At 35.8% G+C, this 144,179-nt stretch overlaps 1 long non-coding RNA gene across 1 annotated transcript; it reads right to left on the reverse strand.

Annotated features, from left to right (window-relative positions):
- Positions 1-26,460: 26,460 nt before the first annotated feature.
- LOC117094931 lies at positions 26,461-120,924 on the reverse strand. Its single transcript, XR_004441731.1, has 4 exons — positions 120,803-120,924; positions 37,421-37,460; positions 37,248-37,283; positions 26,461-27,262 (listed from the first exon to the last, which is right to left on the reverse strand). It is a non-coding gene; the product is annotated as an uncharacterized LOC117094931 (long non-coding RNA).
- Between the last annotated feature and the right edge of the window lie 23,255 nt (positions 120,925-144,179).

A 144,179-nucleotide genomic window follows, 5' to 3' on the forward strand; every position in this document is an offset into this window, starting at 1 on the left:
TACTGTTAAGGAGGCATGACAAAAGCGTGTGTAATAGTGATGAGTTGTACTTTCACATTGACAGAATATTTATACATAATAACAGGAACAAAATATATTCTAGGAAATCCTAGTGCATTAGACTCTTGGATTAAAAATTTAACATATTAGAAGCAGGTGTATTTTGTCATGACTGCAAAAGCAAAGATGTGATATAAGACAGTAAAATCAATGGACAGAAAATCAGTGAGAGTCTTCCTGCTTCATTAATGGAAAATAAAACTAAATTGCAGCTTTGAATAGGTCATCTTTGACAAGCACTAGGAAATCATGAACAGCCTGGGGGAGAAAAGAGCTTGCCAAGACTGTGCTGCTGGCCACCGCTTGAGATTTGGGGACAACTCATGACTGCTTTGAAACCTATCAAGATCTAGGAATGAAGAGGACCTGGAACAATATCAGCTTTACCATGGAATCCCAGTGAAAAATTTGTCCAAGCAAGATAAAATAGTTCTCACTCTTTCACCATTAAGTACATGTATGTGTATTTACATATATGCTATATATATAACTAAAATATTTTTAATCACAATTTAAACACAAAAAAGGGAAGGCTGTACAGAATCAACAAATTTAAAAGTGAATAGAACAGGGCGAGGAGCAGTGGCTCATGCCTGTAAACCCAGCACTTTCCGAGGCTGAGGCGGGCAGATCACTTGAGGTCAGCAATTCAAGACCAGCCTGGCCAACATGGTGAAACCCCATCTCTACTAAAAATACAAAAATTAGTCCGGTGTCATGGTGTGCACCTGTACTCCCAGCTATTTGGGAGTTCTGCTGAGGCAGGAGAACCCCTCAAACCAGGTGGAGGTTGCAGTGAGCTGTGATCATGACACTGCACTCGAGTTTGGGTGCAAGAGCGAGACTCCCTCTCCAAAAAAAAAAAAAAAAAAAAAAAAAAAAAAAAAAAAAAAAAAAAAAAGTAAATAGGACATAGGAATTGCTCAGAAATATGGGTTGGTTAACTATGAAAAGAAAACTGACTTTACTGTTACTAGTGCTTTCTACATCTACTAAAAGAAGGAGAACATGGCATTACACAATATATAATCTCATGGGATGGAAGCCTTGCACCTGACCTAATGTTTTTGTCTAACTCGTATCTCATTAAGAGAGAAAATAATAAGAACGAGAGAAGAAATTAAATATTATTCACATCTACTCAATCAGACCTCATGTCAACTTTTGAATATATTCCAGAGTTGCATATACTTAAGATTATGATTATAAAATAGATTGTAATAGTCATTCCACCACAAAGCAATCATGTGAACACTTCTGGCGATATTTTAAACCCCTACCTTTATAAAAAATAATGAAGTAGGTCTACATAACTAACATGAAAAGTAAACCTTACTATTGATTTTTCTTGTTTGTGTTTTGTTCTGAGGTACAAGAAGGCAAGTTTTAAAAAGGCAGTGATTACTTGTGCTGCCATTAAACTAGGGAAGCAATGAAAACTGGAAATTCTCTGAAACTGGTTGAGTACAACAATAACTATATTTTTAAAGCCCTACCTGAAGGCATACACTCTGAAAACAGATCTCAGCAGTGTTTCCAGACAACACTTTTAGGATCTAAGATCTTGCCTTCATATTTTGGATTTATTAAAAGGTAAAAAAAAAAAATCAAAATGACTTTTTGTTGAATTCTGCCAAAGTTGTTTCAACTGTCAAGAGACAAAAATAGAACAAATTTAGATCTAATTGACTTTTATTCATAATTCATGAACCATGCAGCCTCTATTCTACAAAATATTATGACTATAAGGAGTATAATACCAAGAGTTTGAAGTGTGTCTCTCAGCCAGAGTCCTCAGGAACCAAATCAACTAAAATTAAATAGGCTAAAAGCCAGATTAGGATTCTACCTGCTTTCACCAAGTAGCTTGTTAATTTTTGCAGCTGAGTCACTACAATACTTGATGTATTCATCCACGTACAACAAGAAATATTAGCAGCTGCAAGACTCCTGTTCAGCTAGCAGGTAACAAATCTTATCAAGCATCCCAAGGCTGAGTTAAATTGAAACGGGCAGTGAGAACATGTGGGTCTAGAAGTCTAACGCTATAAAAGATCATTCATATAATGTGAAGCAGTTACTTTAAAGATGTTGCTAACATTAGCCACTAGGTTAACTGGAGGATCCCTTAGGTCATAAAAGATTTGGGTTTGATATGAATGGTCTAACACTCTGTCAAGTTTCCCACAGAAGCTATTGATTGTGAAATTCTAATTATAGCATCATCTTGCCAAGCGAGAGGTAGGCATAAGCAAGAAAAAATTAAGGGACTGAGTCTCATTATGATGTGGAGTCTTGTTCTGATATCTTGGGTACAGCTGTCCACAGAGTGAAGTCATCAACTTCTTATCCTGGTTTGCAGTTTCAGTGTCTCTACTCATGGCACTGGGCATGTTGGTGAAGTCTCTGAGTGGCCCACACAGCTGGCATGAGAATATTCTCTTGAAATTTACATTGAATTTTCAAGCTCTAGCTTATGGAGCTTCTGGAACAGAGAAGTTCTAGCTAGCAATTCCATGGCACAATATTAGTTTGGAGGAAACTAAAAGACTTCAGGATTCAGTCCAGTCTGTAGGTTGATTTCAGAAACCCAAAAACAATGAACAGGATTATAATCTAATAATGGAGTTACTGTTTTTCTTCTGAAATACAATTGTTTTCTCTACAATTAGCCCCATTTCTACTAAAGATAATCAAAGTAAGACTAATTTGTTTGCAAAGTTAGTTTAGCCTCATCAGCCTTGGCCTGGTTATTTACATAAATGCAGTAATAATAGCAATTCACCACATAGGCTCTTTTAAAGTACATTTGGCTGGAACTTTTGATAAGGAATATCAGATTAGACTTTTTTTAAAAAAAAAAACCCTTAAAGCAAAGATGTCAACGCAAGGCAGACTTCAGGCTTTACCTGCTGTAGCTATAGATTCGTTGTAAGGACATACACAAATATGGCATTCCAGTCAATGTCTTGAGAGGATAACCAGTATTTCTGATTCTATCCTATTATAAAGATAGTAGATTCTTATCAAGCAAGGCAAATAACTATGTTACCATAAAAACATAATACTCATGAGTGGTTTCTGAATTTTAGAGGGGATCAGGTAGGAAGAAATAAATTCTTGCATTTTTGTTCACAAAAGTGTACTTTACCCAATTGCTGAAAGCTATGGATAGCTTACAAGAGAAAAAAAAAAAAAGCTTTCTTTAAATTTGCAAAACAGTTGAACCAAAAAAATTGACATAAAAAGTCATAAAATCATGACCCTTTTCAGATCATCTGGTTCCATGCAATAAATTTTTGTTTTGCTTCATGTAGGTTAGCAGTTTCATGAAACTATGTCTCCTCACTGGAATTCTAGAAATTCTTACTCAATCCAATGGAATGATATTAAAGCTGTAAGAAATCTGTATTCCAAAGTACTTGTCAAAGTTTTTACCATAAATCTCCTTGAAAAAGATAATTTTGAACTCTAGCTTATTGCAAATGTTTTTAGAGAAGACTCAGAATAATTGTGGAAGACAAAGACAATGTTCATGGTTAAAAATATAATGAGATTTAATTGTAACCAGCAATTTAGAAGGAAATTTTTGTGGTATATGGCATTGTAACAACAAAAAAAAAATTATGACCTAACAGCTTTCTGGAAATCTCAATTTTGAAAACCCCATACCTATAACATACTCATAACTTGAAGGTTTAGCATTGATTATTTGACAATGGTTCCCATATAATTTAACATATTAAGAAAGTGGAATTATTTTAACATTTCTCTTGTGCGAGAAACACATTATCCAAAACTTTCCAGGGGCCCAACCTAAAAATTCCAAAGTTAATTCAAAAATCAAAAAGACAATTTGGAATTCGATTTTTGGAAGTTCATAATATCAAACATTTAAAACCCTTGATTAAATAGGATCACAGGTCACTGTGAAATAGTGATTAACCAAACTAACAATTACAAGGTCAGGCATGGTGGCTCATATCTGTAATACTGCACTTTGGGAAGCCAAGGCAGGAGGATCACTTGAGCCCAGTAGTTTGAGACCAGCCTGGGTCACGTGGTGAGACCTTGACTATGAAATTTTTTTTTTTTTTAATTAGCCATTAGTGATAGTGCATCCCTGTTTTCCCAGCTATTCGGGAGGCTGAAGCAGGAGGATTTTTTTGAGCACAGGAGGTGAAGTCTACAGTGAATTTAATTCACATCACTGTACTCCAAACCCGGGTGACAGAGACCTTGTCTCTAAAACAATAACAATAAAACAACTAACAAGACTTTAAAATGCAGATACAAACAGTTACATAGTTGTACATAAAACTACCTCTTTAATAGAGAGGACCCTATTTTCTTAAGTAACCAAAGACCTACTGAAAAACAATCTGAAGCACAGAGAATCATCTTGATAAAACATAGAATCCGTTTTCTAGGAGAATTGCCTGTTTTCTCTTAAGAGCAGATCAAGAATCCAACAAAACCTTCTTGTTTTAACAGAGAGGACCAAATTCTAGTTTTGTGTCAGTCTCATTTTGGAATTAATGCTTAATTTTTAGAACTTTAATTCTCTTCCAATTTTAGCCAACTTGATCACACAAACTTTATTCCATAAGATGCACCTTCCACAAGTCTTCTATAACCTTCTTATATCCCTTCAGTGTCCTTTAATTTTCCTTTTTTTCGTAATGAAATAACCAGTCATTGTACTTTAGGACAAAAATTAATTATTTTCTCTTAACAAAACAGAATAACAAAACCCACATAATTTCTTCATGTAAGGTTTACTTACCAAAAATACATCTTTCTTTGCATAAGTTGTTTCCTTTATCATTTCTAGTTTTAATTATCATATGTAAACAAGAATTTTTCTGTGTTAGTAAAGTTAAATTCTACTGAGGACCTAGAAGTAGGCAATTTTGAAATGTTTTATGTTAGCATTTTGTAGATTAGAACTATTTCATGATTTTTAGAAACATGTTTTCTCATAACAGTTTTTTTCATGTTTGTGAACAGACCTGAATATATTTAGCTTCTTTATGCCATAGAAAAACAAAATCCCAAAATGCCTATGCTTTAAGCCTCTCTTCAGTATGTTTCAGTATTTTAACTTAGAAATGATTCAGACATTTCACAAATACCTATTACTTAATTTAACATAATATAACTTTAAAAGTCAGGTACAGTAGCCAATACCTATAATTCCAGCACTTTCATAGACTGAGGTGTGATGACTGCTTAAGGCCAGGAGTTCAAGAGCAGCCTGGCAACATAACAAGACCCTGTCTCCGCACTTACATACACAAATTAGCAAGGTATGTTGGCTACTGCCTGTAGTCCTAGCTAGTTGGAAGCTGAGGTGTGAGGATTGCTTGATCCCAAGAATTCGAGGCGGTGGTGAGCTGTGATTGCATCACTGCACTGTAGCTTGGGCAAGAGTGTAAAACCATGTCTCATTAAATAAGTAAATAAATAATCCACCATAATATAGCTTTTAAGATTTATAGTTACTGAAAAAGACTTTTAAAATGATACAAAAAGTTTATTTAGAAACTTTTGTTCTATTTACAATCACCTAATTTACTTGATCTTAATTGTGTTGGTATTACTCATGGAAAACATAGTTGGCCATTATCTTAAATTATTTTTTGACATTCAGGTAAGTATCAAAAATATCACAGTGGCAATGAAGTTTTTTCCTTTTTTTTTTACTTCCATGACTGACATGAACCAATTTATTTTCATCATGCATTCTGCTCTTAAGTTGGATTTATAGTTTTATAAATAAGCTTAAACATCTAGGAGATAACAAACTTGTTTGACTAATAAGTCTAGTTTAGAAAAAAAAAAAAAGCATGTTTGCCTTTGAATTAATGCTGACAATTTTGAAGACATTTCTGTTTGTATTTTATCAATAATCTTATAACTAGCTTTATTTACCAAAGACTACCAGAGATCACATGAACTAAGTCACTTGCGTTAGTTTCTATTTGAGAGAATACTTGATTTATTTAAGCACTCTTTTTCTAAGCCAGTTAAATAGTCCTTTACAAATTTTGGCAACATCAGCTGAGTTCGAAAAATATCTTATGTACCTAACATACTTACATATGCAGACAAACATACAGACAAAAAAACAGGTTTTACGGCTTTCATGGATATTTATCAGTTTCCAAAGAGTTTCCTTCCCCCTTTTGATTATCAGTCTTTTCAATTACCTCTACCATTGTCCTAAGCAATTCTTAGCCAGGGAACCTTAAATTTATACTTCCAAAGGGATAACTCTTAACTGAAAATTTTATACCTAACAGGAATGCAGAAAGAATGCATGTATTTTTCAAGACAGTTTAGGACATGTTACATATTATTAGGAGTCAATTTTATAGAGGCTGTAGAATATTGAATCTGAATGTCTTAAGTTCATCTGTGGACAGAATTTCTAATTTTTACTAAAATTCGATATGATGCATTTTCCTTTAGTTTGGTCTTGAGGTTTCTGTCTGGAAAGTGGCTATAAACTCTAGCCCTGCCCTGATGGGCCTTATCAGGATAGTCCTTCTCTAGGACAGCCCGCACAGGAAGGAGACTTAGGTTCAGATATGTCAGTTTGATGAGACAAAGGATCGAAATGAAAGTTAAGGCCGGGTGCAGTGGCTCACGCCTGTAATCCCAGCACTTTGGGAGGTTGAGGTGAGGGGATCACGAGGTCAGGAGTTCAATGCCAGCCTGACCAATATAGTGAAACTCCATCTCTACTAAAAAATACAAAAATTAGCTGGGTGTGGTGGCATGTACCTGTAGTCCCAGCTACTCGGGAGGCTGAGACAGAAGACTTGCTTGAAACTGGGAGGCAGAGGTTGCAGCAGTGAGCCGAGATTGTGTCATTACGTGCCAGCCTGGGTGACAGAGTAAGACACTGTCTCAAAAAAAAAAAAAAAAAGCCAGACATAGTAAGACATAGTATTATGTTCTTGTAATCCAAGCTACTCCAGAGGCTGAAGTTGGAAGGTTGCTTGAGCTCAGGAGTTTGAGGCCAGTCAGAATAACAGCAAGATTTTTGTCTCACCAAAAAAAAAAAAAAAAAATTCTAAAACAGTCACAGATTTTAGGATGATGTACTCAATTAGATAGGTAGGTCTTCAATTTAGCTTTTGTTAACTGGATTAGCGATTTCTGGGTGGAGCCCATTAACAAATAGAGCTGACAAAGCATTTTCTATGCCTGAACTCAGCATGGATAGTACCAAAAAAAAAACAAACCTACTTGATGAACACTTTACGTTCTATGGGCATAGCAACTAAGTGCAAAGGTTGGTAGATTCAATTTTTGTCTTACCAATTAGTTGCTTAAGCTTTTCAAGTTTTCTTTTGCAAAGCATTTAAAAGAGGCAATACAAATTTTTGAAATCTTAGTAGAAAGTTTCTGCATGTCAACAGACATCCTTGGATGGGCCCAGTTTTTAACCCCTCATTTTTAAATGCACTTTTTGAAGTACAGTGTTGTTCATTTGGTATGTTCCACGTGGTGATCACAATTCTAAGTTACCTTTAGTAAGACTTTACCATTTTGGTAAGTATTTGCAGCTTCCAGGGCCTAATACATATACACATTTTGAAATGCAGGCATACTCAGAAGGTCGAGTACTCAGTTATAGAAATTAAAAATCCCATTTTTATGTTGAATCTTGGCTCTGTCAGAGCCCAGAAAAAAAAGCCCAAAGAGAGAAATGCTACAAAGTTGGGTTGTATAAATGCTTTCACAGTGCACCTTCTTGCATGAACATTTTCTTGATGCTGGCAGTTGCTATCCTGTTCAGTGTTCATTTATCTTTTCACAGTAATCTCACTTTTTGGTGGTGGGTTGCTCTAATAGCTTTTAAGGGCCTGAACTGTGTCCGCTAGTCAAGTTGTGACTTTGGCTCCGAGTTCTCTTTAACCAATTTAGCCAATGATTCCCCCTACCCTAAGTAAGAAAAAGAAGCGAAGAGGATGGAACCCAAATTCCTGCGAATTGTAAAAGCCAGAGTTCACACTCCCACCGTGATATCCTCTACTGCAACTGCTGTCAGTTACCTTGAAAACTGCAGCTCTTGCCAGTGACTTGTTAGCCACCACAAAAACTCAAAGCTTTGTACTCCCTCACAGAACAAACTAACCCTTGGTACTCACCCTAAGGTAATGATCTGTCTCATAGCAAAAACTAACCCTGGATTTGAAAGCCAAAAAGATCTGGGGACTCACTGCAAAAAGGGCAGATTCTGTCCTGAGAGGGACTTACAGCCTTCAGGGCTCTATGAGGAAGACAGGAGCCCTCTTCTGCATTTCTCATGGGGTCTTGAGTCACCAGTTTTCCTTGGGTCTTTGTCACCAGAACTATCAAATGACAAAATTACAAGGAATTTAGTTACATATTTAGTTGGCTTTTATTCACGATTCATGAATCATGAAGCCTCCATTCTACAAAACAGGCTGTGAGCTTCCTCTGGGCAATAACAGAACTGTGGGTTTTGTAAGGTGGGAACAAGAAAACAGAACAATTGAAAACATCAGGTTAACATCAGGCTACTTCAGGTTACCTTTTTGAAAGGTTAAAGCAGAGGAGACTTCCTTATTACACTGACTCAGGTAAACTGGAATCTCCTGTTTTCAGAAAACAGGATATTGATCTGTTTGGGGATCTATCTGCTTCCTTAAAGCTTCAGTTTTGTGGCATTCAGAATATGTGGCATTCAGATTATGTGGCATTTAGCATAAATATCTTCATTTTGATTTGGTCTGGTCTGCCGGGCCTAGTGCAAGAGTTTAGCCCCAACCAGTGACCTCCCATACAATTCGTGTAACACAACTTTAACACTTTTTGAGTTATATAACTATACATATTAACTTAAATGAGTATTGAGTAAAGAGGCAGAAGATTATATTTTATCTATCACCCTTGATAGAAAATGGGTTCAAGATCCTTCTCAGTTATTTCTTATATCTGCTTATTTGAAGGAACATAACTTTAAAGCATTTATACACTAACTGGAGAAAGGAGATTTACACTTTTGTAAATGAAATATTTTTGCCCATTGCCCAGATAGAGCTGATTTATCAAGACAGAGAAATTTCAGAAGAGAAATAGTTTAATACATGGAGAGCTAGCTAAACTAATGACCAGAATTTTGTTATTACTCAAATCAGCCTCCCTGGAACTTTGGAGGCTACCATTTTTTCAAGGATAAGTTTGGCGGGCAGGGGACTAGGAAATGTGCTGGGACGATCAGACCCAACACCAGGTCGTGGGGGTAACAAGGTCTAGTGGAGTCAAAGGATTGAGAAAAAGACAGTTTGAAAGAGAAAGACAGTTTGAAAGAGAAAGACAGTTTGAAAGAGAAAGCTGGGATGAGGGGGCCATCGCAATTGTGGAGGCTGCGAAGGCCTGGAGCGCTGGGAGCCCATGCTATTTATTGGTAATCTAATAAAGAAACAGGTGGTGAAAATGTGGGGGTCAAAAGGGCAGGTGCGTGGTTTGCAGCTGTAATGGTTTAGCATTTGTAAGGAACATGATCTGCTACTTGGGATAATGGAGAGCAGGTTCTTTTAACTCAAGATACAATCAATCCTGGGAGAGCAAGGACCAAGGAACAAGGAGCCAGTAAGTCTAGACACATTCCAGAACCACAAGCCCTGGATTCTATACAAACCACGAGGGATTTTATGTTCTGGGCTTAGATTATGGGACGTCAGGGTAGCCTTCCACCCTTTATCACAGAGCTTGGTGTTCCAAAGGCCACAAAGGGTTTTAGACCCTGGACCATGGATATGTTCCAAGGCTCTTTTACATTATGTCAGACATGCAAGCCCTGCCTCAGCTTCTCCTAACACTCAGCTTTTCCCAACAGAAATGGGTGCTGCTAACTGGTTAAGAATGTTGTCCTAGGGATGTGGAAATTGGTCTTTGTGCACCGTGTCTACTTATAAATGGGGGCCATCAGAGGAGTTGCTGGTCTAGGTGGGGTCATCTGGTCATCAGAAATACAAAAGTCTGAAAAGATATCTCCAAAGGCCAATCTTAGGTTCCACAAAAGTGATGTTATTTGCAGGAATTATAAAGGATGTTGCAAACCTTGTGGCCTCTGAAATAATGGCTGGTGGTCATTTAACTACTATTCTTAGCAGAATTCAGGCCCTTCTCTTTCTAGTCTAGTAGCCTTAGTTTTACAAAGGTAGTTTAGTCTTTGGAAGGGCTATTATCATTTAAACTATAAATTTCTCTCATAGTTAGATTGGTTCATGTCCTGGAATAACCAAGGGCAGTTTGGAGGTCAAAGGCAAGATCGAGTTTGTTAGATCAGGTCTCTCACTGTCATAGTTTTCTCACTATTACAACTTTTGCAAAGACGGTTTTAATTCCGTGTTCATCACACATTATTTTTAAGGTATGAGCTATGGAGATGGGAAAAGGCCAATCACTGCTCTAACTTCTTCCTGCTGACAGGGAAATATTTGGGATAGGGGTTGTCTCCAGGGTAAGAGGAGTGAAACTGCTCCATAACTGTCTGTGTGTATTTATGGGTGCCTGGTTGAGGATTAATACAGACTACAAGACAATGAGTGCTAATATAATGAGTGAAAGACCTAGTTTTAGACATCCTTGTAGAATTGATCTGAAGCCCTGAGGGATCCTGATGAATAGCCCCAAGAATTGATCTGACTTGGGGTCACTAGTAGATTGAGATTTGGGCTAGAGGTTGTTTAAAAGAAAAATTGAGATAAACAGGAAATAGTAAGTTTAAATGTTACATCCCATATTTTTTATTCTGTTTTTAGTTCTGAGACTAGATCAGTTCAATTAAACAGTTTTGTCCCATTCTGGGAGATAGCATTGCAGATGGGCTCTCTATGCAGTGAAGGCAAATAGATTTTTAATAAGACGCATTTCTATGGAAATAGAAGAAAAACAATAGTTAATATTGGGCATACTTTTTTCCAGATGATAGACTCAAAGCATCTTTATAGAGGAGGAAGGCAGTGGCAATCTGACACATTTTTTTCACCTGTATTACAAGGAATGAGCTTCATTTTACAGGGCCTCAGGAAAAAGGTAACAGTAATTTCATTAGTCCAAGTCAGCAAAATGAAAGAAAAATTTGAAAACATTAGTTTGGGAACTTCTAGCCCAGAAAGTATTGAGGATTCAGTCCAAATTCCAGAAAATAATAAATACTCAAAAACAACAGATAAAACTAGAATCTAACAAGTATACTTCCAAACATAATTTTTCTCTCTCCAATCCATGCTTTTACTAAAGACAAACCATAATAGAAAATAATTTTGCATAGTAAGTTATAATCTTGTTATACTTGGCCTGATTATTTGCATGAAATGAAGCAAGAATAATTATTTGTCACATAGGCTTTTTTTTTAAATTGGCTTTGCTGGAACTTTTTTTTCACAAGAAATTTTATATTAGACTCTTAAAAGCCTCAAACCCAGCCATGGGTATATTTATGCCAACAATACTTACATGAATTAGATAAATTCCTCTGCTCTGGAGGTCCCAAGATAACTTGGGGTTCCTGGGCCTATCAGAAGGTGATGTTCTTTACTTAGCACGGGTCAGGATCTCTGTACAGGATCTGCATAGACAAGGTGTAAGATCAAGTTCCTAAGGGGCTATTGTCAGCTCTGTAAGTCAACTTTGATTCCTTAAAGCAATCTGCTTATATTTGAAAGCATGTCATTCCAGTCAAAGTCTTGGTAAAATAACCAAGGCCTCTAATTCTGTCCTGTTACAAAAAAAAAAAAAAAACAGATTCTTACTTTACTTTTGCAAATAAATATCTTGCCATAAGTTAGGAATACTCACAAATGATTTTCAAATTCTGTAGAAATCAGATAGAGATAAATAAATATGCACCAAACTTTCCTCAAATACTTTACTCAATTATTAAAAGTTATAAATAGCTAAAAAGAAAAAAGATTTCTTGACTTTGAAAACCAAAACCAAAATAATCAGTAATGTGTAAGCAACAACTCATAAAGAGTTCAGTCAATGCAATTAACCATTATTTTGCCTGATATTAGGCCAGCAGTCCTTATGAATACATTGGCTTTCTAGAAGAGTCCTGGTGTTGTGTTTTTTTCTCTCTCTCTATTTCAATAGCACAATCTCCAAAGTTATTAGATACCTGCATTCAAGAGTTCCTGCCAGAATCCTATAATTGATAATAAACCTCCTTTTGAAACAGATCAAAATAAGACATAATTGACTGTGGATGACCAAAGTCTTGAGACATCCACAGGTAAAGATGCTAATGAAAAAAGAAATCTTGTAATCTCTGTGGCACATAATCATTTAAGATAGCAATCAAAATTATTACTGATAACATATACTGAGATAGAATTATAGAAATCTTATGTAATTTTGGAACACATACTAATAACATATTTATATGAATATAACTCAGAGAAAGTTAAACATCATTTTTATATTTGACAATGCTTCCTGCATAATTTTAATATGCTAAATAAGATGAATATGTCTCCTTTTGACCTCAAGGAACATAATACTTAAAAAATTAGTGAGGTCAAAAAAAGAATTAAGAATTTGATTTTAGAAAGTTTGTCAAATATCAAAGGTTTAAACACTTACTATCACAAAACAGAATCCAGGTCACTCTAAGTCCAAAATGATAATTTAAAATTTTTAAAAGGCAAAAAAGCATTACTTGTGGACACAGGGAAGACTCAGCTTTCCAAAAAACAAGACCCAATAAAGACAGCATGAAGCCACTAAATCTGTCTCTTCTTTCTTCTGTAGTGTATTTGAAAAGCAAATTAATAAAAACCTTTTACTATCTTTTAATATTACATGAACATCTTGCTTAAAAGAGAAAGCTTAATTTTACCTTCACATTAGTGTACCATTAGTTGAACTCAATTCTTAATAACATCTTATAAACAAGTCGATTCAATCTCAGTCAGTTTGAACGTAAGGTAAGATTTTCGTAAACCTTTTATAAGCCTTCACAATTTCTTGTTAAAGAGCAGATTAATGCTCTTAAAAATCCTGTTATTCAGAAACATAGGTATAGATTCTTGCCTTGCATCAGTGTGTTCTTATTTTAATGTTCAATTTGTGGAAAAACTAAATAATACACATTTAATTTTAGCCAACTTGCTCAGACATATAATTTTTTAAGCCAATTAATTAGAGCTCTTTCATATATTTTGGTAGTGAAATATCACACATACAACACATATAAATATAGACAGAAGCAGATCTGGTAGGGTGATAAGATTCTTCATTTGCCAGTTTTTAAGTTCCTCTTTCTCATTTTAGACTTTCAATTTCTTTATTACCTTTTCCCTGCCCTAAACAATAGCCAGGCAATTCCAAATTTGCATGTTTAAAGGGATAATTATTAAGTGAAACAAAATAGAGCGTTCACTTTTTATTTTAAAATGACATGAGTAAAATTCCCTTCAGATGGCCAGGAAAAGCAGACATATGGATATATTGTTACACGTGGATATATTGTTAAAGATCTGTTTCTTGATTGGATTATTGGTTTTAGGGTGGAACCTTTTAAGGACCAGAGCCAGGAAAGCATGCAATTACCAGGGCTTAATAAGCAGGCACAGCTGGAAGGCAAAACAGATCTCCAAAATCAAGGATCCCATTTATATATCTAATCTTGTGTCCTCAAAAGAGGCAGATTCCATGGAACAAGAGAGTGCAATGCTTCCATGGTGTATTTGATTGTAAGGACATTTCCCTAAGGCTGCTGGGCAAACAAACACCAATTAGCCCACTCTGTAGTCAGCCCATTCCCCGCACCATACATTCTAGGTGTCTAATGGCATGCTTTTTTTCATTTAAATGCACAAAAAAAAGGAGTATCACCCTGTAGTAATAATCACTCACTGTAAGTAATTGCTATTAACAATTTTAAAAAGTGTATCTCTTATATAACTATTATACATGAAAATTAAATTTTCTCATAATGTAAAATAATTGTTGGTCCCCCCAAATTTCAAAAACATTAGATAACAAGAGAAAGGAGAGACAGACAAGGAAACTGAAAAACAGAATTCAGTTGACTGAGAAGTTTTTACAGTAAGAGAATGGGGGCTTTATGCCAATATCTTTACACATATGGCTCAAATATCAGCCTTAATTAATTTTATTTTTAAGTAAAGAGCTCGCAAAAAAAATCCTTTAAGCTACTTTATTATCAGAGTTTAGCTAGGACAAACAGCTGATATTTCTGGTTTTTAACTTTACCAAAGATAAGCTCCTAGGTGAAAACAATTTTAAGCTTTCATTAAGGTTATGACTTAACCAGAGGTATAGGAGATACTTTCAAAGAGATGGCAAGTGGTTTTAACAAGATTTAGAATTGCCCCAAAGGTAGCTCAGGGAAAGGAAAATTTGGGACAGGAAATCAAAAGCTGTTCATGGGGGAAAATACAATGAATAAATGGCAAAAGTCTCAGAAGTATTAAATCTGAAAGGACTCTGATATGGTTTGACTGTGTCTCCACCAAAATCTCATCTTGAATTCTCACATATTGTGAGAGAAGCCCTGTGGGAGGTAACTGGATCATGGGGCCAGGTCTTCCCCTCCTGGTGGTGGGTGGGTCTCATAAGATCTGATGGTATTATAAGGGGGAGTTTCCCTGCACAAGCTTTTTCTTTGTCTTCTGACATCCATGTAAGAGGTGACTTGCTCTTTCTTGCCTTTCACAATGATTGTGAGGCCTCCACAGCCATGTGGAAATGTAAGTCAATTAAACCTCTTTCTTTTGTAAATTGCCCAGTCTTGGGAATGTCTTTATCAGCAACGTGTATAACAGACTAATACAGACTCATTTTCTAAACTGTGAATAGAATGCCGGCTGCCATCATAACAGGGCAAAGGTATAGCTGCTGAGCTATACCATTGGCATTTACCATTACTCTTCCCAGAAGGAGTGTAGAGCAGCCATTTTTGAGTATACAAGGGATTTTTAACTGCCAAGAGAATTCTCAATACTAGCCACGACATGAACCTCAAAATTCCTGCTCTCTGGATGGCAGAGACCAACAGAGAGTACCCCTACATGATTACAAACTCAAGTTTTCAAGGATATAAAACAAGATAAAAGGGAAATCTCATTTGGTTTTGTTTTTTGTTTCAGGGACCCACAGCGAAATTTGTCATTGACTCACTTGAGCAGTGGTCTTATAGGAGTCCTAGGGCTGCATTCTATCCTGTGGTATCCCTCTTCATGACAGAACAACACAGAAAGACAAATTTACAGCACAAAATACACCAGATTCACTATAGCCTAAGACTGTTAATCAAAACCTTATAGGGAAGACAAACAATGACTTTTAGCATTCATTCATCCAGTTTGCACAGATAATGAGAGACTAGAACCCTGACTTGTAAGAAATTCTTACCCTTTAGCTAGCATGCCAGGTTTCTGGGTTTCCTTCACCAATGCTTTGGTGACTGTACTCACTGTACCGTAGATGTGGGGGCCCAGCTACATTACAAAAAAAAAAAAAAAAATCCTTTCCTGTTTCATGGAATCATAAGCAAAAGCCTCTCAATTTTGCAAGATGCAGCCCAACAGGCTGTATGTGGGAACTGATTAATATTTCTTATTTCAGCTAGAACAAAACACATATGACAAAACACAGTCATCAGGTACCCCACTCAGTGTCCAAGTAGTTACCTGGTAAGGCTCAAATTTTGATCCATTGGCCCTTGTTGTCTTTGATTCACTCAAAGTGGAGTGGCATGGCCTCCGACCAGAAGTTTCAACAGGTGTTCTCTGGGTAAAATGGAAGAGTATATGGTCACCCTAAGTTAGACCTGTTGAACTTCCTTCAGGGCTTACCAAATGGGATCAACCAAATCAGGATGCAAACCAAGATTCCAGACCAGATTCCAAAATAGAAGAGCCTCTCAACAGGTTCCCTATTCTCCATTCAATTGGGGAGAAATCTCCTCAAACTGAGACTCTTTCAACAGTCCAGGGAGAGCAGAACAGTCCCCATGACAGAGATACAGAACCAGCCAGTCCCTATGACAGGGTTACAGTACCTCTAGATAGGCCAACGGAACAGGAGAAGAAAGGGTATCTTGGCAGTACTGGGAATACTGGTCAAACCAAGTTACAAGATGCTTCCTGGACTATTTCTTCATAGTAGTTGGGTCTATGGACTATGGTTCAACAGTGCCCCACCTACAGAGATAGTGCCAAAGACAGCCCTTAGTCCAAGAGAACTAGGGGGCTGCTTGGGTTGGTATTGGGGGAAATTCAGCCCCCGATATTTCTCGTGGGTTTTCTATTTCCCTAAGTGTCGGCTGGTCTGAGAAATAAAGGAAAAGAGTACAAAAGAGAAATTTTAAAGCTGGGTGTCCGGGGGAGACATCACATGTTAGCAGGTTCCATGTTGCTCCTGAGCCATAAAACCAACAAGTTTTTATTAGCAATTTTCAAAGGGGAGGGAGTACACAAAAGGGTATGGGTCACAGAGATCATATGCTTTAAGGGCAACAAAAGATCACAAGGCAGGAGGTCACAAGGTCAGAGCGAAACTAGAATCACTAATGAACTTCCATGTCCAGCTGAGGAGTGGAAAAATACTGAATATCAGGGGTCAGAAAAGTCAGGAAACTCCCCTTAATGCTAAAACAACAAGGTTATCTGGAAAGTCCCTAGCAGGACAAGCAGCCGTTTGTGGTTTGGTCAAAGGGTGGGAACCAATGAACAACTGACTAATGTTTAACTTTAAATGTCAGCCAATTGTAAACCTACAACTGTAAAAATCCCCAGTGACTCTGTAACTTGCTGTAACTTGTTTGTGTCTGACTATAAAAGACGGCTGAACACCGAGCTCGGGTCTCTCCCTAGAATCTGATACCTAGCTGGAGGGAACCGAGTTTGAACTCGAAATAAAGCGATCCCTGCCACTTGGCTTTGTCTCTGGACTCCGGTGGTTGCTTTCGGTTCATCGCAGGTCTGGGCATTACAGAGCTGTGCATGCATTGTCATTGATAAACAAGGTTCAAGAGCAGAGAACCAGTCTGACTAGAATTTGCCAGGCTGGAATGTTCTAATCCTAGCAAGCCTGGGGGCACTGCAGGAGACTAGGGCATGTTTCATCCCTATTTACATCTGCATGAGGCAGACATCCCCAGAGCGGCCATTCAGAGACCTCTTTTGGGAATGTATTCTTTTCCCAGGGCTGTTAATTATTAATATTCCTTACTGGGGAAAGAATTCAGTGATATTTTTCTTACCCGTTTTCGGTAATAAGAGAAATATGGCTCTGTTCCACCTAGCCCACAGACAGTCAGACTTTAAAGTTATCTCTCTTGTTCCCTGAAAATCGCTGTTATCCTGTTCTTAAGGTGCCCAGATTTCATATTGTTCAAATATACATACTCTACGAACAATTTGTGCAGTTAATGCAATCATCACAGGGTCCTGAGGCTATATTCATCCTCAGCTTACAAAGATGACAAGATTAAGAGAGTAAAGTAAAGACAGGCATAGGAAATCACAAGAGTATTGATTGGGGAAGGGATAAATGTCCCTGAATTCTTCACACTTCATGTTCTTCTGCTATGGCTTCAGCCGGTCCCTGTGTTCGGGGTCCCTGACTTCCCTGAACAGGCTGGCCTCTGGATCTGTCACCAGTGAAGGGCTGCCAAACTGCAGGCAGGTAGCCACAAGGGCTATCCCAGACAAACCTTTAAATTTGTAATCTCCAGTGGGTTCTTCCTGCCCACTGTACAGACAAAACCAATTCACGGAAACCATGGCACTGCAATAAAGAGAGTTTAATTGATGCAAGGCTGGCCACGCCACATGGGAGATGAAGTTATTACTCAAATCAATCTCCCACAAAATTCAGACGTTAGGGTTTTTCAAGGATAGTTTGGAGGGCAGGTGCCTAGGAGAATGAGTGTCACTGATTGGTTGGGGATGCAATCATAGATGTGTAGAAAATGGTCCTGATGTGCTGAGTCGGATTCTGAGTGGGGACCACAGGAACAGTTGAGACAAGAGTCATTGGTCTTGGTGGAGCCATCAGGTTGTCAGAAATGCAAAAGCCTGAAAGGACATCTTAAAAGGTCAGTCTTGGGTCCTACAATAGTGAACTGGGTAAGCTGAAAATATTGTGACCTCTGGAATAATGGCTGGTAATAATTTAATTATGTCCACATTTTCGAGAGAGAGTGAGAACTCAAGTTCCTATCACCCTCCTTACCTGCTGACCTGGTTAGCTTTTTCAAGGCAGTTTAGCTTTTATAAAGGGCTATTGTCACTTAAAATATAAAGAAAATTTATCCCAGAGTTAGCTTGGCCAATGCCCAGGAATGACCAAGGGCAGTTTGGAGGTTAAAGGCAGAATTAAGTTAGTTAGATCAGAGTCAGATCAGCTCTTTCACTTTTATAATTTTTTCATTGTTATAATTTTTGCAAAGGCAATTTCAGCAGTGAGACAAGCCAATATCATTAAGACATGTATGCAATCAGTCCTAGTTCATGCAGTATACACACAAGATAGAGGAAAAGGAAAATGATTTTTATATTTTGGAAAAGTGAGATGTGAACTCCATGAGGATGGCATAGATAAATGGGAAATTTGTCCTTGTTAATTCAAGGACAAATGGGAAAAGGACTTGATAGGGACATGGAAAAAAGCAAACATAATTTAGACTAAGAAGATCCGCCTCATTTGGCGACTATTCGTATTCTAAGTAAAAGTTGAGAAAATAGATGCACAAAGAATTTAGGAACTTTGCCTAAGATCACATGCTTTGCCAGGAACCAAAGGTTTGCTCAGGGAAGAATATGAATAAATATGGACAGGAGGGGTAGAGCCTTTTCTCAAAATTCATTCCTGCGACTGATTCCTATTTCTCAGTAGACTTTCTTTCTGGCGTCCTTTATTTCCACTTTTGAATATTTTTTTTCTTTTTATTTTATTTATCATTCTTGAATTTTCTCAAAATAAGATTTTCATCCTTAACTTGATTTCAGAGTTCTTTAGCTACTGCCTGGGAAACAACAACAACAAAACCTTTTTCCCTACTGTGCTTTTGGTATCTGCCTCATTCAAAGATTTTTCTATGAAAATTAAGAACAAAGGGCAAGTGAAGCTCTGCAGAGGAATCTTAACTGGCTAATTACCATTTCAAAGAAATCTGATGGGAGGTTTTTTTCCTCAACTGTTTAATAGCCTGTAACCATGGCAGTTTACATACATTTTAGAACCATAGAAATTGCTCACTGCCTCTAGAACCCTTCCTCTTTTTGTCTCACTCTATCATTTCCAAGCATCTCTCCTTTACTTTACTAGTCTTTCAAATGTCTACCTGTATCTTTTAACCTCTCTTGATATAGTTCCCTTTTCTTACATTTTGTCCTACTCCTTTCCCCACTCAAGAAAATATAATGTATATTATTTGTAGTTAAAAATACTTATTAAAAAAATTAAGTGGTCATTTTAAAATTTTTAAACTGGTTTTCTTTACCTTCTTACCTCTCAGAAGGGATAATTTATCTACATGAATTTTCCTTGAAACTCCATTTGTTCAATCCTCTCTCTCTCTCTTATTTTCAGTATTTCAATTCCCTACAAAGAAAAAACGATCTTACTTCCTTCTCTCCCTGCCTTATGAACTATATTTGGGATTTTTTCATACAAACAAATGCCTGAGTGCTAAAAAAAGTAGCACCCTTTCCCACACACAGACACAGACACTTTAAATGTTGATTCTGAACTACTCATATTTCAAAAGTTTTAGAAAACACTATTTTATCTGCATCTTTTCCATCAAGTAAATAATTATTTGGCCTTCAGTTTTTCCTCAGTTATAAATCATTGATTCCGTGTCATATTGTATATATACTCAAAAAGCAGTCACATAATTTGTCATTTAATCAGAAGTAATTGGTAAAGAAAGCACAAGATTGATTCATTGCAAAACTTCTCAGAGCCTTTAATGTAGTATTATGCATTATGAATGCTCTTTCATTAATTTTATTCCCTTCCTAACATCTTATAACAGAACTAGTGTTCTATAAACAGACTTTGGAAAACATCGTTGTATTTTCATATATTTGTTTATAGGTTATGTAATATAAACAAATATAATGGCATTTTTCTTTGACTGTATATTTTTTTAAAAAGATTATATTAAGGCTGTATAAGAAAAATAAGATACTGAATTCAAACCAAGAAGTACAGTATTGATATTCTGGTGTGACCTAGAAGTACCTCGGAGAATTTATTCTAGGTTTCATGCTCCCTTGGTTCTTATGTTAAGAGATAAAATATAGATTTGAGTTATTAATACAAACAGAGCTGACACACTAACAAAAATAGAACTTAAAATGGCCCATACCTATTTTTCCAAGACACCTTGAAAGGAAATTTTACCTGATAAAAACATTGAGTTTTCAATCTAGAAATTAAAAATAGTGGCAGTGGTTTATTAATAATTTATATATTTGATTTTCAAAGTTTGATAGTTATCTTAAAGACAACAGTGTATTTTTCCCAAAATGGAATTAAAAATCTGACAACTATGTGTTCTCAATTTAAACACAGGTATACAAAGGCATATACAAAGGCATACACAAGAATTATGGCAAGATTGCTTTACTGCCTTCTGCTCACTCTGCATCAGCAGGAAACTGAAGTTTTTGCACCTGGTAAGGTAATTTGAAAAGCCAGAAAAATTATGTTGAAACAGTATTTTTCTAATCCATGAGTTGCTGATGATAAATTACAATTTACTTTCAGGCACTCTGTTTGGGTGGTCATTTAGTTTTACTAATTGTTTAAAGGAAATTGTGGTTTTACAACTAGAGACTCTAGTTGTGTGTTGAGGGGTAAACAGATTTTGAATAAACAGGTTTGCCATCTTTCAAATCAGTTTTTTAGCTTCCTCCTGAAAGTGGGACTATGCTCATAGTTTTCAAGCTCAGAATTGTTTAACGTGTCTCTTGCCAAAACTAATTCATGTATCCTAACCTTCAGAAAAAAAAAGAAATTAAGCATTGTAGAACTTGGGATGCTGGCTTAGTGTCTTGAAACTTCAACACTAGTAAGATCTTTGTAACAAAAACAGAATCAAGCCTTCTTCAAAGGGCTTCAAAGGGCATTATGGTAAAATCTGCACAGACCTTCCAAGGTGGAAATTAGAAAATTAATAGAGGTGACCTTGAGTTCAAGGTACTATATTTCTGTTTTCTTTTTTGCTCCTCTTCCAGCTCCTACTGGGAAATTCCACACAGAGATGTTAATCAAAATTCCACTAGAACTTGTTTCAATCTTTTCATGAAGACCCATGAGTGAAAAAATGAGTGTGTGACCTATAGTTTGAAAACTAAGTCAATGACAGAGTTACTATCTTAGAGCCAAAACCAAGGGTGGAAAAGTTTGTTAACATTGTTTGATCACTTGATACCAACACTGAAATTACATCATAGTTTTATATCTATGGAGCCCAGGATTGCATATGGTTTATTTTCTTTTCCACACCTCCTCACAAGTCATTTCAACAGAGGCATACAGTGTTAGTCCTATTGCAAGAGAGGTCACCTTGTGGCAGAGAGTTCAGAGAGAAGCCGGTCCTGCGCCATTCCAGATTTAGCAAGAAGATCCCACTGAGCACAGACATTTGGTCTACACAATTGCCAGAGAGTCCCCAGCTTTGTTATAGAAACTTGTCAAAACAAGTGTCACTGTCCACAACCGCAATGGCCAAGTACTCTTGAGCATCTCTAGGTCCTGTATTTAACTGAAGTTCTTTCCAGCAAAGCACCTACGCCTTTGACATGCAAAATTCTAGTGATATCCATACACTGTAATCTGGCTGCAGTGGAGACACAGTCTCTAATGCAGCACAAGTTCAGCACAGAATATAAAAACTGGTACTTCTACCAGAAATAAGGGATTCATTTGACAGTAGTAACTGGGAATAGCTGCTTAACTAAGCCTTCTTAAAAATGTGCTTCAAGTTTGCTTTCAATGAGAAGAAATACATGATAATAAGTATCAAATGGTAATGAGACTACTTTGCAGAGAATGATATAAGGAATGTATTATAAAAGTCTGATTTAGAGATAATGAATCAGTAGACTACAAAATGAATCCCACAAATAGAATTACTTTGTTCAGCTAGCTTGTCTTGCTTTGAGTTAGTTTCTACCATTTAAAACAAAATTGGGCGTGGTTTATTCAAAGATCCAATTCCCGCTGTTTCTTAAAATCAGAAAACCTGGCAAGAGTAGGTCCACATTCTTTAATGTCAAACATGAGCTGAAGCTTATATCTCTGCAATCTCTGTAGCTGGTCTGTTTTGCATGTCACTTGGGCACATCGCTTGGCATGTCACTTGGGTATTGAGTTTTCAAATCTTGCTCTAAGGGATACTTGAGATATAAAAACTGCATCTGGATGTTACTTGGGGCCTTTATAGGATATATAGATACTTCTAAGAGATGACATCAGTTTTTAGATCGTTATAATTTGTCACTACACGTATATATAGTGAGGCCACAAATAGATGCTATCAGAAAACTGACCTAACCCATACCCAGGAATGACTAAGCCCTTGTAAATCCACACTCCTCGCCATTATACTTATTGGCATATACATTAATCTGCTCTGACTTTTGGAAAAGCCTCCAGATTTCAAGGAAGACTTCTGCAATTAGTGTTCAGTATAATGATCTGTCTCTATTTGTTCCATGAAAGGGCTGTATATGTAAAGTAACCCCCAAGTGCAGAAGGAGCTGGAAAACAAAGAAGGAGGCAGACAAATCCAGTGTGTTGGTTTGAGTGATTTACCAGAGGAATCTTACAGACAGACTCGTGGTCTTGGAGGGCTTCAAGACTGGTAGATCTCTGCACTGCAACCCCCCAGACCAGGGCTTAAATCTAGGAGGGAAAAGCACACGTGCTCTGAAAGGAATGTGTAGGTGGTTATGGGCATCACAACCTATGATTTCTGGAACAACAAGGTTGCTTTGGAGGAAACTTACAATGAATAAGTATTCCTACATAAAGAGTAACATGTTAACTAGAGATTTTGGAGGCATTCCCCAACTTGTGGTTAGTCAGAAGTTGCATGGCAGATTAGTATTTAAAATAGTCACTCTTGTCCCCACATTATTATAGTTTGTCTCCTCAAACAGGCAGGGATTTTTCATTATTGCTATTAAGGTCTTAAGTCATAAAAACTTTTAAACCAATAACTATTTTCAGTACCATAGGAGCACTTAATATATGGCAATTACATACAATTTTTATAACACTTTACACATTTAAAATGTTCTCACATGTCTTAACTCTTTCATTTCTTACAAAATCACTGAAAAGTAGATCTTATTGTTCCTTTTAGTAGTCTCAACAAATAAAAATGGTTTTTTTCCAAGAATAAGTAAGTAATTTGAAAAGCCATGAGAAGAACTTTGGTTTATTTCCTACAAATAATAAAATTTTGGAATGTGTTCTTGAAATACCTAAGTTATCAGCAACAGTGTAAGTTCTAAAATTAACAGATTTTACTTACTACTCTGGGTGTGTTGCTTAACAGCTCTGAGGCCTTGGGCAATCTAATTTTTTTCATTGTTCTTTCATTTCTCTCATTTTAAAAATAATTATAGTTATATTATAGTATTGTTGTGAAAATGTATGAGATAATGCCTGTTAAGTACTTACAATAGTGGCTGGCTCACAATAGGAATTCAATAAATAATACTTAAAATTATATTAAGATTCATAGGGAGAGAGGTGAAGTATCTGAATTTACCTACCTGGCTAAAAGAGTTATTTGGTCATTTTAATGTAATTTTCTCTGTCTACTGGAATTTAATAGCTTGTAAGGGAAAAAATGGCCAATGTAGAATTTAAATTGGCAACGTAAAAAGTTAAATGTGCTTGTGCGAAGGGCTCCTAAAAGATGTCAGAATGATACTTGAAAAAAATTGCTTTGGATTCTTTTATTTTTGTGCTTAACACTTAAACATTTGTGCTTATTTATTGACAGAATATTTTTAATACTTGAAGTGCTCTCAAGCACAGCAGTTCATTTCACAATTCACATTGAGTATGGAATCATTCTGTACTGATGCTGTCTCCTTTATAATTGTGAGATATTTTGTGAATCTGTTGAACAGTTGCCACCCTCCTTTTAGATTTTGACTGGCTTTTGTTCACCCCCTATCCTTCAGAGTTTCCAGAATTATCTTACTGGTTAATGAGAAACAGGTGTACATGAGTCAAAACTCATTAAGATGAAAACCAATGGAGGCTCCTTTCTCTGTGTACCATGTAACAAACATAGTGCTCTTACATTCAAATAAGTATAAATGTTAATTTGTTGCTTATTGTTAATTCAAAATGGAACCTGATAACAAAATTGCAATATTATTAAGTTTTACTCTATAAACTACACCCTTACAAACACAACTAAACTATATATGCTACACACCACATCATTCACACATTTCTCAAGTTACAATTGTACAGGTGACTGTAAGTCACTTTTCATTGTACTCATTGAATATTCAATTTTTTCTACTATCTTTAATATTATAGGGTTTCATACAAATGTTACTGTTTCATATTCAGTTATTCAAAACATCTCAGTCAAATTGATAATACTTTGAGTCTTGGCTTAACTTAAGCTCTTAGGAGTTAGGAAAACTCATCTGGTTTGGAAGGTATTGTTTGTTTGCTTATACTTTATTTGTGAGGATTTCTTTGCAAAAAATTTTAAAAATACCTCAAAACTTTGTAAGTATTAAGAGCTATTTATAAAGGTGAGGCCAAAATATTCTTTTTCTTTAAAATGTTCATCTTAGGAAGGAAATAAAATTTTATTTAAACCTGTAGGCTCTTTCAAATTCAGAGATTATGATTATACAGCAAAAGGAAAGGCAAACTATAATATCCTCTTCCAATAAGAGTGCTAATGTATTTTCATTGCTCTTTTAACTTAATATTTTATCCTTTACTGTACCTCCCTTTTCATATGACAAAATTTTATTGAAGATTCTGGTTGCTATTTTTATAGATTTTATCTCTATCAAATTGAGATACAGCTACTGATGATGTGCAAATTAGTTTCATAAATACATACTTTGGTCTCATAAGTGTATACACTTTGGTCTCATAAGTGTATACATGTGTCGTGATCTTGCCAATATTTTATAGAAAATGTAAGTCCATAGTCAATATATTTTTCATAAAAAGACTAGCATAGTAAACAAATTCTTAAAATCTTTAATCTTAAGTAAGTTACCCAATGACACATGATTAAATTATTACATATTGTGATTTTTGTTTATAAACATTTTTTACTGCAAAGTTAGTATAATGAAAAGTAGATAAATGAAGGGTGTTACAGAAAAATATTAACCAGAAATAGAAGTTAGACAGAAATCAAAGAAATAAGCAACAGATCCTTATTAACTGACTCCTCATATGAAAGTATAATATAAGTTGCTGGAGAAAAATTAAAGAACCTTTATAAATACTAAGTTTTCAAACAATCTTTTCTCAGATACAACTTCATTAACTATATTACTTACAATAGTATCTCACTATTTGTGAAAGTACAAATAAGAAAACAATTAAAATTCAAATAACTGAACTATTAAAAGCTGACACTGTCAGTTATATTTATATACATAGTCATTTGTTTTCTAGAAGTTATATATATTATTTCTAATCTTCATTTACTTCACTTAAAGCCTATTTTTAAAAGAAAGAGTGCCCAGTTCTTTGTTCAAATGTTAAGAAATTTGCCTATGCCCACAATTAATCATGAAAACCCACAAAATTTTCATTATTGGAAAAATGGAGATTCATGCAGAGTTCAAGTATAAAAAAAGTAAAGACAGCATTGTTTCTCCACAAGAAAATTTTATGACCCATTTCATAGATTCACACATTCTATCTATATTCATTTTTATCTCTGTATATAAACTTGTATTTAGAACATTCATCTATCTAATCACTTCTCAGCCTTTTGGTTAAAATCAAGTATAGAACATTCATTTATATATATGTCTATAACAACATGTAAATGCAAACACAATGTATATATACACATACACATAAATAGAAAAATACCAGAAAGAGCATATAATAAATTAACTCTGAAGAGAGATGAGAAATCATTGGGGTAGGCAGTGTGCAGAGGACTTACAACTTTTTGCTATATTTATTTTTATCATTGAGGGATTTCATAATGAGAATGAATATTCATGTTTGACTTTAAAAAGAAATTAATTAAAAATGCTCAATATTTTGAATTTATAATGTATAATGTATAACATATATTATTCATGAGCTTAAGAGTAAGAAGAGTTTATGATTAAAAATGTGTACAGACAAGACATTTTTAATTGAATACATATTAGACACTTAAAAAAGTTGTAGGTTTTCCACATTCACTTTACAATAATCACAGATTTCTCTCACTGTGATAGGTATAATATCTTTGAGAAAGACCTCTATTTGTGTTAACAGAGTTCTGTTTCAGGTATTCAATTCAAGAAAAAATGAAAGCAATGTTTCTCAAGCTTTATTCTTTTTTAAATGATGACCTGTAAAAAAAATCCATCTACTGATTCAGTAGATTGGGGATGAAACCTGCATTTTTGAAAGCTGGCAGATGATGTTTTTTTCTGCTGAGGATGCCTAAAATTATCTACAAAATACTCAAAATCTAAAAATTGAAATTTTAATTAACCAATTAATTAACTAAAAGTTAAAGCAAACTGATAGATTCATGTTTACAAGTTTCCAGGTTAATTAGATTTGCTGTTTTCATCTCAATGTTTGCTCTAATGCTATAATGTCTAAATGGCCATGGAATCATGTTATATCAAAGATCATTTGGCTGTCATGGTAGGTTTCATTCAGGGTTCATTAGCTGCAAGTAAGTGAAGCAGGCAATTGTTTCGAAGGGAAAAAGTAGTTCACAAAATATTAGAAAAAAAAAATCATTGAATCGTTGAGCTTAGAAATGACAGGTTGAAGGCAGCTGTTAATATGTGGGACGAAGAAACTGTCAGTCTCTTCTGGATGTTATGATGGTAGGTCTTTTTGGCGTTGGTTATTCATCCTTTCAATTCCAAGTTGAGTGCATCTAATTACCCCAACTTGGATCTTCCAAAGCAAAATGAGGGTTCTGTTAATAGAAGAAAAATGAGTAGAAAATGGGTGGCAAAATGACAGAGGCCTACAGTGTCATGATATACAGAATAATCTATTTACCAGGTAACTGGAAAGGTAACTAGACCAAAGTACTACATATCATCTCATAAATTCCCAAAGTGTGTGTGTGTGTGTGTGTGTGTGTGCACATTCAATAGTTTTTTCCCCCAGGACAATTACAATTTATGAAGCAATTATGAAAGCATCTTTGGATTTATGGAGTAGTTGTATCAGATTGATTTTACATACTCTTTTTTGCATTTCAATATCTCTAAAATTTGGATGTATTTTACCATTTTATAACTTATGACATTTTAGCATTGGACATTTTAGCAGTGATTGGAAGCATTTCCTTTAGTGACACAAAAAGTGATGATGCACCTCACAATTGATGGCATTGTATATTTTATGAAATATGATAGTGATGTGAGGATTAAATAAGACAATGTTTATAAAGCACAATAGTTGTGCTTTATAAATAGCAACCATTGTGCTTTATAAATATTGACGGTCATGATGTTAGAAATGGTAATGATTATATACTCGCCTGAAGGAGTTAGCTTGTTGCAGCATAAAAATGCAAATAATTAAATTAATCTTACCAGTGTAATTTGAAACATCACACTTGTGAAATTTTGTTATCCAAATTATTTCATGAAATTCAAGGAAGATATACAACTATCTGACTTATATGACAAAATGCATGTTCTTCTTTTAAACAAAAATTGTAAAGGGGAATAGGCAATACACTCCCCAGTGAGAAATAAGCATCTGTGCAGCCCTAGAGATAGCCTAGGAATTCAAATGAATTGCTACTTTTTCCTCATAAAATCTGTTTATAAAAGTTTACAGATGTAAATTTTGGGACTAGGAAAGAAGTGCATTATTAAGAAAAACAAATAGTTTAGACTACTCAAATTCATGGTAAACTCAGTTGATATAGACATTTATCACTTGATCCAGAGACATCTTTAAGTTCCAGTGGCTTACATAGAGTCGTGACATCAGCAGGAGGATACTTGTTTTTGGTTATTACCTCTCCATACTCTCCATACAATATCTGCTGAGATGACCCGCTGGCTTTCAGTGGTATTTGCAATCAATCCAGTCTCAGCCACATGGGAACATGTTTGTTCCTATTTCTCCACTGGGTTCCATGGGAATTTCTGAAATTGTAATAGTTCCATTTGCCGCGGCACCCCCAGATAGCCATTTTTACTCTACTCTCCTGTGTCCTGGTAACATGTGAACGCTTACCTCCTATCAGATCCCTAGGCATGAGATGGGACACAGGCCTTTTCTACTATCATGTCTCTAAGTTTACCTGGAGTAGTTCTATTGATCACTTCTCCTTCATCACAAGGGGCAGGCATAGGGTCCTTTCTCAGCAGCACTTACCAGTTTCTTTCTTTTTTTTTTTTTTTTTTTTTTTTGAGGCAGAGTCTCGCTCTGCCGCCCAGGCTGGAGTGCAGTGGCCGGATCTCAGCTCACTGCAAGCTCCGCCTCCTGGGTTTAGGCCATTCTCCTGCCTCAGCCTCCCGAGTAGCTGGGACTACAGGCGCCCGCCACGTCGCCCGGCTAGTTTTTTGTATTTTTTAGTAGAGACGGGGTTTCACCGTGTTAGCCAGGATGGTCTCGATCTCCTGACCTCGTGATCCGCCCGTCTGGGCCTCCCAAAGTGCTGGGATTACAGGCTTGAGCCACCGCGCCCGGCTAGCACTTACCAGTTTCTAACATTCTTACTGCTTTCTTTGTTGCAGCAAATTTTCTCTTTTTTAGGGTAGAAAAACTACCTATAGTTCTGTCACCCCAGTTCAAATAATAATGCCCCTTTTTGTTTTCTTATGGAATTCGTTATGATCTCTCATATATATTGAGTATAATAGGGATACTATACAATTTTGCTTTCACCACTAAACTTTACATTTACTGTATGGGGTTCTCTAATTTTCTATTAGATAGCACATTATCAAGTTGAGGTTTCTTTTTTTCCATTTCTGACTTTATATTTTTAAGAATATCTAAAATTCTTATTTTATTTTTTATTTTTATTTTTTTTTCTGAGACGGAGTCTCGCTCTGTCGCCCAGGCTGGAGTGCAGTGGCCGGATCTTAGCTCACTGCAAGCTCTGCCTCCCGGGTTTACGCCATTCTCCTGCCTCAGCCTCCCGAGTAGCTGGGACTACAGGCGCCCGCCACCTCGCCCGGCTAATTTTTTGTATTTTTTTAGTAGAGACGGGGTTTCACCATGTTAGCCAGGATGGTCTCGATCTCCTGACCTCGTGATCCGCCCGTCTCGGCCTCCCAAAGTGCTGGGATTACAGGCTTGAGCCACCGCGCCCGGCCAAGAATATCTAAAATTCTTTATGCTGGTGTTCTTTTTAGATAAATTTAATTACTTCCAGTTTTCTTAATGTTGAATTATTTTTGCATTCTTAGAACAAATCCTACTTGGTTACAATGCAATCTATTAGTGTTCTGTTGGAGACAATTTATAATATTTTATCTAGAACCTTTATATCCATATTTATAAGTAATATTGGTCTACTTTTCTTTTTCATTAAGTTTACAGTTTTTGTTTTAGCTTAGTATTATCAATATTCTTCATATAAGAAATATGTGTCACTACTAAATAACAAATAAATAGTTGCTTTATGGGGGATATTTTAATCAAATAATTTGTCATGTATACATATATATACACACATACATGCATATGTATATAAATAAAATATACATGAGAAAGGTATTAATCTTCTTTCTGGGGGGTCCTCTACATACCAAATTCTTTTGCTTTGTATACAACTTCAATCAACCAATTCTACTATATTTTTACCTCGCACTTGAACTCTACATTATTTAATAACAGGTATGCCACCAGTGTTGCCACTAAGATATTTTACATATTATTGTTCAAGTAATCTTCCCAAATCTCATCATTGCCACATTTGGTTTCCTTTTCAAAATTTCCATTCTAATACTCATTTGTAAATATTGTGTTTTAATCAGGTAAGAGGTTAGGTAAATTTATTTTTGATGTTTATAATTACAATAAAATATGCTAAAACTAAGCATGGTTTAGACATATCCTAATTCTGAATGTACTTTAGAATCTATTAGAACAAAGAAGAATTTTCACTAAATAATTTGTCTTTGTATGATTACTGTGTAAAAATAGGGTAGGAGAAATTTTATGGTTCTGGATTCGAGATAAAACAATTTTATCTCAGTGTTCAAGAAAAGTTGACTGTCATATATAAAGCAACAATATATTTTTTGATCTATATGAACATATGCAGTATTTGCATTAAAGAGTTTTAAGAAGCAAATATTGTCAGTTATAATTTATACAAAACATGTGTATGTTTGTCATTCATCAAAAATCTGGAGTGCTTTAGTTTGTATGTAATCTTGAGAAAATTAAATGAATCTTGGCTAAATATAGAGCTGAAGCTCCTTTGATGCTACTGAATCTCTTCTGTCTTTGCAGAATGCACAGTTTTCATTCATCTTAGGAAAAGATCACACATACACATACATACATGCATGTGCATAAAGTAATATATAATCACATAAATTATATTTAAATATGTGCATTCATATGTATAAATTAATATATATGTAAATAAACATGACCTATGATTATTAATAAATGCATTACATTAAAGTCAAGGAACAGAAATTGTGCAAATGCAAGATGTGATGGAACCACAGTGGCACATCAAATTTCCAAAATACATATTCTACAATGTACTTGAAATATGAAACAGCACTCATTTCCAGCATCAGAAAAATATACCAAAAACTCCCTGGTTGAATCTATTTTGGTCTGTAGACTGAATTCTTATTTATATACCAAAGTAGCTAAGTTTAGTAGTTCTTTCTACTCTGTTAAGAGCTGTAAATCAACACTCTTAGAATAAAATTAAGCTTCTCACTGTAACATGTTTAATATTCATTTTTAAGTTTTATCATTTTTGGATATAACCTGATTTCTTTTAGGCAATAGCTAGATTCTCAATCTCTCAACCACTGCCTTATGCCTTTCATCTGTGTTAACTCCAAGAATTGGCACACAACTCCAGATTATGGATGTGGGCCTCAAAAGAACTTCTGGAATTAAATTTTCATACAGATTGTTGGAATATGTGCTTGAAATCAAAATGAAGAGAAAGTAGACAAAGAAAACATAGTTTTTAGAAACAAGAATCTGTATACTGAAATTCATATCTTATATAATCATACAATTTGTTGTTATATTTAAAAGGGGAATATAAAAGAAAGGGCATTTCAGGCAAGAAGAGCCTAAGGAAGGCAAAAAAGTTGAATTTAATGTGTTTATCTTGTGCCCAGAGACTGGCATGTTCCCTGATACAGAGCCGCTGCAAAATAAATATTTATTAAATGTGTCAAATTAGGGTTGCACTGGTAAATAATTTTGCTTTTCTGTATAAAGAGCCTGTATTCCCAACTCTAGTGTATGCAAAAACACTCAAGAGACTTAACTATTGAGTTTCCAAATTTGTTTTAGAAACTCTCATTTGTGTTTCCTGCCCCAATCTTAAAATCTGTAAGTTCCCCAAACAATTATTTTCTTTTACTTTGCCTGTTCCAAATTGATTGTTATTTTTGAATGCTTCTGCATCTGTTTAATTATAGCATATCATACATCTAATACCCTTGTTGAGGTATACCTGCAACCTCTTGAGTCTCACAATCCAAGCGTGCCTCTATTTCCATAGGCATAGATGAAAAGACCATTTATGAGCTTGTAGTCAAAAAGCTGTGGTTCCACTCAGCTGACTTTTTCTCTCAGGCTTTTACCCCTCTGATATATCTATAATATTTCTGCTGTACAGTGGATATATTTCTCAGGAATCTTGTTAGTAACTTAAATTCATCCAAGATTTAATAGATAGATTTAATATTGTATACTCTCCTATCTCTTATACTTCCCACAATATAATTTTAGGTTAAAAAGTCTAGCCAAAAGCGTAATACTTATATAAATCTAGCACAATATGTACAGGATCTATATGAGCAAAACTAAAAAGCTTTAATGAAAGAAATAAAAAAAGAGCCAAATACATGGAGAAATATCTCATGTTCATGGATAGGAAGATTCAATATTGTCAGTTATTCCCAACTTAATCTATAGACTCAAAACAATCACAACAAAATTCCAGCAAATTATTTTGTAAATATAGAAAAACTGATTTAAAAGTTTATATGGAGAAGCAAAATACCCAGGAGAGCTAGCACAATATTGAAGGGCAGGAACAAAGTTGGACAACTGATGCTACCTGACTTTAAGACTTACTATAAAGCAATAGTCATAAAGATAGTGTAGTATTATCAACAGACAAATAGATCAATGGAACAGAAACAGAATAGGGAGCCCAGAAATGAACCCACATAAATATAGCCAACTGATCTCTTACAATGAAGCAAAGGCAATACAATAGAGAAACACTACTTTTTTCAACAAATGGTGCCCAAACAACTGGACATAATATGCAAAAATAAAATAAAAACAGACCTTATATCTTTCACAGAAAAGAGTCTCAAAATGGATTCCAGACCTAAATGTAAAAAACAAAACTATAAAACTCCTAAACATAGGAGAGAATCGAGATGACCTTGGGTTTGGCAATGACTTTTCAGACAAAAACATGATCCACGAAGAAACAATTAATAAGCTAGACTTCATTCACATTAAAAATTTTGGACCTGCAAAAATAACTGTGAAGAGAATAAAAAGACAAGCCAAAGAGTGAAGAGAACATTTGCAAAAGACATATTTGATAAAGGGCTGTTATTAAGAACTCTTTTTTTTTTTTTTTTTTTTTTTTTTTAGACGGAGTCTCACTCTGTCACCAGGCTGGAGTGTGGTGGTGCAATCTCGGCTCACTGCAACCTCTGACTTCCTGGTTCAAGCGATTCTCCTGCCTCAGCCTCCTGAATAGCTGGGATTACAGGCATGCGCCACCCCACCCAGTTAATTTTTGTATTTTGAGTAGAGACAGGGTTTCACCATGTTGGCCAGGATGGTATCGATCTCCCGAACTCTTAAAACTCAATACGAGGAAAAAAAACAACACAATATACATATAAGCTGAAGATCTTCACAGTCATCTCACTAAAAAAGACATACAGATAGCAAACAAGGCTATGAAAATATGTTCCACATTATATGTCATCACGCACATGCAAATCAAAACACAGTGAGATACCACTACACACCTTTAAAATGGCTGAATTCAGCACCAAGTACACTAAAGATATGGAACAATAAGGACTCTTACTCATTACTGGCGGGAATTCAAAATGGTACAGCCACTTTGGAAAGCAGCTGGTCAGTTTCTTATAAAAGTAAACAGACTCTTATATGATCTAATAATCATGCTCCTTGTTGTCGACTCAAAGCAGTTGAAAACTTATATCCACACAAAAAGCTGCATATGGATGTTTATATCAGCTTTATTTATAAATGTCAAAACTTAGAAGTAACCAGAATGTCTTTCATTCCTTTTTTTTTTTTTAAATTAAACTTTAAGTTCTGGGATACATGTGCAGAACGTGCAGGTTTGTTACATAGGCATACAAGTACCATGGCGGTTTGCTGCACCTATTAACACATCATCTAGGTTTTAAGCCCTGCATCCGTTAGGTATTTGTCCTAATGCTATCCCTCCCCTTGCCCCCAGCCCCCAACAGGCCCCAGTGTGTGATGTTCCCCTCTCTGTGTCCATGTGTTCTCATTATTCAACCCCCACTTATAAGTGAGAACATGCGGTGTTTGGTTTACTGTTTCTGTGTTAGTTTGATGAGAATGATGGCTTCCACAGGATGTCTTTCAATAGTGAGTGGATAAAAAAAACTAGGGTACATCTGGATAATGGGATATTATTCAGCATTGAAAAGAAATGAGCTATTGAGTCATAAAAAAAAGACATGAAGGAAACTTAAATGCATATTACTAACTGAAAAAAGCCAATGTGAAAAGGCATACTATATGATTCTAAGTGTATGACATTCTAGAAAAGGCAAACTACAGAGACAGTAAAATGATCAGTGTTTGCCAGATGATGAATAGGTGGAGCACAGAAGATTTTGGGGGCAGTGGAACTACTCTTTATGACACTACAATTCTGGATATGTGTCGTTATAAATTTGTTCAAACCTAAGGAATGACCACTAAGAGTAAACTCTAATGTAAACTATGGACTCTGCGAGATAATGATGTGTCAGTATAGATTCATCAATTGCAACAAATGTACCACTCTGGAGGGGGATGTTAATAATGAGGAAGGCTATGCATGTATAATAAGGGGATATACGGGAAATCTCTGTGCCTTTCACTCAATTTTGCTGTGAACTTACTACTGCTCTAAAAATAAAATCTAATTAAAAATGAATGAGAACTAATTTGATATTTGCTATTATGGAAATAAAATATGAAAAATATAATCAGAAATTGTTGTCTAGCTAAAGTCTGTCCTTTTCTTATTTTCTGCATACTGAGCACATACTGAACACTACCTCTTTGCCTTTATAAAAAGAGGGATGTTGGGATTTCTCCTTCTACATTTGAGCTTCACTGACCTTTTATTAAATTATTGGTTTGTATTAGTGACTAAAGCCTAGTTAGCTCTATGGCCTCATAATAATCCTAATAAAAGCAAATGGCTTTTTGCAGCACATGATTATGTGTTCTAATTAATTCAGTGATTATTTTTATGTTAGTCAGGATAACTTTAACCTTTGCATTTCATTTTTTATTACTATGACTTTAAACAAAATCTTTCCACAAAACTTGAAGAGTATAGTAGATACATTTTAAACTCTTATGACATTATGTTGAGGAAATACAGCAAGAACCATCTTCATCTTAAATGAAGAAAAGTTAGAATTAACAAAGCAGGGCATTTTATCAAAAGCCATTAGAGACCAAGGTGGGAGGGCTGCTTGAGCTCAAATGTTCAGTATCAGCCTGGGCAACATAGTGAGACATCATCTCTACAAAAAATTTAAAAAGTAGCCAAGGTGATGCAGCGTGCCTGTAGTCCTAGCTACTTGGGAGGCTGAGGCAGGAGGATCGCTTGAGCCCAGGAGGTCAAGGTTGCAGTGAGCTGTGATCTTGCCACTGCACTCCAGCCTGACAGAGCAGGACCCTGTCTCAAAAAAAAACACAAAAACAAACACACGAAAAAAGCCGTTTTAATTGATGCCACATTAAAAAAAGAATATATAATTTACTCTGAACATTTGTGGCCAAACTTCTGTTTCTCAAATACAACAATATCACACCACATGAATAGAAAATTAATCATAAATTCAGATTATAGAGGATTTAAATCTTGAAATAACGCAAGTGGAATTCTAAGTAGCATCTGTTCCCACCCACATCCTCTTCTGGTTTTCTTTCCCCAAAGTGTAAGGAAGTGGTGATTGAGGACATTCAGCAATGTTCTTAAGTGCTCTACCTCCAAACTCAAGGTTTAAATTGACTTTGTGATGTGAACTACATTGCCTATAAGGAACTGGCCATATTCTATAGTTCAAAACTCCCTAAATAAAAATAGTTCTCATGCAAAGTTTCAAAAAATTGAATATAAAAGGCAACAATAATTTCTTATAGTAACCTTTGTAACAAAGTTTTACCAAGTATGCCTTTGTATATTTTTATTATTTGTTTGCCTTTAAATTATAGTCTATTCATTTTTGTTTCCTATTGCTAGGTTTTTACAATTTGCATATTATACAGGATGATGATCTGAGCTCATTCATATTTAGCACTCCATGACCTACAAAACAGTAACAACAAAGCATTTAGCTGATACTATTGCATACAATTTTCACTTCTTTTTAATATTTATTATCTTTCTGCACTAGTCATTGTGGTGCATAGTGCTCTCATAGATGTTAGAAAGCATTACATGTGTGAACCATTGCCAGTGCTGCAACTAATAAAAATTAGTATCCACATGCAGTTGGCTGTCCTTGTCTCTGCCTAATACAGTTCCCTACTTTCCCTGGCCAGGAAGAAAAACTGGTTTGGATATTAATGGATAAACTTCTTGGGGTTCTGTGGAGGTAGCAAGTGAGAGGTAATGTTCTTTTTATTACTTCACTGGTAAGTAAGTACAAGCTTACCCAAAACTAGAAGGTCTGCATTTCAGCACCGAAGATAACATTCTTAGTTCTTGGTGCTTCCTCTGGGGTTTTACAACACACTCACATAAGCTAAAGAGTGGGATGTTGCCTTCTGTGGCCAGCAACTTATTCTTGTACATAGGAATATAGACTGGGGTCCAAATCCAGACTGTCACACATAGCACTATCTTCCTTCTTTATCTTTCTCTTACTTATTTCTTGTTTCTACCACTATTTCCATTATCTTCTCTCAGAACTTGTAAAAGGTAACAAAATCTTTTCCAGTAGGAGGTAATATGATAGACATTTCTCTAATTGGAGGATACTGAAGTTAACCTTGGCCCAAAGGACTTTCATGTTAGACAGCTTCTGTGGTGTCTCAGAGCTGAGAGTGTCCAATTGTATCCACTTATTTTATCTCCTTTGATTGTATTAGTGTCTATTCTACTCAATACTTTTTAAATAACATTTAAGGTCATTTATCTTTTGGTTAAGTAAGCAGGAAGTAAGAGAGAGAAGAAAGAGAATCTAATGTTCAAGTTCCATTCCTACTTTATCAGATTCTTCTGATAGGATCAGAATCACCGTTGTCAGTCATAATGAACACCTGATAGCCCAAGATTTAGATTATTTATTGCACCCCTCCCTGGGAAAAGTGTGTGTGCATGTGTGTGGGTGTGTATTGTGTATTCCCAAAAAGGAGGTTTTAACCAATAATTAAAACCCAACAGGGTATGATGGCAAAGATCCAAATGGAGACACTTAAGTAATTATGAAAGTGTAACTATGAATTTCAATATCCACCTGAGAAGGCGCTTTTGTCTTCATGGTTACATTACACTAGAACAAAGAAGGTATCAATAATTAATGCACTGGGTTAAAAAAAGTACCACTATGAAATAGGAGTAAAACATTGTTATCAAAAGACCTCAGATTTCGAAGCATTTGCCAGTTTGTGTTTTATATTAAATACTTACATTCTTCTTTTGTCATGATCCATATTTTTAACAATGATTCCTGTTTTTGTAAAAAAAAAAAAAAAAGCATTAATGTTTCAGGAAATTTCTATGTTTTGGACTTTAGATACTAAAAATGGAGAGGTTTCTTGAGATGTTTTTGGTGTTATTGACCACAGTGAGATGGAAATGACCTACAAAGTACTGTTTTTTCCCCCACTTCTGCTCTTAGGTGTATCTAAAAGAAGAGCTATGCAAACAAAATAAAAGTTAGTGCAGCTTATATGTCCAGAGTTAATATTTGTTGAGTAGTTACAGTGTGTTAGACACTATTCCAGGCATTTTATGCCTATTAATTTTATAATTCTCATAATGAACCTAGTAAGTTATTTTAATTCTCTAAATGATTCATATTGGTGGCAATTCTTATTATTATTTTTTAAATTTTTGAGATGGAGTTTTGCTCTTTTGCCCAGGCTGGAGTACAGTGGTGTGATCTTGGCTCACTGCCACCTTCACCTTTTGGTTTCAAGCGATTCTCCTGCCTCAGCCTCCTGAGTAGTTGGGATTAGAGGTGCCTGCCACCACGCCCAGATAATTTTTGCATATTTAGTAGAGACGAGCTTTCACCATGTTGGCCAGGCTGGTCTCGAACTCCTGACCTCATGATCTGCCTGCCTCAACATCCCAAAGTGCTGGGATTACAGGCATGACCCACTGTGCCTGGCCTATATTGGTGGCAATGTATATAAATACTTATTCAACCCAAACTAGTTCACTTTTTCAGTAGCAAAACTCCACCATGTATTGTCTTTAAATGCTATAATAATTAAATTATAAACAGCAATTAAAATAATTCTATTAATTAAGTTAATTAAATATAAATTCAAAACATCCATGCCAAAATGAGAATATCAAGTTAAAATTTGGCATAGTGAATGAAGACATGATAATATTATGATTACAAATCGTTTTCAGTAGTTCTTCCTTTAGAATTTTCTTGAAGGTCAGTGACAAATACAATCTGTATTGTTCACTGACAGGAGACTATCTTAATTCAAGAACTGATTATTTTGGTCTTGATAAATAAAAATGTAGTCCCTAAGTAAGAGTTCATTTAAACAGAGACTGAACATACTTAAGAAATTGACAATTAGTCTTTATTACTTTGGGTGTGTTTAGAATCTACCCTTACTTTATAAGTTCTACTGCTACATGTTTTTTTTTTGTTGTTGTTTTGTTTTATTTTTTGGTTTTTGTTTGAGACGGAGTTTCACTCCTGTTGCACAGGCTGGAATGTAATGGCACGATCTCGGTTCTCTGCAACCTGCGCCTCCCAGGTTCAAGCGAATCTCCTGCATCAGCCTCCCGAGTAGCTGGGACTACAGGGATGCGCCACCACGCCCAGCTAATTTTTGTAGTTTTTTAATGGAGGTGGGGTTTCACCATATTGATCAGGCTGGTCTTGAACTCCTGAACTCAAATAATCTGCCTGCTTCGGCCTCCCAAAGTGCTGGGATTATAGGTGTGAGCCACCATGTACTGCTACTTTTTTTATTGTGAGTTGTTTCACCAACCTGAACAATTACTGCTTCATCTCTTAATTCCACTCTTTTAGTCCTGTAATAGAGACTCTATTCGGGTTCTAAAACTGTCATTTTCTTGCTTAAAACTTCCCCTGAGCAATTTTCCATGTATGGAGGATAGTGGCAGCCACCTGAATCTGAATCTGTTCATATAACCTTCTAAACAACTGCAATATCAACCATGAACACACACAAAGTTACTATTGGCCATGCTTTAGGCATTACTAGGTGACAGAGAATGCCAGGAGCTTCTAATTATTTGTAAGCAAAAAAATAAAAACTAAATTCCATCAAAGGTTTCATGGCTGGTAAAAGTCTGTACATGTTGAGAGTAAGGAAGAGGAAACATAAAAGCTGCTGTAAAAATGAAGGCTTGAAGAGAATATTTAGATGAAAGTCAGACAAAAATCACATTCAGAAAGAGAAATTATGATAGAGAGTGCCAAAATGCCAAGCACAAGTCAAGGAATTGGTCATTCTAAGCGCTAACTGCTGCACTGGGCGGTCAAAATCAGATCTGAGGTGTTAGCCTTTGGAATGCATTTCTTCTGGAGGGAGACTGTGAAAAATAGAGAAGGGCCAGAAGTGAAAAGAAAGAAGTAAAAGGAGAATTGCAAGTTAAGGCTCCTGCAGAAACAAAAGACAACATGACACACCATCTCTCCCCTTTTTCTGCCACCATCACTGCCATCAGCAACATAATTAACTTTTTAAATGCATTTATTATACTGGTAGAAGTGGGCAGTATTCCTGAGCTAGGAAACATTGTCTACAGAAGGCTAAGGATTGCAAAAAATCAAACCAATTCAATACAAAAGTACTGCAAAAAGTATACAGAAAATTCAACTAAAATATATTCTGAGATGAGTATTCTCTCCAAAAAATCAATAAGGAAGCAGAACACTGTAGCAAACACTCCCAACTGAATTAAGTAGTTGTCAACAAATATTTATTTATATTTTTAAAAAATGCATTGAATCAGAAACTAAAAAAAAAAAAAAAAATAGCACAAAGAACAAAACACAGGAAACAATGCAAAGAGAGTCAATCAAATTCAGAAAAGAAGTTAAAGACAAAATGAACCAGAAAATAGAAAATGAAGAAGAAATTAGAAGGTGCCCAAGGGAGCACATATTAAGATAAAAATTTAATAACGGACATTGAGGAAAGGCAGGAAATTAACCAAGAGGGTACATTTGAGATTTTTAAGAAAGAGGAAAATGTCAGGGAGAAAGTAGATGAAATGGAAGACTGCAACAAAATAAAAATAAAAATAAAATAAAATCCAGACCATGGTATTATATAATTAAAGTTCATAGAAAAGAAAAACAGAACAGAAGTAATATTTAAATGCGAAAGCCAAGAAAACTATCTGGAACTAAAAGGTAACCTAAATCTGTATTCTGAGAGGGCCTAAATTATATCTGGGAAAATGATCCAAAACAAATGACTGAGAAATATTCTAGAAAAACATTACATTTTCAGGAAAATAATCACCAGTTTCTCTAAGCAAAAATAATCAAGTTACTCATAATGGGAAGAACATTAGTGTTATGTCAATCAGTCTTAAGAAGGAACAACACAAAGGAACTGGGGAAGCAGCATTTAGCAAGCACTTATTTAACAAGCGAAAAAGTTAACCAAGGTTTTTATATGCAGACAAGCTGTCAAAGTATCAAGACTAGAGAAAAACAGTCTTAGCTTTGCAAGAACCCAAGGCATATTGTATACATGGGTCATTCGAGAAGAATCTAGTAGAGGATGAGTTCAAGCAAACAAGGCATTCTGAAGAAACCATTGTGAATTGATTGCTTGTGATTATTTAATATATTCAACTATAAACCAAAGATTAAAACAAGGATAGGGAGATGGGTGAGAGAATAGTTTATAAGCGTTACCTGTTCTGGGAATGTGGAAAGAAGTCAATAAAAATGGGAGGAAAAGAGAGGAAGAAGGGGAAATTTGAAAAATGTAATTGTTGTATATGAGTGTCCATGTATACCATTTAAAACTGACAGACTAGATTGTAACGGGTTATTAAGAAAAAGGAAAATGAAGGGCACTCAAACAGGTAGAAATTACTAGAACAAAGTAGAATCTTTCTGAAAATCCCAATGACGTAACAAAAACAATTTTATTATGCATATTATGTCAAAAATAGTGTGTGATACACATGTCAATTATAGCATAAAATCTCAGAATTGAAACTAAATGCCACTCATAGCATTAAAGACAAATGAGCCAGGATGTCTTCTCCCACCCCTCCTATTCTACACTATACTAGAATTTCTAGCTAGTGCAACAAGACAAGAAAAGGAAACAAAATGTATACAGCATGGATAAGAGGAAATAAAACTGTTTTTATTTGTAGACACAATGATTAGCTATGTAGAAACTACTACTATTGAAGAATATATGTATTTAAAACCTACTGGAACTAATAAGTGACTATGGTGTGTAGCAGGATAAAAGGTCATGTATAAAATCAACTGCTTTCCTATAAAAATTTATTGAAAACCTGGAACTTAAAATTTAACAAATATCCATTTACAACGGCACCAGAAAATCAAACACTTAGACAAAATCTGACAAAGTATATGCAGAATGTAGATAAGAAAATTACGCGGTGGCTCAAGCCTGTAATCCCAGCACTTTGGGAGGCCGAGACGGGCGGATCACAAGGTCAGGAGATCGAGACCATCCTGGCTAACACGGTGAAACCCCGTCTCTACTAAAAATACAAAAACTAGCCCGGCGAGGTGGCGGGCGCCTGTAGTCCCAGCTACTCTGGAGGCTGAGGCAGGAGAATGGCATAAACCCGGGAGGCGGAGCTTGCAGTGAGCTGAGATCTGGCCACTGCACTCCAGTCCGGGCGACAGAGCGAGACTCCGTCTCAAAAAAAAAAAAAAAAAAAAAAAGAAAATTACAAAACATGGCTGAAAGAAATTAAAGATGACATAAATGAAAAAGATGACATAAATGAAGAGAGGTATTGTGTGCTGACAAATTGGAAGGCTCAATATAGTAAAGATGTCAATTCTTTCCAACTTAATCTAAAGATTCAATGTATTCCCAATCAAAATTCTAACAAGCTGTTTTGTCAATATTGACAAACTTGATACTAAAGTTTATATGGAAAGGCAAAAAGCATGCAATTCTATTCAACATAATATTCTTTGTTCATTAGTTACCATGCTTTTGTTCTTAAAAGATTATTTTTATTCTCAATTCCAGACTTCTAAATTGTTAAAAGCATGTCATTAATATCTCTGCAAACATGGAATGGTTAATGAAAAATTACCTTGGAAACCAAACTCAAGTATACCACCATGGGATCAACTTTTGCCACTCTTAAGGAGGTTGGCAGTAAGTTGTTTATGTGGATTGCTTTGGGATTCAATTTTAAATTTTCACCATGGTATACTCTGAAGGATTACACATGCCTGGTGGCAAGCATGCGGAGTGTGTACAATTCTATTCACTCCATTGCTCAGATGTTCAGTACACATCATGGGAATATATAAATTGAAAACCACAATTCTCCTCTTGCTGAACACAAGAGACTTATCATTACTGATGATTCTTTTCACTCAGGATTCTGTCCCCGCTGAAATCTTTGAGACAGCTGATCAATGACTGAGTGCCATTTGAAAATCCAATACCATCCCCAAGGAAGGTATAGCACTGTGTTTTCTCTTTATAGCAAAGGAAACCTGTAAAAAACTTGGCACCTACTTCATTTGACTTCTTATAGGAGGAAAGGCCCATGTAGAAAATATGGATTACAAATCTAGAGAGAAATAAATAAATAAAAGAAGTAGGCCTCTTATATTACAAAATTTTCCAAAGTCATAGTAGATCTCTGCGGAACAAAATTAGAAAGTTAAATATCATGATGGGACTAAAGAATTAGGTGACAATTTGTTAAAACAACAAAACCCAAGCTATTCATTAGTTTAGACTGGTAATATAGTCTGCAAAATGAAAGGATTAGAATTCTATTCTTACCTAATCCTGCACATGTGTTGATAAGCCAAAACTGAGGGACTCTGCTGTTACTGATCATTATACTTGCCTAACAGAAAAGCTCTTAGGTTTTAATTTACTGTACATCATAATCACCTGCAGAATTTGTTAAAATCACAGATACTCAAATGTAACCCCAAACTTACTGTATTGGGATCTCTGGGGGATTGGTCATTTATATTTTGAACTAGCTTCCCAGGTTATTTTGATGCTCACCTTGTCTTATGTGGAAAACTCTCTAATAAGGAGCATGGAAGGAACTTATTATTGATTATTCATTGTCAGTGTCCAATACGTAAAAACCTATCGGCTTTACTGCAACTGTACATCTCTGCCATCATTTTCCTGGCACTTTACTTTGGATTATAGTAGCAAAGGAGAGAATGAGAGATAAAATAAAAATTTATTTATTGTGAAAGGTTTTGGCAAAGGGTTTTGTAAAAAATATAGATGGGCATAAATGTTAAGATTACTTGAGGATTTTACTATCTATATACATGGTATCTGCAATAGAATCGGTTCTATTGTCTTGGATCCTAAGTAGACCCTTAGATAGATTCAAAAATCATAGAACTTGAAAGTTAGCAACAGTCTCAGAAGTTATCTCAGTCACCTCAGTTTCCCGATATAGAATCAGAACATATATAAATTTTTTACTTTCAAACAGGCTTCCACTTTACTTAATAAATACTTCAAATAAATACAAGTCAGCAATATAATGTAGGGCTGTTGATGTATAATTAATGAGCATAATGCATACATGAAGTCTTTTTTACATTCTGCCAACCTTATAAAATAGGTTATAAAATGTATTTGGTCTTAAGCCAACCAGTTTGAGAGAAAAGGAGCTGCGGAACAATATGCAAAGAGGGATGTTGAAAAGAAGTGAGAAAGGCTGGGCATGGCGGCTCACACCTGTAATCCCAGCACTTTGGGAAGCCGAGGTGAATGAATCACATGTGAGGTCAGGAGTTTGAGACCAGCCTGGCCAACATGGTGAAACCCCAGCTCTACTAAAAATACAAAAAAATTAGCCAGGCATGGTGGCGGACACCTGTAATCCCAGCTACTTTGGAGGCTGAGGCAGGAAAATCACTGGAACCCGGGAAGTGGAGGTTGCAGTGAGCCGAGATCATGCCACTGCACTCCAGCCTGGGTGACAACAGCAAGATTCCATCTCAAAAAAAAAAAAAAGAAAAAGAAAAGAAAGGAGAAAAAAAGGAATGTAAAGGGCTTATAAGGATCACTATACAGGGGGAGGAAATTGTATTTACTTTCAATCATAAATAATATGAAGAATGTGTTTTAAATTGCTTCAGGAAAGGTTGACACTTTGCAGTTTCCCTCAGCTATATCTATATCTATATCTATATAAACTATATATGTTAGTTTCCCTAAACTAACACTATATCATGCTTCCGTCTCTTTGCAAATGCTGTTTCTTCTTCTTGGCATGCTTTTTTTTTTTTTTCCTTTTGCAAGCCTTTCTTGACTTCACCTACCAAGCAAAGTTTTCCTTCTCTTGGCTTGTAATAGATTGCAACATCATTGTTCCTGTGTTTTGCTTCTATATCTCCTCCCAGGCAGAAATCATATTTTTATTCACCTTTAATTCCCTGTTTTAGCTCAGTGTCTTGAAAATACTGGTTTGTTGAAAGAGTGAAAAGTTAAATAAAAAAAAAATCTCTTGACTAAAGAGTTATAGGTTAACAAAAGTAAGTCATTAGCGGGGAAAAAAGTGAAACTTCTGACCAAAATTGGTCAGAAGGTTAGTACATAAAGCCTCAAACTTACAGAGGAGGCAATGGGCATGGGGTGGCCACCGGAAGATTCTGTTTTTATTAGACCTATCACTTTATGTGTGAGCACAGAATCTGGGACCAGACTCCTCCTAATGATACTTTCTATCGCAGTTCCTGCAAGACTGAATGACAAGAGGTATAAGGTGCAGTCTCTTATATCAGAGCAGCAGCTTCATAGCCTGTAACCAGAAACCTGAAATCATAAATATTGGCCTTACAACTAGGAGAGATCAACTTCCTCACGGAATCTATCATAATATATCGAGACAAAAACATTCTACATTTTATTTTAATCACAGTGTCACAAAATTTACAGGGCATAAACTTTATCTGAGGAACCCGTAAACCCAGATTCCCAAGGCAATTGATTCCGAAGGTATTGAGAGCCTGCAATTTAACTAGGTTCCTGTGATTCTAATGTGTTTAGCCCTTCGAAATCACTGTACTATGTTAGCTACGGTGAACACTTTTTTGCTAATTACCTGAAAAAAGCCTGGACACTTACCCAAATAAATAAAAATGATTTAAAATATGTTTAGCTTCTATAGAATTCATCAAGTAATTCAGAAACTATATTAATTCCTATTTTGTACAAGGTAGAGGGACATGACGTAGTGGTTCAGCGACTGTCCTCTGGATTCTTACTATGCGGTTGGATAACAGCATTTTGGAGAAAGATACTTAAATGTTTCACATCTCAATTCCCCCCACCTTTTTTTTTTTAAAGAATGGGAACTATAAAAGTACTTACAGAGCAGCCACAAGGATAAAATGAGATAATGCATATTGAGTGTTTAATATTGTGTCATGCTCCCAGGGTAAGTTTAATAAAGATTAGCAGTTGTGATGATAATCTAACTTATAATTTCGAAGAATAGATCATTGAAAAATACAAAGGGGATAGAAAAAACGAAGAAAAACTATATATAGATATCTGTGTTATGACAAGAGCAATGGTTTGAGCAAGGCATATGATGTCAATGTTATAAAACAAGTAGAGAGAAAATTCTGTGGCACTCCAGAAATGAAAATACCATATGCAGTTGTGGGGTACAAGGGAAGGCACTGTGGTTGAAATGCCACTCAATTTGGGTCCTGAAGGATCAGTAAACCATGAGTGTATACGCAAGGGAGAAAACCATAAACTAGGGTTTGAAAGCATTAAAGCATGCAGAGTGCACGGTTGTAAGAGTGGTTCTATTTTACTTCATCAGGGGAGTAAGAAATAAAATTAAAATGTGACATGAGTCTGAATAAACTCGCAAGTGAAGGCCTTTGCTTATTTGATGACTCTTTCTACCCAGGTGTGTCTAATAAACTGAGCAGCAGACACTTTTATTTCCAGCTTGAGAAGCAGTCTCAGGGGTGGTAACTGGAATGTCAATATCACTGCCTTTTCAAAACGCAATGAGTCAATTGGAGTTGAGAATAGAGGTCTCTATTAGTCACAGATAAATATTCAACCAAGCCTGTCACATGAACCTAACAAGAGGGGAGGTGCCACCAGTAGTGAACAGATGCAGCCTTTTAATTCTGTGATCCTCAGCCTTTTCCAAAAGGGAACATTGAAAAAATTATAGTAGTTAGAACTGAAGAGAAATGACAGTCTTTGGTAACATGCATCACAGTGTCAGTACAGGCACCTGGGACCCATCTTGGCTTTAGCATTAACCCCTTCTGTGTTTTGGGGGAGACTCTAAAGCCTTAAAGCAACTTTCCTTCCAGGGCTGTGACTCCTGACTAAATTGAAAGGAAAGTTATTGCTATAAAAATGCCTCAAATCCTTGCATTAGGACAGTGGTTAAGAGGTGCTTCCATTGGCAAAGATATATTAAATTGGTACTATATTTTTAGACATAATGTAAAAATGTTACATACTCTCTTAATTCCAGCAATGTTGAAGAAATTGAAACTGAGTTTTTTTTTTTGAAATTTACAAAGAAGTAGTATTACACAAAATCCATGGAGTATCAAGTTACTAAGTACTTACAATAAAGATTTTCTAATTATATAATGTGCTTGCTTTTTTTTCCCTTCAGGGAAATTATATAATAAAAAAACTGTGGAGCAGAGTTTAGATGTCATAAAACTATCCCAGAGACTGTTGGCTTTTTTTCTATATTAACAACTCATATATTTAAATTATGTACATGTATGTATATATGTGTGTGTGTGTGTTTAAAATATTTATTTAAAATGTATAAATGCATATGTACATGTTTTAAACATATATGTGTGTGTTTAATTCAGCAAGGCAAGTGTTCACAGGAGTTCTCTGAAGGTACTTTCATTACAGTGTGTTAGTGTGTTATCAGAAGAATATCTAACCTCATTAAGAATCCAGAATTATGCATGCTATGCATTTATCAAAAAAGGAATGTTTTCCAGAATGCCATATTTAATAAACAACCTCAAGTGATTTCTACTTATGAAAGGAATGAGCTGGCCTCATGTGAAGTATAGGCCACATTATTATTTCTGAAGGTGGTATTAACATACTGAATGCAAGGAACGTGGTATGTTGAATGACCTTTAGATTTCAATACGACAACCTTAAGCTCTGACAAATTTGCTGACTACTTAAATGGATAGCTTAATTGATTTTTGTAATGACCCATCCTTTATACTTTCAAAATGTATACATCAATTATTGACAGCATTATCAAATTGACAATACAGTTTCATCACATAGATGCCACATTAAAAAAGATACACCATCTACTTAATTCAAAAATTACCACTAGAAGCAGGCATTAGTTTGAGTCTGAATAATGGTATCATGATCCTAGGGACAAATAGAGGGGGTAATTTCAGTAAATATCTAACTCAGTCCTTAGTATAAAAGAGTGAAAGGGAAGCTGAGTATCTCAGAAAGGAGGAATCTCAAATGAGCTTATGAGTGTGGATTTGAATTATTTAATGAATACTGTGATTTTGTTATTACCAATGTTTATATAGAGAACAGGCATTTAGTATGAAAGCAGTTGGGCAGTCAACATATTATTAATACTTTAAACATTACCATTTATGTTCTAGAACATTAATTAATGAAGACTTCTTTATTTAAGAACATTTTATATACAGAAATAGTTTCTTTTTCTTTTTCTTTTTCCTTTGAGACAGGGTCTCACTCTGTCACCCAGGCTGGAGTTCAGTGGCACAATCACAGCTCACTGAACTCTTGAACTCCCAGGCTGAAGTGATCCTTCTATCTCAGCTTTCCGAGTAGCTGGGACCTCAGGCACACACCACCATATTCAGCTTATTTTTATTTCTTATTTTTTATAGAGACAAGCTCTCACCATGTTGCCCAGGCTGTTCTGGAACTCCTGGGCTCAAGCAATCATCTCACTTCTGTCTCCCAAAGTGCTAGGATTACAGCCATGAGCCACTGTGCCTGGCTGAAATTTTAATTGATAAAATGTACAGCTTGTAGAAGAAATGTATGCCTCTTTAAAAGAAGCTTTGGAAAATTTCAACATTTTTTTTAGGCACAGTCTACTGTGCCTGATAGCAAAACATCATAAATGTGACTTGCTTGCAAATTTACACACTTTGGGGACTCCAGTTGAAAAAATTGATGTTATTGTTACTCTTTATTTCCACCAAGACTCAATCCTCAGAGCCTGATGACAGAACTTGTGGTTTATTTGTAATAGTAATTATGTGCCACTATTTGGCATATTGTTTCACTGAGTGTCTGGACATGCTCTATTTGTCAAAAACACATTTGGACTACAGAGTGTATTAGTCAGGGTTTCCTAGAGGGATGGAACTTATTAAGTATTAACTTACATGATCGCAAGGTCCCACAATAGGCTGTGTGCCAGCTTGAGGAGCAAGGAGAGCCAGTCCGAGTCTCAAAACTGAAGAACTTGGAGTCCGATGTTCGAGGGCAGGAAGTGTTCAGCTTGGAAGAAAGATGTAGGCTGGGAGGCTAGGCCCATCTCAGGCCCATCTCTCCTTTTCACGTTTTTCTGCCTGCTTTATATTTGCTGGCAGCTGATTAGATTATGTCCACCAGATTAAGGGTGAGTCTGCCTTCCCCAGCCCACTGACTCAAATGTTAATCTCCTTTGGCGACACTCTCACAGACACACCCAAGATCAATACTTTGCGTCCTTCAATGTGATCAAGTTGACACACAATATTAACCATCACACCAGGCAAAATAATTTATAAGGCATAGAACAGTTCAGTTTCACAAAGATTTGGTACATAATTACTGTGTGTCAAAAGCTGTTTACTTGAATTTTTGTTGACAGGTACTGTTCAAGAATTTTCAGCAGAGAAATTATTGTGGATGTTGTATGGGAGATGAATTGAGGCAATGGGCCCCCTTAAGAAGGTGATGCCATGGTTCAGGAGGAAAATGTCCAATCTTTACTTTGGCTATGAGAGGGATGATGACAAAGGGGTAGTATTAAAGAATTATGTAATAAGTATTTAAAATTATACCTTTTACTTCCAATGATTGCTTACATGTATGTGATGAGATAACCAAGGGAAAGAAAAGGGTTAAGGGTGATTCTCATATTTTTAGAATAGACTGGGGTAGTTGTTGTCTTCACCAATAAGATAAAGAATACGGGAAAAGTTATTGATTAGAGACATAGGGATATGATGAGTTAAGTTTTGGGCATGTTACTTTAGAGGTTCTTCAAGAAATGCAGTTAGAGCCAGCTATCCTGCAAACATATGAATGTCTGAAGCACAAGGACATTTCAAGGCTGGATATAGAAATTCAGTCGGGATTGATAGATGGTAGTGGAGTGAACGAAGTTACTTTAGGAGGGCAAGAGGAGAAAAAATAAAGATAATTTGAGGGCAAAAACTTAAAAAGAATATCAATGGTTAGAAGAATAAAAAGGTATTATAAAGCACAACTTCTCGGAGAGGTAGAAGAAGAACAACAACAAAACGTGGTCTCACTGAAGCTAAGGAGTTTTATGGATAACCAACCTCAGTGTTCACCTAAAATACCAGCTTTATGAGAGCAAGCTGCTTGCCTTACTTGTTCCTTGTTAATCCCCAGCACCGGAAGCCATGTTGGGACCTTAACAGACCCTCAATAAATCTTAAATACATGGGACAAACAGTGATATAAAATACACCACAGAGTTTTATTCAAATAAACACTAAAAAATAGCATTCATGAAATGAGGACATTGGCAAAAGCAATTTTAAAGAAATGGTGGAAACAAAAATCAAACAATAAGAGAAGGTTAAACATTACAAATACTGATAGATGACATTCTTAAAAATTTTATATATAAAGGAAAGTAAGGGGATGGCAGTTTTTAAATAAAAAGATAAAAATAAATAAATAGATAAAATTTTTTAAATAAAAAGATTAAAAAGTTTTAGGAGACAGATTATCAAAAACGAAGAATCTTCTAAATCTCAGCACACAAAGGATTGGAATCAAGTCATACTAAGGTGGACCACAGCAAGGAGAATTCCATCACTAGACTGTAATTGTTTAATGTCAGGGACAGTGTCTCATCCTGATATCTTCTTCCTAGAGGTTCTGACCTGAAGCAGGTACTCAAAGTGAATGTGCTTGCTGAATCAACTACATCTAACTACTCCAAAGTAAAACCTGTTGTGTCTTTCCCCTCCCACTTCTCACCTCAGAGTTGGTCCTGGTCCCACACTCAAAGGACAAATGACTGGAAATAAAGAGTATGTTAATACCATCAGCAGATGGGGGCTTAATTATGCTCTAGTCCTGGGATCTCTGAGGAAATATTATGAAACCATTGTTCCTTATTATAGAGAGTAATTCTTACTCATCTAGAGATCAGATTTGTTATATAGCACTTGAAAATTTTTTTAAATAAGATTTAAAGTATTTGATGCAAATACTAAAACCTTGATATTGACAAAATACGTATTTTTAGAGCTAAAGTATTTCTTAGTCCAAATAAAAGTTAGTTCCTATAGATACAATAAAATTACTTTCATACACTTGCCTATATACTGAAATATAATAATATTAATAATATTTTACACCTGAAATTCTTTTCTGTTTCTTTGCTCTTTCCTTCTTGTGCTCCATCCTTTCTCTTAGAATAGATATACAGGGAAACTGAGTGTTTTGGATTTAGGTGATTATATTCTGGTTTTGTTTTATGTTTCTCTCTTACCTCCACACGGCTAGTTTACAGTGTTTGGGTACATTCTTCAGTATCTGTGGTGCTTTGACAAAAACCTAGTTGTGGGTAGACCGTTATATAAGTTACTGCTGCTTTGCAGACTGTGAGCATTTGGAGCTCTGTCACTGACAGTTGCAGATATTGGGAGCTATTTCATCTAGATTTACAGGATGTCTCAGCGGATCTTTAATCTGATGTAATTGTGCCAAAATAACCTGGTGCCATGCATGTACAATATGCCCGTGCTAAAAATTCCCACAAAAATTTTGGATGCATAACCTCACAGGCTAAGTAACTGGGATCTGCTATTTTAAAAACAGAACTAATGTGATAGTGTTTGTTGTTTTCAAATAGCAAAGAGTATATTATCACTAAATATGCTCAATTGCTCAACATCCCTTGCATAATAATGTGTTATGCTAAGACTCCCAGTAAAAAATATCAATGTAACATATAGCTTAAAGTATTTTTCCTCATGGACATGACGATAGAGCCCTTATTGCCTATTTGAAAGTTCATTTGTAATGGGTAACTACTTACACTCTCTCAAGACCTATTTTTGACCAAAAGAAAAAAAAAGAGTGTATGGTATCCATGCTCTAATCAGCTTAAAACCTGCTACACAGACCAAATAATTAGCTAGAAAAGGGTGAAAAGCATAAGACCTGGTTTGTGTCAATGTTTCTCAAACTTTCATGTGCCTAAAACTCACATGAGGCTTATCAAAATTTCAACTTTATGGCTTCTGTCTCAGATGTACTGAAAGGGAATCTCTGGGTGTGGAGGCTTACCTAGGAAATTTTAGTAATCACCTTTGGTGAGTTTTGTGTCAGTGGCCCTAGGCCACACTTCTATATACACTGTATGTAGGCAAAATTTTAGAAATTTCGGCGATTCAATGCCAGATTTTTTAAAAATTATTTTTAAATTTTGGTTGGTTTTCACATTTTTTCAGCTTCTATTCATGTAAGAAGGTAGCATGGGATTATAAACAGAACATGATGCATCTGGAAACGTAGAGAGAGTAAGAGTGAGGAGAAGAGAAAAGATTGTGTTTTTCCACTTCCTCTTCGGACAGGGCATGGTGATCAGCAGGATTCCTGCTCATCAAACAAAGCACCCATTGGAGGCAACTGACCAGTGAACTGAGGGGAATTAGGTCATTCCCTGAGCAGCTGAATTTGCTATCTCAATTATCTGGGGAACCGACCTGATTTTCTTCTTTGTCTTGTCCATGGAGACTTGGCCTAAATTTACCCTCACTGCATGTAAAAGAAGTAGGATTAGTGGCCAGACACATCCAAATGGTCTAGGGTGTTCTTAGTATAGTTGCATTACTCTTTCATTAGTCTCAGCACTGTATTAAATTGAATTTTGGTAACTCTTTAGTTATTATGAAGTCTATATATCCATTTAAACCTCAACAACGGATTTTAGTGCAACATTACAGCTAAAAAAAACCCCAAAATCCCAGAAAAATCTAACCATTAGTTTTTTGGAAAACTCCAGTATTCTGACATATTATGGAGAGTTTTATCCTTGATTGTGTTTTGCTTTCTTTTTTTCTTAAAAAAGATTACTTTTTAAGTACCAATATTAATATGAATTCTAAATCTTAGGATATTTTTAGTCGCAAGTCACAGAAAATCACCTCAATCTGGCCTCAACAATGAAGGCAATTTATTAGCTCCTGGTCATATAGCTAATGTTGCTAGTAAAACCAGCAATGCTGGTACAACTAGTATTGTAAACAAATGCTGCTGTAACTAATATTGCTTAACATGAGACTTGATCTTGGTGCTCAAGTAAGGACCTGGTATTTTTCTCATATTTCCTCACCCAACTTACCATGGTTGACTCCATTCTTCATTTCCTTCTAATCCAGCAGGAAAGATAAAACTTTTTGCACTTCTTCCTGCCAACAGCTGGATTAAAATCTCATTAGCCTGATTTAGCTCATAAGCCGAGTTCTGGGGGCAGAATTAATGCTGTGAGGATTGGTTTAAGTGAAACTAGGTTTACACTTGAAGGTGAAGTACTAAAAAACACAGTGTTGAGTGAGAAGAAGCTTCATGGGGGTCAGAAAAATTTGACTTGTTAAAATTCTGATTTCAACATCCCAATATTCTTTACTCTTGGTTTTAAAAACATTTGCAAATTGTTTCATTCGTCTCATCTTTTTCAGGGACCCTAATCAGTCATAGATTCACTCTCTTTACATAATCTCATATTTCTGTGAGGTTTTTTTCCTTCCTTTACATTCTTTTTTCTCTATTCTTGTCTGCTTGTCTTATTTCAGCTGGACAGACTTCAAGCTCTGAGATTTTTTCCCCACTTGGTCTATTGTGCTCTTAATACTTGTGATTGAATTGTAAAGTTCTTGAGGTGTGTTTTTCACCTCTATCAGGTCCAGTCACATTTCTATCTATACTGACTATTTTGGCTGGTCAGCTCCTGCATTTTTTAATGATTTTTAGCTTCATTGCATTGGGTTACAACGTGTTCCTTTAGCTTGGTGAAGTTCATTTTTAATCCACATTCTGAAGCCTACTTCTGTCATTTCAGCCATCTTAGCCTCATCCCCGTTCCAAACCCTTGCTAGAGAAGTGTTGCAGTCATTTGGAGGAACGTGGGCACTCTGGCTTTTTGAGTTTTCAGCATTTCTGTGCTGGTTCCTTCTCATCTTTGTGGGCTTATCTACCTTCGATCTTTGAGGTTGCTGCCATTTGGATGGGGTTTTTGTGTGTTTTTTTAATTATAAAAAATGAACTCAAGATGGAGTAAAGAATTAAATATAAAACCTAAAACTATAAAAACCTTAGAAGAAAACCTAGGAAATACCATTCAGGACGTAGACTTGGGCAAGGATTTCATGACAAAGATGCTAAAAGCAATTGCAACAAAATGAAAACTGACAAATGAGATTTAATTAAACTGAAGAGCTTCTGCACAGCAAAAGAAACTGTGAACAGATAACCTACAAAAAGGGAGAAAACTTTTGCAATCTATGCACCTGACAAAGGTCTAATAGTCAGCATTTATAAGGAACTTAAACTTACAAGAAAAAACCATTAAAAAGTGGGGAAAGGACATGAAAAGACACTTCTCAAAAGAAGACAGACATGTGGCAACAATTATATGAAAAAAAAGCTCAACATCACTGATTGTCAGAGAAATGCAAATCAAAACCAAAGTGAGATACCATCTCACACCAGTCAGAATGGCTATTACTAAAAGGTCAAAAAAGAGCAGATGCTGGTGAGCTTGTGGAGAAAAAGGAACGATTTTACACTGTTGGTGGGAGTGTAAATTTGTTCAACCATTGTGGAAGAAAGTGTGGTGATTCCTCAAAGACCTAGAAAACAGAACTACCATTAAACCCAGCAATTCCATTCTGGGTATATACCCAAAGGAAGATAAATCATTCTATTATGAAGACATGTGCTTGTGTATGTTTATTACAGCACTATTCACAAGAGCAAAGACATGGAATCAACTTAAATGCCCATCAGTGATAGGCTGGATAAAGAAAATATGGCACATATATACAATGGAATACTATGCTATCATAAAAAGAAGATCATGTCCTTTGCAGGGACATGGGTGGCATTAGAGGTCATTATCTCTAGCAAACTAATGCAGGAACAGAAAACTAAATACCACATGTTCTCACATACAAGTGGAAGCTGAATGAGAATACCTGGACACATATAGGGCAACAATGCACACTGGGGCCTACTGGAGGGCAGAGGGTGGGGGAAGGGAGAGAATCAGGAAAAATAACTAATGGATGCTAGGCCTAATACCTGGGTGATAAAATAATCTGTACAACAAACCCCCAAGACACACATTTACGTGTGTAACAAACCTACAAATCCTGCACATGTACCCCTGAACTTAAAGTTAAAATATATACATATATATTAACTTTTAACTTATGGGTTCCATTGTATTCCTCTTAAAGTTAAAATATATACATATATATTAACTTTTAACTTATAGGTTCCATTGTATTCCTCATTCTGGCCAGCATTCCAGCAAAGCTTTATTTTTGATAATGAAGGATACTTGGATAGACAATGTACATGATTCAGTATAACCTGTTTTTCAATCTCGGTATGAAATCAGATAATCTAGAGTTCATGCTGTACCAGTAAATCTTAGATCGGTGATCTCTTGAGGACATGGGGACTCCTTCTATGGCTTTATTCAAGCCCTGCCCTCCAAATCTTTACTGGGAGTAAGACAGCCTCTTTGAAAGAGCATTGGCAATAATTACTAGATACACAATAAAAATGTATCAGTAGAAGAAAAATATGGAAGGAGAAGACAAATTAGGAGGAAATTTTAATGGTATCCCCTTAGAAATTTGTATCAAAAGAGCTCTGTAAAGTTTAGGAAGATTCGGTTATCTCAAGAGAAACCTTTTTAGTTGTAAAAACAACGTAACTTTATAAAGAAAAAAGTAAGCATTAAAGCACTGTTATTCAATGAACAAATGTTTCTTAAACAACTCTGTACAAAGGATTTATTTAAGCATCCTGTTCGATTACTTCAGAGGATAGATTTTATTTATAAGGTTTCAGTTTTTTTGTTATATATGTGGATTGAACAGCTTCTAATCCCCAAGGTTTCTTAGAAGGATATTGATTTACCTTTTTTTTTTTTTTTTTTTTTTTGAGGCGGAGTCTCGCTCTGTCGCCCGGACTGGAGTGCAGTGGCCGGATCTCAGCTCACTGCAAGCTCCGCCTCCCGGGTTCACGCCATTCTCCTGCCTCAGCCTCCAGAGTAGCTGGGACTACAGGCGCCCGCCACCTCGCCCGGCTAGTTTTTTTTTGTATTTTTAGTAGAGACGGGGTTTCACCGTGTTAGCCAGGATGGTCTCGATCTCCTGACCTCGTGATCCGCCCGTCTCGGCCTCCCAAAGTGCTGGGATTACAGGCTCGAGCCACCGCGCCCGGCCTGATTTACCTTTTTAAAAATCACAGCTATATAACTCTCAGTTTATGTTACTGGGGCATATTGACTTTACTGCCATTCTAAGGATAAGCACATGACCACCCTCTTGGCCAAGAATATAATTATATATCCCCTGTCCAGAGAAATTGGTTCATAGATTTACCCGAGTTAAATCTATGGCAGTCTTTTCAGGCACCTTTGCTGAAACTATTAAGAAAGTGACATTGTTATTACTTGTTACATGAACTATTAAGACACAGTCATCAAGCTTCTGGGGGTCACCATTGGGTAGAGTACCAGCTTGGTAATAAAACCAACATGGAAGAGAGCAGAGCTGAGAGATGCAAAGGGAGATCTAGCCTTGGTAGTAATATCTAAGCAGCTGTTTTTCTCAGGGTCCAAAACTATACTGTATACTTTTCAGTCAGGTGAGCCAGTACATTCTCTTTTTTGCCTAAACCAGTTTGCTTTGTGTTAACTTAGACAACTAAAAGTATGAATTAACATAGTTGCCAATGCTACATTTATAAAGGTAAGCCCTTCCATTTAAGCTATCAAATAACTAGTAAGTATAGAATATAAATAGAATGCAGCAAGTTATATTAGATACTATGTTAAAAAGAAAGTTTTTATAAATAGTTGAATTTTTTAAGGGATAGACCCAGTTTGCATGCAGTTTGACCAGTAGATACCATAGCCCTCTCTTATGACAAATGGTCTGAGAATTGAGCCCCCTAATAGGAAGACTAATACAGAAAGAGCATCTCTGCAAATTCATGTTGTTTTTGAATGAAATGTGCCTAGTTCTCAAAAGAAGTCACTCTTGGGTCAAGAAATTTTAGAAAGAGATGACCTCAGGCACACTTACAATTTAATTTTACCTTAAGGGATTAAGTATGGAATTTGAAAGTCATAGATTTTTGGTCTAGCATGTTTGTTAGGTGACTTTGTTTGTGATATTTGGAAAGTGCAAACCACAGAACAACTTAGTGTTTTAATAATTCCTGAAATAAATGGCATGGTATAAAACCATAAAACAGTGACAAATTGTGCACTTAGTTTGGGTCCAAATATGAAAAATCATTCTTTTTTCTTATTGAGGTAAGATTTATATATAGTAAATTAAAAAAAAAAACTTAAAAATTCTAAGTGTACATTTTGATGAGTTGTGATAAATGTATACATCATAGTACAACCACACTGGTAAACATACTGACAATTTCCATTACCCAGAAAGTATTCCGGTGTAAGACTGCAGTCAATCATCATTTCCACAGACAACACCTTTCTGAGTTTTTTTTTTTTTTTTCGATGACCGTAGATGATTTGTCTTGTTTAACATCATATAAATGAAATCATAGAGTGTTTACTTTTGTGTCTTGTTCCATTTGTTCCATGTAACACTTAAAAGATTAATCTGTGTTTTGAGTGTATTAGTAATTTTTTTAAAAATCAACTTTTTGGGGTATAGTTTACATAAAATCATATTTAACAATTTCAGGTGCATAATTCAACAACTTTTAACAAATATATATATATGTAGTTATGTAATCACCACCCAAACTATGATCCATTATGCATGACATTTCCCACATCTCCTCACCCTCCCCCCAACCACCTGTCCCTATTAAACCATCATCTGCTTTCTGTCACTATAGCTTTGTATATTTTATGCTTTTAAATAAATGGAGTCATAGATTATGTGCTATTTATGTCTAGTTTCTTGTATTTGGAATCATGCTTTTAAAATTCATTCACTTTGAAATTTAGTAGTTTGCTCCTTTCATTGCTGAGAATTTTTCATTGTATTTCATTACATGGATACAATATGATTTGTTTATCCATGGGCCAGTTGATGATTATTTTAGTCTTCTCCCAGTTTGGGACTATTGAGAATAAAGTTGCTATGAACACTAAAGTACAAGCCTTTTATGGGCATTTATGTTCATTTAGTTACTTACACAGTTAGCTAGGAATTGTATTGCTAAGTTCTATGATAAATGTATATTTGTCTTTACAAGGAAATACTAATACACGTTCCACTGTTGTCTGTACTATTTTGCATTGCTGCTAGTGATGTCTGAGTTTCAGGTGCTCTACACTGTCACCAGTATTTGGAATTTTCAGCTGTTTGTGTGTATGTGTATAGTTTTTTGTTTGTTTTTGTTCATTTGTTTGTTTTGTTTTGGACATTCTAAAAACTGTGATGTGTTATTCCATGTTTTTAATTTGCATTTCTCTAGTTATATGATGTTGAACATTTTTTCATGTTATTATTTGCTCTTCATAAAATCTGTTTGGTAAAGTAACTGTTAAAATATCTTGCCTATTCATGTATTTTTAAGTTAGTTTTTGTCTTTTTTGTATATTGTAAATATAAGTCATTTACGAGATACATGTTTGCAAATATGTTTTTCATACCTGTAGATTGCTGTTTCATTTTCTTAACAGTATATTTTGAAGAGCAAAATATATTAATTTTGACTAAGCTCAATTTTTTTATATTTTATGGTTCATACTTTAGTATCCCATCTAGGAAATATTTGTCTAATTTTCTTCCTTTTTTTTCTAGAAGCATTATTCATTAGCTCTTACATTTAAGTTTGTTAATTATTTTTGTTCAAAATTTGTAATGGTGTAGGGTAAGATGTGAGGGATTTTTTGTATATGGTTATTCAATTGTTCTAACACAATTTGTTGCAAAGACAATTGCATTAGTCTCCTATTGCTGCTGGACAAATGATCAGAAACTTGGTGACTTAAGATAATGGAAATGTATTATAGTTCTGGAGGTCAGAATGCCAAAATTAATATCACTGAGCTAATGTCAAGGCGTCAGGAAGGCTGGTTTCTTCTGAAGTTTCTAGGGGAGAATCCTTCCCTTGCCTTTTCCAGCTCTAGAGGTTTTCTGCATTCCTTGGCTTTTGTCCTATTCCTCCATCTTCAGTGTCAGCAGAATAACATTGTCACTAATCCTTTACTGACTCTGATTTCATCATCGCATTGCCTTCTTATTCTGAACCTCCTGCTTCCCTCTTCTAAAGAGCTATGTAATTATATTGTCTACCTAGATAATTATACAGGAGGCCTACACTGAGATAAAAGATCTTTAATAACATCAGCAAAGTTCTTTGCCACATAAGGTAACATCTTTACAGGTTTAGAGGATTAGGACATACACATCTTTGGTGGGATGGGGGAGGATTATCCACTCAATCACAGCAACAATTTTACTTATTCAGTTACTGTTTCCTGAAAATCAGTTGGCCATATATGTATGAGTTTGTTTCTGTATGTTCTATTCTGATCCATTGCCCTATGTGTCTAGCCTTAAGCCAGTATCACACGGTCTTCATTATTTTAGCCTTATAGTAATACTTACATCCATGTAGTGTAAGTCTTTCAATTCTGTTCTACTTTTTCCAACATCTTTTGGCTGACTTAGGTCCCTTGCATTTACATAAATATTTAAAATTAGTTTTTCAACATCTACACCAAAACGTATATATCAGTTTGAGGTGCTGACAGCTTAGCAATGGTAGATTTTCTAATTAACAAAGATGGTGTGTGTGTGTGTGTATACATGTGTGTATGTATATAATATATACATCATATATATCATGTATACACACACACCATCTAATATATCTATATCTATCTATTCATTTTGGTCTTCTGTAAGTTCTTCATCAATTCCTTGTAGACTTCAGTGCTTGTTCTTGCATATATATTGTTTACGTTTATCCCTCTGTATTTAATATATTTTATTATATTAAAGTGGCACACAAATACATGGAAATTAAACAACTTATTTATGAATAACTCCTGAAGGGTGAACATTGAAATTAAGGAATTAATAAAAGATTCTCTGGAAGTAATGAAAATAGGGACACAACTTACCAAAATCTCTGTGGTGTGGTCAAAGCAGTGTTAAGAGGAAAATGTATAGCCCTAATGCCTTCATCAAGCAGTTAAAAGAATATCAAATTAACAATCTAATTTTGCACCTAAAGGAACTAAGAAAAAAAGGGCAAACCAACTCCAAAGCTAGCAGAAGAAAATAAATAACTAAAATTTGAGAAGCACTTAATAAAATTGAGATGTAAAAATCCATACAAAAGATCAATAAAACCAGGAGTTTTTTCTTTAACAAAATTAGATTCATAGATCCCTAGCTAGATTAACAGGAAAGAGAAGATCCAAATAAGCACAATCTAAATGACAAAGGTGATATTACAACTGATCCCGCAGAAATACAAAAGATTCTTAGAGACTACTGTGAACAATTCTATGCATACAAATTAGAAAATATAGAAGAAATGGATAAATCCCTGGAAGCACACAATCTCCCAAGATTGAATCAAGATAATGATGACCTTATAAAATGAGTTGAAAAATGTTCTATTTTCTGAAATGGGCTAGTGTAAAATTAGTATTTATTAAACATTAAGCATAACTTTTATATGTACTAGTAAACAAAAAAATGTGTGTGACTTGCTTTACTGTGATACTTGCTTTATTGCTGTGGTCTGAAACCCAACCTTCAGGATCTCCATGATATGCTGTAGTTGAAATGTACTGTGAGTAGATCTCAAGCGTTCTCACAACAGTAAGAAAGGTAAATATGTGAGAGGATGATATGTTAATTAGTTTAATGGTGGTAATTATTTTACCATGTACAAATCTATCAAAACATCAAATCGTGTTTCCTATATATATACAATTTGTGTTTATCATACCTCAATAAAGATGGAAAAAACAGACAAAAGTTCCTCTTTTCATAGATTACGCATTTTACTATGAGAGTCAGATAATCAATAGGATTAGTTAAATAAAATAGTTAATATGGTAGATAATGGCATGTAACAAAGAGAAAAAATTAAAAAGGGGGAATATTCGTGTCCCCCAGATGAGGATGTCTGTGATATTTTAAAAGGGAGATTAGGCAAAGCTTTGCTGATGTGATTTTGAGGTGAGGACCCAAGGAAGGTGAAATCGCTATGGGGATATTACAGAGAATTACAGGAACAAATAACATCAGGCTAAAGTTCTAAACTAAAAATGTCAGGTGTATTCAAAGAATAGCAAGGAGGTGAGTGTAAGTAGAGCAGTGAGATTGATCAGTAAATCTCCCCAGAAATTTACTGAAGGACCAGGGCCTTGCTACTTCAGGGTAAGAATTCAGGTTGCTAAAAATAAAAATAAACAAATAAATAAGCCAATAACAACAAATGATAGTCATCACACAAGAAATATGCTTTAAAAAAATAAAGCAAAGGCAAAGCTGAAACTCTTTTAATAGAAGAGAAAACTACAGGATCTGAACAATCAAATCAGTCAAAGCAGATCATTTCACATCAGTACCACCGTAAGCTGTAATAAAGAGATGCACATCTAAATGTTGAAATACAATGTGGCACTGACAGAAATACAATTGCAATGAGAGATTTTAAAATTGTATTGATCAAAGGCTGAATAGGTGGATAAATTGGAACAGTTTGAGCAATATATTTAATAAAGATTAATTAGTAGATATGATCTCATTCCATTATGATTCTAAGAGACAGGAAACCTAACTCAAAATAACTGCTTCATCAAGATAGATCTGGCTTCAGAGTATGCTGACCTAAGCACTTAGAGAGGATGTCTACAGAATCCATTCTTACCAACTCTTGGCTCTGCTGTCTGCTTCGTGATAAGGTATCCACATGGTGATAAAACACCTGATTCTTATGCTGCAGAAGACAGCATGTTTTGCCCTCAGGACTCTCCTCTGATTGGGTCACAACTGTGTAGCAGAGTGTGTGATGAACTGTGTAGTCAGGCCTGAGTCAAGTATTCCTCTGTGAAAGGGAAAATGATCCATACTGAGATTCTGCACTAGACAGAGATTGTAAGAGCAACTGGTTCCCCCAGAAGACAACTGGGTTCTCTTACCAATAAAAATAGAAATGAACCCTAAATGTTAAAATGCAGCAAACTCTACTCACTGGCTCCATGACTTGTCTCTGGACAACTTCAACCACTCTCCACCTTGCTCTGGTAACCTGGTCTCCTTTCCATTGCTGAACAGGTCATACTTATTCTTACCTTACTGATTGCACTTACTGTGACTTCTGCCCAGGATGTGCCCTTACAATTCCAACTGGCTATCTCCTTCCCAGTCTTTGGCTCTTGGTTTGGACCTTCTCTCATCTGTTCTCCATGCTTCACTGTTCTTTTTTGCAATATACAACTCTATATATTTACTTAATAGGATGCAAAGCATCTGAAAATTTATTTGTTCATGATCTGTACCTCTATTACTTATGTTTTGTAAATCACAGAACTGCACTTTCTTGTTCACTGAAATAGCCCTAGCACTTATAGCAGTTCTTTGTTCATTAACTTGATAAATCCTTGTTCAATTAACACTTTATATTCTGAAAGAATAAAATTTAAGTGACTTTGGAATATTTCTAGTAATAATGATATTGAGTTTTAATCTAAAAAGAAAACTGAAATATCCTGTAATCTGATTTTTACAATTGAGAAATCCTTTTATATTCCTTGGTCAAATAAAAAACTGTATTTGTTTCCTAGAACCGTAGTATAACTGGGCAGCTTAAACAGCAGAAATGAATTGTCTCTCAGTTCTGGAGTCTAAGGGACTGAGATCAAAGTGTCAGTAGTGTTGGTTCCTTCTGAGAACTATGAGGGAGAATCAGATCCATGTTTCTCTCCTACATTGTGGTGGTTCACTAGCAATTTTCGGCATTCCTTGGTTGTAGACACACAACCCTGATCGCTGCCTTCATGCTCACGTGGCCTTCTTCCTATGTGCATGTCTGTGTCTTCACATGACACTTTTTTATAAGAATACCCATCATATTGAATTAGGGGTCTACCCTACTCCAACATGACCTCACCCAAGCTAATTACATCTGCAATGACTCTATTCCCCAATAAGGTTATATTCTCAGATCATGAAAATTAGGATATCAGTGTATACATTTGAGGGGAACACATTCAACTCATGACATAAACCAACATTACAATTTCGGATAATTCAGAAGGAAACCTTACTTTATCAGAAAAATGTGAAAATTGACCAAAGTAGTACCTGTCAATTCTTAACCTTTAATTACATGATCATGAAATGGATAATTAAAATAAACGAGGTAAGTATTCAGTTTGATAAATTAACCAAAGGTGATGAAAACTATTAGAGAAAAGAGTAGAAAAATTATAGAAATATGAAATATGAAAAAATAAATTTAAAAAGAGTAAAATTAATATATAAATTAAAACTTTTAGTTAAAAATATGTAACAATCTGAAAAGTCTAATCAAGGTGAATTATAGATGATACAACTAAATAAGCAAGAGATGTAACAAGAAATGTAAGGAGGAGATTGCAAAAGTATAATTGTATATTTTACGTAATCATTCATAAAAACTTTTTAATGGGATAAAAGAAAAAAATTGTAATTATATATGTATACATCAAATATATGTTTATACCATATTATACATATTTATATAGAATATATTTGTATTGTGTGTATATATATCTCTGTCATATATATATATATATATATGGAGAGAGAGAAAACCTAAGCAGATAATAAAACAGTAGAATTTGAGAAATCAGATATCAATTCAAAATTAGTGCCTAAGGCTTGACATTTTTATACATATTTAAACTTTACAGTAGCAACTAATTCCAATGTTATTTAATTTGTTTATATACAAATAAGTGTGAAAAGTTGTTTATTTAATAACTTGATTGCCTATATTAAATTGAATATCGCATAAAAGAACATTTCAAAAATAAACTAGTATTAACAAGTGACATGATCGCCTGTTTAGAAACCTAAGCAATTTGGATTAATAAAGAGTTCTATAACTTCCTCTGGACACATCAGTATAAAAAAATTATTAACTTTTGTCATACTAACAATGGCCTACTAGAATATACAAGAAACATACAATAGTAACAAATTCAAAAGATAAATCATGGGAAACATGTTAAAATATATTTATTTTTTAACTTTTAAGTTCAGAGGCACATATGCATGTTTGTTACACAGGTAAACGTGTGTCATGTGGGTTTGTCGTACAGATTGTTTCATCACCCAGGTACTAAGCCTAGTATCCATTCGTTATTTTTCCTGATCTTCTTCCTCCTACCCTCTGCCCTCCAGTAGGCCCAAGTGTGCGTTTTTCCCCTCTATGCGTCCATATTTTCTCATCATTTAGCTCCCGCTTATAAATGAGAACATGCAGTATTTGTTTTTCTGTTCCTGCATTAGTTTGCTAAGGATAATGGCCTGCAGCTCCATCCATGTCCCTGCAAAGGACATAATCTCATTATTTTTAATAGCTGCATACACAGTGTATTTGTACTACATTTTCTTTATCCAGTCTATCCTTCATGGGCATTTAGGTTGATTCTATGTCTTTGCTATTGAGAATAGCCCTGCAGTGAACATACACATACATGTGTCTTTGTAATAGAATGATTTCTATTCCTTTGGGTATACACCCAAAATGGGATTGCTGGGTCAAATAGTATTTCTGTCTTTAGGTCCTTGAGGAATTGCCACACTGTTTTCCATAATGGTTGAACTAATTTACACTTCCACCAACAGTGTGTAAGCGTTAATTTTTCTCTAAAACCTCACCAGCATCTGTTATTTTTTGACTTTTTAGTAATAGCCGTTCTGACTGGTATGAGATGTGATTTTGATTTGTATTTATCTCAAATCAAAACCACAATGAGATACCATCTCACACCAGACAGAATGGCTACTATTAAAAAGTCAAAAAATAACATATGTTGGCAAGACTGGAGAAAAGGGAATGGCTATATACTACTGGTGTGAATGTAAATTAGTTCAGCCATGTGGAAAGCAGTGTGACAATTTCTCAAATAACTTAAAACAGAAGTACCATTCAACCCAGCAATTCCATTTTTGGCTATATATCTAAAGAAATAGAAATCTTTCTACCACAGAGACACATGCACACATATGTTTACCCCAGTACTATTCACAGCAGCAGAGTGACGGGAATCAACCTAAATGCCCATCAATAGTAGACTGAATAAAGAAAATGTGGTCCATATACACCATGGAACATTATGCAGCCTTTAAAAAATGAAGAAGGCCGGGCGCAGTGGCTCAAGCCTGTAATCCCAGCACTTTGGGAGGCCGAGACGGGCGGATCACGAAGTCAGGAGATCGAGACCATCCTGGCTAACACGGTGAAACCCCGTCTCTACTAAAAAAAACACACACAAAAAACTAGCCGGGCGTGGTGGCGGGCGCCTGTAGTCCCAGCTACTCGGGAGGCTGAGGCAGGAGAATGGTGTAAACCCAGGAGGCAGAGCTTGCAGTGAGAGGAGATCCAGCCACTGCACTCCAGCCTGGGCGACAGAGTGAGACTCCGTCTCAAAAAAAAAAAAAAAAAATGAAGGAGACTCTGTCTTTTGCAGTGACATGGATTGAGCTGGAAGCCCTAATGAGAAGCAAACTAATGAAAGAACAGAAAATGAAATACTGCATGTTCTCACTTATAAGTGAGAGTTAAACATTAAGTATACATGCACACAAAGAAAGGAACAGCAGACACAGGGACCTACTTGAGGGTGGAGGATGGGAGGAGAGAGAGGATCAAATAACTCCGTATTTGTTACTATGCTTATTACCTAGGTGAAAAAACAATCTGTACACCCAACCCGTGTGATGCACAGTTTACCAGTGTAACCAACCTGCACATGTATCCTTGAATGTAAACTAAAAGTTTAAAAAACTAACAAATACTATAAATAAAAAAGTAATAATTTTAAAAAAGAAATATACAAATGACGCTTTCCAGAACTCAAAGACAGAAGAGTTTAAAGTGACAGGTATACGGAGTGCCTCGCACAATGAAATAAATTACACACACAAAGATTTGATGTTAAACATTCAAGGAATCTGGGAAATATAAGATCCTAAAAAGCTTCTGAATGAGAAGGTGAAGTTCTATATGAAATATCAAATATTAGAATGACACCAGACTTCTCAACAGTAAAATACCAGAAGATGATAGATAAACATCTTCAAAATTTATGTTAAAAATTCTGTTCCAGAATTTTCAATGAATTCAAACATATGAATTAAGTATGGGGAAATAATTAGCATGTTTTTGAACATGGAACATGCACAAAATTTACTTTTCATACAATTTTTCTGATTGTAAGAGATGTTTTGTCTTTTTGAAGCATTTAGAAAGACGAAGCAATCAATACTGAGAAACAGAAAATCACACACGGGAAAGTGATGAAGGGCAGTATGGAATGATGGGGAAGGCAAGTCACAAGTAAATAGTCCCAAAATAGACTTACAGAGCAGCCAGTGCATATTGGAGCAGGGCAGAGATATATCTCCAAGAGTATGAAATTGAAAGAAAATCTGATGTATTTGAAAATACTGAAATGATTTTTAACCAAGTTAACTAAGTTAAAAATAAGTTTAAATATGTGAAAAAGTACAAAAAAGAAATAGGAAAGCTCAATCATGAAGTGTTCACACAGTCATAGTAGAGCCCCTGAATATTGTCCTAGCCAATAATTTCAAATTTTCTGCACTAAGAAAATGTGGGAATAAGAGGGGAAGATGATGTGTTTATTAGGGAGGAGAGAAAGAATGGGAATGGAGCTGGTGGTAAAAAACCTTTTTTTCCTCTTCTATGTCTTGTAAAACTATTTTAAATTTTTTATGTGCAAAGCAAAAATTAAACTAAAACATTGAAGAAAAATAGACTGTTGTGAATAGCTGAGAAACGTTTCTCAAAAGTAACGTGATGAAGGAGAACTCACCCAGCTGAGTTAAAGCACATTTAAAAGCTATAATAATGAGTGTGGTATCAGTTAAGAATCATAAAACATATAGCAAAGGCAATATATGTGCTCAAAACCACACACACACACACACACACACACACACACGAGAGAGAGAGAGAGGAGAGAGAGAGAGAGCAATATCAAATAGTAAAAAAATGATATGATATGAGGGAAGTTGGGTATTTAGAAAAAAACTTCAATCAAGGAAATAAACTTTACTGGGCCAGAGCAAACTTGCAATTGAGGATACTTCACGAAGGAGGTAAAGCAGGCACATTTTAAAGGAAAATTTTGCATTTAGAAGCCAAAGACACATCCCAAATTACACCAGGTATTGTTGAAGCAAATCGGGAAATGAAAACTTGATCTGAAGCCAACAAGATGTTACTGGTGTTAACAAGTCATAAGAGGAATAAAATAAGCTATGTCACATTATAAAGGGCTCACAGCCTCACCTGTGAAGAAAATGTTAAGGATTCCAAACAGATCTGAACACATACAGTATAGCAAAATAAAAACTGCATGTAGTAAAACAAATGTAAAATAAATAAATAGATAGTGATGTAAAATAAAATTTTGTCAAGTGTTTAGTTAAACACTCATGGTGGAAAGAACTTCTAAACCACTAACCGATAGAAGAAATCAATGACTAATAAATTAGCTCTTTCAGTAAAATTCACATCTATTCCTCTTTAATTCACATTATAGATAAAAGCAAAACCCAAATGAAAATTTGCAATCAATATGTCAATGGTTCATATGCATGTAATATTTAAAGAGGTGATAGAGATCGATGACAACAAATACAGTTATAAATAATGACAGAATAAAGACAATATTGATAACCAAAAAATTAACAGAAAACAAAATGTGAATAACCAGTAGATGCTGAAGAAAGTGTTCAACTTCAATACTAATAAAAATATACTTTTTATCATTTCAATAAAACTTCCTACTCAGCGCTGAGAAATTTGGAAGACATTCATTCTTACATACTTCTGGAAAGAAGACGTTTATACAAATCTCAGAACTGTTTTGGAACACTTATAAAGAATCTATACAATGTTTATGCCCTTCTGATCAGTTTAATTCTTAAGAACATATCCCTATGATAGTTAAAAATGCAGACACCATTTTGTGTAAAACATGCTTCTAGTGGTATTACCTTGAATAGTCCAAATTAACACAAATCTAAATGTTAAACAGTAAAGCAACAGTTTAAAACATTGTATAAGAGAATATTAAAATTTAAATAATTATAAAGTAATCTGTTTGCAAAGATTTTAATGCCATAATTTAATAAGTATAGAAGTAAGATATAAAAATATATTTCATCAAATATAGAGATAATAAAAAGTGTTCACAAAGATGTGGAGAAATTGGAAGGCTTATCCATTGCTGATGAATATGAAATGGTACAGCTGATTTAGAATAGTTTGGCAGTGCTTCAGAGATTTACCATATGACACAGCAATTCCACTTTTAGTTATATAAAAAAGAATTGAAAACATGCATTCACACAAAAATTTGTACATGAATGTTATTAATAATAGAATTAGGACTAATTCTATTATTAATAGAAACAACCCAAATGTCGTGAAGACAAGATTAGAGAAAAAAGAATGAAAAGGAATGAACAAAGCCTCCAAGAAATAATGGGACTATGTTGAAAGACCAAGCCTGCAATTGAATGGTGTACCTGAAAGTGACAGGGAGAATGGAACCAAGATGGCAAACACCCTTCAGGATATTATCCAGGACAACTTTCCCAAATTAGCAAGACAGACCAACATTAAAATTCAGGAAATACAGAGAATACCACTGTGATACTCCTCAAGAAGAGCAACCCCAAGACACATAATCGTCAGATTCTCCAAGATTGAAACAAAGGAAAAAACGTTAAGGGCAGCCACAGAGAAAGATCAGGTTACCCACAAAGGGAAGTCCATCAGACTAAGAGCATATCTCTCTGCAGAAACCCTACAAGCCAGAAAAGACTGGGGGGCTAATATTCAACATTCTTAAATAAAAGAATTTTCAACCCGTAATTTCATATCCACCAAACTAAGCTTCATAAGTGAAGGAGAAATAAAATCCTTTATAGATGAGCAAATGCTGGAGGATTTTGTCACCACCAGGCCTGCCTTACAAGAGCTCCTGAAGGAAGCACTAAATATGGAAAGGAAAAACTTGTACCAGCCACTGCAAAACATACCAAATTGTAAAGACCATCAACGCTATGAAGAAACTGCATCAACTGATGTGCAAAATAAACAGCTAGCATCATAATGACAGGATAAAATTCACACATAGCAATATTAACCTTAAATGTAAATGGACTAAATGCCCCAATTAAAAGACAAAGACTGGCAAATTGGATAAATAATCAAGACCCATCCATATGCTGTATTCATGAGACCCATCTCACATGCAAAGGCACACATAGGCTCAATATAAAGGGATGGAGAAATATTTACCAAGCAAACAGAAAGCAAATAAAGCAGGGGTTGCAATCCTAGTCTCTGCTAAAACAGACTTTAAACCAACAAGTTCAAAAACCACAAAGAAAGGCATTACATAATGGTAAAGGGATCAATGCAACAAGAAGAGCTAACTATCCTAAATATATATTCACCCAATACAGGAGCACCCAGATTCATAAAGCAAGTTCTTAGAGACCTACAAGGAGACTTAGACTCTCACACAGTATTAGTGGGAGACTTTAAGACTCCCCTGTCAATATTAGACAGATCAATGAGACCGAAAATTAACAAGGATATTCAGGACTTGCACTCAGCTCTGGACCAAGCAGTCCTAATTGACATCTACAGAACTCTCAACCCCAAATCAACAGCATATACATTATTCTCAGCATCATATAGCACTTATTCTAAAATTGACCACATAATTGGAAGCAAAACACTCCTCAGCAAATGCAAAAGAATGGAAATCATAACAAACAGTCTCTCAGACCACAGTGCAATCAAATTAGAACTCAGGATTAAGAAACTCACTCAAAACCACAGAACTACATGGAAACTGAACAACCTGCTCCTGATTGACTACTGGGTAAATAACAAAATTAAGGCAGAAATCAGGAAGTTCTTTGAAACCAGTGAGAACAAAGACACAACATACCAGAACCTCTGGCACACAGCTAAAGCAGTGTTTAGAGGGAAATTTATAGCACTGAATTCCCAAATCAGAAAGCGGGAAAGATCTAAAATCAGCATCCTAATATCACAATTAAAAGAACTAGAGAAGCAAAAGCAAACAAAGTCAAAAGTTAGCAGAAGACAAGAAATAACTAAGATCAGAGCAGACCCAAAGGAGATAGAGACACCAAAAACAGTGAAAAAATCAATGAATCCAGTAGCTGGTTTTTTTTTTTTTTGAAAAGATTAACAAAATAGATAGACCGCTAGCCAGACTAACAAAGAAGAAAAGAGAGAAGACTCAAACAGACACAATAACAAATGGTAAAGGGGATATCACCACTGATCCTACAGAAATACAAAGTACCATCAGAGAATACTAGAAACACCTCTATGCAAATAAACTAGAAGATCTAGAAGAAATGAATAAATTCCTGGACACATGCACCCTCCTAAGACTAAACCAGGAAGAAGTTGAATCACTGAATAGACCAATAACAAGTTCTGAAATTGAGGCGCCGGGCGCGGTGGCTCAAGCCTGTAATCCCAGCACTTTGGGAGGCCGAGACGGGCGGATCACGAGGTCAGGAGATCAAGACCATCCTGGCTAACACAGTGAAACCCTGTCTCCACTAAAAAATACAAAAAAACTAGCCGGGCGAGGTGGCGGGCGCCTGTAGTCCCAGCTACTCGGGAGGCTGAGGCAGGAGAATGGCGTGAACCCGGGAGGCGGAGCTTGCAGTGAGCCGAGATCCGGCCACTGCACTCCAGCCTGGGCGGCAGAGCCAGACTCCCTCTCAAAAAAAAAAAAAAAAAGAAATTGAGGCAATTATTAATAGCCTAACAAGCAAAAAAAAAAGCCCAGGACCAGATGCATTCACAGCTGAATTCTACCAGAGGTACAAAGAGGAGCTGGTACCATTCCTTCTGAAACTATTCCAAACAATAGAAAAAGAGGGACTCCTCCCTAACTCATTTCAGGAGGCCAGCATCATCCTAATACCAAAAACTGTTAGAGACACAACAAAAAAAGAAAACTTCAAGCCAATATCCCTGATGAACATCCATGCAAAAATCCTCAATAAAATACTGGCAAACCAAATCCAGCAGCACATCGAAGAGCTTATTCACCACAATCAAGCTGGCTTCATCCCTGGGATGCAAGGCTGGTTCGACATATGCAAATCAATAAATGTAATCCATCACATAAATAGAATCAATGATAAAACCACATGATTATCTCAATAGATGCAGAAAAGGCTTTTGATATAATTCAACAACCTTCATGCTAAAAACACTTAATAAACTAGGTATTGATGGAACATATCTGAAAATAATAAGAGCTATTTATAACAAACCCTTGGCCAATATCATACTGAATGGGCAAAAGCTGGCAGCATTCACTTTGAAAACCAGCACAAGACAAGGATGTCCTCTCTCACCACTCCTATTCAACACAGTATTGGAAGTTCTGGCCAGGGCAATCACGCAGAGAAAGAAATAAAGGGTATTCAAATAGGAAGAGAGGAAGTCAAATTGTCTCTGTTAGTAGATGGCATAATTGTATATTTAGAAAACATCATTGTCTCAGCCCCAAATCTCCTTAAGCTGATAAACAACTTCAGCAAAATCTCAGGATAAAGATCAATGTGAAAAACCACAAGCATTCCTATACACCAAAAATAGAGAGTGAAATCATGAGTGAACTCCCATTCACAATTGCTACAAAGAGATTAAAACACCTGGGAATATAACTTACAAGGGATATGAAGGACCTCTTCAAGGAGAACTACAAACCAGTGCTCCAGGAAATAAGAGAGGACACAAACAAATGGAAAAAAACATTCCATGCTCATGGATAGGAAGAATCAATATAGTGAAAATTGCCATACTGCCCAAAGTAATTTATAGATTCAATGTTATTCCCATCAAGCTACCATTGACTTTCTTCACAGAATTAGAAAAAACTACTTCAAATTTCATATGGAATCAAAAAAGAGCCCATATTGCCAAGACAATTCTAAGCAAAAAGAACAAAGCTGGAGGCATCACGCTACCTGATTTCAAACTATGCTACAAGGCTACAATAACCAAATCAGCATGGTACTGGTACCAAAACAGATACATAGACCAATGGAACAGAACAGAGGCCTCAGAAATAACACCACATGTCTACAACCATCTGATCTTTGACAAACCTGACAAAAACAAGCAATGGGGAAAGGATTCCTTATATAATAAAATGTGCTGGGAAAACTGGCTAGCCATATGCAGAAAACTGAAATTGGACCCCTTCCTTACACCTTATGTAAAAATTAACTCAAGATGGATTAAAGACTTAAATGTAAGGCCTAAAATCAGAAAAACCCTAGAAGAAAACCTAGGCAATACCATTCAGGACATAGGCATGGGCAAAGACTTCATGGCTTAAACACCAAAAGCAATTGCAACAAAAGCCAAAATTGACAAATGGCATCTAGTTAAACTAAAGAGCTTCTGCACAGCAAAAGAAACTATTGTCAGAGTGAACAAGCAACCTACAGAATGGGAGAAAATTTTTTCAATCTATCCATCTGACAAAGGGCTAATATCCAGTATCTACAAGGATCTTAAACCAGTTTACAAGAAAAAAAACCAAGCAACTCCATCAAAAAGTGGGCAAAGGATATGAACATGAACAGATACTTCTCCAAAGAAGACATTTATGTGGCCAACAAACATGGAAAAAAGTTCATCATCACCAGTCATTAGGGATGTGACAACACCACAATGAGATACCCTCTCACACCAGTTAGAATGGCAATCATCAAAAAGTCTGGAAACAATAGATGCTGGAGAGGATGTGGAGAAATAGGAATGCTTTTACACTGTTGGTAGGAGTGTAAATTAGTTCAACCATTGTGGAAGACAGTGTGGCAATTCCTTAAGGATCTAGAACAAGAAGTACCATTTGACTCAGCAGTCCCATTACTGGGTATACACCCGAAGGATTATAAATCTTTCTACTATAAAGACACATGTATATGTATATTTATTGCAGCATTATTTACAATAGCAAAGACTTGGAACCAACCCAAATGCCCGTCAATGATAGAGTGGATAAAGAAAATGTGGCACATATACACAATGGAATACCTGCACCCATAATAAAATGAGTTCATGTCCTTTGCCAGAACATGGATGAAGCTGGAAACCATCATTCTGAGCAAACTAATACAGGAACAGAAAACCAAATACCACATGTTTTCATTCATAAGCGGGAGTTGTACAATGAGAACACATGGACACAGGGAGGGCAACATCACACGCTGAGGCCTGTCGAGGGGTAGGGGGGTAAAGGAGAGAGAGCATCAGGAGAAATACCTAGTGCATGCAGGGCTTAAAACCTAGATGATGGGTTGATGGGTGCACGAAATCACCATGTCACATGTATAGCTAGGTAACAAACTTGCATGTTGTGCACATGTATCCCAGAACTTAAAGTATGATGATAATAATAATAAAGTGAATAAATTATGTAAATCAATAGTGCTTTGGTCTACACCAGTGCTGGAAAATGTAGTGGAGAAAAAATGCTGTCACTCCTAGTCCCTTGAGCACTAATCCATCACTCTCTCCTGAAACGGAAAAGGCCCTTGACATCCTATTCAACATAGCACAGCCAGGAAGCAATGCCAGCGCAGTCGATTTGGCTTGTTATCAAGAGCTGAAATCTAATTGCAATCTAAAGTGTTCACCACTATGCCAAACATCTAGTCGTGTAATATTTTTTAAAATAACCATTGTTGATATTGCCTCTACCATGCAGCCTCTTGAATGTTTCAACAAATTTACAGGATTTGTACAAAATAATGGATGTGGCTCTAGCTCTGGCAAGCAGCACTTGGCAAGTAGATGATAACAAATGATATGCACCTGTCTGTGCCCAATAACTATGAATTGCATAAACTTCACCCCTCTAAATCCAAGGAAGCTACAGCATTACAATTTCATATTTGCCTGTTGCAGTTGCATGAAAAATACTTAATCACTATATGAATGCAACTCAAAATTAACAACTGCTATGGGACAGACAAGCAACAGAAATAGGTAATATAACTAAAGCATAATCAATCAAACTTTTCAATTGTGTAATTTTATTAATGCAATTTATATTATTTAAATAGCAAAATTATTTTTAGGTGTCTTAGATAACATATAATTCATGTGCTAATTACCCCGAAGTATGAAACAGAATTAGGTGATTGGTCACTCACATGCATAACAGGATACAAGAAACAAAAACAACTACATTGCTATGTGCAACATATTGTAATAAGAGTTCAAGAAGATACAAATTATTGAAAGCAGTAAATATATTTCAGAAGCAGCAGCAATAAGAAAAATAAATACTAAGGAATATGAGGAGCTGACATAACAATTCCTCAAAAAGATCCCATAGCTGGATGATACACACTTTTCTTTACTTGATGCATGCTTTCTCTCTCTCTTTTTCACACCAGTAGGTGCAAAGGAATACCAGGAAGTCCAATATATTCCACCTGATTGACAAGCAAGTGGGAAATATTTAACAGTAAACAGAACTTGAAAAGAAGACTTGTGCCTAGAAGGCAATCGAAGGCCAGTAATTGAATCTATTCAGAAAGTGTGATAAATTATAAAGGAGGCCACTAGCAAAATAATTACTTGTGAAATTGAAATAATAGGCTGGGAGAATGGAGGGTAGGTGGAGCGAAGAGAGAGGTGAGAAAGAGGGGTGGGAGATAACGAAGGCATGTGATGAAGAGATTAGAAAAATATGAACACATGTATGTACATTGTAGAAAAATAATTACTTTTTCTGAGACAGAGTTTCACTCTGTCTGGAGTGCAGTGGCATAATTTTGGCTCACTGCAACCTCAACCTCCCAGGCTCACGTGATTCTACCACCTCAGACTCCAGAGTAGCTGGGACTACAGGCATGCACCACCATGCCCACCTAACTTTTGTATCTTTTTTGTACAGGCAAGATTTTGCCATGTTGCCCAGTTGGTCTTGAACTCCTGGGCTCAAGTGATCTGTCTACCTCGGCCTCCTAAAGTGCTCTGACTCCCAAAGTCCCATACAGAGAGATAATGTCCAAAATAGCTGATCAAACTGAGCAATCCTGAAAACCTCTTAGCCAGTACCATTTTGAGTTAGCATTAGTATTTTCACTGTATTATATCTAGACCAGTGGTTAGAAGCTGGAAGGATGACTTTTAAATAGTAGCTAAATATTTTAGAAAAATATCTAAAAAAATTTAAATCAGGAATAAACATATTTAAGATAAAGAAAAAATTCAAACAAAATTTTATGTATAACCAATCAATTACAATAATTTTTTCTTAGATGTCATATGCTTTTCAAACTTGTATTGCATATTTCTGGTCTACTTGGTAAACAAGGTTAGGTTGAAAAAATAGAATATGCATACAGATTTCATTAATAAGGTATAATAGCTTAAAAGACCATAATCGTGCACATAATGTTTATCTTTAAAAGAAGCATTTAATTGTGTAAAATTATTTTTCCATAAAATTACTTTTTACTTATTTCAGAGGCAGCCTTTTGATTTACAAGCATAATAAGAAGAGGAGAGCTTATGAACAATGGCCCAAGCTTAGGAAAGAGAAAAGGTAGGGCACAATATGGGCATAGCAGAAAAATTCAATGTTTACACTGAGATGCTCATTAATTCATTCTTTGAACATAACTGTATTTCTATTAAATACATTTTGCTAGAATGAACTTTCATAGGGCTATCTGTAAGGAAGACAATTTTAATTTTTGAAATTATGTGTGAAAGCAAAAGAAAATTGTCATAAAATTATAAGAGTACAAATTTTGCTTTATGAAATTGAGCCTCCTCGGTGAAGGTGAACTGCTAATTACTTTCTGACAGGTAAAGCTGTTTGCAAGAATTTTTTCAGTTTCAGGAGAATTTTAAAGAACAGAAAATGGCATATGTGGACACCAATAGTTTCTCATGAATATCCTCTAAACATATCCTTATATGGTTTACTAGTGCAGCTGCACACAGTGATCACTGCCTGACATTTTATTATTAATAGAATAATTCTACCAGCCATAAGAAGGAAAATCTTATTTTTTCACAGAATGTGATAAAACATTTAAAAGTTTTGTATTATTTATTTTTCCTTTGAAGTCTTAGATACAGTAACTGAAATGATTCCATGTGGTAGTAGAATTAGCAAACTTTATGTGAGACTTAATCTAAAGATAAGTCTTTAACACATGGCTATAAAGCCAAGTTTTATGTTTCTTCAAATTTTTCTGTTTCTATTTAGTTTGTACTTGGTTTGAACTGCCTGATATCCCTAATGTTTGTTCAAATAAAAACAAACCCAGATTGCTGACACTCAAGATCCTACTGAAACGCACTTTACATATAACATCTAAGAAATCGGCATATCACTATCATATGTATTTTCCTCTGTCATCTTATCATTCTTTAGTTGGTAATTTTTCCTTGCTCACAAATATAAATTGAGAGTGTTTTGATTTGATTACGGTAAAGTAGCTTTTACTGGTATAACCTATTCTCTCTTGGACAAGAAAAATACATTCTGAATAAGGTTTCTAAAAATAAATATTTTAAGGCATGCAGGATTAAATAAATACAGGCATAAAATTAAGATGCATTAAATCTTAAAAGAGAGTTCCACCTTTCTACTACAATCCACTTCAATCCATATAGTACAGGGTGACTGGGACTCTAGCAGAAAACTGATGAGCATTTCAGGGCCTCGAGGACTCAGAGGACAGAGGTTGAGACCATCGCAGCTGCTGGAAATTCAGGGTGAAAATCCTGTATATTAAGAGGGAACAGAAGGGATATAACCCAAATCTGTGTATAATCATTCTCAAATTATTAACCATTTCCTATACTGTGCATGCATGGAGAAGACTGTAATGGTAATAGTGTAAAACATCAAATAGAAGATTGAATGAGCTAGGCAAATATCTCAGTTTCTTCACACCAAAGGAAGATGAAAGTTTGAATTCGTGTTCTTCTCAGTGAAACACCAGAAGACAACACTTTCAGAATATAGATGATGTAGCAGGACTAAAGCATTTATCTTGAACAAAGAACAAAACCAAAACAAATCTCTCCTAATAAAAGATAAAGTCAAGCCCCCACAGTCCATAGTTAATAACCAATGCTTTAACTGTCTGAAAAACAAAAATCACTCTTCAGAGAAAATTAACAGAATCCAGAGTTTCTACAAAGTGCCATCTACCTTGGCCAGTATACAATAAAAATTACTAGATATAGAAAAAAGTGGGGGGAGAAACTAATATTTAAGAGAAAAAACAGTCAATAAAAATGGATTCTAAGATAGCTCATATATTGAGGTATCTTCATAGCAGCTATTTAAAAATGTATTTAAGATGCAAATGAAAATATTATCAAAATGAGTGGTTATATGGAGAATCTGATCATAGAGATAAGAAATTAAAAGAAGCAAACCAGAAATTTAAGAATTTAGAAGTACAATATATAGAATAAATTTACTAAAATTGAGAAACAGACTTTTGAAGATAATGATCATTGTGTATGGTGAGTGTTTATGAATTATCCAATCTTAAAAACAGAGATTAAAAACAAAAAAAAACAAAAGAGCTTCACTGATCTGTAACAGAAAATCAAGTGGTCTATCATGTGTGATTGGATTTCTAAAAGGACCAGAGAAAGAAAATGGGGTAGAAAAAGTATTTGAGGTTATAGGGCTGAAAACTTTTAAAGTATGGAAAAGAACAGAAACTTCAAAAAGCACAGCAAATACAAGATACAATAGCACATGTAAGACCACATCTAGATACAGGTATTAAAAATGCTGATAACCAAAAATAAAAAGATTATATATATATAGTCAAACTGTTGAAAACCAAAAATAAGAATATCATAAAATTAGTCAGAAAAATGTATATTAAAAAGATAGATATAAATATCTGGAAATTTATATACATAAAGATATAGCTAGAGATAAAAGAAAGAGAGAGTGTGTGCATTGTGAGATGTTATCAGTTCTATTTCCCCCACAGTCTTATGTTGAAGGCCCAATCCTTAGTACCTCAAAAGTGACTGTATTTGGAATTAGTGTCTTTAAACAGGTTATTAAGCAAAATGAACTATTAGGTTGGGGGCTTATTCAGTCTGACTGGTGTCCTTAAAAGAAGAGAAAATATGGACACATGGACACCAGACATGTGCAAGCACAGAGAAAAGACATTTTAAGACATAGCAAGAAGGTAGCCATCTAAAAGCTAGGAAATAGGGCTTCGGAAGAAACCAAACCTGACGATACCTTGATCATAAGCTTCTCACCTTCAGACCTATAAAAAAATAAATTTTTGTTTTTAAGTCACCTAGTCTGTGGTACTTTAGTATGACAGCTCTGGAAAACTTGAACACAGATAGAGAGAGAGAGAGAGAGATGATAGATAGATAGATAGAGTGAACATATAAGGGGCTTCAAAAAGTTTATGGAAAATGCATATCATGTAAGCACTATGCATACATCTCAAATATTTCTCTATCAAAATAAACTCATGCAAACTTGTTATAACATGTCTGAACAGGGTCTAGTTTGAGGCACTAAGAAGGATAAGACATCTACTCAAAAACAGCCCCTTTCAGAGCAACATATTTTGCTAAAATTGACACCAAAAACATCAAATTTATGAAGAGTGGTAACATCACTGATACATTATGAAAAATGTATGGTGACAATGCCACAAAGAAATCAGTTTACAAACGGATAACTCATTTTAGAAAGGGACAAGATGATGTTGAAGATGAAACTCACAGCAGCAGACCATCCAGATCAATTTTTGATGAAAAAGTAAGTTGTTTATGCCCTAATTGAAGAGAGCAATGATTAACACCAGAAACAATACCCATTACCATAGATGTCTCAGTTGATTCCACTTACACAATTCTGACTGAAAAATTAAAGTTCAGTAAATTTTCCACTTGATGAGTACCAAAACTGTTGTGTCCAGATCAGCCACAGACAACAGCAGATCTTTGAATGGAACTTTAAACAAGTGGGATCAAGATTCTGAAAGATTTCTCAGAGGAATTGTAACAGGAGATGAAATATGGCTTTACTAGCATAATCCTGAAGACAAAGCACAATCAAAGCAATAGCTAACAAGCGGTGGAAGTGGTTCGGTAAAAGCAAAAGCATACCAGTCAATAACAAGGGTCATGGAAACAATTTTTGGGGGATGCTCAAGGTACTTTTGCAGGTTGAATTTATACAAAGTATGAATTTGAACAAATCAGAAATAAGTAAAATAAAGATATCTGGAAATTTTCTAAATATTTGGAAATTAAAGAAAACATTTTGAAAAAATCCACAGTTGAAAAAGAACTCACAAGGCAAATTATAATGAAAATGAAAATATCACATACCAAAATTTGAGTCACATAAATTATCTGCATTGCTTTCAGATAATTTTATAGCATTAAATTAAATCGCCATTTTAGAAAAGGAAAAAGTCTCAAAGCAGTTATTTAAACTTTAAAGAAATTTTTAAAAACTCAAGCTAAATGCAAAATAAGTAGAAGGAAGGGGATAATTATACAAATAGAAATCAATCAAATGTAAAAAGTTGAAAACCAAAAAAGTTGAGAAAATCAATGAATGTAAAATCTGGTTTATTGAAATGATCAATAAATTGATAAATATCTGGCTAGATTCATCATAAGAGAGAAAAACAAATTACCAATAGTAGGAATAAAATTGTGGATATCACAGCAGCCATTAAATAATAATACGTCAATGTTATGAACAATTTCATAGCAATAAGTTTGGCTGCTTACATGAAATGTACAAATCCTTTTGACAGGTATAAACTGCCAAAGCTAAATAAAAAAGAAATAGAAAACCTGTAGACTTTTATCTTTAAAATAAACTGATCTATAATTAATAACTTTCCGATAAAATAATCTTCAACTCAAATGGCAAATTTTATTATTCATTTAAGAAATAATATAGAGGAACCACTATCTTTTGGCAGCTTATGTAGGGTCTTGATCAACATCCCTTGATGTTGATGTCTACTAACTGACCAGAGTGCTGGTTGCCGAAGGATGAAGTCACTGTGACAGTTCCTTAAAATTTGACAGCAGTAAAGTTTGTTGAGTCTACTGACATTTCCTCTCATGAAAGGTTTCTGTTTCTGTTGTTTGATACCATTTTACCCACAGTATAATTTGTTTCAAAATCAATCCTTTTGAACTCTATCACTGCTTTATCGGCTAAGTTTATGTAATATTCTATATTCTTTATTGTCATTGCAACAAGTTCACAGCATCTTCACCACGAGTAGAGTCCATCCCAAGAAAAGATTTTCTTTGCTCATTCATAAGAAGCAACTTCTCATTCATTCAAGTTTTATTATGAGGTTGAAGCAATTCTGTCACATTCTCAGGTTTTACTCCTAATTCTAGCTCTCTTTCTATTTTTATTTACATCTGCAGTTATTTCTTCTACTGAAGTCTTTAACCACTCGAAGTCATCTGTGACTGCTGGAATCATCTTCTTCCAAACTCCTGTTAATATTGATATTTTTACCTCCTCCCATGAATTATGAATATTCTTTTTTTTTTTTTTTTTTTTTGAGACGGAGTCTCGCTCTATCGCCCAGGCTGGAGTGCAGTGGCCGGATCTCAGCTCACTGCAAGCTCCGCCTCCCGGGTTCACGCCATTCTCTGGCCTCAGCCTCCCGAGTAGCTGGGACTACAGGCGCCCGCCACCTCGCCCGGCTAATTTTTTGTATTTTTTTTTTTTAGTAGAGACGGGGTTTCACCGTGTTAGCCAGGATGGTCTCGATCTCCTGACCTCGTGATCCGCCCGTCTCGGCCTCCCAAAGTGCTGGGATTACAGGCTTGAGCCACTGCGCCCGGCCGAATTATGAATATTCTTAATGGCATCTAGATGGTGAACCCTTTCCAGAAAGTTTTCAATTTATTTTGCCCAGATTTATCAGAGGAATCACTATCTTATGGAAGCTATGGTTTTATGAAATGTATTTATTAAATAATAAAACTTCAAAGTCAAAATTACTCTCTTATATATGGGCTGCAGAAATGACGTTGTGTAAATAGGCATAAAAACAGAGTTGATCTCCTTGTACATCTCCATCAGAGCTCTTGAGTGACTAGGTGCATTGCCAGTAAGCAGTAATATTTTTGAAAGGAATTATTTTCTAAGTAGTAGATCTCAACAGTTGACTTAAAATATTCAGTAAACCATGCTGTTAACAGATGCACTGTTATCCATTTGCGCTTCTATTTTCAGAGCACAGGCAGAGTAGATTTAGCATAACTCTTAAAGGCCCTAGGATTTTTGGAATGGTAAGTGAGCACTGGCTTCAACTTAAAGTTACCAGCTGTATTAGCCCCAACAAGTGGATCAGCCTGTCCTCTTGTCTGAAGCTTTGAAGCTAGGTCATTGACTTCTCTCTAGCTATTAAAACCCTAGATGGCATCTTCTTCTAATATAACGCTGTTCTGTCTACATTGAAAATATCTTTAGTGTAGCCACCTTCATTGATGAACTTAGATAGATTTTTTGGATAATTCGCTATAGCTTCTATATAAGCACTTGCTGCACTTTTATGTTATATAGACACCTTCCTTTTTTAAGCTTCAGGAATAAACTTTTGCTCGCTTCAGTCTTTTCTTCTGCAACTTCCTTATTTCTCTCAGCCTTCACAGAATTGAGGAGAGTTAGGGCTGTTTTGGATTAGACTTTAGCTTAAGAGAATATTGTAGCTGGTTTGATCTTCTATCCAGACCACTCAAACTTTCTCCATACCAGCAACAAGCCTGTTTTGATCTCATATTACGCTTGTGTTCACTGAGGTAGCACTTTTAATTCCCTTCAGGAACTCCTTTGCATTCACAACTTGCCTAATTGTTTAGTGCAAGAGGCCTCACTTTTGGCCTATCTCTGCTTATGACAGGGCTTCTCACTAAGCTTTATCATTTCTAACTTTTGATTTAAAGTGAGAGATATCTTCCTTTCACTTGAACACTTAGAGGCCTTTGTAGGGTTATTAATTGGCCTAATTTCAATATTGTTGTGTCTCAGAAAATTGAGAGGCTTGAGGAGAGGGAAAGAGATGAGGGAACAGCTAGTGGGTGAAGCAGTCAGAGCACATGCAATATTATTGACTAAGTTTGTTGTCTCATATGGGTGCAGCTTGTGGTGCCCCAGAACAACTACAATAATAACATCAAAGATCACTGATAACAGATCACTATAACAGATATAATAAAACAATGCAAAGTATTGTGAGAATTACCAAAATGTGGCATGGAGACACAAAGTGGAGCACATGCTGTTGGAAAAATGGTGCCAAAAGACTTGATTGATATTACTTCAATTTACAAAAATTATAGTATTCTGTGATGCACGATAAAACAAATTGCAATAAAATAAGGTATGCCTATATACATGATTATTAACTATAGTTATCATGGAGTACACTAGGTCTCCAGTATGTATTTTGTACCCTTTGGTCAGTATCTCTCCCATTCTGCTATCCCCCAACCCTTGGTAACAACCATTCTACCCCCGTTGCTATGAGTTCAACTGTTTTTTTAGATTCCACATATAAGTGAGATTATGTAGTATTTGTCTCTCTGTGTCAGGATTACTTATCTAGCATACAGTCTTCAAGGTTCATCAGTATTTTTCCCAATGGCAGGATTTTTTACTTCTTTAAGCTTGAATAATATTCCACTGTGTCTATATACCACATTTTCTTTATGCATTCTTCTGTCAATGAACATTTAGGTTGTTTTCATATCTTGGCTACTGTAAATAATGCTGCAATGAATGTGAAAGTGCAGATATTATTTTGAAACAGTGATTTTACTTCGTTTAGGTACATACCCAAAAGTGAGATTCCTCAATCATATGGTGGTTCTATTTTTAATTTTGGGAGAACTTTCATACTGTTTTCCATAAAGGATGTACCAGTTTGTATTCACAACAACAGTGTTCAAGGGTTCCAATTTCTCCACATCCTTGGCAACACTTACTCTCTTTTGACTTTCTGATGCTAGCCATTCTAACATGTGAGGTGATACTTCACTGTGGTTTTGGTTTGGATTTCTCTGGTGATTAGTCTTGTTGAGCATCTTTTTATTTACAGGTTGACCACTTGTATGTCTATTTTTGAAAACTGTCTATGTTGGTCCTTTGCTCATTTTTTAATTGAGTTACTCATTTTGCAATTGAGTTCTTTATGTATTTTGGGCATTAATCCTTATCAGATATATAATTAAAATATTTATTCTCATTACGTAGGCTGCCTTTTTTATTGTTATTTCCTTTTCTGTGCAAAAATGTTTTAGTTTGAAGCCCCACTTGTTTATTTTTACTTTTCTTGCCTGTGCTTTTCGTATAAAACCCCAAAAATCATAGCCAAGACCAATGTCAAAGACTTTATCTTCTATATTTTTCTTCTAGCAGTTTTACAGTTCTGGTCTTAAGATTACGTCGTTAATACATTTTTAGTTTACTTTTATGTCTGACTTAAAAGAAGGGTCCAGTTTAATTTTTTTTTTGAGATGGAGTGTTGCTCCATCACCCAGGCTCTGTCACCCAAGCTGGAGTACAGCAGCGTGATCTCGGCTCACTGCAACCTCTGCCTCCCGGGTTCAAGTGATTCTCCTGCCTCAGCCTCCTGAGTACCTCGGATTACAGGCACCTGTGATAATGCCTAGCTGATTTTTGTATTTTTAGTAGAGACGGGGTTTCACTGTATTGGCTAGGCTGGTCTCGAACTCCTGACATGGTGATCCACCCACCTCAGCCTCCCAAAGTGCTGGAATTACAACCATGAGCCACCGCACCCGGCCTAATTTTTATTTTTATTTTTGCATGTGGAAATCCAGTTTTCCCAATGCTATTTATTGAAAAGGCTATTCTTGTCCTGTTTTGTATTTTTGGCACCTTTGTCGATAATTAGTTAACCATATATGTGTAGATTTATTGCTGAACTCTCTATTCTGTTTCATTTGTCTATGTGTCTGCTTTTATGGCAGTACCATACTATTTTGATTAGTATAGGTTTGTAATATTTTTTGAAATCAGGAAGTGTGATATCTCTAGCTTTGTTCTTTTTGCTCAAGGCTGCTTTAGCTCTTCAGTGATTTTGTGGTTTCATATGAATTCTAGAATTACATTTTTCTGAAAAACAGTCATTGAAATTTTGATAAGGACTGAATTGAAACTATAGATCATTTATTAATTCTTCCAATCTATGAATGTGAGAATCTGTCCATTTATTTGTGTCTTTAATTTCTTTCATCAGTTTTTTATAGTTCTCAGTATATAGATATTTCACCTGCTTGGATTTATTTATGGGTTTTTTTTTTTTGATGCTATCATAAATGAGATTATCAGTTTTTTTGAATAGTTCATTGTTAGTGTATAGAAATGCAACTGACTTTTGTATGTTGATTCTGTATCCTTTAACTTTACTGAATTTATTACTTCTAATAGTTTTTCGCTGTTTTATTAACATCTCTACACTCAGGATCTAGAATATTGCCTAGCATATACTAGGTACTCACTAACAGTCATTGAATGAATTGAAGAATGAAATCCATTGTTTAAAACTGTACTATTTAATTTTGCCATGTGTCTCTCTCATTTTATGTTTTCATCCTCCTTTTCTACATGTCTTATTTTTGTTTTCTTATTAACTTCTGAAGTTCTTTCAGTTAGTCATGTGCTTTTTAATTACATAAATGCTTTCTTTAAACCTTTTCCATGATATTTATAAACCAATATTATACTATGAAATATGAAGACTATGATAAAACCCCTGTTTCAATACTTCCCAAATGTGTGACTTTAGGCAAGTTTTCGAATCTCTCTGTTTCTCAGTTAGCTTACCTGCAAAGCAGGAATTATAACATTACCTATCGATTGGCTGTGAGAATTAAATTAGTATATATGTGCACTCCTTGGCACACTATAAGCAACATTCAGTTGATAGAAATTACAAGTATTACTATGATTATCATAAAATCATAAAAATAAGTAATAAACTAATAACTTCTTTCTCATTCTTATGGAAGATCCGGGTGTCATTTTTTGCCTAATACTGTATTTCCTTCTTTTGTTAATTTAATCCACAAATATAAACCTGTTTTCCTTCTTGTTTCATTTAATAAAAGTATGGCTTTACAAATAGTTAACTGAGCACAGTATTAGGCAATAGGCTAAAGCAAAGTAGACATGATCCTGAGGATACACAGTTTAGTGGGAAAAGATGTAGTGAAGAAGTCAGCACAAAAAAACCACATACGTATATAAATGAAACTTACAAAATCGTTCTAATTATAGCAAGCATTGTGCTATGATAAAAAATATCAGAAGTGACTTTAAAGTTGCCACATAAGGCTCTCCAAGGTAATATGATGGAAATTGAGAGCTAAGGGATGAGAAAGGCCAGGAATATTGACAGTAGCAAAGTGGGTGAACTGCAAGTTTCCAGGCAGAGGTGCTCACAAGACTGCCCATCTTTAATCTTTCAAAATTCACCAGGATACATATGATTCTCTTTTTATTAACTTTGCTTCAAACAGCTTCAACTCTCAATTTTTAGATTAAATTTATCTTAGATAAAAGGGTTTTATGCTACTGTTTCTTCTTTGAAATTTCTATTTTGGTAGGTCACATTATCATGAATCTAAGTTAAGGTTCTCATTTTGTTCCTTTATTTTTAATTTTTTTTCTTTTTATCCCTTTGAATTTGAGGATATTCCTTTAGATCTATTTCCTTAGCAATTTGATTTTCTGCAGCATTCACAGTCTCAATTTTTAAAAATATGACAAAGATGTTTTAAATTCACTTAAAATTCCCCATAAGGTCAAATAACCCCGTATTTATGACTACTTGTTTGTAACTCAAATAGGCAGTCTCTTTTGAACCTTATTGAGAACACAAATACTGTGTTTCTAATGTGTTTTCTTATTCTTTTTTAAAAATAGCTGTTTTAATGAATATACACTTCTATGTCTTTAAATAAGTCATTCTTTTTTGGACTACAGAATCTTTTAAAAGATCTGATAGTTTTTTTTTCAACGGGAACTTTCAGATTATTCAGTATTGACTGATCATTAGGCAGAATCAAACAGGTCAGTGACTGTCTCTGGCGCTAGGTAAAGTAGATTTTGTCAATTTCTATTTATAATTATATCTCTTTACACAAAGAAAAATGAGACAAAGTAGGAACTTAAATATGGGAAATTTCCTAAAAAATACTTTAACACTGACATTGGCTGGGAAGAGAAAAACTGATACCATACAAAATCTGTTTAGTTTCATATATTGGATAGCTTTGATGTAAAACATATAATGAATCTGATTATTTTGCATTGGTCAATAGGTCTTGGTTCTAAAATCGACTTTATTTTTACTATTTTATTAAAATTTTGGTTTCCCTTTCTGCGTGGATCTTAGGGGGAAATAACCCAACAAAAGGAAATTCTGATATATTCTGAATAGTCCTATCTTCAGAAACAGAAAGTAGACTAGTAGTTGCCAGAGCATGGGGAGGGGTAGTGGAGCATGGTGGTATAATAGGTATGGGTTTTCTTTTGGGGTGATAAGAATGTTTTGGAACTAGATAGTACTGATGATTTCACAGTATTGCAAATGTACTAAATGCCATGGAATTGTATACTTTAAAATACTTAATTTTTATGTTGCCTATTTAAACCACGATTTTAGAAAAAGGATCTCCCTACCATAAAAAGCAATTCCTTTTTCTTAAGTAACAGACTTGGTGCTAGTGTATAATAAAATGTTTTTTAATTTTTTTCCTGATAGACAAAAACACAAGGAAAGTACAAAAGGCCAAATCCTGATACAAGAAGATGCAGTTATGGCCAGCACTGTGTTCTCAGTTGGAGGAGGCACCTTTTTGTCTGGTGTTATCCACCTCCAAAACACATAATATAAAATGGAGTAACAGAAATACAATTCCCATAAGAAAGATACCTGTTTGAATAAGAGCACAATAGGAAATGCAGCAACCTCTTTTCCATAGGATGTATTCAATGCTAAGTAGAAATAACTAAGAGTCCTTGCCTGTTTGATGGTAGAATCAACTTATTTCCTATCTGATATAGAAGATAATAGTTTCACTTTCAAGAAAGAGCTCTATTGTGTTTCATGACCACAAGGAAGATGGGCCCTTCCTATGTTTCCACTGCTTGAGTAGTCCATTTCCTGTTGGAATTAAGTTGGTGGCCTTAGGACTGAGCATTCTTGAGTTATTGCCAAGCTATTAAGTTTCTTTATATCAATAGAGTCCCCTCAAAAATCTAGCAGGCTTTTATAATACTTATTTACTGGACTAATAACTATCACCGAGATCTTGACTACACTGAATTTGATGTTCTTCCCACATCTAACCTTTTGTTTAATGCACTCTACCTTGAATCCAATAAATAATGGCCATTAATCAGATTTTACTCTTAATCAAATTTGTTCATTGTTTGGTGGAGAATGCCTAAAGAAAGGACCCTATACTAGACTTAGGTCTCTCAACAATTATATTTTCTGCAGAATCATTTATATCCTAATTTTCTGAAGGCACTAGCTACATATCCAGGATAGAGAAATTATTTTAGAAACCTTGGGAAGTGTGATATAAAGGGGCTCTGTCTACTTAGATGGCCTATTACAGACAAAACTCCTTTCTCAATACTTCATTTTCTGTTCTTTCTCCTGTCAGATCAAACTTCTTTAGGTTAAATTTCTCTCTGTCATGTAGTCCCTTGCTAAAACCTACATGATAAAATCAACTCAAACATTTTGAAATGTTTATATGATTTTTTCCTAATTCTGTCTCTTGCCCTCTAGGAGCCCTATTATGCTAGGAATAAAGCAAAATTGGTCGGGGGTGGGGATAGGCAATAACTACTGATCAAACAGCCAGCAAAGTCTGCCAGATTCAGGGCTTAATAAATGTTTATTGAATTATTTTGCTTGGATTTATAGTTGCTACTGACAATTCCTAATATGAAGAATGTTTTGTTATTTTAGAAATCTTTCATTAGCTGTTTTTTTCTCCCTGATGATAAATGTTCCTGCATTAATCTACTTAGACTGCTGTACAATATTCTACAGACTGGGTGACTTGGACAACAGAAATGTGTTTTTTCATCATTAAGGTTGCTAGAGTCAAAGATCAAGGTATCAGCAGGGCTGGTTTCTGGCTGTGTCCTTACTGGCTTGCAGATGGCTGCCTTCTTGCTATGTCCTCCCATGCATTTTCTTAGAGTGCACAAGTATACACACACACACATAAACACAAACACATGCACACAGAGAGAGATGTGGTGTGTTTTTTCCTTCCTCTTCCAAAGACACCAACCTGTTTGATTAGGGCCCCACCTTTATGACTTTATGTAACACTACCTACCTCCTTAAGGTCCTATCTCCAAATATAGTCACATTCACAGGTTAAGACTTCAACATATATATTTTGAGAGACACAATTTAGTCCATAACATTCTGCCTTCTGGCACCCTAAAATTTATGTTTTTCTCAGATACAAACTACATTAACTGTATCCAAGAGCCCCCAAGGTCTTAACCCACTCCAGTGTCAATTTCAAGTCCAAAGTCTCGTTTAAATATTTAAATCAGGAATAAGTGAGACTCAAGGCATGAATCACCCTCAGGCGAATTTCCTTTCCAGTTCTGAACCTTTGAAACCAGACAAGATATGTGCTTCCAAAATATAATGCTGGGACAGACATCGTTTAGACATTGCTGTTCCAAAAGGGAGAAATTGAAAGGAAGAAAAGGGTAATGGATCCAAAGGAAGTTCAAAACCTAGCAAGAAAAATTGTATTAACTATTACAGCTTCAGAATAATTCTCTTTGATTGGACGCTCTGCCCCAGGGCCCACTGGGGCAGCAATATCGCTTGTATGGCCCTGGGTGACAATTCTCTCCCTTGGCTCTGCATCCTGACCTGCCTTTCAGCTCTGTGAGGTGGCCCTGTCCCAGAGGCACTGGGTGGTAGCATCTTAGCCCAGTGAAATGAGAGAGGAAACAACCTTGTCCTTGTGCCTATGGTGGGAGTGCCAGGCCTGACCTCTGAATTGCCTTCAAGATCATTCTTCTCTTCTCCTGGAGGATGATATTGGATAGCTCTATCGTTTTATTCTGTAGAATCTCAGAAGTCTGAAACCTTTCTTTCACCCCATCACATTTTCTCTGTCCCTTTTATTCTGGCAGGATTTGTGTTGGTATAATCTCATTTCTATTTCTTGTTTCAGCTGAGATGACTGATCAAATGCACAAGTAATCTTTCTATGGAGTGATTTCCAGGGCTGCCCTTTGTGTTCTCTCCAGGAAATGTTTTTTGTTATGTTTTGCAATATGGGTAAGCTGAAAATGTTCAAATCTTTGAGTTTTGGTTTATTTTTACTTAACAATTCTTTCAATTTATATCTCTTCTCTTGCATTTTACTATAATCAATAAGAGAGACCAGGCCACAACTTCAGCACTTTGCTTAGAAATCTCCTCTGATAAATATCCAGTGTTATCACGCAGAACTGTGCTAGAACATTATTCCACCAAGTTCTTTATCACTTTATAAGACAGATCACCTTTCCTCCGGTTTCCAATAGCAAGTTCCTCATTTCCATCTGAGACTGCACCAAAAGCATCTTTAATATTCACATTTCTACCAACCTTCTGTTTGTCATGGTATATGTGTCCTCTAACATGATATAACTTTCTCTACAGCTCTCCTCTTTTCTTCCTGAGCCCTCATGAGAATCCCCTTTAAAATTTAGAATTCTAACAATCATCTCTTTGAGACAATCCAGGATTTTTCTAGCATGCATCTGAAAACTCTTTCAGGCTCTGGCCATCACCTAGTTAGTTCCAAAGTCAATTCCACTTAGGAACTTGTTACAGCAATACTTCATTTATTGTACCAAAATTTGTATTCAACTACTTAGGCTGCCATAACACAATACTATATTTTGGGTGGCTTAAACAACACAAGTGTATTTTTTCACAGGTGTTGGGGACAAGTCCAAGATCAAGGTGCCAGCAGTGTTGGTTTCTGGTACTGCCTTTCTTCCTGGCTTGTAGACAGCCACTTTCTGTCTGTCTCCTTATATGGTCTTTCCTCTGTGCAAGGATGGTAGGTAGGGAGAGAGAGAGAGAGAGAGAAGAAAAGAGAAAAAGAGAAATCCAGTGTCTCATCATGTTCTTATAAGAAAAGTAGTCCTATCAGATTAGAGTACTGTGATGGTTAATACTGAGTGTCAACTTGTTTGGATTGAAGGATGCAAAGTATTGATCCTGGATGTGTCTGCGAGGGTGTTGCTAAAGGAGATTAACATTTGAGTCAGTGAGCTGGGAAAGGCAGACCCACCCTTAATCTAGATGGGCACCATCGTATCAGCTGCCAGTGTGGCTAGAATATAAAGCAGGCAGAAAAACTGTGAAAGGCTAGACTGGCTTAGCCTCCCAGCCTGCATCTTTCTCCCATGCTGGATGCTTCCTGCCCTCTAACATGGGACTCCAAATTCTTCAGCTTTGGGACTTGGACTGGCTTCTTTGCTCCTCAGCTTGAAGATGACCTATTGAGGGACCTTGTAATGAGTTAATACTGCTTAATAAACTCTCTTGTATATATATCCTATTAGATCTGACCCTCTAGAGAGCCCTGACTAATATGGGTTCCATCCTTATGATTTCATTTAGCTTTCCTCCATAAATTCCTTATCTCCAAATAAAGGCACATTGGGGATTAAAGTTTCAACATATAAATTTTGGAGGTATACAATCCCATCCATAAGAACACTTTTTAAGCAACATTCTAATAATAACCATATTTCTTTTGGAGTATCAGTTGCTTCCACTGTGAAAAACATATTACCACCTATAGGTCAGAACCATTGCTCACTAGTCTTGACCAGATGGAAAATACTTTGGCAGGAAAGTTTACTAAATAAAGTAAAATTAGTATAAAATATATTTTGTTAGAAAGCTGGAAATGTATGATCATGTGATTATTGCACTTGAAAATGTATGTTGTTAGAAGTAAAGTATACCGAATTGGTAGTCTGAGTAAAAGAAGTCTTGGTAACATATATGAAGACCAACAGATACTGGAAAAAACTATAAAGACTCTGCAATATTGCAACCATGAAAAGGAAGCATTCTGGGGGCTAGTACTATATCCAATCAAATGAGATAAAAGTCTCAACTTAGAATGGACCAGGATAGTTTCATTCCTGGTTGCCTTGGAGAGTGGGCCTCTTTGCACAGGTGCATTTGTTTTAAGTGCCTAATGCATTCCAGGAACTGAAGACACAGCAGAAAATAAGACAAACAAGTGGAGCAGATGCTGGTGATGCCACATCCCTTATATCCTCAGCCAGTGACAATGGAGGACAATTTCTATGCAGGCCGACAGCTTTCCACTCAAGTACTTTTGCTTCCCAGTCTAAACTTTAGGCTTTCTTCAGGACCCATGAAGCTGTTTGTCTCACTCAATGGGCAGTCTAGCAGTGTTGGAAATTCGGCATTCTCAGCATAAATCCCCTCACTCAGAAAATTCTGAGGTACAGTCAGTTCTGCTATAATGTTTGTTTGGAAAAGATGTATTAGTTTCAACACAATAGAGATATTAAGAAAAAATTTAAATATGACCCAAACTGTGTGTTTGATTATGCATGATTTCTTCCATAAAAAACATTAACTTAGGGGTTGGGAAACTCTGGCTCACTGCCTTGTAAAGAAGGCTTTATTGGAGAACAGACACATCCGTTTATTTTTTTTTGGCTTTTTTTTCTGTGCAGGTTCCATATGTCCTGCAATACCAAAAATATTTACTATCTGATCATTTAAGGAAAAGATTGATCATCTCTGATTTAGATAAATATAGAAAACAGCATATAGCTGGCCTAAGCCATATAAAAACACCAAAATACACATCTGCACACACCTCAACATCTACCAGTGACCTTAGGGCACTTCACATGTTATGAGCCACACTTAGCCAACCCTGCTGTTAACAGCTGTCCATCAGCTTTCACCTAACTCTTCTTTCACCACTTTGCAATAACTCACCATCTACCACCCTTCCAAAATGCCCTTCCATATGCAAATGTCAAACCTTTTTCAATATAAAGCACTATATTTATTATAGATATTATGCATTTCTTAACCATTTATCACATGTGAAACTATGCTACCATTTTTTAAGGATTGTATCTTTTTTATGTGTGACTGATACCATTTTTTAGTGTTGTACCCCAACTCCATTTCTCCCACAAGCCTTGTGGTTTCTATGGCATGATTTTGTATAGCAGTAATTGATTTTAGTAATTGTTTTTAGAAACACATATGCTCTATTATAGCAGAACTGGCAGTACTTTCTACATTCTGTTTCTCAAAAGCTCATCAGGGCAATTGAGCCCCAATTGGCCAATCAGGAACTTCCTCTTTAACAGATAGATTAATTGGATTTGCCCTCTTCCCTGTCTCACTTATCCCACTCTCTCATTTGCGCTTGCTACCATGTCTCACATAAACTACTTACTTCCCAGGCCTTGTTTCCCCAGGCTCTAATTTTGGGGGGACACTGAGAAACAAGTTTTTGCCCTCATGGAGCATAAACCCCAATTTAGAAGAAAAACCATAATCAATTAAATGAGTGAACAAACATATTAACAAACAAGCAAGACAAATAGAGATTATGGTAAGTGTTATGTAGGTAATAACCAAGGAGGTGAGAGGAAGAAAAATTGGGGGAGACTACTTTATAAAGCATTTAGGGCAGGTGTTTCTGAGGAGCGACATTTGCATTGAAACATATCGGGTGAAAGCAAGCCCACTGGGGAAAATGCTAATGCTGTTATAATGAGAAAAAGTAGGGGGAAATCACTGTATACAAAAGGACCAGAGTGGTAAATAATAATATATCAGTACTTGAGGATATATTGGACATTGTACCAGTCATAATTTCTCCCACTGGTACAGCAGCAATCAGCATAAATGCACTGACTTAATAAAGCCATGTTATACTCAATATATACTAAGGACCACAGTGTGGAAGACTGAAGTTCATTCTTAGCATTTGTGAGTTGGCATTGGTAGGTAGAAACTGTGGCAACTTACAGCCTAAATTGCTCTCCCCGCCTTTTACTGCTATGAAAGTGGAATTTTCAGAAAATGATAAGGGGCAAGATGTAGAATCAGAGATGAACAAGCATGGCATAAAAATACAATATATGATACAGATAAAGCATCTTAAATAACCTTGGAATCTTCAAGTCCCCAGTAGTGGGCTCTCAAAGAATAGTGGTGGTGATGACTTTGACATTGACATTGGCAGTTATGGCAGAGAGTGGTGATAATTGATGATCAATCCTCAGTGCAGAAACAATGAAATATAACCTCAACCATTAGAATTCTTGACAATGTAAAAGATACACACAACTTTAAGATTCTTTTAAGACTGGCTCTTAAAACTTAAGGTATCCTGAAAGGAAAGAAACAGAAAGAAGAAAGGACAAGTCAAGGAAAGTGACATTGCTGCATGTCCACATATCATCACTCTTACTCAGCTTTTATATGTTACTTTACTTATTTTCACAATAACCATATGCAGTAATTAGTATTTCCACAATTTATAAACAGGCAAACTGAATCTTGAAACATTTCTCTAATTTGCCCAAGTTTGCATTGTTCATTCAAAGCATTATGCTTTATGCTAATAAAGAAAAAAATAAGTTACTATTACAGGCTGAACAGGTATGACAATTTTAGGGAGAAGAAAAAACGTGGAATAAATGAATGTCAGACTTGAGTTTAAGACTTCATTTAGAAAAGGTTGGAAAGGAGACAAGACAGGAAAGGTGCAGTGAGATGTGAGGTTTCCTCATTTGATTATGTTGTCTCAAGCAATAGAGTCATTGTGGTGGATCATCACCTCTAGGAAGATACACAGTATTGGCTTACTGTCAGTGATTAAACATTTGTGCTGTCTTTGAAGAATTTTATGAACACAGTAGGGAAGCCAAACTAATTTAATTGTTTTGCTAATTGCTAATTAGCTTCAGTATAAGGGCAGGTGTTTGCATTTGTGTAATTAGGAAGAGAGCCAGAATATCATTTGTAAGAAATCCTGCACTAAAAATTTGAAAAGTGACGACGATGTCAGTTGACAAAATGTCTATACAATAAGGCAGGTGGTTTGCAATTTTTTTAAGTTTAAAAAGATAATTAAGATGCAGTGCGTTTTCCTTTTCACTCTCCAGAAAGTATACTGATACATATCCTTTTTTCTTTCTTTCCTTTTTTTTTTTTTTTTTTTTTTGCACTTTAGGAATGAAGTTGCAAATGGTTCAATGGTTCAGTGAAGATTACTTAATGGAGTATAGAACTAAATATAGGGAAACTCATTTTTGGCAATGGGATTGCCCCATTCTCCACCTTTATTTCTTCCTTTTAATTTTAATTTATCTTTTCTCAAATTTGAGTCTCCATTCTCTTTTAGATCCTTGTTCTTATTTATATTATACTATACTCTTTTACTATACTTTTAGTTTACTCTTAAAATCAACAAATGCTCTATGACAATAGGAGTTCTCTGTGTCATAAATGCCATTTGAATTTCTTTCATATTCTGCTAGAAAGACAAAAATCCTGTTAATGACATAATTTACTGTTGTTCAAGCAGGTTAATCAGGATTTCAAGAACATTAAGGAAATTGCTATAAATGTATACTGTGTTATAATATTATTTCCCCCCATAGCTTTGTTTCATTAGTATGCAGGAAGTGACGATGTTAATCTTTATGTGAGCCATGCACTTCTAGAAGACTGTTAAGACAGTTAAGAAATCCTCCTACCATTTTCTTTTCTGAAATCTCCTCACTATTTTGTTTCAAGAAATGGCTAACCTAACCACAAAGGACATTCTTTCTCTCTCATATTCAAACAAAAACAAAAACAAAAACAAAAAAACACTCTCCTTAACCCCCTATCTTTCTTCAGTGACTCCGATTTGAGTCATCTCTGTTCTTCAGTTCTCCCATCAGACTTGATAATGATTTTCTTGTTTACCTGACTCTCTATAACTGTTCTTTATTAATGAACATTTTCTCTATCGCAATAGCCTGAATAAAATTATCTCCTTAACTGTCCAACATCTTTTTTCTTGAATGAAGTTTGAAAGAATTGGAAGAAATATTTGAATTTATACTTGACAAAAGCTTTCATCACACCCATTTTTCTTTGCCCTTTAGGTAACCAGGTGGCTGGACAGCATAGCACATAGTCACAAACTGGTCCTTTATGCAAACTTGGCACAAATAAGGCTACCTAAAGCACAGAAGACTACATTGCAGTTCATCACCACCAAGTGGTATGAATTGAATATAACAGGATGATCTTCTATTCCAAATATCTTATTCCAACCTTGCTGTTAAAAACTCACAAACCTATCAAAAACAATGACATGAAGCTTTTAGTTCAGTTCATGGAACATACTGAATGCTCTATAAGTGTCTGTCAGTAATTTTTACTGTTGCTAACCAAATGCTCATAGTTTCTTTCAGTAAATTAAACATTCATTTCTCTGGCTTACAGGCATTCCACATCTAAGTTGTTCACATTAAATGTGAGTACTCTTGGAATGGGTGACATTTTTATCCGTTACTAGAAAAGCTCCTGATTAGCACAAATTACATTAAAAGAAGGAGGTAAAGCAATCTCTTTAGTAAGGGATTGTCAAGAGAGGAGAAAGCACCACAAACAAACAAATTATATATTGATAAGTTGGCCTTATATTGGTCACTAAAGGTCATTGCTTCATCCTAGAGTTTTATGTTATTGTTGACAAGATCACAAATTTATACTTTATAGTCTGATTTGCCCAGAAAAAATACCTTGCTCATTTCTGCTAATTTATTTAACCTTCCTTAGGAGCATCCCATCACCATATTACATATACATTCATCCAATCCAGAAAAAAATTCTACATAAATGTAGTTCAGTCTGGTAAACTCAATTCAATTTGATATTTTAGTCTATTTTGTTTCAGGTCAAAACAAATATTGAAGATTTTTCCTTTTTTCTCCCTACTGCTTTCCTAGGTCGATTTTAGATAAAATGAAAACTAGGGATTATATGACGTTTTATCTGAAGAAAGTGGAGAACGAAGGCTGGGCCTTTAATTCACTTTGTGCCTTTGGGTGCGCCATGGCAAATGCTGTGGTGTGGTTAGTCTGGGCTACTCTCTGGACTGGTGATTGCTGAGGTGAGGCTGGCCTTCATTCAGCCATTAAAGTCTTCTAAGGACCACTGGTCCTTGGTCAGAAAGTCCTCACACTTGGTGGCTGCTTTGTCCTCATCCAGACCTCTGCAGACTCACCAACTTTCTCAGATTCTCTGAGTTCTTCAACCAAGGCACACAGGAACACCTGGATTCCTCATGCTTCACATAGGACTTGGAACCCAGAAGCATCTCGAAAGATTTTTCTAGGCATTTCCTTGTGGCAGTGCTGTGAAATACTGCCACATCGTAATAGATGCTACTATGTTGGACTACACCTAGTTTGTGGCCTTCCCAGGAAAATAGCCCACTCACCAGTGTCAATGATTTCTAGTCCTGCACTCATTCGATGGTGTTTCCCCTATTCTGTTTTTCACACCTTTCATTTCCCACCTTTACAGACAGAAAGCAAGATACATGTGTGTCTCATCTTTCTACATTGTTCACATGTCTGTCTTTTTTGCCACGACACATTGGGGCCACAATAGGTAACATTTCTTTATTATTTGCCATTCCATTCAAGGCAGAAAGAACTAATGTTCACCTCCATGCTTTCTACTGGAACAGCAGATTGTAAGGACTTCAAGAGATGCTGCTGGCCAGAACAAATGGGTATCCCCAGGATAACTGGCATGAGTAGAAAACCAGAGAGGCTGTCCCCAAATGCGCTGTATGAGACCTGTGGTATTTTACATTACTTTCTGGAGTAGGGAAGACACCAAAAATAATTGAAGTTTCCCAGCAGGACAACTAAATGAGGGTTCTTCATCGACCTGTACTGACTTTAACTAGGTTAAATAAAATAAAGAAATAAGATATTCTTGCAAACTACAATTTGTGGACCACTTGCATCTGCTACATAATGTTGTTCTTCTCTCGGAATAAGTTCAGAATTTCTGATGATTTGCTTAACATTCACAAGGGCTAATGTTATAATTTAGAAATTGATAACTTTTTATCTATAACAGATTTCTTCCCTCTCAAAGCACAATTTGAGTAAATGTAAACCTTCTATGCTTTGCATAAACTGTAATAGCTATTTATTCCTTTGAAGGAAATTGAACTTTTGTAATTTATTTTACTCAAAATATCTTTGAGTTTCCCCATCATCCTTTGCTATGACAAGTATATCATATTTGCTACATCTATATTTTTAATAGTTGTGGCTTTTAAGAATTTGATAATTTTAGAGACAAGACATACTCAACCCACACATTAATGTTTTATGCTGTGAAAATTTCTAAATCAATAAACATTTTAGAAGAAAAGAATCAATACTGCCCAAACTCCAGTGAGCAGGAAATGCCCTTGTGTTTCAGATAAGTGCTGAAGACCTGCGAGGAGACTCATAATTGGATGGATTCTGTTTTTTGGCTTTGTGACATGGCATGATTCACCATGCTATATTCCCAGCATCCCCCTTTGCAGGAACCTCTGCCTCCAGAAAGAGATCGTAATCTTCAAATGTATATGTTCACTGTGTGATGCCTGAGGGGCATCTGGGGTCATCTGCTTAAGGCTCTGAGGAAACAACTACAAGTACAACATATTAAAGGTGATTTGTAGACTGATGATTTTTTTAAATTTACTATGCCCATTCTCTAGAAAAGTATGATATTTTACCTAACCCCGAAAACAAAAAAAAAAGGAACCTCTGAGGTACTAGAGTTCTTATTCCTCAGCAGCGGACAAGATGAAGGCCCATCATTGAATCTCTACTAAGTTTAATTCAACTCAATAAAAACATAAATAAGACATTTATTGCAAACCTAACTTAAAATGGTAGTATAATAATACTGTAACTTGGTAAGTAATGGGGTATAAATATATTCCCAGTAGGTGTAACCCTAAAAAATCATATTTCAGTCCAGAAATGGTGGCTCATGCCTGTAATCTTTGCATTTTTGGAGGTCAACACAGGAGGGTCACGTTAGGCCAGGGGTTCAAGACCAAACTGGGCAACATAGTGAGACCCTATCTCTACAGTAATAATAGTAACAATAACAATAAATTAGCCAGGAGTGGTGGTGCACACCTGTAGTCCTTGCTACTTGGGAGGCTGAGATGAGAAGATCACCTGAGCCCAGGAGTTCAAAGCTACAGTGAGCTCCGTGGTACTCCAGCCTGGGTTACAGAACAAGACTCAGTCTAAAAACAGTCATATTTCATCAGACATTAATATATTATTTTCATGTTTTATTTACTTTAGAATCAATTGGTTTTAAAGTTAGACATCCCTAACTTTCCAAGCCAATGTTGCCGCATATGTCCATTTCAGTTATAATTAGGATCAGCTGGGTTCCACATGTATTTCTCCTTATCACCTGCTATGGACTGAATTGTGGCCTCTCCCTCTGCAAATTCATATGTTGAAACCCTAAGCTCCAATGTGACTGTATTTGGAGATAGGGCTTTTAGGAGGTAACTTAAGTTAAATGAAGTCATCAGGGCAAGGTCCTAATTCAATAGGATTGTTGGCCTTATAAGAAGAGGAAGAGAATGAGAAAGAGCTCTCTCTCTCTCTCTCTCCCCCCACCCCCCAAGCATACAAACCAAATAAAGCCTGTGGGAGTGTGCAATGAGAAGGTGGCCATCTGCCTGTTAGGAACAGAGCCCTATCAGAACCCAATGATATTATTACAGGGATCTTGGACTTCCAGCCTAAAGAACTAAGAGAAAATAAATAAGTAATAAATACAAACATTCTTTGTGGTTTAAGCCACCCAGTCTATGGTATTTTGTTATGGTAGCCCAAGCTGACTACCTCCATCCCCACTGCTTTTCAAGGTCATTCATGAAAGTGGTGGTACTGCAGCTACCATTCATGTTAAGCTGGCACCATATGCCATGTTGACTCATTAGTAAACCAGGTTTGAGCTCCTTCGTAGTCTCTCAGGTTGCCATTTGAGATGCTTTTCCCTTCTCCATAGGACTATGTGAGTGGGCTGGAGGATGGACTCTTGTGCACCTTGGTGAGTGATACATAGGTTGGACCATCTGCTCATGCAGCTTACTTGCTCTGATCCTCCTCAAGCTCAAATCTGATGTATCATTTCCATCTTCTGATAGACTGCTGATGGGCCTGTTCACCTCTGTGGTTTGATGGGTCCAACAAAGGCCATCTCATTTAAGGGAAGTTCTAGACACACAGTCATTTTGTACAGAGTCAGTGGTCAAGCATTTCCTCTCTTATAAGGACCCAGCAGCATGCCAGGAGCCATTTTTGAAAAAAATGCAACATCATTCACTGTGAACGGCATGGCTTTGCTTCAGCATCTCAGAAGTCTGCATTGCTAGTAACTTGGGTTTGTCATAAATTCCACACTGAATCTTTTCCCATACTTATATTTCCAGTATTATAGGATCTTCCAGATATTATGGCCCAAGAGACAATCTGGGCCTTCTGTGCTGCCCTTTGCTACTCAAGACCCCACTCAACACTGGTAGCCTTCCATATCACACAGTATGGAGGCTGGAGCAGTATTCCTAGGTTTGAAATGTGTTGACTCCAGAACTTGAAGAGGCCTAGCAGGTTCTGTGCTTCCTTCTCTGTAATAGAGGTTGTAAGATGCAGCAATTTGTCTTTTACTTTGGAGGGAACAACCTGACATGCCCTCGACCATGGATCCTCTAACATTTTTAACCAAATGGAAGGTCTCTGAATCTCTCAACTTTCCTAGGGCTTAATCTCTACTCATTTAATACATGTGTCTTACCAAGTCCTCTCATGTTCTAAACTCTTCATGCTCATTCTGCCTTGATCACCATGATGTCCTAAGTGAAATGATGATGTCAGTGACTATCAAAGAAATGCCACATTCATCAGAATGTCCAAAAGGTACAGATCTCTTCAAACTATATTATGAAAGATAACCAGAGAGTTTATGTAACCCTCAGGCAAAACTGTAAAATGAATATTTTTGTCCATTCCATGTGAGTTCAAATTATTTCTTTTCCCATTTTCTGAGTACAGGCTTGACACCTATAAAAGGAGAGAGGGAAGAAAAGAGGAGTGCATCAGGAGAGCTTCAGACTGAATTGGAATTGAAAATCTAGGCTAAAATACTGAGGAGCCTTTAGAAAATGTATTCCTGGAGGAGTTCCATGTCAGTCAAAAATGACTGGCTCTGGTAGTTCTGCCATTGTCAGTCATTGCTGTAAGCAGCCTAAGGGAAGCGTGACCATGGTGTGTCTGTAATGGAGGATTAAAAGTGCACTGAAAACTCAGCCAATTATGCTTTCTGCAGCGAATTCTCTTGAGGAGAGATTCAAACAGTGCAAAGCCATTGGTACTAAGAACCGAAGAAAATATTGTTTGTTATCATTGCTCTCCTTATAAAGATTGTTATTATTAGACTAATTTCACTCTCACTTCTTTAGTTCATCCCTCCAGGTGAAAAACAAACAAGTAAACTATTTCTAACAGATGCTTATCCTCACTTCTCTAAATAAATGCTGAAAAAATACATAAAGAATATGAATCAGAAGGGATATCAAATTATTATTCTGCCCAGGGTATTTGCAATCCAACCCTGTGAATATTTGTCTTCTATCACTTTCTCTCGAGTCTCTCACCATCACATCCTTGCTTTTGTGATGATGTATGTTGGTTGGTGGGTATGTGGCATTTTAGGTAGGGGATGCAGGAGTTTGATCATTTTTCTTTATTCAATTATGAGAACATCGTTCATCTGTTAGGTATCAGGTTTGAGCTTACATCTGATTTCCAAAGGTGTAAAAAATCTACCTTTTTAGCATGTAGGCTGACAAAATAACTATCTAACTGGAGATGTGCCATCCTAAAAGATTCTTTGTTTTGGCAGAAGGATAAAAGTTTTGTGAATCAAAGAAAAAAAAAATGTCACCAACTGCCTGGGTATGCTTTGGAACCTTAATGTATATGATTTCCTACATCAAAAATATTTGTAATAGTATTCAATCTTGTTCTTGGAATTTTAATGAGAAAATATTATCTAGTAAAAACAAGACATTTTGTTCTGTTATTTTTTCATTTTGAATGTGCTGTATGCTAATAGCCTATTAGATACAGAATACAAATTCTTCTTAAATTTGTGGCTGTTCACTTTGATAGAGCAGTCTGTATGGTTGTTGTTTTGATCAAAGATTCTTTATCACTTTATGTTCAAACTACCTCTCACATCTATTGGCTTTAAACTAATCTAAGCATCTGTCTACAGGGTTTTTCACTGTTTACTGTTTCTTCCACATATAGTTTTATCAATCTGTGAAAATCCTAGTTTTTCTTTTGCTGTTTTTTTAAAATTTTTTTTTTAAACTTTAAGTTCTAGGGTACATGCACAAAATGCAGGTTTGTTACATATGTATACATGTGCCATGTTGGCATGCTGCACCCATTAACTTGTCATTTACATTAGCTATTTCTCCTAACGCTATCCCTCCCTGCTCCCCCAACCCCACGACAGGCCCTGGTGTGTGATGTGCCCCTTCCTGTGTCCAAGTGATTTCATTGTTCAATTCCCACCTATGAGTGAGAACATGCGGTGTTTGGTTTTCTGTTCTTGTGATAGTTTGCTGAGAATGATGGTTTCCAGCTTCATCCATGTCCCTACAAAGGACACGAACTCATCCTTTTTTATGGTTGCATAGTATTCCGTGATGTATATGTGCCATATTTTCTTTTTTTTTTTTTTTTTTTTTTTTTTGAGGCGGAGTCTCGCTATGTCGCCCGGACTGGAGTGCAGTGGCCAGATCTCAGCTCACTGCAAGCTCCGCCTCCCGGGTTTCCGCCATTCTCCTGCCTCAGCCTCCTGAGTAGCTGGGACTACAGGCGCCCGCCACCTCGCCCGGCTAGTTTTTGTATTTTTAGTAGAGACGGGGTTTCACCGTATTAGCCAGGATGGTCTCGATCTCCTGACCTCGTGATCCTCCCGTCTCGGCCTCCCAAAGTGCTGGGATTACAGGCTTGAGCCACCGCGCCCGGCCAATGCCACATTTTCTTAATCCAGTCTATCATTGACTGACATTTGGGTTGGTTCCAAGTCTTTGCTATTGTGAATAGTGCCACAATAAACATGTGTCTTTATAGCAGCATGATTTATAATCCTTTGGGTATATAACCAGTAATGGGATGGCTGGGTCAAATGGTACTTCTAGTTCTACATCCTTGAGGAATCGCCACACTGTCTTCCACAATGGTTGAACTAGTTTACAGTCCCACCCACAGTGTAAAAGTGTTCTTATTTCTCCACATCCTCTCCAGCACCTGTTGTTTCCTGACATTTTAATGATCGCCATTCTAACTGGTGTGAGATGGTATCTCGTTGTGGTTTTGATTTGCATTTCTCTGATGGCAAGTGGTGATGAGCATTTTTTCCTGTGTCTGTTGGCTGCGTAGATGTCTTCTTTCAAGAAGTGTCTGTTCATATCCTTCACCCACGTTTTGATGGTTTTTTTTTTTTCTTGTAAATTTGTTTGAGTTATTTGTAGATTCTGGATATTAGTTCTTTGTCAGATGAGTAGATTGCAAAATTTTTCTCCCATTCTCTAGGTTGCCTGTTCACTCTGATGGTAATTTCTTTTGTTGTGCAGAAGCTCTTTAGTTTAATTAGATTCCATTTGTCAATTTTGGCTTTTGTTGTCATTGCTTTTGGTGTTTTAGACATGAAGTCCTTGCCCATGCCTATGTCCTGAGTGGTATTGCCTAGGTTTTCTTCTAGGGATTTTATGATTTTAGATCTAACATTTAAGTCTTTAATCCATCTTGAATTAATTTTTGTATAAGGTGTAAGGAAGGGATCCAGTTTCAGCTTTCTACATATGGCTAGCCAGTTTTCCCAGCCCTGTTTATTAAATAGGGAATCCTTTCCCCATTTCTTGTTTTTGTCAGGTTTGTCAAAGATCAGATGGCTGTAGATGTGTGGTATTATTTCTGAGGGCTCTGTTCTGTTCCATTGGTCTGTATCTCTGTTTTGGTACCATTACTATGCTGTTTTGGTTACTGTAGCCTTGCAGTATAGTTTGAAGTCAGGTAGCATGATGCCTCCAGCTTTGTTCTTTTGGCTTAGGATTGTGTTGGCAATGCGGGCTCTTTTTTGGTTCCATATGAACTTTAAAGTAGTTTTTTCCAATTCTGTGAAGAAAGTCACTGGTAGCTTAATGGGGATGGCATTGAATCTATAAATTACCTTGGGCAATATGGCCATTTTCACGATATTGATTCCTCCTATCCATGAGCATGGAATGTTCTTCCATTTGTTTGTGTCCTCTTTTATTTTGTTGAGCAGTGGTTTGTAGTTCTCCTTGAAGAGGTCCTTCACATCCCTTGTAAGTTGGATTCCTAGGTATTTTATTCTCTTTGAAGCAATTGTGAATGGGAGTTCACTCGTAATTTGGCTGTCTGTTTGTCTGTTGTTGGTGTATAAGAATGCTTGTGATTTTTGCACATTGATTTTGTATCCTGAGACTTTGCTGAAGTTGCTTATCAGCTTAAGGAGATTTTGGGCTGAGGTGATGGGGTTTTCTAAATATACAATCATGTCACCTGCAAACAGGGACAATTTGACTTCCTCTTTTCCTAATTGAATACCCTTTATTCTTCCTCCTGCCTGACTGCTCTGGCCAGAACTTCCAACACTATGTTGAATAGGAGTGGTGAGAGAGGGCATCCCTGTCTTGTGCTAGTTTTCTAAGGGAATGCTTCCAGTTTTTGCCCATTTAGTATGATATTGGCTGTGGGATTGTCATAAATGGCTCTTATTATTTTGAGATACATCCCATCAATACCAAATTTATTGAGAGTTTCTAGCGTGAAGGGCTGTTGAATTTTGTCAAAGGCCTTTTCTGCATCTTTTGAGATAATCATGTGGTTTTTGTCTTTGGTTCTGTTTATATGCTGGATTACATTTATTGATTTGCATATGTTGAACCAGCCTTGCATCCCAGGGATAAAGCCCACTTGATCATGTTGGGTAAGCTTTTTGATATGCTGCTGGATTCGGTTTGTCAGTATTTTATTGAGGATGTTTGCATCAATGTTCACCAGGGATATTGGTCTAAAATTCTCTTTTTTTGTTGTATCTCTGCCAGGCTTTGGTATCAGGATGACGCTGGCCTCATAAAATGAGTTAGGGAGGATTCCCTCTTTTTCTATTGATTGGAATAGTTTCAGAAGGACTGGTACCAGCTTCTCCTTGTACCTCTGGTAGAATTCAGCTGTGAATCCATCTGATCCTAGACTTTTTTTGGTTGGTAGGCTATTAATTATTGCCTCAATTTCAGAGCCTGTTATTGGTCTATTCAGGGATTCAACTTCTTCCTGGTTTAGTCTTGGGAGAGGGTATGTGTCCAGGAATTTATCCATTTCTTCCAGGTTTTCTAGTTTATTTGTGTAGAGGTGTTTATAGTATTCTCTGATGGTAGTTTGTATTTCTGTGGGATCAGTGGTGATATCCCCTTTATCATTTTTTATTGCATCTATTTAGTTCTTCTCTCTTTTTTCTTTATTAGTCTTGCTAGCGGTCTATCAATTTTGTTGATCTTTTCAAAAAACCAGCTCCTGGATTCATTGGTTTTTTTTAAGGGTTTTTTATGTCTCTATGTCCTTCAGTTCTGCTCTGATCTTAGTTATTTCTTGCCTTCTGCTAGCTTTTGAATGTGTTTGCTCTTGCTTTTCTAGTTCTTTTAATTGTGATGTTAGAGTGTCAGTTTTAGATCTTTCTTGCTTTCTCTTGTGGGCATTTAGTGCTATAAATTTCCCTCTACACACTACTTTAAATGTGTCCCAGAGATTCTGGTAAGTTGTATCTTTGTTCTCATTGGTTTCAAAGAACATCTTTATTTCTGCCTTCATTTCATTATGTGCCCAGTAGTCATTCAGGAGCAGGTTGTTCAGTTTCCACGTAATTGAGCAGTTTTGAGTGAGTTTCTTAATCCTGAGTTCTAGTTTGATTGCACTGTGGTCTGAGAGACAGTTTGTTATAATTTATGTTCTTTTATATTTATTGAGGAGTGCTTTACTTCCAACTATGTGGTCAATTTTGGAATAAGTGTGATGTGGTGCTGAGAAGAATGTATATTCTGTTGATTTTGGCTGGAGAGTTCTGTAGATGTCTATTAGGTCTGCTTGGTGCAGAGCTGAGTTCAATTCCTGGATATCCTTGTTAACTTTCTGTCTTGTTGATCTGTCTCATGTTGACAGTGTAGTGTTAAAATCTCCCATTATTATTGTGTGGGAGTCTAAGTCTCTTTGTAAGTCTCTAAGGACTTGCTGTATGAATCTGGGTGGTCTTTTATTGGTTGCATATATATTTAGGATAGCTAGCTCTTCTTGTTGAATTGATCCCTTTACCATTATGTAATGTCCTTCTTTGTCTCTTTTTATCTTTGTTGGTTTAAAGTCTGTTTTATCAGAGACTAGGATTGCAACCCCTGCTTTTTTTTGTTTTCCATTTGCTTGGTAGATCCTTCTCCATCCCTTTATTTTGAGCGTATGTGTGTCTCTGCATGTGAGATGGGTCTCCTGAATGTAGCACACTGATGGATCTTGACTCTTTATCCAGTTTGCCAGTCTGTGTCTTTTCATTGGAGTATTTAGCCTATTTACATTTAAGGTTAATATTGTTATGTGTGAATTTGATCCTGTCATTATGTTAGCTGGTTATTTTGCTCATTGCAGTTGATGCAGTTTCTTCCTAGCATTGATGGTCTTTACAATTTGGCATGTTTTTGCAGTGGCTGGTACTGGTTGTTCCTTCCCATGTTTAGTGCTTCCCTCCAGAGCTCTTGTAGGGCAGGCCTGGTGGTGACAAAATCTCTAAGCATTTGCTTCTCTGTAAAGGATTTTATTTCTCCTTCACTTATGAAGCTTAGTTTGGCTGGATATGAAATTCTGGGTTGAAATTTCTTTTCTTTAAAAATGTTGAGTATTAGTCCCCACTCTCTTCTGGCTTGTAGAGTTTCTGCCAAAAGATCTGCTGTTAGTCTGATGGGCTTCCCTTTGTGGGTAACCCGACCTTTCTCTCTGGCTGCCCTTAACATATTTTTCTTCATTTCAACTTTGGTGAATCTGACAACTATGTGTCTTGGAGTTGCTCTTCTTGAAGAGTATCTTTGTGGCATTCTCTGTATTTCCTGAATTTCAATGTTGGCCTGCCTTGTTAGGTTGGGGAATTTCTCCTGGATAATATCCTGCAGAATGTTTTCCAACTTGGTTCCATTCTCCCCGTCACTTTCAGGTAAACCAATCAGATGTAGATTGGGTCTTTTCACATAGTCCCATGTTTCTTGGACACTTTGTTCATTTCTTCTTACTCTTTTTCTCTAAACTTCTCTTCTTGCTTCATTTCATTCATTTGATCTTTGATCACTGATACCCTTTCTTTCAGTTGATCAAATTGGTTACTGAAGCTTTTGCATTCGTCATGTAGTTCTCGTGCCATTGTTTTGAGTTCCATCAGGTCATCTAAGGACTTCTCTACATTGGTTATTAGTTAGCCATTCATCTAATCTTTTTTCAAGGTTTTTAGCTTCTTTGTGATGGATTCAAACTTCCTCCTTTAGCTCGGAGAAGTTTGATGGTCTGAAGCCTTCTTCTCTCAACTTGTCAAAGTCATTCTCCATCCAGTTTTGTTACATTGCTGGTGAGGAGCTGCGTTCCTTTGGAGGGCTAGAGGCACTCTGATTGTTAGAATTTTCAGCTTTTCTGCTCTGTTTTCTCCCCATCTTTGTGGTTTTATCTACCTTTGATCTTTGATGAGGGTGACGTACGGATGCGGTTTTGGTGTGAATGTCCTTTCTGTTTGTTAGTTTTCCTTCTAACAGTCAGGACCCTCAGCTGCAGGTCTGTTGGGGTTTGCTGGAGGTCCACTCCAGACCCTGTTTGCCTGGGTATCAGCAGCAGAGGCTGCAGAACAGCGAATATTGCTGAACAGCAAATGGTGCTGCCTGATCATTCCTCTGGAAGCTTCATCTCAGAGGGGTACCTGACTGTGTGAAGTGTCAGTCTGCCCCTACTGGGGTGTGCCTCCCAGTTAGGCTACTCGGGGGTCAGGGACCCACTTGAGGAGGCAGTCTGTCCATTCTCAGATCTCAGAACTCTGCTGGGAGAACCACTACTCTCTTCAAAACTGTTGGACAGGGACATTTAAATCTGCAGAGCTTTCTGGTGCCTTTTGTTCGGCTATGCCCTGCCCCCAGAGGTGGAGTCTACAGAGGAAGGCAGGCCTCCTTGAGCTGTGGTGGGCTCCACCCAGTTCGAGCTTCCTGGCAGCTTTGTTTACCTACTCAAGCCTAGCCTTGCTACCACCTTGCAGTTAGATCTCAGACTCGCTGTGTTAGCAATGAGTGAGGCTCCATGGTCGTGGGACCCTCCAAGCCAGGTGCAGGATATAATCTCCTGTTGTGCCGTTTGCTAAGACCCTTGGAAAAGCACAGTATTAGGGTGGGAGTGACCTGATTTTCCAGGTGTTGTCTGTTACAGTTTCCCTTGGCTAGGAAAGGGGATTCCCTTACCCCTTGCACTTCCTGGGTGAAGCAATGCCTCGCCCTCCTTTGGTTCTCACTTGGTGGGCTGCACCCACTATTCTGCACCCACTGTCCAACACGCCTCAGTGAGATGAACATGGTACCTCAGTTGGAAATGCAGAAATCACCCGTCTTCTGCGTCACTCACACTGGGAGCTGTAGACTGGAGCTGTTCTTATTCGGCCATCTTGGAACCTGCTGTTTTTTTTTTTTTTTTTCTGAGATAAATTTTCTCTTTCATTCATAATATTGTAAAAATGATCAAACAGATACTTTGTTTGACATAGATAGTAAAGTATATCAAGCTTTCTTCATTGTTATACAGATAAAATTAGCCATATTAACATGTATGCATACTGTGATTTATTGTCACAACAATAAATCACAGTATGCATACATGTTAGTATTGTTTGTTTGGCAGTGAATGGCACTCTGTTAAGAAACTACTTAGACTTCTGAAGAAATCTAAAAGTACTGTTGAATTTCAATTCAAGTAACATGGCTGGAAGCTAATTCCCATATTATGTGTTGGAGAGAAATATTTGTCCTATTTAAAATTGAGAGCAAATACATCTCCAGAGGAAATCGTCTATAGACAAAATCTCTACTTCTCTTCCTATTTACTCTTCATCTCAATTCATCCAAGTTTTTTCTCTACCATTCAAGTTTATTGCCTTGTGAAAACTACAAATGTTTTCCAAATCCAGTGGGCATTTATCAGTTTTTATTTCATTCATTAGGCTTAGATTGTCATAGTTGAACACTCCTCTTTTCTGACTCACTTTTCTATTTTGGCTTCCATCATGTTACATGTAATTGTTATTTTTTTTCTTTTTTTACCTCCCTAGCCATTGTAACTTGATATTCATTTCTGGTTCATCAGGACATATTGCAATTTTCAATGGGGCCTAATTTTGTCTTTCCTACTTTGTCATATTGGACAGCTATTGCTGCATGATAAACAACTATAAAATCTCAGTGGCATGCAATAATAAGCATTGTTTCTTACATGTCTGTGGGTTGACTGAAGTGGCTCTGCTGATCTTGGCTGGGCTTGCTCATACATCCATAGAATGGGGGTAGATTGAACTAGGTAGACATTGCTGAGTAGTTTTGCTTGAAGCTGAAAAAAGTTGGCTGATCTGCCAGTCAACCAGGTGGCTCTGTTTCATATGTCTCTTATCCTTCTTGCACTAGTGGGCTGGGCACAGCATGTCCTTATCATGTAGATGGCAGACATGCCATGGAACCAGCCAAACAAAATTTGCAATGTTTGCAAAGATCATTGAGAATTAGCACACTGCCTTTTGCATTCATAATCCATTGATCAAAGAAAGTCACATTGAGTCTAAAGTCAAAAGGCATGGAGATACACTCCTCTTTTAGAGTAAGAAAATGCATTATCACATGGCAAAGGATGTGGATATTAGAGTGAAGAATTGGAGCTAATAGCTCAATCCACCACATTGACCTAACTCACCACTCACCATATTGCTCATCTTTAGTTCTTCACATAGGTTATTTTTTCCCATATCAGGATTATTGTACATAATATACCCTTTTTTGCAGTACTCTTCCATAGTTGCCTGACTGGCTCTTATGGAACATTTGTTTCCTCACAAATATATTTTCCAACCATTATAAAAAAATCAGCTGCATCTCTCATACAACACATCACAGCATCCTATTATTTCCTTACAGCAGTCAATATATACTATTCTATATATTATTTTATTTGTTTGTTAAATGTTCTGCCATTCAGAATTCAAACTTCAAAAAAGTAGAGTATGTGTGCTATGTTCACCATGGAGTTCTCAACACCTAGCAAAAGGTCTTGCATATTGTGTTCAATCAATAAATATTTGTTGAATAAATAAAATGGTAAAAAGGTTAGGCTATGTGTTTTTCCTCTAAAAATTATAAACAAGAGATAGAGTCAACAGCATTATATTTAGCTCTTTGTGTTCTACAAATTTATTTGTTGTGGATGAAAGGAGGACACCAGGACAATAGCTTTAAGATAGTGAAGTATTGTTACTCATCTTTTAAAAAAAATTCAGTTTCATTTTCAATTCAGAAAGCCTGTTACTCTTAGAAAAATGTTTCTTTCTAACCTACAGTGGTATAGCATCATAAAAACAAAGAGATCAGATAGGACATTATTGCAGTGGTACAGATGAGATGGTGACTTGGAGTAGACTGGAAAACCAGAAACAGGAGAAGGTTTTGGAGGAATATAATGAGTTCCACCTTGGGCATAGAAAGTTTAAAAGATGAATGAACATTTGAATGGAGATACTAGTGGGCTAGAGAAAGAAATTTGTTAAATGGAGTAACTGTGGCCAAGGGAGTGGGTAACATTATCTCTAGGAAGTAAGCAAAGAGTGAGAATCAAAGAGGTCCTAGATTTTTGCCCCAAAGGCTCTGACAATTAAAGCTTGGCTAAAGGAGTTGAAATCAGACATAAAAATGAGAAGGGGGCGATTACAGAGAGGCAAGAATACTATGCCATCACACACCACAGTGGAAGAAAATGTTTTCTGAAAGAGAAAATAGTTAACTATTTTGACCCCTGTTGCGAGGGTAAGATGTGGAAGCAGCAGTATCCATTGAATATGTACATATAGAAGACCTACTTTACATGATCAAGAGCAGTTCAGAGATGTTCTTTTGGTGGAAGCTAGAATGGAGCAGACTAGAGATTAAATATAGGCAAGAAATAAAGTCAGGAGATGTAGATGACTCTGAGAAGTTTTTGCAGGAAGTGGGAGATGTATAAATATAAAATTATTATGACATATGAGTCTTCTATTTCTCCTGGAATATCAATTCTTTTTCCTTCATTACATGAGGTAGTCAAATATCTAGATATAAAAAAGCTAACCATAGGTTTGAATCTTAACCCCACAAATTACTAATTAGTTTAATTATTTAACTTTTAAAGCCTTGGTTCCTCATATCTAAAAATAGGGATAATAATATCTAATTTACTGGGGTCCTTAAGTGTCAAAGAAATGGTTAATGAGAATGTGATTGGCATAGAGAAGATGCTTAGTAAATATTTGATCTTGAAAGAGTAAATTTTAGAACTAAGAAACACAGCACACTTCACACTAAAGTCCTTTTAAGATATTTAAAAAAACTAATTCCTCTTCTTTTTTTTAACTTTGGTGCTTTGCTTTTACAGCTCATTTTGCTCTTCTGTCATATTATTTTCATTTTCTTCTCTTTTTTTCCTTGCTTCATTACTATTTATGCTATCAAGATTTGGAAATACTTTATGCTCTTTTTTTCTGCCTTTGACTTTCGAATTGCCTGAACCTTTCTCTCTCATCCACTCAGCACTTGATTCTTGACAAATAATATTGTTACTCTGAATGTCCTTACTCTGAGCTGCAATTATGTATGTGGATGGCTTGTCGAACTATGGTTCCTTCTCTGACACCCCAAACTCAATGGGCATGTATTTATTTTTGACATTGGTACCTTACTTTTGGGGGGATATTAATATTAATATTAAAAATGAAACAAAGAGGTTTAGTAGCTTAACTCTTACAGAGCAGATGATTATTCTTCATGAAGCACTTTCACATATAACACCATTTTTTCCTTATAATCAGCCTATGAGGTATATATTCATATTATCCTCATTTTATAGATGAGAAAACTAAAGCACAGAAAGGTTGAGAAACTTGCCCAAATACACAATTACTAAATGATGGAACCACTATGTCTGCAGTCTATAGACCTTTGGTCTAATTCTAAAATCTAAAAGTTCTAAGACCCAAACATTTTTGTAACCTCTTTTCTGGCAATAGAAACTTGCCCTTAAAGTGATTTAGTCCAGGAACTTAAGATGGTGGTTATATCAAAGGAACAATTTGTTTGGACATGGAGACCCACACGTTTGCAGGAAGCAGGGAAGGTGTTCACAGGAAAAAAAATATGTTATTTCGACAAACATATTTTAGCGTATTTTTATATTGCACACTGTGCTAGCCTCTGAGTTTACTGCAACGAACTCAACACAGATTCTGGCCTCATGGAATCTGTATTCTGTAGAGGAAGGATCCTTGGCAGAACAAGATCTCAGAAGATGCAGTAGATGGTAGGTAAACAGTGTGGAGCAAAGAGGGAGCCAAGTGGATTGGAATGTTCATGATCTGATTCCTATGTAGGAGAATTTTGGTGGATCACATAGAGGGATTAGCCTCACTAGGAAGGAAGAAGTAAATGGGAAAAATGTTGAAGGCTTTTCAAATTTCTAAATTATTATGGACATAAAATAGTTTATAAGTCTAAGAGGTACATGTGAAGACATACAATGTGTAATGATCTAATCAGTGTCATTGGGGTATCCATCACCTTAAGCACTTCTCATTTCTTTGTGTTAAAAACATTCTAACTTCACTCCTCTAGTTATTTTGAAATACATAATAAATTATTGTTTGCTAAATTTGCCCCTATTATGCTACTGAATACTAGATTGTATTCCTTCTATCCAATTGTGCTTTTGAGTTTTGAGGTGTAGTGACATGAAGACAAGGTAGGTTACACCAGGAGACCTTAACTTTTCATTGAAGTAGGAGTAAGGTATGAATGTGTGCTTCATGCCTTTGATTTCTCTGCAGTTATGTCTCCATGTTCCTACATGGTGTCCACTCTAGCTAGTGTCTCCCAAATGCAACAAGCACCTTTCTATCTCCTAACCTTTCTCATTTCTCTGAAGTGCCTTCCCACTCCTCTAAATATATTAAGGTCTCCTTCCTTTTCCTACAAGCCATCTTGAGCCAGTATAGACTTCTCATAGAAGAACTTCTATGAATTCCTGTTGCCATCTGTAGCAGTGTACGTATAACATACTCATTAAAAACAAATTCTAGGGCCAGATACCTGGGTTTATATCAGTTCTACATCTTAATATGGGATTTTTGGAAAATTCACTTAAGCTTTCTAAACTTCAATTCTAAATTGCAGAAGATAGTAATATCTACCTGATAGGTACATTTGTCACATGGCAAGTATTCTTTAAATGTTAGCGTTTATTGTTTATTACCTACTCCAAGCATGCACTCAGCATATGTTACCCATATAGTTATTTTTCATATATATATGTATACATGTATACATACGTATACATACATGCACATGCATGGGTTCTCTTCTCACTTGAAAGCAAGGGTTGAATCTTAACTGCTGAACTCCATCTATCCAAAGACAGCTGGCCGGTCACTTAAAAAAATGCATAAATGATAACGTAACAGTTTTCTATTGTATACTTTCTGTTTTGAGTCCCAGGTCAAGCCATTCTTCTTAACGTATCTTACACAGTATCTCAAGAACTGTGTTCCACATTATTGCTTTGATGGATTCATTAGTAGCCTCAGAGAAAAAAGTAACGTTGTGATAAGAAAAAAATTGAGCTTAGTGTTCGAATACCTCTGTTTTGGAGTTTGTCAAACTCAGTACTATGGAAATTTAGAGCTAAAAAACTATTTGTTTGAGGGTTTGTCCTGTGTGTTGCAGGATACTGAGTAATATCCCAGGCCTCTACAAACCAGATACTGTCCTTTTCCCAGTTGTAAAACCCAAAAATATCTCCTCTGGACATTAGCAAATGCCCCTCTGGAGGGCAGAATTGCCCCTAGTTGACAACTGCTGATGTAACTACAGTTCTATTTATACTTGAGCTTTGTCATTTTTTAGCTACATGCAATTTTAGGTAGGTCACCTTACTACTGTGAGACTTGGATACCTCATTTGTAAAATGTATATAATATTAGCTACCACATAGAAGTGTTACAAAGACTAAATGAGATATTGTATTGCAGTATCTGGTACAGAGTATATCAATAATACAATGTGTTAATCTAAATTTCAGAAATCTCCATTGATTATCCACTCACAACAAGAGAAAATGTTAAAAATGCATCCAAAGGATGAAAAAAGATCATGCCCATTTCTAACTCTCAACTTCGCTCCCATCCTGACATCAGTTTCCACTTGATTTGACCCATGTTTGCTGCAGAGCTAAAATTGGCACTGTTTTAAGTAACCTTCATGCACCACCTGTCTCTTCTGGCAACCCAAACTTAAAGAGCAGCAAGTCAGAAGTGGAGGGGAAAACAAGACACAACAACCAAAACATACTAGCAACCAGCAGTAGGATGGCTTTTGTAGCGAAAAGGAAGTGAATTCTTTGTCACTAAAGTATACAACACGCTGGGTGACTTCACAGCATTCAAGTATTGAGACCAAACTTAAAAGGATATTATTCTTGATATTTGAAAACTAGCATGCCTTAATTGGGTAAATTAATCATTATTATTAAAGTAGAATATTAAATATCCTCATTATAGCTCAGGAGATTCAAGAAATAGCTGTCCACATAGAGTGAAATTATTCTTAAGACGTTGTCTAATTCAGAACAGAAATTCTATCTTTTTATGGTATTGAAACTATAAATAAAATATTGTAATACTAAAATAATAGTGAATGCTTTAAAATGTGAAACCACATGTATATGTCAAAGGGTACAGACGGGGTCCTTTCCTAGAGGATGTTATATCTCTTAGGCTTAATGAAAATTTGATTCACTGACATGCTGCAGAATTGAGCAGTTGTGTTTAACTTGGATTTTTTTTCTTGGCCTTGACATTGCAAAAAAAAAAATCTCCAAATTGTTGTAAATATATTTTTGAACATTTTTCTATCTTAAGAAGCAAAATAACCTGAGACTTTCCTTGCTAACACAGAATCCTAAAATGCTTCAGGGATCTACATTCTCATGGAGAATGAATAATGAGGTAGAAATCACTGAAATGAATATTTACTGGCCCAAAGGCAATATGTAGAAAATTGTTTTAAATATTAGACCTCTGGGACTCACTTTTTTCTTATATGTGTCTCTGTTTGATAGAAACCAAGCACAAAAGTAGCTAGATGACTTAGATTTTACTACAGTAAATTGATTGTATCAGAAAACATAATTTTGGATCACTAAGGGTCTTAATGAGCTCATGAATCTCTGAGCTGACATTAAAATATTTGTTTACTTACAGTAGTTAGCCACAAATTACCAGAAATTCTTTTAAAAATGTATAATATACTGTTTTTAACTCTCCTTCTCTCCCTCCCTCCCTTGATTCCATTCCCTTCCTCCCTCCCTCCCTCCCTCCCTCCCTCCTTCCTTCCTTCCTTCCTTTCTTCCTTCCTTTCTTCCTTCCTTCCTTTCCAGTGTCAAAAGCATTATTTGATTACATGAGCTGTTCCAGAGGGCAAATTTGATCAACATGGATAAACAGTGTGTTACCACAGGCCAAGCTACCTCTAGGAAGCGATTTATCTCATGGATATAAAATAGTGACTTTGACACTAAATGTGTTATAGCCACATTGTTATAGACAATGTTATACTTACTGGATATCTAGCCATCATTATCATTCCCCTTAGAATTAGAACTCAGTCATAAACTGCCCTACAAGTAATTTGAATCTATTTTCTTTTGCATCGCTTCCCCTACACCTGTCATTTTTGAACACAGAACAGAGGAGAAAAGTTTTTATTTTCCTTTTGCTCATAGATTGTCACCATGATTTTACCTTACATATATGCATATATGTACACCAACACACACAAATAAGCACACGTAATCTGCAACCTCACCCACATGCTGATTTGTTAGATAAGGATTTGTGAAACCAAGTTTTAAACTTCTTTTACTATTTGTTAAAATGAGTTTTTATTGTTCTGATGGAAAACTTTGCTTAATTGAAAAGGCACAGTTTTTGCCCATGTGTGACTAGAAAAGAGCTTTCATCCTATGTGAGCTAATTATTTGTGATAAATTTTCTCTTTTTATTTCAACTATTCATTACTTTTACTTTTTACTGACTAATAACCTTATTGCTTCACTGATATTGCTCTTAAACTTGAATTTCATTAACGTTTTGTGTGAGAAACAAAAGATAAGTTATTTTGCTTGATTTTTCTATTCTATCCCCATTTTATGAAATTAAGAAGAAAACTTGTTCAGAATGTATATCACAGACTTAATAATACATTAAATAAGAATGGAATGCACTTATCCTCTCTTATGATTGCTCCATAGTTAAAATACATTCAGTTTGTACCCATATTAAATTATAACTATTGTAAATATTGCAAGATCTACGTACACTTTAATTATATTACATACACAAACACACACACAAAGATATGGTGAAAATGATAGCTTAAGGAATTGTACATTCTACACATCCTGTATATAGCTTTATATATTTACATTTGTAATTTGTAGTTTTTGCTATATTTCGTATTACTTTTCACATGATTTTAATCTCAAAACATTTTCTTCCTGCTTGATGAAGGAAACTAAACACAGTTCGGTTAAATAACATCTGAAGTGACATAATTAGGCAGCGTTCAACCTGAAACTAGAATCTGAGGTTCTGATTTCGAATCTAACAACCTTCCCACTCCATCTATTGCTGGGTGGGGTGTTGTAATTCTCCTGAGGGCAAAACTCATGAAATTGGCTTGTTTAAACCCGGTTAGGTACATTGGAAATATTCGATAGTGTAAGACTGACATAGAACACTATTAACTTAAATTTCATTTTGTACATGTTTTTCTAAGCAACACAGGCAAGCTAATTTCCTTTTACTACTGAATACTATTTTGGGGGATTTAAACTCGATTTTGCCTCTTTATTCACTTCACCCCCCTTCTTACCACATCTTTCCCTTCACTATTTTTTGACTTTTTCTAGGAAGATTTCCCAGTTTAGGGTGTGTGTGTGTGTGTGTGTGTGTGTGTATGTGTGTGTGTGTGTGTGTGTGTGTGTCACTCGCAGCTGTCTGTATTCATATGTTCCTTTTTTGTTTATCATTATGTACTCCATCCCAGATTCTCTTTTTGAGTGGAATGCTTCACAAATTGTTGTTAATGTTAGCATTAAAGCTCTTTACAAATAAAATGCTGCATACAAGAATGACTGCCACAAAACAGGTAGATGGGGCGGCTAATTATACATCTTTGCATTTATGATCTCCCTCAAGGAAAAGTAAAAGATGTGTGAGTTTAGAAAACACAGACAAGGTGAATACAAAATGCTTACTGTTCTGAGACAGATGTCAATGAATGAACTCAACTCAGGAATAGCTATAAAGTATTCACATTGCTGTTGTGCTGGGAAAGCAGATCTAATGTGTCCATGTACAACAGTTTGCAAAAAGGTGCTTCTTATACAAATCGGCTATTGTTTCTTTATGGTAGATATAAACTTGAGTAATTTGAAATGGAAGCCAGAAATACAGACTTGCTCTTGACAATTGAAAAGGTAAACAAAGCTGAAATTTGAAGGTAAAAATATTTTTCTTCTATTTCACTTAGTGAGACCAAATAGAATTTTCTTAAGTCATTGAACAAATGCTGAAGTCTATGGAAAATATCGCTTAGCCTCTTGAACTTGTCATATAATATTCAAAAACAAAGCTGCACTAATTGTGTTCTTGAGCTGCTCCTGAACCACTGTGGTGACTCTTCCTAGCTTTATTTCAGTTATAGAAGCCACACATCATTGGGATTCAGAGAAGAGCTGTGGACATCCACATTTCTTTGAATCATATTATTTCAGGTTAGTGTTTTTAGCTGTGATATTAACATGCTAGGGATTTTAGTTTTAACAAGCCACTACAAATTACATTTAGTTTTGCTAACATGGCTACTATTTTATTAAAAGTGATGGCCTGTTAAATGGCTGGAGAACTTGTTGGCTATATGAAAGAAATATATTGCATTTATTTCTTGGTTCTTTTTTTTTTTTTTTTGAGACCGAGTCTCGCTCTGTCGCCCAGGCTGGAGTGCAGTGGCCGGATCTCAGCTCACTGCAAGCTCCGCCTCCCGGGTTCACGCCATTCTCCTGCCTCAGCTTCCCGAGTAGCTGGGACTACAGGCGCCCGCCACCTCGCCCAGCTAGTTTTTTGTATTTTTTAGTAGAGACGGGGTTTCACCGTGTTAGCCAGGATGGTCTCGATCTCCTGACCTCGTGATCCGCCCGTCTCGGCCTCCCAAAGTGCTGGGATTATAGGCTTGAGCCACCGCGCCCGGCCTCTTGGTTCTTATTGTAGTCAATATGATGGATCTACACTGGTGAGCTGCTAAATCTTGCCTAATCTCTCTTTAAAACACAAATAGTCACCCTATAAACAATGCTATTGACACATCCAACTGGGAATATCTGGTGTTCACAAAAGATTTCCAAGATAGTTCTCCAGCAGTTTGTGGGGTTTTTTTTGCTCTTATCTGGTTTACTTTCTAGTGACTTGAATTGAAGGAGGAAAATGAAAAACTGGCCACCAAACATGTCACAACTTAGTCTGTGGAAATAAAACCAATATGACATCTAATTTCAGGGAATATAAAGCAGTACTTCTATTTAAAGCCTGACAAGTATGAACAAGGTAATACTCTTTCAGCTGTAGCCTTGGGATGGACTGTAGAAAGCAAAGGAGAAATAAGGAAATTATTCCATTTTACAATAAAACATTTCATTTGTTATTTTCAAGTTGCTTGCTTCCTATTAGAGTAACCATAGTATCAAGGTTTGCTGTAATCGTGGGAGTCTAGTGGATCAGCCTGATCCCCCCAAGTGATGCCCGAAGTGATGAGTAATCTAAACTCTAATGAGTCAATTTAACAAAAATTTAGGGAACACTTAATTTGTGACAAGCTCTGGGTAGGAGCTCACAGCTAGAACTTCTGTTGGCTCAATGACACCATAAGAAGGGAAACTCATGCCACACAGGAAGGACTTGCTTTCAATGTAGTAGGTAGACTTTTGTGTATTGACATGACCTTCATCCAGCCTGAATTACACAAAGTAATGAGCTCGAAGTTCTTTTGATCTGCCAAGATCTTCATTCTACATAAACCACACTGATTACAAAACTTGGTAGACATCCTTATAAGAAACTAGGGAATTCCTACTTCTCACTGGGAGCTACATCTTCTTGGTCATTCGCATCATTGTTTCATATATCATTTACACTATTTGTTTGTAGTCTGATGGTAAACAAAAGTTTGTAGTCTTTGGTAAAGCAAAGCTGTTTATGTCAAATATGATTCCTCATTTTAATGGATATTCTGAATGGAATAGATTTTGTATGAGACTGGCTCACATCTTGCCAGGTGATCCTGAAGATGCAAGAACATGTATATGGTAAGTAATATATTCACAATTGTGTGACTATACCACAGGCATAGGTGATGAAGAACTTAATATATGATATTTGCTGTTCAGTTTAAATTTAAAGATTTTATTGGTCGGGCGTGGTGGCTCAAGCCTGTAATCCCAGCACTTTGGGAGTCCGAGATGGGCGGATCACGAGGTCAGGAGATCGAGACCATCCTGGCTAACCCGATGAAACCCCGTCTCTACTAAAAAATACAAAAAACAGGGCCGGGCGCGGTGGCTCAAGCCTGTAATCCCAGCACTTTGGGAGGCCGAGACGGGCGGATCACGAGGTCAGGAGATCAAGACCATCCTGGCTAACACGGTGAAACCCCGTCTCTACTAAAAATACAAAAACTAGCCGGGCAAGGTGGTGGGCGCCTGTAGTCCCAGCTACTCGGGAGGCTGAGGCAGGAGAATGGCGTAAACCCGGGAGGCGGAGCTTGCAGTGAGCTGAGATCCGGCCACTGCACTCCAGTCCGGGTGACAGAGCGAGACTCCGCCTCAAAAAAAAAAAAAAAAAATACAAAAACTAGCTGGGCAAGGTGGCGGGCGGCTGTAGTCCCAGCTACTTGGGAGGCTGAGGCAGGAGAATGGCCTAAACTCGGGAGGCGGAGCTTGCAGTGAGCTGAGATCCAGCCACTGCACTCCAGCCTGGGCGACAGAGCGAGACCCCATCTCAGAAAAAAAAAAAAAAAAGGTTTTTTTTTTGGTCAATTACATGAAAGAATGAAACTTCTTTTTCCATTAAATTAACTGACCTCAATTGGCCATATAATTAATTACATGTGAATGTCAAATATAGGAATCCTATGTATACACAGGCTGAGCCACCATAATCTGAAAATTTAATTCTAAAATGCTCCAAAATCTGAAATTTGCCCTTACAAGTGGAAAATTTCACATCTGAGCTCAGGTCAGATGTGTAAACTCCAAAAGAGATAACTTTGCAAAATGTGAAAATTTAAAGAGAAGAAAAATGCAGAAATCATCAGCAGGACCAAGCAACTGAGACTTTTAAGTGTTTTAGTTCAAATTCAATCCCATGAGAGCACTATGAAATATTTATACTTTAATGTCCCCAAAGTAGTTTAATCTGATCTGCCAAGTCAGAGCTACAGCATGATGCTATGTCCCAGGGTCAGGCAATGTGCTGAACTCAGCAGGATAGGGCCCAGCTTCCAATGCTAACATATGTCTTACAGACATAGTTAAGAAAATCCCTCAACTCTCAGCCACAGAACTCCTCTAGAAATGTTAAAGAATTTTCTGTTTAGATTTCTGGATGTATTATTTCTTAAGTGATATTTTGAGTAGAAGAAGCCATATTTACAGAATTGTTACACACACACACACACACACACACATACACACAACCAAGGTATTAATCTATTAACAATTTTGAAACATCATTAATAATTAAAACTATACAATTGTTTCAAGAATTACATATTATTAATACATAGTGATGAAAACAGTTTGTTAAGATGGAGGGGGAGGTGGAGCAAACCAATCTTAATTGATTTATCTGTTACTCAGAATAACACCATGATAAATAATTATCACCTAAACCCAGCGAGTTGTACCATTTCCTTTAAGGTGATATTTGTGACATATTATCAGTGTGCACAACTTAAAAGCTTACTTATGTTTTTCCCATCAGTGTAATCTAATCAAAGGTGCAAAGCCTGGATCTATGCCAGTACAAACCTTCCTTGTTACACGGTAGCAGTCGCATGGTCCATCTGGAGTTTCTAGTCTGCTTGATGTCATATGACAGATCCCACTGGCTTGGAAGATGAAAGGATGTGCAGGCCACGTGTCTGGGGATGACAGTTTTCTTTGTGATGAACCACAGAGTCACAGCTTGTAAAATAAGCCTGTAAAGTGATAAAAGACAAAGCCATCAGTTTGCAGCAGAATATGGCCTATCCGCCCATGACAAACTATGCTATCTCTTCTCACACACACTGACATCTCATAAACCATTCCCACAAGTGGTGGCCAGAAATAGTGTCTGAGGGCAGCCCTATAAGAGTGTAATAGCTTGCTGCTTATCTTTGAGCAAATGAATGGAAAAAAAAAAAAAAAAAAAAAAAAAACCTGGAGTGCACAGTGCAGTTCTCTTAGCCTCACGGATGAAAGTGACTTTCTACTTAGAATATTTTGCATGATAGACCTATTTCACATAACATTAAAATCCTGAGCAGTGACATAAAGATGACTATGAGATACCTGCTTCCAAAGGCATGCAAATTTTGAACTCTTCCTATTGTTCAATAAGTCCATAGGTTCACTTTACAAGGCTGCTTCTGTTTATTCAGAAACAATATGTCTATGAGCCAAACAATTATGAAACCAGTAATAACAGCTACCACTTAGTGTTTACAATGTGCTAGGCATAGTGCTGATTACATAATATATACTATCAAAATTCTTACAATATTTGATATTACCTAGACAATATTACAATATATGATATTACCTAGACATAACTGGATGTATCATTTCCTTTCAAGTAATGGCATTATTATACCCATTCTGCAGATAAGGAAGCACAAACCCAAAGAAATAATGTTCCCAGGCCACTCAATAGATGAATTCAAGATTGGAATGTGAGAATCCTTGATCATTTCCACTCTATCAGAATAGTAACGAATATAGTGGGAAATATTATGAAAATGGATGGACGAAAATGTAAGGACTATAATCTTGGACACTTAATTTGGGGTTATGCCTAAATTCATCAATGATTTAAACCAGGGCAGAAGTTGAAATAGTTAGGTCCAGCTATATTAGTATGTCAGAGCATGATATTCTTCCAGGTGTTTTGCTGATGTGGGGCAATTCACACAAGAGAAACCAGTAGTTTAACATTTGACCATTCCTTTCCTTTGTTTCTTTTTTCTCCTTCCCAATCTCCTAGTCTTTCTCTACCCATCTTACTGTTTAGATCACATTTCTTTTCATCTGATTCTCTCATATCTTAGACTCTCCATAGTTCCTTTGAATTTTGGTGTTTTCTATTCCTGAAGAGTCGTTTTACAGACACAGGCACACACATCCTGGCATTAGGTTATATTTAATCATATGACGTTTTCATATAGTTCAATAATTGCTTTGTGAATATAAATTTTGGCTTTTCATTCTGCCTAACAAATTTCTTGAGAATATAAATGGGTTAAATACTTCTCTGTATTTATATCAGACTTTGTAAAATCCCGGACAACTAGAAGCTCAGTGAATGCTTATTCAATTGAAGTGTTTTTCTCTGCTAATGCTTTCAAAGACCAAAAAGGATATGCAACCCCTAATGCCAAGGAATAATAGTATCTGCCAAATCCAAATTCTGAATAAGATTTTCAGTAGCAATAAAAGCTTGCTTTGAAAAAAAAAAAAAAAAGACTTTCTCTAGTCCACTAAAATTGAAAAAAAAAAAATACTTTCAATCCTGTGGTTCTTACTTACTGTACTGGCTAAACAGTATCACTATTTTGGTTTAAATGGCCACTTTAATTTTAAATGCTAATGATGGGATTTCAATAGAATTTACAAATACATTAGAATAGAATATTCGTACTTACAGATAGTTTTAACTATGAAATTATAAAATAAGCAAGTTTGAGACTAAAATTGAACTTAAATATCACGAATTAACTAAACTGGTTCTCAAATCTGGGTTTGCATTTGAATCCACTAAGATGTGCATGCACGTATGTAAACACACACACACACACACACACGTGCCATCTCCACAAACTACTAAGGTGGAATTTAAGGTGCTAAGACATTTAAAAAACATTCTCAAGTGATTCCGATGTGCATTCAGGACAAGTCGGTGACCTAGTTTAACCATTGTTTGTTCTAGCATCTCTTCCATTACATCTCTTCCCAGAAATACGTAACCTATTTCCTTAATACTTTCAATGACAGAGCAGTGTCAGAGCACTTAATGACTCTCATGAACTGAAAGAGTTGAAGTCACTTGCAAAATACATTATTTACAATCAGGAAGAACAGCTCCCTTCTGATGATAACATACAAGTCTATTAAATTTCAAAATCAGTGTCCTTTACAATTCAAAATTATAAAACATATAATACAAAACAAGGCTTTTAAACCAATGTTTTTCCCACTGAAGCTTCGTGTTCTTGTTGATAAAAGTAGGGGACTCAGGTTGTAAGTGGTTGGAGAGAGGCAGAAAAAAGATTCTTAAGAAGAAAGTAACAGAAAAAGGAGAACAAGAAATTATCTTGGAAAAAGAATAATTACCTTTTAGTATTTAGGCAATTTGGCCAAAAGCTATGCCTAATTTTTGGCTATGAGCTTTAAATCACAGAAGAACAACAGTAGAGATCAGACTGTACATGTATGGATATATGCGTTGTTTATCATTCAAGGAGATTCGCAGGCTTGATAGAATAATAGCAAAACCCATCATCAGATGAAATCACCTCATATTTATGGAACATTTATCATATGAAAGACACTGTTAGAATAAGTGCCTGGCAAAAGCAGGACTAGCCAGTATGTGGAGGATCTGGCAAAATTAGGCAGGCTTTTCAAAGTGGGCCAGTCAGTTTTGTAAGAGGCCAGAAGTTACCAATAGATGGAGATAGAGATAGAAAACTATCAATGAGGAAAATAGAGCAATGAACAATGATTCTTAGTGGGATGTGAGCTTGGTCCTCTGAAATAGGAGAAGAATACAGTTATTAGAAAATAATTGCACCACTAGGAAGATAAACTTCTAAATAACTTGATAATATTGAACTAGCGATTTTGGCCTCTAGCTTTTCCCTGACTAAAAACCATATTATTATCACCAAATTGAAGTTTAAAGATAGGGTGAGAACAACGGTATTTCAAGTGGAGGTATGTGAATTTCAGGTGTAGTTATTTGAAGTTTACAAGGAAATGGGGCCAAGAAGATCATTGTAGACTCTATACTAGATATAATTGAAACTATATTTAGGTATTTTCTTCCGTCTAACAGACAGACACCCTACAAGAATATGATAAGAAATAATAAACATAAAGTTCAAATATAATAATAGAAGAGGTGTCACAAGATAGTAGAAGATTAACTACACAATAATGAGTTGTTCATGTAATAACAGCGTTAAGACCACCAAGAATATACGGATCCCTTCCATCTGAAGAGCTTGGGAAACCTGGAGGAGAAGAACCTTGCAAATGGGTATAAGGCAACTCTCCAGGGGAGAACCATTCTGCCATTAAAGCTTAAGGGCAGGATCTTAAGACAGTGTCAATTAATAATTTATTTGATAGAAATGAAATTTTTGGCAAGGATAGGTTGGCTTAGGTGTTTAAACACATGCTGAGTAGTTTGGGTTTCATTTCATAAACAGTGGGGACCCATGGAAGGTTTTTACAGAGGATAGTTATTTGTGATCAAAACAGCGCTTTTAAATAATTGATAGTTCATATTGAATAAATTGGAGAGAAGAGAAATTGCAGAGCTGAAGACCCATTGTGAAATCATCATAGTAAAGTACACATAAGGCAATAAGGGTCTGAATGGGAGTCATGGCAGTAGGAACAGAAAGAAAGCATCTGATGCAATAGTTTTTCTAAAGAACGAACTGAGAAGATATAGCAACTGCTTCTTATTAACTTTGTACTTTAATCATTTAGCTGTAATCAGAAGTCTCAAATGAATCAATTTGGTGAAACATTAGCTCAGTTGAAATGTGTGACAATTTACTACTTAAAAGGTCACAAAAGTCAAACCTGAAAAGCTTCTTATTTGGATACAATTATTCAAACACCATTTGAAAACAGCACTTCACTCATATGCTGCCTACCAAAATTTAGCCAGTCCCCTCAATTAAGCCTTTTCATCTGTGGAACTTTTCCAAGCCAACAATGTTCCTTGGCCTCTGATGTCCTTTCCAAATCACATCTGACAGGGAGAGAACCCTCTGTCTGCACTGAAGACAGAAAATGACATTAAACGCTACAGCAATACAGATTCATTATCATTTAAAAGGATTTTAAAAACACAGAGGTTATGAATTTGACCATATAAAAGGTCCATTTAGCTTTTCGGTACTTAAGGTGATGCTGTAGATAGAGATCAGCTATGAAGGTGGCAAAAACAATAACAACAAAAAAACTTCGAAAGTTCTTAAAACATTCTAAAAAGCTAAGAAAGAAACAATGTTACAACTGGATTTTTATATAGTTAAATAGTTTAAGCATATTCTGTTTGATAGGTAATAGTTAAATAATCCAAACGTTACCACCTAAAATGCATGAACTTTGGAGGAGTCTACCTCCTACATATCTCTTGAAGATCTATTGTCACATGATGTCCCAGTCTTTATTTTTGTCCTTTTTCTTTTGTATTCTTTGAAAAGCCCCAGGTAGAGAAGGTGATACATTTAACTCTCTTATCCTTTGTCAGCTATATATTCTGTAATTTGTGCTATGTAGAACATTCTAGGATGATACAGTTATCTCCAGCACATCCTGAAATGCTAATACTTCACAGAATCATGACATTTTAAATATGGAAAAGATTTTGGAAATTATAGCCAACCTCCCACTCAGGATAGAAATACCTTCTTTGACAAGGATATCCCTGACAGAAATTATCACCCAGACTGAGAATGCTTTGCAAGTATTCCATTCTAAAGCTTTTACTACAAAAAAAAAAAAAAAAAAAACCCTCCTATATCTTTATCCAAGGCATTTGTAAAATTGTTGAACAAAGCAAAGACAAATGCTACCTCTGTAGGCCCAGTGTATTCGTTCATTCTCATGCTGCTATAAAGAACACTCTGAGACTGGGTAATTTATAAAGGAAAAAGGTTTAATTAACTCATAGTTCTGCAGGGCTGGGGAGGCCTCAGGAAACTTGCAATCATGGTGGAAACGGAAGCAAACATGTCCTTCTTCACATGGCAGCAGGAAGTAGAATAATGACAACAGAGCGAAGGGGGAAGCCCCTTATAAAACCATCAAATGTCCTGAGAACTTACTATCACAAGAATAAAATAGGGAAGACCACCCCCATGATTAAATTACCTCCCACTGGGTCCTTCCTGCGACATGTGGGGATTATGGGAACTAAAATTCAAGATAAGATTTGGGTGGGGACACAGCCATACCATATCACCCAGAGACTTATTAGAAATATCACTATTCCTTATTTATTTATTGATTTAAATTTCACTCTAAGTTCAGGGATATGAGTGCAGAATGTGTATGTTTTATACATATATATATATACACACACATATATACATATATATATGTATATATATCATGGTAGTTTGCTGCACCTATCAATCAGTCATCTGGGTTTTAAGCCCCACATGCATTAGCTATTTTTCCTAATGCTCTCCCTCCCCTTGCCTCCCTACTCCCTGACTGGCCCCGATGTGTGTTGTTCCTCTCCCTGTGTTCATGTGTTCTCATTGTTCAGCTCTCACTTATGAATGAGAGCATGTTATGTTTGGTTTTCTGTTCCTGTGTTAATTTGCTGAGGATGATGGCTTTTAGCTTTATCCACATCCCTGCAAAGGACGTTATCTTATTCTTTTTATGGATGCATAGTATTCCATGGTGTATATGTACCACATTTTCTTTATCCAGTCTATCATTGATGGGCATTGGTTCCATGTCTTTGCTATCGTATATAGTGCTGTAATAAACATGCATGTGCATGTGTCTTTTTAGTAGAATAATTACAATCCTTTGGTTATATACACAGTAATGAGATTGCTGGGTCAAATAGTATTTCTGGTTCTAGATCCTTGAGGAATTGCCACACTGTCTTCTACAATGGTTGAACTAATTTACATTCCCACTAACAGGGTAAAAGCATTTCTATTTCTCTACATCCTCACCTAAATCTATTGTTTATTGACTTTTTAATAATCGTTATTCTGACTGGCATAAGATGGTACCTCATTGTGGTTTTGATTTGCATTTCTCTAATGATCAGTGATGTTGAGCTTTTTTCCATATGTTTGTTGGCTGTGTAAATGTCATCTTTTGAGAAGTGTCTTCTTATCCTTTGCCCACTTTTTTGATGGGGTTGTTTTTTTCTTGTAAATTTGTTCAAGTTCCTTGTAGGTTCTGGATATTAGACTTTTGTCAGATGGATAGATTGCACAAACTTTCTCCAATTCTGTAAGTTGTCTGTTCATTCTGATGCTAGTTTCTTTTGCTGTGCAGAAGCTCTTTAGTTTAAGTAGATCCTATTTGTCAATTTTGGCTTTTATTGCAATTGCTTTTGGCATTTTAATCATAAAGTCTTTGCCCATGCCTATGTCCTGAATGGTAATGCCTAGGTTTCCCTCTAGGGTTTTTATGGTTTGGGGTCTTATGTTTAAGTCTTTAATCCATCTTGAGTTAATTTTTGTATAAGGTGTAAGGAAGGGGTCCAGTTTCAGTTTTCTGTGTATGGCTAGCCAGTTTTCCCAGCACCATTTAATAAACAGGGAATCCTTTCCCAGTTGCTTGATTTTGTCAGGTTTGTCAAAGATCAGATAGGTATAGATGTGTGGTGTTATTTCTGAGGTCTCTAGTCTGTTCCATTGGTCTATATGCTGTTTTGGTTACTGTGGCCTTGTAGTATAGTTTGAAGTCGGGTAGCGTGATGCCTCTAGCTTTGTTCTTTTTGCTTAGGGTTGTCTTGGCTATAGGGGCTCTTTTTTGGTTCCATATGAAATTTAAAGTAGTTTTTTCTAATTCTGTGAATAATGTCAATGGTAGTTTGTTGGATATAGCATTGAATCTATAAATTACTTTGGGCAGTATGGCCATTTTCACTATATTGATTCTTCCTATCTATGAGGATGGAATTTGTTTTTCATTTGTTTGTGTCCTCTCTTATTTTCTTGAGCAGTAGTTTGTAGCTCTCCTTGAAGAGGTCCTTCATATCCCTTGTTAGCTGTATTCCTAGGTATTTTGTTCTCTTTGTAGCAATTGTGAATGGGAGTTTATTCATGATTTGGCTCTCTCCTAGACTATTATTGTTGTATCGGAAGCTTGTGATTTTTGCACATTGATTTTGTATCCTGAGACTTTGCTGAAGTTACTTATCAGCTTAAGGAGTTTTGGGCTAAGACAATGAGGTTTTCTAAATATAGAATTACGTTGTCTGCAAACAGAGACAATTTGACTTCCTGTCTTCCTATTTGAATACCCTTTATTTCTTTCTTTTGCCTGATTACCCTGGCCAGAACTTCCAATATTATGTTGAATAGGAGTGATGAGAGTATTCCTTGTTTTTTGTATTTGATCTCATGTCATCATCTTGTCCACAATGACACAAGAGATTATAAGACTTACTAGATACTTTAGAAGCCAATGCATTTCCAAAGACAAAAGTCTAGGCTCTGCATCTAGGGCAGTTTCATCTACCAGAGGGAATCCACTTAATAGGGCATGACTTGTTCTCTGTGAGTCCATGATGCCTTCTAGTCTTCAGTACTTTAATTTTAAAGTACTTACAAATTATCTATTGAATAATTTATTCTGGATTTCTTTCGGGGCTTAATGTTAAAATCACAAGAATGTATATTTATAGTGTAATTTATTGATTCATCCAGTTTGACAAACATTCATTAAGCACCTACTATATGCCAGGCATGAGCATATGTTTAGTGCTGTGATGGCACATATGTTCTCTACATTCCAGTCTAATGGGGTAATATGTTAAAAAACAGACAATTTCAATGCACTCTGGCAATGGATAACAAAGGAGAAATAAATCTGGGGAAGCATATCAGAAAGTCATTTAGTGAGGTTAAGTTTTCCAGAAGATTTTAGACCTTAGCTGAGAAATAATCCATGAGCAGAAGTTAGGTAAAAGCAGGGATAATCAACGTGGAAGAATCTGCATGTTTGGAGATCCCAATGACAGACTTTTGGTTCAGCAAATAAGGTTAGCAAAGGATGTAGAGGAGAGTATTGGGCTAAGTTGTAGAAAAGGTGGTGTGGAGGTTGCAGTAAGAAATACGAGTAGGAGGAAAGTATTCAGAAGAGACTTAACATCCAAGGTATACAGTGTGTGTGTGTGTGTGTGTGTGTGTGTGTGTGTGTGTGTGTGTGTTTAAAAGAGAAATAGCAACCAAAGGTAGAAGAAAAATAGAAAAATGTGCTGGCAAGAATGCCAAAGAAACACATTTTCCAAGAAAGAGAGATGAGTTTATTAAACTGTATGTACTTTGTGAAATCAAGGAGGGTAAGGTTGGGATGTTTTTACTGGATCTAGCAACAGACTGGTTCTTGGCACCCTCGTGTGAACAGTACCATTGGAGGTGGAAATAGCAAATCCAAGTTGCTATGAATTGAGAAGTTACTGCAAGGTGAGAAAGTAGGCACAGTAAGTACAGAAAACCTAAAGGATAAATTTACTGTAAAGAGGAAGGATGAAGACAAGGCTGTAGCTAGAAACGCATCTCAAGGGAAAACTTTTAAGTATGATAATATTAAAAACTGAAAATATTTAAATCTAGATGAGGCACAGAAAAAGAAAAAATAACTTTTTAATCTGAAGAGTCAGAAGAGAATAAGATCAAGATGAAATGTAGAAATTCACTATGGACAACAGATGAAACACCACTTTTATTTTAAAAGGAAAAGGGGAAAATATATGAATGCAGATTCAGAGAAGTCAGTAAGTTGGGTGATAGCTATAGGAAATGAGAATGCTTATCTCATCTCTTCTACTTTCTCTATAAGATCATGAACTGAGGCTGAGACAGATGTTAAATCAAATGTTTAAAGAATGAAGCTGCTGCAATGAGGAGGCCTGGAGGCAAGAAGACCTTGCTTTCCAATTTGCTCAAAATGTTGACAAACAGTAAATTTTTGAGAAACTGTAAAAGTATTATCTAGTGGCATTGGGCATGAGTTAAAACATTTATATGCCCACTGAAAAAGAAATTTTTCTGCAACCCAGAGTAACAATTCACTTGAATTTTTTACTTTATTTCGATTCATTCATCTTGTAAGTATTTTTAAATAAATGGTCATTATTGACAAGCAAATTGGGAGGGTCCAACAGAAAGATCACATAAGAATTGAACTATAAAGAAGATTTTTTCCCATAAGAAGAATATATATGAATATGATTAACAATAATTTGTGAAAAATACTATAAAGGCCTTAAGAGTCTCAGCATAAACTTAGTTACAGTACTTAATGCTAACTATGGGAATTATACTTACTATTCTCAATTTGTCATATACTTACGAATATAAGAAACTAGCAGCAATTCTTCTAAGGTGATAGGCCAGTTAAGAAGAGTTAGAAAGGGAGTTTCAGAAGAATACATATCCGAATCTCTGGCTAGGAGCCATGTAAAATTCTTAAAAGCTTCCAGGAGATTAGGATGTATTACCCCCTGCCCAGGCACAAATGCACATTTTTTGAGGATTAGAAGTTTTCTCAGCTAAATAAAAAAAGTTAGACTGAGATATTTCTTTCTTTCTGGGTCTACCTCTCTGATAGTGAAAGTCTCATTGTTGGATTTAGTGAGTTAATAAGATTTGGAGTCTCCTGAATATTATTTCTTCCATGAGCTCCCAAACTAAAATATATACTTAATTACAAATATCTTAGTGATTATTTTATAACAAAACAATTTTGTTTCCATTTTTTATTGTTACAAATATTTCTAGTATTCAGGTTAGTTTCTGGGTAGAATGGGGAAAGTAATTTGAATTTTATATTAAAAATGCACAATGAGCTTATATTTATGTAAACTAAAGAAATAGTTAAGGACAGAAGACAACTAAACCTAACTGGGTGGTTATTTTGCATATTAAAGAAAAATCTTAGTTCCAAGTTGCCAGTTGCCTTGAATTTAATGAGGACAAAGATGTATCTACCACATATAAGACCATGTAGCCTTGTTAATCCACTTTAACCATAGTGGATAGAGTTAACCCACCCTAACAAAAGTGAAGGATAGAATGCTGGTGAAATGTTTGATTTGAATAAGAAGAGAACTCTCCAATAAAGATACTGTTGTAGCAGAAGCTGGAGGAGGGTATAGTAGGAGAAGAGGTTTAGCCTTGGAGTTGCAAACAGTAAGTACTTAGCAGAAGGTTCCTGTGTTCTAGAAAGACAGGAAACAAGAAATACTTGTGTTGTAAACATAAGTATTTAGGATTAAATGGCCAAAGATTTCTATACTTGCTGTGGTTGCATATAAGCATAAAGAAAATGTCCAGAGAGATTTTCAGTGTTACCTTCTAGGTAACAAAACAAAGCAAATCCATAATTTCCAGTACAATTATTAACTAACAAAAGTAACCCTGCTTCTACCTATTGCCTTTTCCATTTTCTCTTTTTCTTTCGTTTATTTATTTATTTACTTATTTTGCTTTCTTTTATCCTTTCATAATCCAATACTATCAGTCGTGGCTACCAGATCTACCAAGTCTATTTAGTTTGTACCATGTACTTTATGACAAAAGACAAAAGACAAGACCAAAAATATTGGGCACACAAATACACATACATACATATACATGTAAAATAAAATAATATGACAAATAAAGTCAGATGATGAATTATGAAGCAAAAAATCACTTAGAAAATATAATAAAATATATTTCATTCACAACACCAACAAAAACATAATCTATCTTGGAGTGAACATATTAATACTCTAGATTTACAGTAAAATAAAGCACTTTACTAAGGCACGTAAAAGAAAACTGGAATACATGGTAGTTACCAAATAAATGTTATTGAACTGGAAATTTCATAAGTATAAAAATATTAATACCCCATAAATTAAAAGTTGAATAAAGTATTGAATTCCAATCCAAGTATTAATTGTGGTATTTTAAATTTTTTTTTTTAAATTGTCCCTTTATACTCAAAATGTTCTTGGATATTCATGGTAAATAATTTTTAGAATTATTCATCAGATAACCAAGCAAATGGGCATGGTGGCTCACACCTGTAATCCCAGCACTTTGAAGGGCCAAGGCGGGTGGATCACTTCAGGTCAAGAATTTGAGACCAGCCTGGCCAACATGGTGAAATCCCATCTCTATTAAAAATACTAAAATTAGCCAGGTGTGGCAGTGAACACCTGTAATCCCAGCTACTCAGGAGGCTGAGAAAGGAGATTAACTTGAACCTGGGAGGCGGAGATTGCAGTGAGCTGAGATCACACCACTGCACTCCAGCCTGGGCCACAGAGAGACTCTGTCTCAAAAAAAAAAAAAAAATCAAATGATCAATTTACTTGGTAAAAATTATGCAAAGGTCATAAATATTGAATGCAAATAAAAATAAAATGGCCAAAGGACATTTGTAATTTCTATAATATAAAATGTAAATCTAAAAGATATATTTTTCCTCTTCACATTAGCATTTTTTAGAGTAACTTGTGTCAGTGAGACTGAGAGAAAATAGTCGTCTTCTATACTACTGTTACTAACTTACAGTTATAAATAACAAAATCCTAATTAGAAAGGAAGAAAAAGTACTGGTGTTCTATTCCACAGTAGGGTAACTACAGTCAGCAGTAAGAGCGTATATCTCAAAATAGATGGAAGAGAGAATTTTGAATGGTCCCACTATAAAAAAAGACAAATGGTTGAGGTTATGGATATGCTAATTGTCCTGATTTGATCAGTATATAATATATACATGTTTTGAAACATCACAATGTACCCTATAACTATGCACAATTATGTCAATTAAAATGAAAATAAATTTAATAATGAATAAATAACAAAATCTTTCATCTGTAATGCTGTGCCTACTCACTCCCTTTTTTGCTACAACCATCCAACTTGCAGAAATGTACCTGAAAGAAATAATTGAATGACAACCCAAAGGTATATTTGTAAACTACCTTTTAGTTTACAAATGTACCTTTATTTAAACTCAAAGACACTTTAGAACTTTATTTAAACTTTATTTAAAATTCTTTATATAAAGAATTTCATTTAAACTCAAAGACAACCACAAGTAAGTTGAATACTCCTGTTCTCACTTCCCGAAGAAGGCATCAACATTTCTCTAAACTCTACTATTTTAAAGTCTTTCTGCAGGTTGTTGTATTTTAACCGAGAAACAATGCGATCCAGGTGTGAGTACCACATCTCATTTATATTCGCTTCAAATAAAGGATTTATATACAATCTTTGAAAATACAAATAGAAATAAAAAGCAAAGGTGATTTTGAGTTGACACAAAATATTCTTAAATTTCTTACTAACCAACCTATACTACTTCTTAGAAAATTTGGTAGGCTTAACATTTCTAAAACTGGACTTTCAGACCATGTTATCCTGGATAGATAAGCCCTTCCAAATTGCTCTAATCCTTTCAAGACTGAAATGTAGGTAAAGTGCCGCTCTATTTCCAGCGCAGAGGTGGAGTTCCTCTGGGTTTTGGTTCTCTTAGGAAGTCAGCTACATGGCCAGTAGTTCTTGCCATGGCTTTTGTGTTGCACCAGCTTCATTGAAAACTCTCCTGGCTTGTGGAACTCCAGAATATAAGACTAATGATCTGTGGAACTGAACAGGGTCGGTGAGAAAAATCACAGCAGGATATACCAGGATGTTTAGTGCACGTTTCCAACACTTGTATTGTGTGGAGTGATAAGAAATAAAAGTCATTTTGCATTTTAGTAGAACTTCTCTTGAAGAGAGTGCATGCTGTCCCAGCCTTAGGCACCAGAATTAGAAGTCTTTAGTGATCTCTGGGACACTAAATGTCTCCTTAGAAAGACAAAATAAACTATCAGGGTGGCATTATATTAGCATTTCAGGTTTGGAAAATGATCTGCCATTCTTTATAGGAGTTGTTTCTCACTGTAATCTTGGGGTTTGTGAACTTGGTATAGATTGATGCATGGCATACAAAATGCCACGGTGAAAAGGGATATGGCAAAGCTAAGAGTTTCTGGATTCTAAATTGAGGTTATATAATTGAAGAATAATAGGAAGAAGTGTCCTTAGAGTATAAACATTCACATTTAAAAATGGAGGTAGCTTGTTCCCTGAATTGCAGGTGATATGGATCCTCTTTGAAGATATTGATGATCTGGAGCTAACTTTCTACCCCCAAAATCATTTATGTTGAGATTTGAAATATCTTGCACATATTTTGAGCAGTAAGTATATCTTGGTGATCATTAATGTGAATATTCATGTCTTGAATTTAGAGATGGAGACCAAGAAATCTGATGGGTGATAGAAAACAACTGGATGAGATTTGACTAGTTTGTTTCCACAGTCAATAATTCACAGATGGTTAAAAAGTTGTATTCTAAAATTCTTTACTGAAAGGTAAATTTAAGTATTTTATATTATTAGTAGTAGTTGTATTGTATCAGTTCTAGATACGAGTAATTAATTTGCAGATCAACTATTCTAGCTTCCCAGGATAACATTTGGAGAAACTAAGTGAAATAACTTGCACAACCACATACCCACCAAGTGTCCAGATTGGGAATGGAATCTAGAGATACTCTTTTACTATAGAAAGTGGTCAGGAAGACAGATTTAGATTTAAGAGCCAAGTATTTATACATTAAATTTTCCTAAATGTATAAATACACACACACACACACACACACACACACACACACAGAGTAGGCAGAATAATGGCCCTCAAATATGTTTGCATCATAATTCCTAGAACTTGGAGCCTGTAATTATGTTAACTTCTGTGGCAAAAGAGATTTTGCAGATGTGATTGAAGTTAAGGACCTTGAGATGGGAGATCATCACAGATTATTCAGGTAGCTACAGTCTCATCATATGAATCCTTAAAAGTGGAGAAACTTTCTTGGCTAGTCAGAGATATGATGATAGAAAATGGAAGAGAGCTGCTAGATTTGAAGATGAAGAAAGGCAGCTATGGCTAAAACAGTGGGCGACATCGTGAAGCTGGAAAAAAACAAGAAAAAGTTTCTCTCCTAGAGTCTGTAGAAAGGCACGCAACCCAGTGAGACACCAGTCAAACATCTGACCTACAGAACTGCAAGATAATAACTCTGTGTTGTTTCAGGACATTATGTTTGTAGTACTTTGTTATAGTCACAATAGAAAGCTAATACTATATATGTGTATATATAGTATATTATATACATTATTATATATAATATATGTATAAACATTTAATGATTTATCATACATATAGGAAGAGGTGTACAAATTATAACTGAACTGGTCAGTGAATTATCCCAAATTGCTCACACATGTATGAGCACCAACCAGATCAAAAAATATATTACAAGTGTGCCAGAAGCCTCCTTCATGCCCCATTCCAGTCACTATGCTGTTACCCAGGGTAACCACTATTATAACTTCTGACAGCACAGATTGTTTCCATTTTGAACTTGAAATGCATGGAATCATATAGTTCGCACTCTTTTGTATCTGTCTTCTTTTTTTTTTTTTTTTTTTAGACAGAGTCTCGCTCTGTCCCCCAGGCTGGAGTGCAGTGGCGCCATCTCGGCTCACTGCAAGCTCTGCCTCCCGGGTTCACACCATTCTCCTGCCTCAGCCTCCGGAGTAGCTGGGACTATAGGCACCTGCCACCATGCCCGGCTAATTTTTTGTATTTTTAGTAGAGACGGGGTTTCACAGTGTTAGCCAGGATGCTCTTGATCTCCTGACCTTGTGATCTGCCCGCCTCGGCCTTCCAAAGTGCTGAGGTTACAGGCTTGAGCCACTGCTCCCGGCCTGTATCTGTCTTCTTCTAATCAACGTTATGTTTCTTAGATTCATATGTATTGTATTTGTAGTTGATTCATTCTCATTTTTTGATAAAATTCCATACATCAATATACTACAGTTTACTTACCTCTTCAACATTCAGAAAATATGGCAATTATGAGTTTGGAATTATTAGAAATAGCACTGCCTCAAGCATTTTTTGCATGTCTTTAGTGAATATATATCCGTATTTCTGTTATATCTCTACTTTGGAATGGAATTTCTGAGTCATAGGATATGAGTACATTCCATTTTAGTGTATGCCATCAGTTTTTAAAAGTTTTTGAACCCATTTGCACTCCTCCCATCAATATATGGGAATTCTAATGCAGTATATCCTTTCCAACACTTGTTGCTTATACTCTTTTATATTGTATTTATTCTTGTAGTGGTGGTATTGCATTGTGATTTTAATTTGTACTTTTTTATTATGAAGATGTAGTTTACTGTTTTTAACATAATTAGGTATCTAATTTTACCAGATTACTTTTCTGCTTCTATTGAGATGATTATATAAATTTTCACTTATGTGTTTATTAATGTAGTGTATTACACTGATAGATTTACAAGTGTAAAAATGTACCCTTGGTTTTCTGAAGTAAATAACTTAGTCTTGGAATATTGCTTTTTTAATCACTGAATTCTATTGTCTAGTATTTTACTTAGGATTTTGAATTAGATTGATGAAAGATATTGGACAGTAAATTTCTTTTCTTTTCCCGTTCTTGTAGGGATTTGGCATCATGGTAATGTAATCTCCATACAAATAGGTAGAAAGTGTATCATCTTTATTATCTGGTAGATTTTGTATAATATTGGTGTTTGGAAGAATTCACAGGATAATCTATTATACTTTGAAATGTTCATTATGGGAAGATTTCTTAAATTGAATTCATTTCTTCATGGGATTTCAAATAATTCAGATTTTTAATTTATTGTTAAGTCCGTTTGGTAAGTTGAGTTTTCAGAGAATGTTTTCATTTCATTCAAATTTTCAAATTTATTGGTTTAAAATGTTTCATATTCAATTGTTATAGTTTTAATATTTAAATGATTTATACTTATATCATCTCTAATATTCCTAACATAGGTAATTTGTGTTTGCTTCTTAAAAAATTAGTGTTCCTAAGAGATTTTTCAGTTTTATTAAAATTAAATAAGAACAAATTTTCGATAATTTTCTCCAGGTTCTTTAGTTCTTGGCTACTGCGGTTAGTGTTGCCATAAACATAAAACTGCAGATATATCTTCAATATACTAATTTCCTTTCTTTAGGCAATATAGCCAGCCATGAAATTGCTGGATCATATAGTAGTTCTATTTTTAGCTTTTTCAGGAACCTACATATTGTTCTCCATTGTGGTTGTACTAATTTGCATTCTCACCACCAGTGTATGAAGGTTCTCCTTTCTCCACATCCTTGCCAGCATTTGTCACTGCCTGTCTTTTGGATAAAAACTGTCTTAGCTGGAGTGAGATAATATTTCATTGTCGTTTTGATTTGCATTTCTCTGATGATTAGTGATGTTTGTTGGACATTTGTAGCTTTCTTTCAAGAAATATCTATTCAGACCTTTTCCCATTTTAATAATTGGAAAATTTGTTTTCTTTCTATTGAGTTTAATTCCTTATATATTCTAGTTATTAATCCCTTGTCATCTAGGTAGTTTACAAATATTTTCTCCTATTCTGTGGATTGTTTCTTCATTTTGTTGACAGAAGCTTTTTAGCTTCATGTGATCTCATTTATCCATTTTTGCTTTGGTTACCTGCCCTTTTGAGGTCTTATTCAATAAATCTCTACCCAGGCCTATATCCTAGAGTGTTTCCCCAAATTTTTTGTAGTAGTTTCATAGTTTAAGGTCTTACATTTAAGTCTTCAATAAATTTTTATTTTATTTTTATATATTGCAAGAGATAGGGGTCTAATATCATTCTTCTGCATATGGATATTCAGTTTTCTGGCACCATTTGTTGAAGAGACTGTCTATTCTCCAATCTATGTTCTCAGCACCTCTGTCAAAAATGAATTTACATACATGTATGGATTTATTCTAGGGTTGTCTATTCTGTTCCATTGGTCTATGTTTCTAGTTTTATGTCAGTAAACAAAATACTAGAAAACTGAATCTAAGAGCACAAAGAAAGATTTATTTTGTATAAAAGATAAAGATTTATTTTGTATAAAAACTCGTGTAAAAGATTTATTGTACTCTTAGATTCAGTTTTCTGGTTTTGTTGAAGATTTTTACATCTATGTTGATTTGAAATACTGGCTTATAGTTTTCTTTTTTCATTGTATCTTTTTCTGGTTTCATATCAGGGTGATACTGACCTTACATAATGAGTTGGGAAGTATTCCCTCCCTGTCTATTATCTGGAATAGTTTGAGTAGGATTGGTATTAGTTCTTTATTATATGTTTGATAGAACACAACAGTATAGTCACCAGGTCCTAGGATTGTTTTTAATTGCAGTCTTTTTATTACTTCTATAATATCATGGTACTTGTTATTGGTCTCTTCAGGTTGTGGATTTCTTCCTGGTGCAAACGTGAAGTTGATGTATGGTTGATGTATGGTTCAACCATGAAGTTAAGGTAGGTTGTATGTGTCTAGGACTTCTTCTTGGTTTTCCCATTTACTGGTATATGGTTGCTTATATGGGCACTAAAAATCCTTTGAATTTCTGTGGAATCAGTTATGCTGTTTTTTTTTTTTTTTTTTTATCTGATTTATTTATTTGGGTCCTCTTTTTCCTTAGTCTCACTAACGTTTTGTCAATTTTGTTTATCTTTTCAAACAAGGAACTTTTCATTTCATTAAATTTTGGGGTTTTTTTAGTTTAAATTTTATTTATTTCTCCTCTGATGTTTATTATTTATTTTCTTCTACTAATTTGGGGTTTTGTTTGTTCTTGCTATTCTAATTCTTTAAAATGCATCATTAGGTTGTTTGTTTGAAGCTTTTCAGCTTTTTTGATGTAGGTGTTTATTGCTATAAGTTTTCCTTTTAGTACTGCTTTTTCTGTGTCCCCATAGGTTTTGGTATGTTGTGTTTCCATTTTCATTTGTTTCAAGAATTTTTTTTAATGTTATTCTTAATTTCCCTGTTAACCCAATGATTATTCTGGAGCACATTGTTAATGTGTTCGTGTAGTTTCAAGAGTACACCTTGTTCTTGATTTTCAGTTTTTTTCTATTGTTTTTAGTAAAAATACTTATTATTTCAATTTTTCTCAATTTTTTGAGACTTGTTTTGTAGTCTAATACATGGTGTATCCTTGAGAATGCTCCATTTGCTGAGAAAAAAATGTTTATTCTGCAGCTGTTGAATGAAATGTTCTGTAAATGTCTATTAGATCCATTTGGCCTATAGTAAAGATTAAATCAGATGTTTCTTTTTTATTTTTTAGTAATTTCAACTTTTATGTTAGATTCAGAGGGTATATATGTTCATGTTTGTTACATGGGTATATTGTGTGATGCTCAGTTTTGAGGTATGAATGACCACCCCAGGTTGTGAGCGTAGTACCCAATAGGCAGTCTTTCAACCCTTGCTCCACTCTGTCTCTTCCCCTTCTAGTAGTCCCCAGGATCTATTGATTCCATCTTTATGTCCATGTGTACCCAGTTATTAGCTCCTTCTTATAAGTGAAAACAGGCAATATTTGATTTTTCTGTTCCTTCATTAATTTGCTTAGAATGTTGGCCTCCAACTGCATCCATGTTGCTGCAAAGGACAGGATTTTGCTCTTTTCATGGCTGTATAATATTCCATGATGTATATACACTGCATTTCTCTATCCCATCCTAGGTGTTCATGGACACCTAGGTTGATTCCATGTCTTTGCTACTATGAGACACACAAATGCATGTGTCTTTTTGGTATAATTATTTATTTTCCTTTGGCTACATACCCAGTAATGGGATTGCAGGGTCAAATGGTAGTTCTGTTTCAAGTTATATGAGAAATCCCCAAAGTCCTTTCCATAATGGCTAAACTAATTTAAATTCTTGCCAAAAGAATAAGCAATCCCTTCTTTTCTGTAGCCTCACCAGGATCTGTTATTCTTATAAGTCTGACTTTTTTATTGATTTTCTATCTAGATCATCTGTCCAGTGATGGAAGCAGGATGCTGAAGTCCCAGCTATTATTGTATTGGGGTCTAACTCTCTTTTTGGCTCTAATAATATTTGCTTTATATGTCAGAGTGCTCTAGTATTGGGTGTGTACATATATTTACAATTATTACATCATCTTGCTGAATTGATTCTTTGTCATTATATAATGACCTTGTCTCTTTTTACAGTTTTTGTCTTGACATTGATTTTATCTGATATGTATATAGCTATTCCTGCTCTTTTTTGTTTCCATATGCATAGAGTACCTTTTCCTATTCCTTTATTTTCAGGCTATGTATGTCTTTATTGGTGAGGTGAGTTTCTTATAGGCAGGGTATAGTTGGGTCTTATATTTTACCCATTCAGCAAGTCTATGTCTTTTGATTGGATAATTTAGTTTATTTTTATTCAGTACTATTATTGATAGGTAAGCACTTACTACTTTCATTTTGTTATTTGTTTTCTGATTGTTCTGTTGGTCCTGCCCTTCTCCTTCCCATCCCCTTCCCCTTCCCCTTCCCTTTCTCCTTCTCCTTCCTTCCTTTCTTCCTTCCTTCCTTCCTTCCTTCCTTGCTTCCCTCCTGTCTTCCTTTGTGTAAAAGTTACTTAGTAATATGTTTTAGTGTTTTGCTTTGTATTTTGTGTGTGTATGTTGTAGGTTTTTGTTCTGTGGTTACCATGAGTCTTGTAAATAACATCTGATAATCTGTTAAACTAAGGACAGTTTAATTCTGACTACAAGAAAAGAAAAAAAATGAACAAGCAAAGAGAAAACTAAAAAACTCCACAGTTTAACTCCATCACCACCATTAACTTTTTGTTCTATTTTCTTTATGTTCTCTATCTCTTAAGACATTTTTGTAGTTATGATTTTTATAAATTTGTCTTTTAGTCTTCCTGCTCAAAATGCGAGTGGTAGTACACAATTACAGTGTTAAAATATTCTTTATTTGTCCATGTACTTACTATTGCCAGTGAATTATATACCTTCAAATGATTTCTTGTTGTTCATTAATGTCCTTTTCCATCAGTTTGAAGGACTGTCTTTTGAATTTATTGTTAAGACAGGTCTGATGTTGACAAAGTCCCTCAGCTTTTGTCTAAGACAATATTTTCCCTTCATGTTTGAAGGAAAATTTTGCTGACTATAATATTCTAAGTTGAAAGTCTTTTTATTCATCAGCACTTTGAATATGTGATTTACCTCTCTCCTGGCCTATAAGGTTTCTGCTGAGAAGTCAGCTTTCAGACATATCAAAACTCCTTTATATGTTATTTGCTTCTTTTCTCTTGCTCCTTCTAGGGTCCTTTCTTTATCCTTGACTTTGAGAATTTGATTATATAAGCCTTGAGGTAGTCTTATTTGGGTTGAATCTTCTTGGCATCTATGACCTTCTTATACCTGGATATTCATATCTTTCTCTAGGTTTGGAAAGTTCATTGTTACTATTTCTTTGAACAAGCTACCCTGATTTCTTTCTCTATATCCTCTTCAAGGCCAGTTACTTTTATATCTGCCCTTTTGAGGCTATTTTCTAGATCTTGTAGGCATGCCTCATTCTTTTTTACTTTTTTTCTCCTCAGACTGTGTATTTTTATATAGTCTGTCTTTAAACTCACTAATTCTTTCTTCTGCTTGATCAGTTCTGCTGTTGAGACTCTCATGACTTTTTTCAATTATTCATTTGAATTTTTCAACACTAGAATTTTTTCTTTTTAAAAAATTAATCGCTTTGTTAAATTATCGACAGAATTCTGAATTTCTTCTCTCTGATATCTTGAAGTTCATTGAGTTTCCTCAAAATAGCTATTTTGAATTCCCTGTCTGAACTGAAATGTCACATATCTCCATCACTTTGGGATTGTTTACTGGTGCTTTATTTAGCTTGTGTGGTGAAGCTATGTTCTCCTGGATGTTTTTGTTGCTTGTGGACATTTTTGATTTCTGGGCACTGAGGAATTAGGTATTTATTTCAATCTTTGAAGTCTGGCCTTATTTGTATGCATCCTTTTCGAGAAGGTTTTCCATGTATTCATGTGTTGTGATCTAAGCCTGCGGTCACTGCAGCAGTCTCAGCACCAGGGAGCACCCTAAGCCCAGAAATGCTGCAACTCTTGACAACTCCTAGAGGCACTACCTTGGGGGACTTGAGTAAGACAGGGGAGAATCCCTTCGGTTACCAGACAAAATCTCTCACTCTCTTCCCTCTCTTTCCCCCTCAGTCAGGTTGGAGGAAGGGTCACACAAGCACTCTTGTGGCCACCAGTACCACACTGTACCAGTACCATCACTACCACCACCAGTACCATCCAGGCACCGCACTGGGTTGCACCTGAAGTCAGTATGGTACTGGGTCTTGTCCAAGGCCTGTGGCAACTACTGCCTGACTATTGCTAACATTTATTCACGGATAGAAGGCTTTTTATTCAGCTGGTGGTGAATCCTGCTGAGACTGGGTTCTTTCCTTCAGGTCCGTGGATTCCCTTCTGGCCAAGAGTGAGTCTAGAAATGCCATCCAAAAGCTAATTCCTCCAACTGGGTGCTTCAGGAATCCTATTTCTGCTTAATTTTACTGTGGCTGAGCTGGTATCCAAGTTGCAAGACAAAGTCTTTTGTACTTTCTCCTCTTCTTTCCCCAAACAAAAGGAATTTCTCAAGCTTCACTGCCTGGAGTTGGGGAAGATGTGATGCAGGCACTACTTGGCTTTCGTAGTTGGTGTCACACTGGGTCACATGTACCCCAAATGAACGGTGTGATATAGGCAAACCTCCAGGTCTTGCTGAAGGACTGTAGTCCAAGTAGCCTGACTGACACTCAGATTTATTCTGGCCCCAGACCACTTTATATTCAGCCAGTGGGAGAGCCACATAGGACTCAAATTCCTCCTGCTGGGTGATTGTTTTAACATGCTGTTGACTTTAATTTGCCTGATATCCCTGATAAACATAAAAGAAACAATTTTTTGCATATATGTTTATCAGGGATATTGGGCTGTACTTCACTTTTCTTGTACTGTCCTCCTCTGGCTTTGGTGTCAGGGTAATTCTGGCCTCATAAAATGAGTTTGAAAGTGTTCACTCCTCTTCAATTTTTTGTAAGAAGTTGACAAAGATTGGTGTTATTTCTTTAAATGTTTGGTAGACTTTGCTAGTGAAGCAATCTGGTCCTGGGTTTTCTTTACTGGGATATTTTCATTATTGATTTAATCTTCTTACTTATTATCAATTTGTTCAGATTTTCTATTTGTGATGCAGTCTTGAAAGTTTGTAGGTTTCTGGGAGGCTGAGGCAGGAGAATGGCGTGAACCCGGGAGGCGGAGCTTGCAGTGAGCTGAGATCCGGCCACTGTACTCCAGCCTGGGCGACAGAGCGAGACTCCCTCTCAAAAAAAAAAAAAAAAAAAAAGAAAGTTTGTAGGTTTCTAAGAATTAACCATTTTTTCTAGTTAATATAGTTTGTTGGTTTATACTTGTTCATAGTATTCTCTTATGATCTTTTGTATTTCTGTGGTATCAGAAATATCAGACATTATGGTATTAGACATTATCAGGTAATGTCTCCTTTTAAATTTCTGATTTTATTAATTTGAGTATTCTCTTTGTTTCTTGATTAGTATAGCTAATGACTTTTCAATTTGGTTTATTTTTTCAAAAACAATTCTCAGTTTCTTTGATCTTTTCTTATCTTTCTTTTGTTATATAGTTCATTAATTTTTCTTCTAATCTTTACAATTTATTTCCTTCTGTGATTAGTTTGTTCTTGTTCTAGTTTACTGAGGTGTAACATTAGAAATTTTGAGATCTTTCCTTTTACTCAGTGTAGGCATTTAGCACTATAACCTTTCCTCTGGAAACTGCTTTTGCTGCATTCCATAAGTTTTGTGGGTGTTTTTGTTTGTTTGTTTGTTGTTTTGTTTTTTTGAGATGGAGTCTTACTCTGTTGACCAGGCTAGAGTGCAGTGGCACGATCTCAGTTCACTGCAATCTCTGCCTCCCAGCCTCCTCAGCCTCCCAAGTAGCTGGGATTACAGGTGTGTGCCATGATGCCCAGCTAATTTTTGTATTCAACCTGAAGGTGGAGGGTGGGAGGAGGGAGAGGAACAGATAAAATTACCATTGTGTACTAGACTTTGTACGGGGTTGACAAAATAACCTGTACAACAAACCCCTGTGACACAAATTTACCTATAAAACAAAGTGCATATGTGCCCATGAACCTAAAATAATTT

Source organism: Trachypithecus francoisi, unplaced genomic scaffold (genome assembly GCF_009764315.1).
Source record: "Trachypithecus francoisi isolate TF-2019V2 unplaced genomic scaffold, Tfra_2.0 Lachesis_group13, whole genome shotgun sequence".
NCBI classification, from domain to species: domain Eukaryota; kingdom Metazoa; phylum Chordata; class Mammalia; order Primates; family Cercopithecidae; genus Trachypithecus; species Trachypithecus francoisi.